Genomic DNA, 144179 nt, shown 5'->3' with positions numbered 1-144179 from the left:
TTTTTTATCTACCGCTCGTTCGAAATGCTGTCTTATCACAAGAAGAACGAGTAAGAAACTTGTGTGTTGCTCTTTTAAATAATCCTTGTAAGTTTACATTTACAAGTCGAAACGTGTGAATACTAACTACCAACCAGCACAAATTTTTTTTGGTCAAATATAAATATACAATAAGATTAAATCAGTCGTAGTGATAAGAGCAGACCAGTCCCTACAAGCAGCACTCGTTCACGAGCATGACGGATGAGCCAGCCATCACTGCGCTCGACCATATTTTAGGGAGCCCAATGACCCGACCCACCACGCCGCCATATGTCTGGACATTTTAGTGAGCATGACAACTCATTCTACTCGACCACGTCACACATACTTAAAATTACTATATGGTAGTTACAGTATTCGCACTTTACATGAGGATGCATGCGACAATCAATACAAAAGCTGCCGCTATCATATATCAAGAAAGCGGAAAGGTCGTCGCAATCTAATGAAAAGTTTATACAAGTTGTGAGTCGTCTAGTGAAGTTTTAATATACTAGTATATCTAGGAACTTCCTTGGCAGCTATGTCGACCTCCACGCAGTCCTCCTAGAACTCATTTTGGTTAATTCCTGATTACTATAATTTTCTACTGGTACCTTGACAATGGTCATTTAGTAGATGCTCGTGTTGTGCGCCATATTAGTTTTATTTCTAGCAATGTCTTAGTTTCATTATGTAATATTATATTATCTGTGGTTTTATATAATCAATATGTAACAACGTTTATTAATAAAATTAAAAACAAACTTTTAAATAAACAGGAATCTCTATTTACAATCATAAATGGCAGATTTAATAATATATCGTAATTACAAGACTGTCCTTCGCGTTCGCGCCAACCAAATTGTTAGACGTACAAACCGAAGAATGTATTTTTATTTTATCTAATTTCTGAACTAAACAAATATATTTTTAAATTGCACCGTCGCGAAATAAATCAAGGCGATTAATTTGAAAATACATAACAGAATTCGCTGATGGTATTGGATTCGTAAACTGACATTGACCTTCTCTATGCTACACGCCGGCAGTTTATGAAGCCGCCATTTTTTATTTCTAAGAATACGCGGGAAATGGTGCGAAATGTTCTTTTTGATGTGAGAGTGCGATTGATCGCGTACTATCCGGAGCCGTAAAACATACTAATAAAAAAAAGTACTCTGTTTGTTAAATGTCTGACATTTGTGGTCAATTTTAATACACATAAAGTGTGTATATATAAATTTCTATTCTAATTGTCTCTAAATATCATCTTCATTTTTTCCGTAAACAAAGGCAAAGACCAAAAAAATAAAAGCAGAATATCATACTATTCCAAATCTGTTTATCAGAAACAAAATAAAACATTTATTTTTTAACTGCCATGTACTTCTAATTGTCTCTAAATATTCAGGCCTCAGCTTCATCTTTTCAGTAAACAAAGCAAAAAAAAAAACAAAGGCAAAGACTAGGAAAGCAAAAGTAGAAAATCGTTCTGCTTTAAGTCTGCTTATTATAAATGAAATTAAATGCTTAAAATTTATGAATCGTTGCTTATATAAATAACAATACATAAATGTTTCCGTTTATCCCTTATACCTGTTGTTCCTCCCTTCCTCCTGTCACCGAAAATGGCTAGCAATCGTTAAATCTTTATCTTTCAATACAATATAACTTTATTTAACGAAGAAATAGTAATACTAATGGAATATTTAAAGTACTTTTCATAATCAGGGAGCGTAGAAGCAATGTGTACATTGTTTTATTGTGACCTAAAAGGTACAGAAATAATAATAATAAAGTTAGATTGTGCTATCTATACATCTATACATATAAAAAAATTGGAGTGTCTGTTTGTAATATTGAAATAACCGTTTTTCACTACATGCATATGAATATAAATACGGTACCTACACCAAATTAACATTTTTTTAAATTTTTGTCTGTCTGTCCGTTTGTTCCGGCTAAACTCTGAAATGGCTGGACTGATTTTGACGCAACTTTTTTTGGCAGGTAGCTGATATAGTAAGGACTATCTTTAGGCTACTTTCATTTTAGAAAAATTCTTGTTTGTTAAATTCCATTAAATTTTGTCTGTCTATCTGTCTGTTTGTTCCGGCTAATTTCTTAAATGGCTGGACCGATTTTGACGGGGCTCTTTTTGGCAGGTAGCTGATGTAATAAGGCTACTTTTATTTTAGAAAAATAAAGTTAAATTCCACGCAGACGAAGTCGCGGGAACAGGTAGTCTCCAATATAAGAGACATCCCGCCAGTTCATGGAATCAATGAGAGGGAAGGGCCAAGTGCGTAATAAGAAATACTCAGACGGACAACGGTCACCACTTTCCTTCGCTCGAGTCGTTAGCTTATTTACCATTCTCAGTAGCAGGCATAAAAATATTACCAACCAATTTCCTCGAAATGATACATCCTTGTGAATCATTCTTGGAAACCATTGTATTAGTGTCACAAGGAAGTAGCGTATCACCGGCTAATTTCTGCGATATTTTCCCCTCAATAAAGGTCAACGGCACTTGTTCCACAATACTGAAATTTCGTGACTCCAGGACTCGTTTCCTGTATAAATTTGGAATTGTTTCAATGACTTTTGCCGGATTTATAGCATAGTCATCAAGCTATTGTTGAATTTCTTTGGGTAAATACGAATGAATGGTAAATAATAAACATGACTGAATGGTAAACAAGTTGATGTTATACCTGAGTATTCATGTGTTACGCCTCTATAATTTTTAATTTCACTATCACACCTTTATCTAGCGGTCTAGCACACCGCCTTACTTCCGATGGTCGCGGGTTCGATTCCTCGCACGGTACAAATATTTGTGTCCACGAGTATTATTGTTTGTATCGGTATGGGTGTTTTCTTATATATTATGCGTATGTATATCAGTTGTATAGTATCCATAACACATGCTCTGCTTAGTTTGGGCACTAGATGGCACCGTGTGGATTGTACTGAGATATTATTGTATCGGCAAAAAGCATAGTTGCAGAAAAGGTGAGCGCAAAATGTTATTTCATCGACTTTGTATATAATTTTAATAAAGCATGCTGTCTATGACATGCTTTTTTATTTACAATTTATAATTATGACAGTTCGTGTATTACACTTAATCAAACTTATTATTTACTAGCTGTGCCCGCGGTTTCACCCACGTCAATTTATACCCTATGTGTTATTCTGATGTACAACCTATATTATTGTAAAGTTTCATTAAAATCCATTCAATAGATTATGCGTGAAAGAGTAAAATAAATCTGTCCATCTATAGTCGTAAAATTTTCGTATTTATAATATTAGTAAGATAGTGTGTACATATACGAAAGTATATATAAAGTTGTACTGCAAACACAAAGCAAAGATTTTAATATAAGAAACACATGCTTTTGACCAAGTAGCATTGAAACATCTTTTCAGAAAATTATTCAACTTCATAAATGTTAACGATGCGTTTCAGGTCATTCTATTTCTCACTCATTGACTGTGTTCATAGTTTTATTACTGAAAGAAAGAAAGAAAGAAAGAAAAATATTGTATTCAGTGCAATGTAAAAAATACAATATAAACAACAAACGAAAAAAAAAGAGCAAATAAAATGTACATATAATTAAACTTAATTTACCATAATTAAAAATAAACATAAATTATCATTTTTTACATCCAAAAATGCACTGAAATGGCTCCACTCAGCTTTAATGTATGTCCTAGGTGAACATACAGCTGGTTTTCAGTGGCACCAAAACATATATATATACAAGGGGGGGAGAGAGAGGGCACTATTTAAAATATTAATGATAATAATTAAAACAAAATTACAACTAATAAATACATAATTAATATAAGAATAAAATAACATTAATAAATATAAACATATATATATATACAACTACTTTGCCGTAAGATTTATAGGTTAAATAGTACATAGATAATTCTTGTATAGTTTTTTAAAGGTGAATAATGATTTATTACTAGTGCTTTTTAATTTTTAATTTAAAGACTAGTATATTATAGTACTTATAGTATTTACTAAGTACTATAATATAGTGTTTAAATTAAAAATCGATATGTTTGTTGTAAAATAAAGCGTGATGCAATTGTTTGGGAATACAGCCGAGTACAACAAAAACGTATATACATCTTTGTAGACGTTTAGTAAATAAATATTCGGATCGGTGTTAGATCACAGAAATAGTACAGAAACTAAGTGGTTACAATCTTTATGCACTTTGGGAAAGCCGCGTGCAAAACACGTAGACTGTCTGAGCACACCGCACAGGAGTTTTGTTTTTGTTTATTAAGTATCTAACGTTTTACAATGCGTCATCTGTTTATAGGATTCGATTATTTATTTGGATTATCTAGGACTAGCTGTACACGCGACATCGTCCGCGTGGAATTTGCGATGGTTAAGGCGCTTTGCCTTGATAGTCATCAATGACACAACAGACGGAATACGTACGGAATGTATTTATTTATTAGCTGTACCAGCGACTTCGTCCGTCTGGAATTTAGCTTTATTTCTCTAAAATAAAAGTAGCCTAAGTTACCCCTTATTATATCAGCTACCTGCCAAAAAAGTCATGTTAAAATCGGTCCAGCCATTTCAGAGATTAGCCGGAAAAAACAGATAGACGTCTGTCTATCTGTTAGTTCCGGCTTGTTAGACAGACAAAAAATGTAATTTTGGTGCATAGGAATATAAATACGGTACGTATTTATATTCATATGCATGTAGTAAAAAACGGTTATTTCAATATTACAAACAGACACTCCAATTTTACAAAATTTATACATCTATACATATAAATGTATAGATCTATAAATTTCATGTCTACGTTGAAACCATTTAAAAAGGAAGTTTTACATGTAACTATTTTTTCATAAGTTACGTTTTTCCTGCAACTATTAATGTTTGTTTACTTGAATAACGAGTATATATGTCAATAGTTGTTCATGCACGGGATTTTCATTTAATATTAGACATAGACACCTATATAAATATATACTGTAAAAAAACTGTCTTTAAAAAAAAAAGTAAATCACTTGAGTTTCTAGGCAATTCTTCTCAATTGGATCTATACATATACTGAACTGGACGGTAAGGAAAAATTATAATATATAAAAAAAATGACGTTCATAAGCGGCTAAAATGTCCTAAATGAATAGATGATTTTTGAATTTGAATTTGTTTCTTCAATTTTTCTGTTGGTCAATAGTCAGTGCGAAGATTGTTGTGACTCGTTTACCCTTCAGACCAAAATATAACAACGAACTCGTTGCTTCTTGCACGGAAAATAGATTACTTACAGGGAGTTATACACTAGGTAGCCAAAATGAGGTAGTAATTTTGAAAGATCCAGAATAATAATAATTTTTGTCATGGTAATCATTTATTTTATACTTGTAATTTTTTGGTGATATTCACCCGCAATGACAAGTTTAACACCCCATCAAAGGGAGATATATAATATATATATAAAAAAAACAATAATAATGACAGAAAAAATTACAGGAAACATATAATTATTATTAATCATTACGTGTACCATTTTCTTATCTTAATGTTACTTTCTCTACTGGTAGTCTGGAAGATATTGCTTAGCGATAAGACCGCCTTTTGTATCAGTTTATGTATTATATCATTTTGTGTGTTTTCTTTGTCTGGTGCAATAAAGAGTTTAAATAAAATAAATAATTCGTGACAGTACAATTGGGAATGACGCTTGCCGGAAGTGCCATAGTAGTCCTGTACAATACAACATATAACTAGTGCATGTAAATCAATAACACAATCTGATTATAAACACAGATATGATCAGGTTGCTGCAATAGTACATCAATACTTAGCCACTAAATATCAATTAATCACCGAAAAAATAGCTTACTATAAATACACCCCGCAGATAGTACTCGACTCTCCCGGGACAGGTTGTATTGGGACAGGACTATAATAACAGACAAAACTGTACATCACAACAGACCAGATATAACGCTACATGATAAGAAAAATAAAATAGTTTACCTTATAGATATTGCAATACCAAATACATATAATCTTCTAACAACATATACAGAAAAAATTGCTAAATATACTGATTTGGCAATAGAGCTAAAAATACAATGGCAGGTAGAAACAGTGAAAATATCCAAAAAGCTGTAATTCTAAACATCTGTAGAATAGTCTGCAATTTTTTGTCATCATAATCATTTCTATTATAATTGTCATTGTTTGGTGATATTCACCCGCAATGACAAGTTTAACACCCCATCAAAGGGAGATACCTATATAATATATATATAAAAATAATAATAATAATCTCAGGACAATTCCCACAGCGCCAACTAGTCCCAAGTTAAGCTAGCTAAAGCTTGTGTTACGCATTCAACCAAGGCGGTTTTATTTAGCAAAAACCCCTCATCAATCAATCAATTCATCAACTAATATCATTATCACGGAACTGTGGGCGACGACCAATGTGTGTTGCCAGTGATGACTTACGGAACAGAGACGTGGTCGCTAACTATGGGCCCCATCAACAAGCTCAGAGTCAGAGGCAATGGAGAGGGCTATGCTCGGAGTTACTCTGCGTGATCGAATCAGAAATGAGGAGATCCGCAGAAGAACTAGAGTGACCGACATAGCCCGAAGAATTACGACTTTGAAGTGGCAATGGGCAGGGCACATAGCTCGTAGGACAGATGGCCGTTGGGGCAGTAAAGTCCTCGAGTGGCGACCACGGACCGGAAGACGCAGCGTGGGAAGGCCTCCAGCAAGGGGGACCGACGATCTGGCCAAGATCGTTGGAAGGCGTTGGATGTGAGCAGCGCAGGACCGATCGTCGGATTTTGAATAGTCATTACATTTTTTTTTAATCTACAGCTCGTTCGGAAAGCTGTCTCATCACAAGAAGAACGAGCAAGAAACTTGCGTGTTGCTCTTTTTTGTAATTGTTTTATTGATAGCAATTCGATGTTCACTAATTAGGATACCTATTATTTGACCCTTTTGTCATCACATCTTAGACCCTAATAATCAACCTAGAATCACAAACAACTAGAACAATAATAGTTACACTAATTACTAAAAAAGATTCTACGTCAATTATCCGCTCATTCAAAACATGACTGACCTACACAGGCGACCTAATTATAGATCTATTTTCGTTCGGACGTCGAACTTATCGACGTGAATTTATGGCACTAAGTCAATGAAATGGACACCGGTGACTCGATCTCTCAAGGCTCGTCCTCTGAGCCGATATTGAAGAGTTTCTTCAGTAATGTTAACAAAGAGTCGCTTTTGCTCTGGTTGGAGAGAATTTTGCTGCTCTTTCTACCTAGCCTCTTTTCTTTTATTTGGGGTAGGATTTTCTAGTCCATCAATTCTCTCGGCAGGCACTTCTGTCTTGGGTCGTCGAGTCGTTTAATTTGGAGAAGTCTAATAATGGACAATTAAGTCAGTAGATCTCTTCCTTGCCACTATGGACTGGTCTTAAGTTTTAGGACGTTGATGTAATATCTTTGTTTACCATGAAGTTTCCATACTACCTCCACCGTGTTTCTGAGAGTGCATTGTCGATATGTTTTGTTGTTTTCCTTTCTATGTCTATTAAGATGATGCCTCCACTATTTCAATGTGCTGGTGTAGTATCCTAGCCCATGAAACCTACAGGTACTGCTATTAGGTTCCATACTGGTTAATTTCTGGTGATTTCGTTATAGTCAGCTAATTTTTAGCTTTTATTTGTGCTTTTTATTTGTGCACTGTCCGAGACCTCTTCTCGTGTGGGGATAAATTCCCTGTCTATGACGAGCGGTGCAATGGTAAAAGGTAGCTGTAGGCTTCATGTTTCATCCTTATTTCATCATGTTTCATCACTATTCACTTACGTGGCGGTTTAGATTTCTCTGTCTAGTAAGGCGACTCTTCCATTTCAACATCCTTGTTTCAGTTCATAGCCTATTAATCTATATTCTATTCTATACCTATATTCCATCTAGTTTTAATTTCTGTTTATTTTTTTCTGAATTCGCTCAAGTCTGCTAATTTTATTTCGTTCCCATCTTTTCGTGATTCACCGATTTGCCGCTGGTGTATACCATTAGCGTATACACGGGACCATTATTCCATCATCATAAACATTCTGTGTGTATGTTCCACTGGCTATATAGACGTCAACCATGGAGTAGCAATGTGTGTTATTGCGTTTCGATCTGAAGTATGAAGTAATCGATTGTATTGATTACTTCATCGTTGACTCTTGACTCATGAGAGATCTGGCTTTCCATTGTGGACTGGTCTGCTCTAATCACTATGATTTATTTCCTCTTATTAATTGTTTAACCAATTGTTGTGTATTGAATGTTTTTTTCTATTTTATTATTTAATTGAATTAGTGCTAATCGGTAGTTTATATTCACACACTTAAATTTAAATTGTAAGTAAGAATAAATTATTTAAAAGAGCAAAACACAAGTTTCTTGCATGTTCTTCTTGTTATGAGACAGCTTTCCGAATGAGCGGTAGATTAAAAAAAAATGTGATGACTATTCAAAAGTGCTTCAATGTAAGTTTATTTGAATAAATGATTTTCTATTCTATTCCATTTATGATAATTATGGTAAATAGGAGATTACTGTAAAGTAACAATTATTTAAAAGAGCAACATGCAAGTTTCTTACTCGTTCTTGTGATGAGACAGTTTTCCGAATTTCCGATGAAAAATAAGTATAATTTTTCGAATGTGCTTAAATTTAATTTTATTTGAATAAAGATTATTTCTATTCCACGATATTTTTATTTTAATTTAATCTACAGGGGACTTCAGCCAGTTATATCCGGTTTTCTTTTAAACAATCTTGCTTGCAACTTTATCATTGAAGTACATCCAAACAGCATTTCTCTGTGTGACATATACACCACGGTTGATTATTTTAGCCTTCTTAAATGTCACGTTGGAGTATTTTCCTGGGAATAGGCCAAAATTAGAGTTATTGTTCGCACAATAAAACAGAGCGTTCAATTTCAAAGGCAGACATGGCATAATTTTAAACCAATTGGAAAGTTGGCATAGCATTAAAATTAAACTAGAGAATATATTTTCAGAGTACTATTACTTTAAAGTATATATTCTAATATATATAATAATATTTAAAAAATTAATATTTAAAAAACAACTAAAATATATTATTAAAAGAGTCCCTTTGACAAGGTTCCGAAGATACTGGCAGCGTTCCCCCTTTGAATTGCTAGACTAATTCTTTGTCCGAGGTAGCTGCCAGCTCTTCGGTCTTCTGTGACGTCGACTAACCTTTTTGTTATTTCCTTAAAAAGTCTTATAGCGCTAGGACCCCACGGAGCAAGGGTCTATGTGAGAATGAGATACATTTTCATAATAATGAGATAGTTTTTTTTTGACATTTTTTATTATTATTATATAATGTGCCATTAAAAATACACACAACCAACCCCTATTTTTTAATTTTTAACTCAAAACAATTTTTGCTAGCATCAACCCCGAACTATTTTTTATTATTTTTAAATTTATATTTTTGAAGAGTTCTTTTTTATATATCATGTTATTAATTTTTATTTTATTATTCATTCATTGTCTTTCGCAAAACAACTTTTTTCATCATTTAGACACCCATACAGTCCACCGATCCATTATAGATAGCTATAATAGTTACATCTAAAATTTATTTACTCTAAAGACAAATTTATCTACCGATTTAAATTTCTGCGAACCCCGGACTTCGGCCCACGCCACCTGGAGGTACACCTCCAGGTGGCGTGTACACCTGAAAAACCACACGGTATACCGTGTGGTTTTTTAGTGGGTACAAGTCCCACACACCACCTCGCCATCGCTCCGGCGGGGTGGCGATCTTCGTCAAGATTTTTCCACACTTTAAAAAAAAAAAGTGATTTTGTTATAAACCATAATCGTTCAGTTCGAAATATCTTGTCGAAGATAAACAAACGACCGACCGTGATACGCTGCCAAAAGTCAATGCGCCTTGCTCTGTGCTGATAGACGAACAATCGCTAACATAATTGATATGTATCGAGGTTATTATAATAGAAAATTATATTATTGTAATGATGAAACTGAATGTCCGTCTGCCCATCTTGATATATGATAGCGTAGCGGCTTTTGTATTGATTGCAGCATGCATTATGTAAAGTGCGAATACTGTAACTACCATATAATAAATTTAAGTAGCTATGACGTGGTCGAGTGGAATGAGTAGTCAAGCTCACTAAAATGTCCAGACCTGTGGCGGCGTGGTGGGCCGGGTCATTGGGCTCCCTAAAATATGGTCGAGTGCAGTGATGGCTGGCTCATCCGTCATGCTCGTGATCGAGTGCTGCTTGTAGGGACTGGTCTGCTCTTATGACTACGACTGATATAATTCTCTTGTAAAATGTGAACCATTATTTAAGAACAGACACAGTGGTTGATGGGCATGAGACAGAATAAGGATAAAAAAAATTTTGACCATTAAAAAATAGGTTTTTAAAAATTACACATAATATATTATTATTTTATGTTTAGGAGCATGTTATAATTGTTAGTATTTGTCTGGATGATCTACCTACTAGCTCTGCCCGTGGTATCACACACGTTAAATTTCAATAAAAAATATAGCCTGTGTGTCATTCTGATCTATGAACTATGTTACTGTAATGTTTCATCAAAATCCGTTCAGTAGTTGTTATGATATTCTTACTTATTCATTCAAAACTATTTATATTTTATTTAGAAATTATACTTTATTGAGTAGAAATATGGAATCTGATTGTAATGGCTACAATCCGATTCCATATTACTACTGACATCTATAACTAGTGATGTGACACAATCAATTATCACGCTAGTGATGTACTCTTACAACAATAGTTTTTGCGTGAAAGGGTAACAAACATCCATACTCACAAACTTTCGCGTATATAATATTAATTAAGATTATATAAACGTGTTAATATATGTCTGGCTAATATTTTGTACGGAAAAAGTTTTTGCAGCCCGTCGAATTCAATTCTAGAGTTTCATACTACAACATACATACATAGTAGGGGCAGTAAAACGCTAGGTCACAAAGAACATGCGAATGTATAAGATTTTTTTTCACAAATATTCCACTAGGACATAAGGAACACATGAATACTTCCATTATGACTTAAGAAACATGAATGAAAAACATGAACGAATGATTCTTTTTCGAAAATATTCTTTTAGAAACATCACACAATCCAATGTTTGGTGCTTTGGTACAGACAGAAAGACGTACCTATCATCTTAAAATTAATCGACACACGAGTGTCCCACCGTTTTGGCAATAACAACCGTAGATTTGTATCTTGTTCCCATTATAACGGGGACGGTACACGCAGTCTCCGAAACACAACAATATAGGATATTAAAACAAATAAATAGTTTAATAGGTCGCAAATTCAGTCTACTGCAAAAAGTTGCGCTGTAGTCGAAAAATATTCAGTTTATTTACATTACAAGTTATTTATGAGGAGTTATATGATAAACACACGTACAGAATAATTCATATACTAGCAGTTACTTCGTCGGCGTGGAAGTTACACCTTTTTTTTGTTAAATACTAGCTGTACTCGCGACTTCGTCTGCGTAGATGTTAATTATATTTTTCTAAAATAAAAGTAGCCTAAGTTACTCCTTATTACATCAGCCACCTGCCAAAAAAAAGTCCCGTCAAAATCGGTCCAGCCATTTCAGAGATTAGCCAGAACAAATAGACCGACAGACAAACAGACGAAAGTTGTAAAAAATGTTATTTCAGTGTATGTACCGTATTTATATTCATATGCAAGTAGTAAAAAATGGTTATTTCAATATAACAAACAGACACTCCAATTTTATTCATATGTATAGATGTATAGATTAAATGATGAATTATTTTCAAAATATTTCATATATTCACATACGTTCAATAATAATAATCTTCTCAATATTATAAACGCATATTGTTAGTACGGATGGAAGTTTGTTACACTTTCACGCAAAACTACTTTGCATTGTGATTGCATTAATTTGCCTAATGGCAACTTGCAAAAACATTCCGATTTAGACATTTAATTGAAGATAAACAAAGTTAGCAACACTAAATAATAAAAATTAAAAAAAAAATTAAAAAAAAAGTAATAAGGCATAGTTTTACAATTTTTTAATTACTAAAAAAATAAATGACGAATTTCATAATGTCTACAGACAGAAATATGAAGAAGTTTAAAAGTAGACTAGGCTGTACGGTCTAAGGATCTTTGCCTGTTCCATCACTGAAAAGGAGATGGACGAATATGGGAAAAAAAAAATGTCTACAGACAGTTATTGTAGTGAGACATTGTGAATTGTATAACAGTTTCCGCGCTAAAATAACAAACAAAAATATATATTCACGTTTAATGCGACAATTATGTGAGTGGGCGCGTCGTTTATAGATTTTTGCAACACTGTCTGTCGTACATCGTTTCTAACTATTCACAACGATATATTACGTTGTTTTAGCGGCTTAAACCTTCGCCTATAAATCTATTTTGAAACTATTTCTATTACTATTTTTTGAAGCGTAAAATTTTCAATCTGCTATTAAGCAAACACTTGAATAAACTGAATGATATACAGGAAATAGTGATGTTAACAGTTTTGCATGTGTGTATTTGGCGGTCCTTTTTATATATTTTACATTATTATGTATTAAAATCGAAAACTGTTGTCTTTTAAATGTATAATGTTTTTTTTTTAATATTTATACACAAAAAAGGTTTTAAACAGTACTCAAACCAAAATATTTTATTTTGACAACTTAACTAAACTGGGGCACAGAGTACTTAATAAAATAGAATAGAATTGATGCGTAAAATTTCATCATTTTTATTATTGACCAAGTAACTACACTAAAATATACTATTTCGGGATCTTAACTAACCTAGATTACAGATAATTTTTTTTATTATTGTTAACCAAATAACTATTCTAAAGTAGTGTATTTTGGGATCTTAACTAACCTAGGACACAGAGTACTTAATAAAATAGAATGGAATTGAAAATATTTCAATTTTCTTTTATTAATGACCACATAACTATCCTAAAGTATTTAATTTTGGCAACTTAACTAACCTAGGTGTACCTACTTAATAGAATAGATATACAGCATGTGTACATAACGGCTTTTTGTAATAGTTCTCTTGTAGAGGAGGCATTATAGAATAGAAATTATAGACTTGTATAGACACAACAATATTGACAAAAAAAAATACAAACAACAATTTACACACATTACTAAACGAGAGCCAATGTGGACACAACTCAGCATAATTCTGAACGTACGCATACAAATTACAATTTATAAAATAATAAAATTGTTATTTAAGTATAAAATAATAATAATATATATGAAAAATCCTCGCACGGCGCAAACATTTGTATTCATGAGTATGATTGTTTGTCTGTATTGATCTGGGTGTTTTCTATGCATATTATGTATGTATTTACAAAAAAATATCTAATTAAGAATGTATATCAGTTGTTTAGTTCAAATTAAAAAATTCATGTAGATCTATTACAGACTCTTATGATATGTCAAATATACCGTCAGTTCGGAATGATTTCGAGATGAGAACTGACAAGAACCTCAGCTCGTATTATTTTCAAATAAATGTTGTACATGTTTAAAATAATACAGATTAATAATTCATTTAAATTCAAATTTGGGAGAATAGAATAGAATAGAATAGAAAATCATTTATTCAAATAAACTTACATTGAAGCACTTTTGAATAGTCATAACATTTTTTTTTTTAATCTACCGCTCATTCGGAATGCTATCTCATCACAAGAAGAACAAGCAAGAAACTTGTGTGTTGCTCTTTTAAATAATTTATTCTTACTTACAATTTAAGTTTAAGTGTGTGAATACAAACCACCGATTAGCACTAATTCAATGAAATAATAAAAAGAGAATAGAGTGACCACGAGCATATGCTATAAGTAGTACTCATAATACAAGCTCAGCTTAACTTGAGTCTATGTGAATTGTCCATGGTTATTATTATTTAAAAGTTATATATATTCGCAAAACACGTAAAACCTTGTAATTGCGTTTCATATCATTTTCAAAACAACGAATAACTAAAAGAATTACGTTAATTCTTTTTTAGTTAAAGCAGTTCATTCGTAACTAGCTACTCGCCCCGGCTTCGCACGTGTGTACATGTATTATATATATAAACCTTCATCTTGAATCATTCTGTTTTAAAAAAACCGCATCAAAATCCGTTGCGTAGTTCTAAACATTTAAGCATACATAGGGACGGTCAGACAGCGACAGCGACTTTGTTTTATACTATATAATGATTATGCCGTTTCTAAAAGTTTTTTTCCAATAATACCTATTTAACATAACTAATAGTAAATACGTAAAAAAAATTATTCGTTTTAAATTCCAACTGTGATTACAAATTAAATGATCGGTTCATTACCCTGCAGCCTAAAACAAAAACTGGATTAATAGAATAAATAAAAATGCTTGTCTTTACGACTAAATAATAATAGCATTATGTGCTTAGGTTTACGATACCATTCCACGGTTGCGAAATGCTTGGCAATTAACTAATTGGCTCGATATTTAGATACAAGTTCAATCTTGACAAGATTCAACTCTAAGTATATAGAAACTAGGAAGTCTCGCCGGTTTCTAGTCACGTAATATTGTTCCAAACAATCTTAGAAGTTTTCTAATATTTTGCATAGAAACATATTAAAAAATATACGCAATATTCGGGAATGTAATAAAAGTCTACTTAAATGTGTATGACATTGCAATTTTACAAAATATATTTTATATTAAAAACAAACTCGCTACCTGTACTGGCCGTTAAGACTTTTATCGTTTCTTTTATATATTTTTCCTAACAATTTCAAATACAACAAGAAACGAATTAGGTAACTGGGTGCTGAAATTATACGCTTACATTAATTCTGCAATTTATTTATGTATATATGTTGATTATGAAATGTGAAAATGTCACAAATAGTGTTTTCACTAAAATACCCATTTAATTTCCAAATACAAAACGCCTGCAACATTTTCATACACAAGTTCGAAATTGATTAAATAATTTCGTTTTTTGTGAGTGCAGCCTTACTTCTTATAAACATGAAAACGTAATAATTAATCTGTGCCACTGGTGGGTACCACTGTGTAATATTATTTTATCTGTGGTACAAGCTTACGTACTCACAAAAATGCAATGCTAAAAAAGTGCGTGCAGTTTCTCGTTGCGGTACAGTATCGTTTACATAATCTTTTTCAGTCACAAATCCCTAAGAAAATTAATAGAATCATTATGGACCACTTTAATAAAAAAAAACATAATTTACGTGACATTATGGCCCAGAGTTAAGCTGTGGAGCCTACTAAGGGCTCGCTGACCACAGATTAAGTAGCATCAATTTTCATATTTTAACATAGGTGCTCTTGCTTCTTAAAAGTAAATAATTAAATAATATAAATATGTTTTTGTTATTATGTTAATTGGTATTTATATTTACGTTCAGTTGAAATAGACAACGAGAAGGTAAATAATAGACATTAAAGAACGCACATTTTGTTATACATTCAACTTTATTTAAGTTATCGTTGTATATATTCATGTTAATTAAAAATTTACATTTATTTTTTGAAAAAAAATTATTTAGTTTAAAATTAAGAAGGAGCTCTTGAATAAAGTTTGAATATGACTAGTCAGGCTCAAAGGTTACCTGACAAATTTACCGGTATCCGAACCTACTATCTTTAATAACAAAGCATCGTCAACATAAACCGGCCTACACACTTTCACACGTTACTAAAATTCCAAAAATACTCACTTACCCATACAAAAGCATAGCACAAAGCACGTTTTGAACACACAATAAAACGTAACACAGAAATCCAATGCAGAAACGAAACGCGCGGTTTTATTTTTAAAAATGTCCGACAAAATGGACGGCCACGTCCACAGCGCGCTCCGTCCAAACAACGTCTAAATCTAATTATAAAGTTACATACGAAAGTTATTCTGGTTTCGGGAAATATAAAATTACTCGGGGGCTTAGTGTTGCTATTTTTTATCGATATTTAAACGTTCTGAATGATGAGCTTGCAATTTTACTCAGCACTAACATTGTTTCTGGGTTCTGATGCTCTTATCATAGCCAGAATCTCGTAGGAAGACTCCCATAGTTATTCGCTATAGAGGTAACTACCACTGAGTTACTGGAGTTACTATCGCCAGATCCTCATCATTGGTGGTTCCAGAGCAAAGGAAACAGATATAGTTGGCGTCAGTGAACAATTAAATTTTTGTTTATTACTTGTAATTAAGTGTTATACTAATTTACTGAATTTTGTACTTTAATCTTGTATTGGCTTACTACTAGTCGTTTTATTTATTTATATAACTAATGCACACAGTACAAAAGTAACAGTACATTTGGCGGACTTAACACCATGCGGTATTTTCTACCAGTCAACCATAGGTAGTACAGAGAAAAATTGTTGGCGGAGCAAAAATAATCATAACAAAAAAATCAAGGCATAAAAAGTGATATACATGATTTATTTATGTATTTTACCTATAAATTGTTATGTTTGATGAGCAACATACAAGTTTCTTGCTTATTCTTCTTGTGATGAATCTGCATTCCGAATAAGCGGTAGAATCAAAAAACTTGACTATTCAAAAGTGCTTATATTAAGTTTATTTGAATAAAGATTATTTCTATTTCTATTTAATGAGGGTAGTTGGAATATTTGGTCCATAATGCAATATTGGTGTAGATTTATAACCTAAAATTTCTATGTTTATTACAATTTGAAGATTATTTTTATACTATCGACTATTATCATCAAATATTTATCGATAATTCGCGTCTCTGAATCTGTAACTAGTATATAAGTCAGAAACACCTGGCAATAGGCGAACTCCTTCCTAGAAGCTGGTATTGTTTATTTTTGTATGTACAAACGTACAGCGGTATATTCGTTTATGTAGTCAGTCTAAATCGAATACACGTCATTGTTTAGAGAAGGGAATAAGGTCATTGCTATGGTATCTATAGTGGAGTGGTGGGGGTTAAGGGACTGCTACGGAGTCGTATGGAAAGAGCTTGGAGTTTCTCTGAGGAATAAAATCCGTAACGAAGTAATCGCTAGAGAAGTAAGGTGACGGACATAGCTCTTCGCATCTGTAAGTTGAAGTGGCAGTGGGCTGGTCATATCTGTCGCAGAACCGATGCTCGCTGGAATAGGCGTGTTTTAGAGTGGAGATCACGAATTGGCAAACGTAGTGTAGGACGCCACGCAGTTAGGTGGAGGGACGACGTAGGTTTGCGGGTAGTAACTGGATGAGGAGGGCTAAAGATCGTGCCTTGGGAGAGGCCTATATCCAGCAGTGTGCTGCAGTGCGCTGATGCTGATACGGACTCCATCGGCATTCCACGTATTTTCTCTATAATTATGTTAATAGCAAACAACTTGATGTCTGAACTGAAGCCTCCGTCATGTCATTTCACTGCCATATCTCAATCATGCCTCATCAACCGAAGCATTTTTACAAAGCTGATTGGTGAGTAAAGTAAATGAACCTAAGGTGAGTGGAAATGAGGAAATAGACACCAGTTAGTAGTCATAGCGATCAAGGAGGAAGGGAAGGCGATCGCCCTTAGATCGCAAAGCGCCGGGGTGACGACCGCGGAGGCAGTTCCATCCCACCGCACTAGTCTTAAAGAAGTCGCGTGGAGACATGCGCCCTAAGTGAGGAACGCCTTCTCCAGGGAAATAGTTGGGTATCAGGGGGGATCCCGCAGAGATGATGAGAGATGGGGCCCACAGCTTGAATGTCGGACTGTCACTTTTTTGACGACCTCGGTTGTCTAGCTGTCTAGCACACCGCTTTACGTCCGATGGTCGCGGGTTCGATTCCTCGCACGGCATAAACATTGATATTCATGAGTATGATTGTTTGTACGGTCTGGGTGTTTTCTATGTATAATATGTATGTATATACGAAAAATTATCTATGTATTTGTATCAGTTATCTAGTAACTATAACACAAGCTTTAGCTAGCTTAACTTGGGTCTAGATGGCGCTGTGTGAATTGTCCTGAGATTATTATTATTATTATTATTAATCCCGCGGCGCAGGCATATGGCGTCGGACGAGGGACATATTGGAGTGTTTAGTGAGTAGGAATCTCAAAGTACCTGCTTGTACCCCCGGGCGGGCTGTACTTCATGAGGAATTTCTCCAAGAAAAAGAAAAGGTGATTCATTCAACCTCTAGCACTGGTATGACTAAATATAACATATAGGGGGAAAGGGGACTGTTAGTAATGTAGACTGCCTTTTAAAAAGGAATAAGCTTTTTCTTGACTGATGATTCTTATTCATCCAGATGATCAGGATGGTATTTCAGTTTCTACGCAATGTACCATGTCAGAACACTCCCCGTATATGCGGTAGAATGTTACGAACCGTGTGGAGGTCCACACTGAGCGAGAGGGCTTGAAAACACACGCTGCCAAACCATCGTGAAAAACAAACAATAAATTCCAACGGCATGGTGAATTTGTTTACACTCTCGATGGGCTGCCCAATGAGTGTAAATTGGGCTTCATTGAGGCACCTGACCTCATGCTCATCTTATCATCCTCCACTAAATATCCATCCACCCCTCACAATGTTAGTACCAATATATATATTTTTTCGGCTACATATCCATATATATATATATATATTATTTTTTTTACATAATATTTTAATTTCATTTTATTGTTACTTAGGATTGAAAAATACATATAACCCTAAATTTTCACCCTTCTGTTACCAACCCCTAATTTTTAATAGCGATATTAATTTCTCTTACATTATAAATTCTCTGATCACCATAAAACTACATTAATGTAGCTCGATATTGAATCGTCTACCGCTGGGAATGATTCATAATATCCTTCTGCTAAGGATGGTTCACACTTTATATACAAAAAAGAAAATATTAAATTGACATATGTTCACTAAATACATATAAAAGTATATATACGCTTGTTACATAATAAAATAATTAAAAAAATTGTAACAGTGTTCCAAATATCCAGTAGGTGTCTCTATGTAATGCAAATAATTTTTTTTTGGAATTATATAAACTAGAAGATTATATAATGTGTTTATATTGTCAATGTTTTATACTTCTGTGAATATCATCGTTTCTTCAGTAAATTAGTACAGATGTTTTCTGTATTAAGTAAATAAATAAAATAAATTTTGTTTCTAAAATAATTTAACTGTATGTCCAATTCAGCAGTGTCAAAATTAAACATCCTCAATAAAATATTAATTTATAGACTACCCACAACAATTCATCCATACAAACATACATAACAATAAAAGCGATCTCTTCAATTTTATAACCTTATTACAAAATTATTTAATTGAATTAGTGCTAATTGGTAGTTTGTATTCACACACTTAAACTTAAAAATGTAAAGTAATAATAAAATTATTTAAAAGAGCAACACGCAAGTTTCTTGCTCGTCTCCTTGTGATGAGACAGCTTTCCAAATCAGCTGTAGATTAAAAAAAAATGTGATGACTATTCAAAAGTGCTTCAATGTAAGTTTATTTAAATAAATGATTTTCTATTGTATTCTTCTATTCTATTCCAACAACATTTATTTAAAAGAGCAACTCACATGTTTTTTGCTCATTCTTCTCGTGATGAGACTGCGTTCCGAATGAGTGGTAGAATAAAAAAAAATATGTGACAATTCAAAAGCACTTATCTTAAGTTTATTTGAATAACGATTATTTCTATTTCTACTTATGTTTGAAAATAAATTTTAAGTATCACGAGTAGATATAGGCTCTGTTTTATCTCAAATTAGCAAACGAAGCTGCGAATAAATAGTGTAATTCGCAACAAACTGACAAAAAAAACATATTCCAAACAAGTTATGAACTATGTTTAGGTAGTAAACCCCGAGCGCCTGAATGAGCCTTTATAGCATATGTGATCAGCTTAATACTTGAATTAATATTACGTGGTTCCATTGTAGAACCGTACGTCATTTAGTTAGATCTTATATATAAAATTCTCGTGTGACAATGTTATTTACCATAATCTTCTAAACTAATATTTAAAAAAGTTTTTTGTTAGTAATCAACTAATTCTAAGTAATAGAATAGAATAGAAAATCATTTATTCAAATAAACTCAATTTAAGCACTTTTGAATAGTCAACGATTTTTTTAAATCTACCGCTTATACGGAAAGCTCTCTCATCACAAGAAGAATAAGCAAGAAACTTGTGTGTTGCACTTTTAAACAATCCTTGTAAGTTCACATTTTACGAGTCGAAACTTGTGAATACAAACTACCAACCAGCACAAATTTTTTTGGGTCAAATATAAATATACAATAAGATTAAATCAGTCGTAGTGATAAGAGCAGACCAGTCCCTACAAGCAGCACTAATATTTTACGTGTTATATACTCTTTTACTTAGATATATCTAATTTCAGTCAGTCGTAAAGCAGTTTCTTTGTGAATGTTTCGGTTGAACGGTGAGATATCCTGGTGATCTCTCTATTCTTCCCAATCTGTATTATTGTAAACATGTACAACATTTATTTGAAAAGAGTACGAGCTGAGTTTCTTGTCAGTTTTTCTCATCTCGAAATCATTTCGAACTGACGGTAGATTTGACATATCATCAGAGTCTGTAATAGACCTACGCGAATTAAGTTTTTTTAATTTTTTTTTTAATTTTGAGTTATGTTAGTGATATTACAGGAAACGGTCTACGTCCTCCAAGGTAGCAGCAAGCAAGTATGTAGGTACAGACGTCACAAAATTACGTCACATCATACCTTACCGTAACCGTATTGAAACATTCAAGAAAATAGCTTATTCCTTTTTAAAAGGCCGACAACACAATTCCCTTAGTGTAGCGGCGTTAATAACTTACCATCGGGTGAGCCGCATGCTCGTTTGTCCCCAAAAAATCAGCTGAGGCGTCGTAAGCTTGTTGTTTATTCCAGTTACGTAAAACAAGTATTTTTTTTTATATAGTGTGGCTAAAATTTACTGAACTCGTGGCTTGTTGTTTATTCCAGTTACGTAAAACAAGTATTTTTTTTATATAGGGTGGCTAAAATTTACTGAACTCGTGTGAAGCCAGAGTATAATTATGTACAAAATTACAACATCTAATGCGCGAAAAATATAAGTCAGACTTTTGCAGTCGAATAACAAGTAGGTCATTGCATTAACGGCACGAATCGTTTCCGAAAATAAACAAGTACAACGTAAACACACAACATCTACCTTCATCGTAAGGAATCGAATAACCGTTCAATTCAGCCACAGCCACTCTTATTACAACCCATTAAGCACTATATTACTGTAAATCAAGTGTAAAGTGACTTATTAATTGTCATTCGAAGATAATAAATAAAATATCTGTCAGTATTCACTTGGTATCGTTTATAGATACGCGTTTAGTAGTGTTATTTTGTTTAATGAGTTGTGACAATGTAAGTATTTTGTCAATTCTATTTGTATTTTTTTCTCAATAATGTCTATATTATATTAAGAAGTTATTTGTTGAAATTATAATGTGTTTATTTGAAAATATAGTGCATAATGTACATTGAAACGGTTATGTCCATTTTGTTGTAGGTTAGATATGGTATGTGGAGTATATTGTTTGCAGATGTCAAGGGAATAGTTGCAATTTGGCGGGAAGCTAAATGAATATCAGAACCACAGATAATGTATAGTATGCGCAGTAGACGATATTGTACGTTAAATTATTACTGCGCATGTCACGTGATATCAAAATCGCGCTCGTGTTGTTTTGATTTAATACCAGTATAGATTTATATCTAACACTAGCTGTATTAGCGACTTCGTCCGCGTGGAATTTAACTTTATTTTTCTAAAATAAAAGTAGCGTAAGTTACTCCTTATTACATCAGCTACCTGCCAAAATTGTCCCATCAAAATCGGTCCAGCTACTTTAGAGATTAGCTGGAACAAACAGACAGACAGACTAATATTGTAATAAATGTGTAACCATAGTTATATTCATATGCATGTAGTAAAAAATGGTTATTTCAATATTACAAACACACACTCCAATTTTATTTATATGTATAGATTGTTTGTCATACATAATAATAAATATAGGCACTATATTAACTAGTATAGTATACTCTAATTAACATTGTAAAGTTAAACTAACAAGCAATTATTTATGTAGAAACTAGAAGATTCGTCCCCAGTGTCGGTTAATTTATTTTGTCAACGAAATGTGGGTACTTATCTATGTCGACTGTACTAATATTATAATAAACTGCCAGAATCTGCACTAAATCTAACAGAGAGGCAATTCAAATCGTATATTAAACAATTTTTGTGTAAGAAATCCTATTACAGGATAGACGAATTCATAGACGACAACATATCAAGTAAATAATTAGTTTATTAGCATACAACGTTATAATTTAATTTTCTCATTGCTTTCTTGAATTAATTATTTTAGAAATATGACAGCTTAGCGGTTTTTGTATTGATTGCCGCATGCATTCTTATGTAAAATGTGAATACTATAACTATCAGATGGCAATTGTAAGTAGCTATGACGTGGTCTGGTGTTTTGAGTAGTCATGCTCACTAAAATGTCCAGACTTGTGGCGGCGTGGTGGGCCGGGTCATTGGGCTCCCTAAAATATGGTCGAGAAATTCAACCCCACACGCTAGAACCTAAGTGGTCTCGGACAGTGCGGTTTCAGAGGAGCTTCCTCCTGCGTACACTTACATTGTGGAATGAACTACCTGCCGAGGTTTTTCTCACGAGACTACATACAGCATGGGGTTTTATAACAAGGGTATATTAAGGTTCCTTAAGGGTCGGCAACGCGCATGTGACACCCCTGGTGCTTCAGGCGTCCATAGGCCACGGTAACCATTTACCATCAGATAGGCCGTATACTTGTTTACACCATAGTAGATCTCAAATTCCGTTGAGATCCGTTCAGCTTTTAATCGTGAACAGGTAGCAAACAAACAGACAGAGAAATATTCATTAGAATAGAATAGAAAATCATTTATTCAAATAAACATACTTTTGAATAGTCATCACATTTTTTTTAATCTACCGCTCATTCGGAAAGCTCATCACAAGAAGAACGAGCAAGAAACTTGTGTGTTGCTCTTTTAAATAATTATATTGAAATGAATTATTACTTTATTTTTAAATTTTTTACCGGTTTGTGATATAAATTCTTGTAGATTTTTATTTGAATAACCGATAAACTATATCAAAATAACTTATCATTTTTATTACATCAGCTACCTGCAAAAAAGTCCCGCGACTAAAATCGGTCCAGCCATTAACCAGAGAATAACCGGAACAAACAGACCGATAGACAGACAGACAAAAATTGTAGTTTAACTATTTATATTTTCTAAAATAAGGTCATTTCAATTTTTTTTATTTATATGTATAAAAAGTAAACGTTATATTTTATTAACTATAGATTAAATGTTACAGAGCACAAACCGTAAACAAAAACATAATATCTTTTGTAAACAAAGGTAATGTGTCATACAGCTATGTTATTTTGCTTTATCTTATAAAAAACTCCGCATGTTAAAATCGGTTTTTCTAAACTAAAAGTAGCCATTTCAGATGAATAACCGTCACGAACAAACAGAGATTAGCCGGAACAAACAGACAGACACAAAATGTAAAAATGTTATCTTTGTGTATGTACCGTATTTATATTCATATGCATGTGGTAAACAACGGTTATTTTAATATTACAAACATACTCTCCAATCTAAATATATATAACTCAAAGGTGACTGACATAGTGATCTATCAACGCACAGCCCAAACCACTGGACGCATCGGGCTGAAATTTGACATGCAGGTAGATGTTATGACGTAGGCATCCGCTAAGAAATGATTTTGATTAATTCTACTCCCAAGGGTATGAAAGTTTGTATGAAACTTTGTTAATTTTAAACCTATCGGTCTGAGACTTTGCATGCATAAAGCTACTATGACGTAGGCATCCCCTAAGAAAGGATTTTATAAATTCCACCCCTAAGGTGACGAAAGTTTGTATGAAAGTACTGTAAAGCTGCCAAAACTATTTAAACGCGAGCGTAGCCGCGGACAAAAGCTAATTTTATTTATATGTATAGATGAACTATTGTTTTATTTGTCAGTTTATGTATTCATGTTCATTTTGTACTGTATTATTATTATATTGTATGTCTGCTTATAACGTAAATAAATGATTTGTCTATCTATTTGTAACTGTCAGGTCCTATGTGAGACCTGCGAGCGTCCCGCTGGGACAAGTATGGAGCCGTTTCAAAGGGCGGGAACGAGATGGGAAATCAGCTAAAATGTGAGTGTGTACCGTTTTTTTTAATAGATAATTTTGTAATTATAAGGGATGAAAATAAAAGATACATATTGCGTAGTTTAAAACTAGGACGTGCAACAAGCCGCGTTCGCGTTGGTTGGTGGGAAGCTACTAAACAATTAGGTGGGGAGGCTTGCATAACTAACGGATAATCCGTAAATAAAAATCATACGTAGGTGCGTAATACAGGTATACATACATAAACAATGCTTTAAGAGGAACATGACATAAAAATATACAATAAATTATATATAAGTAGTGCCGTTCAGTAATTACATGTCCATAATATCCCTTATTCGTAACGGATAATCCGAAATAATTTTATATCCGTATCTGTATCCGGTATAATAATGATTCCTATATCCGAAACTTATCCGTATCAGAAATTACATGTCCATAACATTCCTGGTATACAAATAATAATAAGAAAGATCATACCAAGTAGTCCCAAGCTAAGCTGGTATTTATTATATTAGGTATTTATTATACTTACATACATAATATGTATATTTAAAAAAAACGCAAATCATAATCATGAATATAAAATTTTGTATCGTGTGAGCGAAAAAATCGAAGCCGCAACCATCGGAAGTAAAGCGGTGTGCTAAACCACTAAACCACCGAGGTGTCAATAATACCCTGTTATTTAAATTTAATTTTTCCAGGTACCAAATCCGAGATATGGATCCGGGAATCCGAAATCAATGCCTGGACTTCATGCAGGAAGTGTTCCTCCGAGACGAACCCCTATCTAAAGCACTAGGTAAGGAACAACCCCTATTGATCCCCATCCAATTCAAACGCGGATCGAAATTACAAAGGCCTAAGCCGAGATTCGGGGTACTCAAATAACTTTTGATCCCCTCCGATTGATCCCCCGTCCAATTCAAACGGGGATCGAAATTAGAAAGGGCTGAGCCGAGGTTCGAGGTACTCAAATAACTTTTGATCCCCTCCGATTGATCACCTGTCCCATTCAAATGGGGATTGAAACTACAACGACCAGAGCCGTGGTACTTAAATAACTGTGTCATACGAGTCATTGTTATACTAACTCCTTTACAATACAGTCTGCTCGACTTTGGAATGCTTTGCCGACGGAGGTCAGATTGTCTTCATCGGTTTACTCTTTTAAGGCTCGCCTTAAAAAACTTTGGAGTCACACTGCAGATGCGCTGTTTTAGTATTCTTCATATATTTTTTTTTTATATAGTAATATTGTTTTTTATATATTTCTGCTGTTACTATTTATACATTTGTTATTTTATTATTATTATTTTATATGTAGGTATATGTATTTATATATTATACTTAAATATTTATTTAATATTCTAGTTGTTATATATTATAGATATATAATGCGTTTGCTTCTTTTTCCTTTGTTATTATTGTCATGTATATATATAGTCCCACCACTCCACAATTCCTTTCAGTCATTCAAAGGTTGATTGGAAGAAATCCCTCATTTGGGATAAGTCCGCCATTGTACATCTTATATATATATTTTTTAAGATCGTGTATCTTTAGTTAATTTAAATGCATTTATTGTGCAATAAAGTGTTACAAACAAATACAAACAAACAACTTTTTTGGAAATACATACATAATATACATAGAAAACACCTAGACTGTTACGAAAGAAATTAAATTGCGGTTGCAGGGTGAGATCAGATAGCGTAATTACAGAATAAGGGTTACTAAAGTTCATAGCCATACCATTGTCTTCTGAAAAGGCAACCTGTGTTGCCGTTAGCACACACATCATTCCATACATCACCTGCTTCTTCCTTATCCCATTTTTTTGTGGTCGGCGTAATATGTTTTTCTCTTCCATTCATCCCTATTCGCAGTCATCTCGTTATTTACTTCCTTTCTTACCATATCATCTTTCACACAGTCCATCCATCTCTATTTCGGCATTCCTCTGCCCTTATAACCATCCACATTCATATGTAACACCTTTCTTAAAATATTGTCTTGTTACATGTCCATACCATGATAGACTCTTCAACCTCTCCGACACCGGTGCCACTTTCATACTTCCTCTAATGTATTGTACACACAGAAACATTCTCATCCATAAAAAAATCTTATTACAGATGTAAAATCAGATCCAGCATCAATAAAAACAATCAGACAAAACTGGGAGATGTTTCTAGACCAAAATGTGAGCTTGGCCTGCTTCACGGAGGACGAGGATGGCAACCCTGACCAGCTGGTAGCTTTCAACATCATCATTATTAGGACTATAGACGAGCCTGACTCCGAGTTTAAACACGTAAGTATACTACCTACGGACAGGGAGGAAGGGCATCGTTAGTCATGTGGACTAATAACCCCATTGTTACACGTGACCTCCACATGGTTCTCCTCCAGTATTCCGTCGTGATAAATTCATGGTGAATTTACATGAATTTGTCGCGATGGGCTAACTGACCTGACTTAGGGGGAAAGTGCATTGTTAGTAACGTGATGAATTCATGGTGAATTTACTACGATGGGCTAACTGAATGTGGACTAATAACCCCATTGTTACACGTGACCTCCACATGGTTCTCCTACCATACCACTGACCTAACTTAGGTAAAGGAGATTGTTAGTAATGTGGACTGATGATCTTATTCCTAGCAATGTACCATGTCAGTTGATTCCACGCGGTTCTCCTGGAAACCATTGTGATAAATTCACGGTCTTTACTACGATAATTAAAAAAAAAATCAGTTGGGTTTCTTGCCGATTCTTCTCAATTGAATTTGTACTGAACTGGACGGTAGAGAAAAGTTATAATACAAAATATGTGACGTTCATAATCAGCTCAAATGTCCTACATGAATAAATTATTTGATTTGGAAAAACTGAAAACTAGTGTTAATTTGTAGTTTTTATTCACACACTTAAACTTAAAAATGTAAAGTAACAATAAAATTATTTAAAAGAGCAACACGCAAGTTCCTAGCTCGTTCTTCTTGTGATGAGACAGCTTTCCGAATGAGCGGTAGATTAAAAATTTAATTGACTATTCAAAAGTGCTTCAATCTGTGTTTATTTGAATAAATTATTATATTTTTTTATACTACTATGGTGGTAAGCAAGCATACGGCCCATCTGATGGTAAATGGTTACCGTAGCCTATGGACGCCTGAAGCAACAGGGGTGCCACATGCGCTATTCTATTCTATTCGTTTTTCAGGAAGACGGAGAGTCGTGGAACAAACTGATGAGGACACTGGTGGAAGCTGAGAGCCTGGTGAATGTATTTAAACACTACCAAGTGGATACATACCTGTCGTCGAGCGGGCTCACCGTACTGCCGGAGTTCAGGGGACAAAATATAGGCGCTAGGATGTTTGCTGCCAGGTATTTTCACTTGGGATGACTTTCAAATATACATATACAAGCTATATGTTCCTAAACAAAGATTGGCACTTTTTTCATAAACATTTTCAATCATCTTCCAGACAATTATAGAAATTTGAACACTAAACAATTTAAAAGTAAATTATTTAAAGAATTACTAAATAAATATTATTAATCCACAAATGATTATTTAAATGATAATAATAGATTGTATTAATAGTTTTAAATATAATAATGTAATATAAATATTATTGTAATATTTTACACGCCGTAAACGGCAGGGCATGTTTGAAACGATTATAATCTTAAGAAATAAATTGAATTGAAATTAAATCAAATCAAATCGAAAATCATTTATTCATGTAGGATATTTTAGCCGCTTATGAAAATTATAGGTATTAATATTTTTCCTCTACCGTCCAGTTCAGTAGGTATACAGATAAATTGAGATGAACTGGCAAGAAACTCAACAGATTTTTTTTAGTAGTCCTGTAACATACATATTACAAATTTTATATGGAGGCGTAATAAAACATAACCTTAATAATAAGCAATAAACAGCACTATGCTAACAATGAAACAAACACGAAAACGTACGAAATCGAATCCACGAATACGCACACTACACTTACGCTTTGTAGTTTTATAACCAGCTACAGCTAAGAAAATTAACTAAATTTTAAATTGTATTATAAGTATAATAAATCGCACATCCCGTGTAAAAAGGCCGCAACTACACTTGCGTCAAAAATGTTTTATTACATAAATAAAGCGAGCTTCGCGGTTTACACCTTCTGTCAAAATCTCATGAAGCTATCGACAAAAATGAAGGAATAAATGCAAAAATACTAAAATTTTGCGACTTTAGAAAACATAAAATTCCAGCATAAAATAGAGGTATGCGTATTTGCATTTATTCGCTTTACAATTATCCCGCTCATAAAGTCATAATTGTATTTACGTAAATTTTAAAAGAAGATTTACAAAAAAATGTTTAACGCAAATATACTTAAATACTTGTTCCTATATCTTACAATCTAGGACTATTGTGTAATTCTAATTACTTACTTCTTCTACGAAACTTTTAGCTGATAGTTTATGTGTGATTATTGTTACATACTTTTCCCCCAGCAAAACTTCACAATGCGTAAAGTGTAGTTGTAGTTACTTCTTTATTACACGTAACATTTCATACCTGATGTTGGGTAATTTTAAATACAGCATGTATTTACAAGAAAAAAAAATTAAGAATATGTTCATGTAATTAAAATTAAGTAAAAAAATAAACTATTTTTAGCTAATTGTATAAGCTGACGGCGCACCAATGATGGATGATAGGAGGAGCAGGAGATCAGATGAATTTGCCAGGAATAGTAATAATAAATGATAGAAAAATCGATCTGCTTTTAGACATTTACCATAGAAGAGCGAATTGATACAAGTGTATATAAAAACAATAGATAAAAAGAATACTTCTATTTTAAATATGGATAAACGAATATACAATTGCCAGTGAATCTTATTGTAGGTCTAACAGGAATTAACTAACGATGGTTTCCAGGATGGACCGCGTGGAACTAAATGTACCTTATATTGCTAGCAATAATATTCAATATTAATTCCCGCTACCCATAATAGGTACACATACAATACTAGCTGGTCCCGCAAACGTTACTTTGTTATAAATTACTAGCTGTGCCCGCGTTAAATTTCAATAAAAAATATATCCTGTGTTATTCAGATGCATAAGCTATATTAGTGTAAAGTTTCGTAAAAATCCATTCAGTAGTTTTTGCGTGAAAGAGCAACATACAAACTTACAAACTTTCACGTTTAGAATATTATATTAAGATTAAGATTTCTGAAAACTATTAAGGGGGTTCGAATTCGAAATTCAAATTCGAAAAAATCGATTTTTTTTTCATAAATTGCTCCCTTAACATGTCTAGAATACGGTAGTAAAGCGATTTTAGAAAATTCGAAGTCGTTTTAAAGATACAGCAGGTAAAAGAAAGAGCGGTTCGGAGCGGTGAGTTGGCAGTTAGAGACCGGGCCTATTGTGTACCGTCGGCTTTATACCTGGCCTCCCTTTTATTAATATATTTGTTTATACAAGTTTAGACACGTTTCTACAGACTTAAACAGAAATTTCTATTGTTATAATATTTTACCGAAGCTATTTTAGTCTTGGTTGAACTTCGAAGAGAGCAACAGCTACAAATTATTTTTTTTCATAATGAGTGGACGGATCAGGAAGTACTGAAATGTTCATCCTGGTCGTAGTAAAAAAAGAAAGTTTAGTGGAAACCGTCTTACCCACCAAAATGATACGGTATTTACATCAAAAAAACTTAAAAATAACATGAACATGAATGTGCCCATCGCTTCGAATTTCGCATATTGCATTTTGGAGTTTGTTTCTGTATTTGTGCAATCTCTGATATATATGTAAAACTTGTAAAAGTGACGTGTCTATTTCGCGATCAAGTTTCCGAGGCCAGGCTTTAAAATTATTTTATCGTGTGAGTGTGAAAAACAGACAGTTATAAACTCAGGCCCGTTGATCGGAAATGCATTTGAGGTTAATCGTCGGTTTATATTTGCGATGCGATTATTGGGAGTTGGTCAAGAAGGAGTAAATCTTTTCTGTAGCTTTATGGACATGTGTTCGGGTGTTGCAAATTCTACTTATACTGCACTACTGGAAAACATTCATATTGCTACATCTTCACTGTGTGATACTTTATTGGCATTCGCTGTTACGCAAGAAAAAACTATGAATGAAGAATCAGGAAAACCACAGGATGAATTGATTGTGTCAGGTGACGGTACTTGGAAGAAAAGAGGCTTTTCATCTCTGCTCGGCGTATCTACGTTGATCGGCATACACTGGCAAAGTTTTAGATGTCATGGTCATGAGTAGTTTTTGTGGTGGATGTAATTTGTGGAAAAATAAAAAAAAAACAAATCCTTTAGAATACGAGATGTGGTATGAAACGCATGTAGATGAATGCACCATAAACCATTCCGGAAGTTCCAGGTAAAATGGAAATAAGTGCCATCACGAAAATGTTTCTGAGGTCTGTAGAAAAATATGGCGTAAAGTATCTAACATACATTGGCGACGGTGACAGCAAAACTTTCAAGGGCATCCTAGATACTAAACCGTATGGAGATACTGCGGTAACAAAAAAAGAATGTGTGGGTCACGTAGAAAAGAGGATAGGAACACGACTTCGGGCTATTAAAAAGGATAAAACCAATAAAGGAATAGGAGGAAAAGGAGCAGGTAAACTTACTGATAAAGTTATCCAAGAAATTACAAAATTCTACGGATTAGCAATTCGACGCCATCCAGATTCGCTTGAAGATATGAGAAAGGAAGTTTGGGCAACGTACTATCACAAATGTTCTTCTGATGAAAACCCTCAGCATCAATTTTGTCAAAGGCGAAGACAGTTGGTGTAAATGGCGTAAGGCTGAATAATGAACTGGACCAATTTCATCACGATAAACCACCTCTAATTCCGCAAGTCCAAGAAGCTATCAAACCGGTTTTCGAAGATTTATCGAAAGACGAAATATTAATTCGTTGTTTAGGAGCAGAGACACAAAACAATAACGAATCTTTGAATTCTTTGATTTGGACTTTCGCTCCTAAACATCTTCATTCTGGTCCCAAAGTTGTTGAAATTGCTAGCTACTTAGCAGTTATTATCTTTTATGAAGGTTTTCAAGGTATTTTAAAAGTTATGTCGATTATGGGATGCCCTGTTGGTCGTGAAGCCCAAGCGTATGTTGAGAAACGGGATGAAAAGCGAATCTTACGCTTTGAGCGGCGCGTAAGTGATGTGGTTAAACAAGCCAGGATTGACTCAAGAGCTGAACAATCTGCTTTAAAAGAGTAAGAGGAAGGAATACTCTATGGACCAGGCATCGCCGATATAAGTTGATATTTTAATAGTTTTTAACGGACTTGAAACTTTAAACGCGTTTTTCTCAAAACTGTGTTTTTCAAACTTTCCTCCATTGTATCTCAGAAACGGCTGGACCGAATTACTTGAAATTTACAGGGCACACTCAATATATGTAAACGCATGGAATGAACTATTATCAATCGAAAATTTTCAAAACTTCGATTTTTTTATAGCAAAAAACAAAAAAAAAAAAACGCCTAATTTGCAACTTTTATTTCAAATGTCTATCAAAAATCCAATTTTTTTTATATTCATTTGATTATAGGTCATTCCGTGCTTTTAAGCCTACAAATTAAAACGCCGTTTTTTTTTTTTTTTGATAAGCCGATCAGCCGGAATCGTGGAGGAAGTGGGAGCTCTTTTTTTCGAGGCGGGGGTGTTCAGAGCGCTGTAACTCTAGTTTGACTGAATATTTTTAGCTGAAATTTTATATTTATACTGTCCAAATATGTGTTAATAAATGATAAAAAACTTGAAGCTCTAAATATTTACTGGTCGTAAAAAAAAAATCCTAAAATATCCCTAAAAAACAGGCCGTCACATAGGAAGACCCCCTTAAAGTACTAATCATCATAATTTCAACTTGTTACCCACAGTTGGATATAGGCCTGTCCGAATTCGGCTTTGGTGGTCTAGCGTTTAAGCACACCGATTTACTTCCAATGGTCGCGGGTTCGATTCCTCGGACGGTGCAGATATTTGTATTCCTGAGTATGACTGTTTGTGTTGGTCTGGGAGTTTTCTATGTATATGTTTCATGTATGTATATAAAATCTAAGTATTTATTGATATAAAGCTTGTGTTATAACTGATGTTGTCCCATAACACAAGCTCTTCATACCGGTGACTAGAAGGCGCTGTTAATTGTTGAGTATTTATTTATTTCCCAATTTCTTACACCATGTGCGATCTTCCGCCTTTTGTTTCCATCGACTCCCGGTCACCTTCGTGATATCGTCGGTTTATTTTGCAGGAAGGCGCCGGACACTCCTTAACTTATATTAGAACTAATATCGCTATTAAAATGTAGTTGATGGTAGAAGGAGGAAATGTAGGAGTTCGATGTATGTATTATTATGATTTTTTTATGATTCAGTTAACGATGAAGGTGGTCCAAATCGATAAGGTTGTTGATAACATACTAATAGACCAATCAAAATAAGAAGTAAACAAAAATTTCATTGATCAAATTAATATGTTTCCACATAAAGAATCGCATTATCTCCGCAATCTAACAATGATAAATTCTAGATGAAAAGCATAATTGCGCTAAAATGCATAGTTTATACTTATAGTGCATTAAGAAAAACCCAGATTATGAAAATGTTACTCCAACCTCTCAGAGATGGTACTATAATATTAGGTACTTACATATGAAATTGGTGTTTTGTCGTACTGGCCACTTTGATCTCAAATATCTCCTCTTTCGCCAGGAATTCAAAGTTCAAATTTGTACAGTTATTTACTCATGCATTTGTTTTTCGAAAACCGTAATCTATATGTTTTTTCCATCTTTGGTTTTTCTTTACGTCACTGAGTTTACAAAATGGAAAACATAAAATATCGCGTTTTTTAAGAGTTTCCGTCGTGGCACCAGTGTGCAGAAACGACTCGAAGAATTAATGATGTGTATGGCGATGGTGTTGCAAAAGAAAACACGGTGCGTTTTGGTTCCAATGTTTTCGTTCTGGAAATTTCGATCTGCAAAACAAGCCCCGTGAGCAGCCAGAGTCCAAGGTTGATAATGAAGAATTAAAGGCTAATGTGGAAGCGGATCCATCGATAACCACGTCGAGTTAACTGCAGGCTGCAGTTTAGTAACAAAACTGTTTTAATCCACTTGAAGCAAATTGGGAAGGTGAAAAAAGCTTGAAAAGATCATGAATTGAATGGAGCAAATCGACAAACGCGCGTAGACTGCTGCGTTATTAGCCAACCGGCATAATAATGAAGGGATTTTAAATCGGATCATTACCTGTTATGAAAAGTGGATCTTGTACGATAATCGGAAACACTCATCGCAATGGCTGAATCCTAGCAAACTAATCAAATCCTGCCCCAAGCGAAAATTCAAACTCAAAAAAAGTTACTTGTGAGCACTTAGTGGACTAGTGCCTGTGTTGTTCACTTCAGCTTTCTTAAATCTGACCAGAATATTATGGCAGATGTGTATTGTCAGCAATTGCAAACCATGATGGAAAAGCTAGCTGCTAAACAACCGAGACTGGTCAATCACCGTAGGCCACTGCTGCTTCAGGACAACGTTACGAAATTAGAAGAGCTTCAAATGTCCAATATTTCCACCGTACTTCCCGGATCTTGCTTTCTTTCAAAATTTGGATAACTTCTTGCAAGGGAAAAAATTCAAATCCGATTTATCGATACCCGTCCTAATGGTTTTTTAGTAAAGGGATCAATAAAACTACATTTTTACATTTTGATTAAATAAATATATTATATTTTGAAAAATCAACTGAAATTGGCGTTTTGTAAGGGAGTAATTAGGTTACTCCCTTACAAATTTCATATGTTAGGACTTAATATATTTACTAAACGAGTTGGAGTAAAATTAAAGAGATTTCGCAGATCCTCAATGTCCGGGGAAATTCCAAATAAAATACGCATTCGCTGATGAGACACCAAATAATAGACAAATAGAAGGGGAAGAGTTATGAGAAAAAAAAGCTGCACACAGCGAGCCTTCTGAAATCAAGCATTAGTATGATGCACCGTTACCGATATAAAATATATACAAAGACTTGATGAATCTATATAAAGATAAAAACATACCACCACACTATCGACGTTTTGTAAGAACTTAAGTACTACATCTAAGACTAAACTAAACTAAACCACAGAGTCCGATTCAAAAGTTGAGGATAATGAACGTTAATAAAAATAATAAAAATATCACTATTTTGAACATTTTTTGATTAAGTTGATTATGGAGGCAATAAACATTTCTTTAAAAATAATAATAAAATAATAATAACCCTGTTTGTTTTCATATTCTCTAAATTAATTTGCCCCTATATTTATACTTTTGACTTACATGCACGCACATAATAGACTATTTACTGTAAGAAGTAATTACATGATACAAATTAAATATTCAGTTACTTTCCGCATTATAAAAGCTATTTTTATAAATACACTAACTAAACTAAAATAAATGGCTCCCTAGAAATACGTAACTCGATGTACAAAAAATGATATTTCGTTAAATAACAACGTAATTATACTTGCAATTCTAGATTTTAATGAAATATAGGAGAGTATAAAGGCGTAAGTAGAGTTAAATTTGTTCATATATGTAAAAATACATAACAATAAAGCAATAATTGTAGTTACCCCTGCAAATGTTCTTTGTGTTTCGTGGAATACAGAAGTAACCGTGTTTTTTTAGATTATCTGGAAGTACATGAAGCTGTTCCTAAATTAAATGACACATGTAGTTGAAGGCAACTGTGACCTACGATTTTCTCTTTGAAACTTATTTCTAGAACTCATACAAAAAATATAGGACAGTTTTTTTAAGCTCCTGAAAAGTTGGTGAAAATCACTTACTTCCTTTTTCCACGAATGGTGCGAAATCTAGGCACACATTCACTCTATTCACAGCAAGTCTAGTACCAAGGTAAGCAGAGCTTGTGCTATAGTTGTGTTATCGTGCGAGGAATCGAACCTGCAACCCTAATAGTAAAGTGGTGTGGCAAACCTAGTGGTTAGACAGCCAAGATGCTCTAGTGAGCACCTTGGCTGTCTAGCTAGTGAATAAATAATACCATTTCATTACAGGGAGCCTCTCTGCCGAGCCCTGGGAGTAACTGCTTCTTGTACTGTATATACAGCGACCACGTCGCAAGTGCTCGCTGCAAAGTGTGGTTACGAGGTATTGGGTACTATGGACTATACCCACATGATGAAGTACGGGATCGACCTGAGTGGCTCCGAGTGCCCGAACGCTAAAGTTATGGGCATCAAATTTGATTTTTAACTGTTATTTTTTAATTAAAATACCATTCTGATCATCATGGATGAATGGCCATCCTCCACAGTGGGGTTTTATAGAAACTTTTGCCACGCATTTTCTATTGCATATATCACGGTGTTCTGAGGCTTTGTTCGGATACCAGCATTGAGTTTCACCGTACAGTACAGATTCAGAAGGATATATACGGCTGCTGAGTTTCATATATAATAGAAACTGTAATACAAAAAAAATCATCTGGATGAATGGCAATCTCTCACCGTGCGGTTTTATAAACTTTTTGACACAATTTTCTATTGCATATATCACGGTGTTCTAGATGGCGCTGTGATAAATATCAGCTGCTGAGATAAACCATTAAAAAATTTAAATACTATCCTGATCATCTGGATGAATGGCAATCTCTCACCGTGCGGTTTTATAAACTTTTTGACAAGCATCTTCTATCTCATATATTACGGTGTTCTGAGATTTGTTCGGATATATATCAGCTGCTGAGTTTCACCATCGTACCACCAGAAATTGAAATACCGTCCTGATAATCTGGATGTATGGCGGTCCTCCACAATGCGGTTTTATAGAAACTTTTGCCACGCATTTTCTATCTCATATATTACGGTGTTCTGAGATTTGTTCGGATATATATCAGCTGCTGAGTTTCACCATCGTACCACCAGAAATTGAAATACCGTCCTGATAATCTGGATGTATGGCGGTCCTCCACAATGCGGTTTTATAGAAACTTTTGCCACGCATTTTCTATTGCATATATCACGGTGTTCTGAGGCTTTGTTTGGATACCAGCTGTTGAGTTTCACCACAGTATCACCAGAAACTGAAATACCGTCCTGATAATCTGGATGAATGGCGGTCCTCCACAGTGCGGTTTTATAGAAACTTTTTGCCACATACAACTACATTGTGGAATCACCTTCCAGCAATGGTATTTCCGAACCGATACGATATTGAAACCTTCAAGAAAAGAGCTTGTTTCTTCTTAAAAGGCCGACAACGCACTAGCAATTCCCCTGGTGTTGCGGGTGCTCATAGGCGGCGGTAATCACTTACCATCAGGTGAGCCGCAAGCTCGTTTATGCTTTATGCTATAAAAAACTATGATGAAATAAGGAACTAAGGTATATGTTGACGAATTATCAGTCAAAGACATGAAGTCGTGAAATGTTCGCTTATCATCAGACAAGCCGTATGGTTTATTTTCAATTTCCTGCGAACATCATATTCAATAATCTTGTACGTTTTTACTTGTAAATGTGTAATTAATTTGAAATCAGTATTATTTTTTTATTGTAGCTAAATTAATAAATATTAAAGAGTTTTGTACATGTAATTGTTTATTTCTTTAATTTTTAAGTTGTGAAATATCAATAAATGCTATGACTATATATAATATGCCATGACTAATAGCTTTTTTTATGTATGATAATAAAATGGTGCACCCGCCTGCGCTGACGGTATACGCTGGTGCTGCTGTGAAACTGTAACAGACCCTGTTACAGTTTCACAATCACTGTACATACAGTGGTTCCGAAAGAGCCATGTCATCTTTCCACATCAATATATTGTATTAATAAAACAATACCCTTTTGATACATTCCTTTCGTATTACTCGCGGTTTTCGGCTAAGAGACAAGTATTGTATATATTTGTATTATAATCATTTCACATCATTACCTCTTTTCATGACTCTCTGGCCGCTTACAGACAAGACAGACACGTTCCATATTTTCACCTATAAAATATTCTCACGTCATCCGTCACTCGCTACATACAACTATAATTGTAATAATATTTTCTAATATCGATTTATATAATTTTCCTTAATATACATTTATCATTTTTTTTTTTTTTATTGGGTTGTTTGGGCTATTGTCAGATGTGTAGCACCTGTAGCACTGCGACCTACATAGATCTATTGTGCTCGCCCTTTTCAGAGTTCGCTACCTAGACCCGTCAGGGACAAGAATTGAAGGATATTCTTGGGAGCGATGGTTTTTATCTCCTCGGGAAAGAGTGTAAACTTTCCAAAGGAGATATTTCGTTTATGCATGAGTGGGCTACAACCACATAGGATGTGAAGCGGCGTTTCCTCTTCAGTTTGGCAGAATCTGCAGATTGCGTGCATAGGTTATACATTTATCATTTGCTGAGGGTCTATTTTATTTACATTATAATTACTACCGACACACAAGGACTGAAATGATCAGTCTGTTACTAAACTTCACTCAAGACGCGATTTCCTTATTAAAATACAAATAATTGTTTTTTTTTAAAAACTATCCCTAAATAGATTTTAAAAAAACATTTATAGACCCACTTCGTAACAGGTCACCAGTGGAGAACGAAAAGATGAGTTTATCACGATGGTTTCCAGGAGGAACCGCGTGGATGTTAACCTGTCATGGTGACGTGAAGGGGATTGTTAGTAATGTGGATTGATAACCCCATTGCTAGCAATGTACCATGTCAGGTCGACCTCCACGCGGTTCCCCCTGTTAAACCATCGTGTTAAATTCCTGGTGAATTTGCACTACGGGCTAACTGACCTGACCTCATGCTCATCTTATCATCCTCCACTGGTGCCCCGCCAGCGTAAACCGTTAGCTCAGGCGGTTGCACCATTCCATTAACATCCATAAAAAAACCTGTCATGGTACATTGCTAGCAATTAGGTTATTAATTCACATTACTATCGATACCCCTCCCCGCAGCTGATGAACTTTACAGCTTCACCGGAGGATAGGGGGCGAGTGCAGATGGCACTCCAAACCTTCGAAAGGACTTATAGAGTGGCTGAAGGCCAACTCGCGTCTGACGGATACGACTTTAGTCTCAGGCCGTTGTAATTCCCCAGTTGTAATGTAATTGTAAGTAAATTGTAGTTTGAATTAGGTGATCGAAGAAAGAGGATATAAATTTCATGATTTTGCAGTTATAACAAGTTTGGCCTAAGTTTCACTACTTACTTACTTCAGTCGCCAAGTATCTGTTCCGTAGAATAGTAAGATAAGGTAGCAAAATTACTGGATAAGTTATTGCACCTTATTTCTTCGAATAGCAACGGATGAGTTGTATCATAAGTATCACGTGATAACTTTGATGTTCATATATAAGGACCAGGACATTATCGACTACATACGGACGAGGAGCAACCTAAGGTCTGCAAATTCAGTACTGTGTGAAGAAAATGAAACACAAATTAGTTTTGATATAGTTATTTATTAATATATCTTTATATAATACTATAATATTATAAATGCTGTGAAAATCACTATAAAACGCATATATCTTATCAGAAATATGAATTTTAAACATTCGTGTATACTATACTATAGGTAAGTAAAGTTTTATACAATTTTAAGGAATTAAGTAATATTTTGCAGAATCCATTTTGTTAGTTAATGAATGTATTAATTTGTTTATTTTCGCTATAATTCATATACATGGGAATACAAATGATTCAAAAGAACACACAAGTTTTTCGCTCATTCTTCTTGTGAGGAATCTGTCTTCCCAATGAGTGGTAGAATCAAAAATATGACTATTCAAAAGTGCTTGTATTGAGTTTATATGAATAAAGATTATTTCTATTTAATGAGGATAGTCGGAATATTTGGTCCATAATGCAATATTGGTGTAGATTTATAACCTAAAATTAATACAAGAGACAGCAGTACGTTCGCCACTTACTACTTTTGGGTTCAAAATATACCTAGCGAAATGTGGCCGTTTTTTTTGCTATGATAGTGGTAATCCAGCATACGGCACACATGATGGTAAATGGTAGCCATAACCAGCCGTAACAGTGGCCTATAGACGCAAGAAAGATCAGGGACGTCACGTGCGCGTGGCTGACCCTTGATATATCATACTTCTTAAAAAACCCCATGCTGTAGTCTCTCGAGAGAACCTCAGCAGGTAATTTCTATGTTAAGTGTTGTCACATACATCGACAGTTGACAATGTATCTGATCACCTCATCATTACGTAGTATAAAATAAAGTCGCTGTCGCTGTCTGTCCGTCCCTATGTGTGTGCGTTGTGTTGCGTTTTGTTGCTGCTTGTACGCGACAACTAAATAAGTTTTTCCCTTTTAAATACTGCATAATTGGCAATCTGCTGTCATATACAATAGTCCATTCTGTTGGCTCTTTTTTTTTAAATGTATTTTCTTTTTAAATTAATGATGCTGCCTCAATGAGTCAGTGTTCAGGCGCTGTGAATCTTTCCGATATTATAATTATAAAAAAAATGTAATTTGTTTGTAATGGATAAACTGCAAAACATATTACAAGGGTTATAAAAATTCTTTCATGTATACAAAACCTTACTTTCATAATAAAACACTAAACTAGACTTAAACTAGATTTGTAACCGGTGTTTGTTCACACACCAGGTTAAATATTGAGCGGAGCGCATTTATTAAAAACTCGACCTCGATCAATCGGAATTTCTGGAATGTTGAGTGGCAAACGATGGCGGCCCGAAGTTTGATGTTACCTATGAAAATTTGGTCCCGATCGGTCGAGCCGTTTCGGAGGAGTATCGTTACAAACAGTGCAAACCTGATCGCTCCGCATCTCGCGCTCCTTTCAATCATCTATATTATTATAGTCAAATAATACTTGTCATGTTGTAATACATGTCAATATTACATAACAATTTTAGTAAATAAATAAATTGTTATTAAATGGGCTAACTGACCTGACCTCATGCCCATCTTATCATTCTCCACTGGTGCCCCGCCAGCGTAAACCGTTAGCACAGGCGGATGCACTATTCCATTATCATCCCTTAAAAAAATGCTTAAGGTATATTTTTATATAAAAGTAACTTTTTGCGAGGGTGCTAATTAACTCACCCTCGGAGCTGACGTGCACTAGGCTTCATAATAAATATATTAAGCATTTTGTAAGTTATCAACCGGAGGAAATTCATTCACTGATCCGTTTAATTGAAATTTTAAATTTTAAAAATCTGATGACGCAATATCATTATTAATTCCTATAATGTAAGTCAAAGGGGCCGCTCAAATATTATGTAAGCAGATTTATTACAATTATTTACCCCCCCCCCCCCTTCCCCCTTATCATCAAAAGTAAGCAAAGCTTACCCCCTCCCCCCATGATTACGTAAACATTTTTCAATTAATGTATTTTTTTTAGCAAAGACAATGTGAGGGTTGCCATTCGAGTAAAAAAGTAAATGATGACCGATGACGTAATAATCATCTAGACTCCCGTACCCCCCATGTCATCCAAAATAAAAAAAATATAGACCCCCCAGCCCCCATAGTGTTACATAATACTAGAACGGCAAAGTTACAAATGTAAAGTCCATACACATGTAATCCATGAAGCAAGTTACAGAACCTCGTCTTATGCTTGCATACGCAATTTTGAATGCTTGAGGTGTTTTTTTCTTAGTCAAATTAAAATGTTACTAACCAACATAATCATACAATAATAATAATTTTATACAATCAAGAATATACACATTTTCCTCTAGATTATAGTAAACTTTGGTTTAGTCAATATTAATATTTAGATATTACAAAGAAACTCTTACAATATTATAATTATTATAAAAATACTTGCGTTATATTAAGTTTGTGCTTCAAGAAAAAATAATTAAGTTTTATACAAACAAACTATAATACGTAATATTATACATATAGATATTGTATGTTTCAAATTATACCAAATTTGAATTTAAATGAATCTGTATTATTGTAAACATGTACAACATTTATTTGAAAAGAATACGAGCTGAGTTTCTAGTCAGTACTCATCTCGAAATCATTCCGAACTGACGGTAGATTTGACATATCATAAGAGTCTGTAATAGACCTACATGCATAAAGATATTTTGAATTTTAATTAATAATAGAAGTTTTACTTAAATCAAATTAAAACATTAAAACTGAAATATATAAACAAAGTATATGTTATATTTAATAATATGCGGTGGTGCACCAGCGGTGGCTTCAGGGTCTTTTATATCAAACATAAACATATACAATTTACAATTCTATAAATATATAATTTCCACTTTACTTGAAATCAATAGTCCGGCTGCTCAGAGTTTGCGTTTCGGACAGGTCGGGATCGAATGGCCGATGTAACTTTGAACTGACGTACAATGTAAGGCATAAATTTAAATATCTTTTACTTACCTTATTAACGAGTGATAACATTAAAAATTTAATTATTATTCCAATTTACTATAAATGTTTTAATTTGGGCTAATAAAAATTCTAAAAACGATAGTTAAAAGTCATACCACATTAAACAGCGCTGTTTCAAGGTTATGTCAACTGATTTTGTAGTAATGACCAAATAATCCCGCCCTGCGTAAACGCAAACTGAGCGGCCGAATCTTAACTGGCACTTTTTGGGCGACTCTACAATAGAAAGCTACATTTCGAAACTGTCGAGACAAAATCGATTTCATTCGAGAAAAAAATACTTTTTTTTAAATAAACTAATATTTGAATTTAAATTTAGAATTGGCTCTGTTATTGTCATAGACAACGTTCGAAAAGTCATTCGAATTCGAGACAAAACAATGGAATTTAAATTAAGAATTTTTCATTGTAACGCGCCTAACATAGACACTGGCCAGTTACAACTTTTAATAATATAGTTTTGTTTTTAATTTTATACAATATTGATAACATTTCATTGTTGAGGGTGTCTTATTTTTCTTACTCTATTTAAATTTAGAATTGGTCCTGTTATTGACATAGACAACTGCCATTTTTAAATAAAAAATGGAAGAGTAAAAGTCGTTCGAATTCGAAAGAAAGATCTGGAATTTAAATTAAGAATTTTCCTTGTAACGCGCCTAACATAGACACTGGCCAGTTAGAACTTTTAATCATAGTAATATAGTTTTTTTTTTAATTTTTACAATATAGATACCACTTCATTGTTGGCTGTATATATTTATTCTTATTCTATCTATTTAGTTTCTCGTTCAACCAATCTGCGGTCAATTCGTCTATCTCTCTCACTTCTAGTAGGCGGGGAGCTCCTACCGCCGCCGCTAGCGCCCTCTGTGTTCCCGCGTACATAACCTGAAGCGTAAATATGTGATATTTTTAATGAAATTTGAGATTTTACTTCATTCTTATTGAATGAATTTCCTGATTTTTCTTAATTGGTAGAATACAAGTAGAATTGTAATTTTTAAACTTTCGTGTTTAATAGGCCTATTACAAAATGATGCCGCTCACTTTAGGTTTAATCGCATGGATTTACGCACACATACAGTAATACACGCACACAGACGCAAATAACCGTGTAGCTCAATCGGTGTGGATTTAGTATGAACCATTTTGATCCTTGTAATATTTTAATTAATAATGTGATATGTTTCTACTTAACTGAGACTACTTATTGGATTTTTTTAAATAACGTGATTTATCTTAATTATCAAAGTGCTAATAATGACCATATTTTTTTATTATATTATTCCTAGAGGGTTGATGTCAGGATGCTGGCCGATTGTACAACTAAAAGCCAAAACCTTAAGTAATATGAGTAACAAATAATTGGGATAAGGACAGGAAGATGAAATTACTATAACATAAATTTACTAATTAATTCTTCTTACATATTAATTCAGTTTATTTATTAATAGATACAATATAATTTATTATAAGAGTCAACATTATTGCCATATTCACTTGTTCTAAATATTATACTTAGCAAATAATTATTTTATTTATATATAATAGTTGTGTTTTCAAGGCTTTGTTTTGATTTAAAGGTCCCATCCTTATATGTATATTAGGTGTGTCCGCGACTTCGTCAGCGTGGTATAATGAAATTGACCAAATAAAGGAAATATATTTAGATTATAACCTAAAAAAGTTTCTTTGTTTCAATTAAAAAATGACGATACTTTTATACAACCTTTCATCTCCGCTTTTATATATTTAGAATACTTTTTCGCACTATAAAGTAGTCTATGACCTTTCTCAAACTATACTATCTGTGTATATGTATATCTATCTATATAGATTGTGTATATATATGGTAGTGAATTTACAAGGTACAGGGGAATAACACCCGAGTTTTCAGGAATGGCAACGCATGAGGGAAACAATGTGCTGATATGAACATGGCAGGTACGCTCATGTATATAGGCGACGGTTACCCCTTTCCATCAGGAGAGCCGTCAGCTTGTTTGCCATTCTAAGTTGTAAAAAAAAAGCTTCAACTGCTATCATTGCTGTTCCTGCATCATTGACGTCGCCGCATGATATTGGCTGATATTGCAGCTTCTCGTTCTTGGTTGGCCGATTCTTGATTCTTGATAAATAATTAATTGTTAATGTCAAACCTTTTTATAAATTATTATAAGACGCCTCATTGATTATATGTAATGAAATCACCATGAGCTATAGAGATTTTGGACAGAACCTTAAAAGACCTTAGAAACACCTCTGCTCTCATTGGCGGGATTACTTTTATACTTTTGCTGGAGATTTCTGAAAGACTCTCTGTGTCATTAACATCGTCTTGGTGGCTTATGGACTTTAATTGAAAGTTTAAAACTACTGACAAATTTGAGAGCTCATTTTTATGGAAGCACAGATAGTGATTTCCCACACTAAATGCTCAAACTTGAGGAAGGAATTTCTCAAAAGCATGATCCAGTCATGAAATTTAAGCCCGCCGAACATGTGCAATGGCGTCCCATTAGTTATATTGCTTACTAAAGAATTGAAAGACAATTTAATTGTAGACCATTATAACCGGTACGTTAGCTGGGCAAACAGCTTATATACCAAGAATACTGATGATTCCAACTGATCTGCCAATACCATTTTAACGGCTTCAATTTCCGTTTAAAATATCATCTACACATGTAATAGATCTATGTATGTTTTGATCTTAAAAAACTACGCAGATTTTGATTCGTTGTTATTTAATAGTCAGAATAGATAGACTCAAGAGGAAGGTTTATATATAACGTCCCAATACTGTACACGGATCTTTAAACGCGCGATAACCTATATATCCCATATTCACGCGGGCGAAGCCGCGAGCTAAAATCTAGTCTCTAAATAAAAACATTTATAATGTTGTTGACTTTTCACCCAAACACGCATAATTATTTGCGCGCCTGTACAGTAATGAAAATCCAACGAGTATAATAACAGAATAGCTGCAATTTAGAAATATCTGTATTGTGTAAAATAAAATAAAATTGGATAAAATATCTCTAAACATTAAGGAATATAATTTATATATAATTTGGTAATTTATTTACAATCCACATTGCATACTAGATGATATACACTATATAACACAAGACAAATGTACGTAAAAATAATAATGGTATTTTTATAAACAATAACCCTATTTTAATTTAGAAAAAAACTACAAAATAAACATACGAGTAAATTTGGTTTACATTTTTCTCTCAGATAAGCGTTATTTTTAAAAATACTAAAATGTTTTCTTTTTTAATTTTAACAATTAATTGCCATTAGTGTGACGAAATACCATGCTCTTGTGCTTTTCATAGTCCAGCAGGGTAGGTAGGTTTTATTTGTAGCATACCTGTACTTTTGTCTTGGCATGCTAAAATAAATATTATATATATATTTAACAACGACTTTAAATTAATATTCGTAGAAATAAGTATATATTAGCAAAATTAATTAAATATTACTTAAATTATCAAAATGGTTTAATCGCTCTATACTAATGTTCACTGACGAATGTCTTATCTTAGCGGTGTTGTAAAAAATGGCATAGGTCCTACCTCGACGAGCGCTAGCGCAGCACGAGAATTTACTTTTGGCGCAACGGAATTTATACAACTTTCAATTATTATTATTGTTTATTTTTTTCTTAGAAACTTATATTTTCTTTTCATATTTCTAATTTACAAGTATATTAACTTTATTATTATGTTTTTTTTATGCAAAAATTTCGTTGTATTTATGAGAAAATTAGAAATGATTATGGCAAAGTTTTGTTGAAATTTCGGGTTTAATTGTGATCAATTTTTTAGATATTTAAGTTGAAAATGAAAAAAAGGACGATGCTGTCTCAATGTATAAAGTAATTATCAAGTTTTAGTAAAGATATCATATCAATTTATGTTTGTTTATTAATGAACGACGACCCCAAACTTCTGTCATTTAGCGTTTTTGAATAAACTATTTTAGAAATTAGGAAGACTAACAAAGAGAAAATTAACATTTCAAAGATGTTGTTTTTAAGATTAGATATCTATCTATATAATTCAGGCGTGGGACCAGGACCGGGCCCGTATTCTTGAAATACCCGGTACCAACACAGGGGAGGCGGCGGACGCGTCAAAATGTATATCCGACTCTTAATGTCTTAGAACCAGAACCCCAAAGACACTGCTTTTAGGCCAAAAAATGTGAGACCTGGATAATATACATTATTTATATTATTAACCGGGTCTCAACACACTGACTTCGTCTTGACGTCAGCCCGTGACCACGGCTAGTGCAACCAAGTCGAACCATCGAGAGTGGTAAATACCTTTATTTGCCATAAATTAGTTCGTGTTAAGACCCGGTTAATAATATAAATAATGTACAAGTAGAATTATTCAAAAGATTCAGAAGATTGTAAGTACATTTGTATTTGAAATCTTTCTATAATAATAATAATAATAATAATTCAGGACAATTCACACAGCGCCATCTAGTCCCAAGTTAAGCTAGCTAAAGCTTGTGTAATGGGTACTAGATAACTGATACAGATACATAGATAATTTTTTTTTTTCGTAAATACATACATATTACACATAGAAAACACCCAGACCGATACAAACAATTATACTCATGAATACAAATGTTTGTGCCGTGCGAGGAATCGAACCCGCGACCATCGGACGTATAGCGGTGTGCTAGACCGCTAGACCACCGAGGTCGTCATTACATCGTCATATATTATATTCTGTTAATTCAACGGCGTCTGTAGTCTAGTTGTTTAGAGCAACGCCCTCCGATGGTCGCAGGTTTAAATTCTCCTACAGTACAAATATTAATGAGTATAGTACAAATATTTGTGTTCATAAATATGAATGTTTGTATTAGTGTGGGTATTTATATATTTCACAAAAAAAACTGTATTTCTACTAGTTCTCTAGTACCTATAACACAAACTCTACTTAACTTGGGCCTAGATGGCGCTGTAATGTGATAATTTATTATCAATTGTTTTTATTATTATTAATGAATATAATTAGATTAATCAAAAAAGGTCGCGTTTTGTTAATTACAGTTTTTATTTTACACTTTTTAGTATGCAATATTATTACTCCAATAGACTATTGCTATTGAGTAAAAACAACATATCCATGATGACTAGGGCCCTCACAAGACACTGCAAATTGGAGAAACCTAGGAAACCTAGGCCTGTGCACAACAAAAATCTGCAGATTTTGCCAAACTGAAGAGGAAACGCCACTACACATCCTATGTGGTTGTAGCCCACTCATGCATAAACGAAATATTTCTTTTGGAAAGTATACACTCTATCCTGAGGAGATAAACACCATCGATCCTAAGAATATTCTTAATATTCAATTCTGTTTCCTGACGAGTCTAGGTAGCGAACTTTGAAAAAGGGCGAGCACAATAGATCTATGTAGGTCGCAGTGCTACAGGCGCAGGTAACTGACAACAGCCCAAACAACCGAATAAAAAAATCCAATATGGAATTCACCTGCAGTTCCATATGTGCGTCTCTGGGCGTGTAGAATATAAAACACATTGGGAAGGATGTCCTGCCATCGTTGTGCTCCATCTTATAACTGGAAACAAACAGTAAAGTGTTTGTTAGGTAAGTATACTACAAGGTGTGATGCCTTTAACAACCCGGGGAGGGTTCTTAACACGTTGAAGACATCATTGAAAAATCTTATTTCTCACGTAGGGACCAGATTTTTTTATTGTTAACTAGCTATTCCAGCAACTTCGTCCGCGTGGAATTTAACTTTATTTTGCTACAATAAAAATAGCCTAAGTTACTCCTTATTACATCAGCTACCTATTAAAAAAGTCCCGTCAAAATCGGTCCAGCCATTTTAGAGATTAGACGGAACAAGCGGACTGACAGACAGACAAAAATTGTAAAAAATGTTATTTCGGTGTATGTATCGTAATTATATTCATATGCATGTAGTAAAAAAACGGTTATTTCAATATTACAAACAGACACTCCAATTTTATTCATATGTATAGATTTGAATCACCCGACTAATATCTTCTTAATTAATATTACTAACTTATATTCCTTCATGAGTTCTATTGTTAATTTCAAACTGAGTAAGATATATAATTACAACATACATACACACAAATATCTCCCCTCCAATCGATCCTCCGCCCAAATCAAACAGGCAAATCGATATTACGACGGCCTGAGCCGAGGTTCGAACCTCCTAGTGGTGCCCTCAGACTAAAGTCGTATCCGTCAGACGGGAGTTGTCCTTCAGCCGCTCCATAAGTCCTTCCTTGGTTTGGAGTGCCATCTGCACTCGCCCCCTATCGTCCGGCGAAGCTGTTAAGGTCAGCTGCGGACAACAGCATTAGAATAGTCCGAAAAAAAAAAACAAATACAAGTACAGTGTACCCGCGGTAATCCGGCCCCTGTCTAATCCGGCCCCCCTTGTAATCCGATATTGTCTATTATTTGTTATTGAATATTACTTTGACAATATACTTCAGAGTGCATATACATACATATATAACATAGAATCTTATCACTGGATCTTTAATTTGTCGGATTACAAGATACTCTTTTGTAAAAATTCCGGACTATAAGCAGAGGACCCTTAAGCAGCACTCTATAATCCGACAAATACGATGGTCCGACACTGCCCTGCAAAATGATTGTCGGACTACCGGGGGTCCACTGTATACATATATTATAACATAGAATCTTAACACAGGATCTTTAATTTGTCGCATTACAAGGTACTCTTTTGTAAAAAAAAATCGGACTATAAGGGGTCTTAGGCAGTACTCTATAATCCGACAAATTCGATAGTCCGACACTGCCCTGCAAAATGATTGTCAGACTACCGTGGGTCCACTGTAATTAGTTACCTATATACAATAAATCGGGGCTGGTGCGAAGGTAGTATATCTTGCAGTTCTTCTAACTCAACATTCTCCAATTCTTCATCCACTTCCAGCGCCTGCTTCTCTCTGTTCACCTGAAAAACAGAAACCTTTGTTAGGCTTCACAAGAGGATGAATTCTCGTCGGGTCATCTCTTTTTTTTTTATAACACAGGGACAAACATGCGGCTCACCTGATGGTAAGTGATTACCGCCGCCCATGAGCACCCGCAACACCAGGGGCATTGCAAGTACGTTGTCGGCCTTTTAAAATGGAATAAGCCTTTTCTTGAAGGTTTCGATATCGTATCGGTTCGGAAATACCATTGCTGGAAGATCTCTGTTCCAGCATGTACCATTTGTGCAGATGGTAGCCACATTTACCATCATTCGTTGGTAGAAAAGGGATTGTTAGTAATTACTGCATTGCTAATAATGTCAGTCAGGTTGACCTCCACATGATTTCCCCCGGAAAGCACCGTGATAAATACCTGTAGAACTTGTCACGATGAGCCAATTGACCTGACTTCATGTTCATCTTATCATCCTCACTGGTGCGGCGAGGCACAATCTATTTTATATTTAAAAAACAGCCTAAATAGAATAGAATGGAAAATCATTTATTCAAATAAACTTAATTTAAGCACTTTTGAATAGTCAACATTTTTTTAAATCTACCGCTTATTCGGAAAGCTGTCTCATCACAAGAAGAATAAGCAAGAAACTTGTGTGTTGCTCTTTTAAACAATCCTTGTAAGTTCACATTTTACAAGTCGAAACGTGTGAATACAAACTACCAACCAGCACTAATTTATTTAGGCTCAAATATAAAAACACAATAATATTAAATCAGTCGTAGTGATAAGAGCAGACCAGTTCCTACAAGTAGTAATAATAATATTCAAGCTTTTAAAATTATGATACTTCCATATAATCTTTCATCTAACCTCAACCTTTTTTTGCATTAAAAATCAATTCTTTCTCAGTTCCTACAAGTAGTAATAATAATATCGGTTCAGTCGTTTTAGCGTGAAAGTGCGACAGACAAACAGACATAGTTACTTTCGTATTTTCAGTATTAGTAAGCATTATCAAATTCAAATTAAAATATAAGATCCTAGATGAATCACTTGTTTAACCGGTTAGGAACGTAAATTTTTTTATATTATAATATTTTCCTACTATCCAATTCAGTATACTGAGACTACTTCAATTGAGAAGAACTGGCAAGAAACTAAATTGAATATCTATTTTTTTAATAAGCCAATTTATTTATAACTAGCTGTACCCGCGACTTCGTCCGCGTGGTGTTATAAGTACTTTATTTGTCTAAAATAAAATAATATTTCTAAAATAAAAGTAGCCTAAGTTACTCCTTATTACATCAGCTACCTTCCAATAAAAGTCACGTCAAAATCGGTCCACTCATTTCAGAGATTAACCGGAACAAACAGACAGACAGATAAAAATTGTAAAAAATGTTACTTTGGTGTATATACCGTATTTAGATTCATATGCATGTAGTAAAAAACGGTGATTTCCATATTACAAACAGTGTCTGTTTGTAATATGGAAATCACCGTTTTTTCCAATTTTATTTATATGTATAGATTTATATAGGAGTCTATGTCTAACTATGATTATCACGTGTATGAACAACTATTGCCATGCCCGCTCGTAATTCAAGTAATCGTTTAGTGAATAATAGGCTTCGCTCAGTAAATATTTATTTACGGCTAAATGATAAAGGGACACATATCTTCTGTGGTTGTGGTTCACATACTTATAATAACTAAGTACAAATAAATATATAATTTTAGAGTAAGAGCCGAGTTTCCTGTCAGCTCTTCATACAAACTAAACTACATACTAAACTACATTCCAAACCAGCAGATGTTTTTATTCATCACAAGCTGTACTCACAACTTTGTCCGCGTTGAAATTAATCTAATTATTCTAAAATTAGAGAACCATTCTAAAATAAAAGTAGCCAAATTACTCCTTATGATATCAGCTACCTGCCAAAAAAGTCCCGTAAAAATCGGTCCAGCCATTTCAGAGATTAGCCGGAACAAACGCAAAGACAAGACAAAATGGTAAAAAATGTTATTTTGGTGTATGTACCATATGCATGTAGTAAAAAACGGTTGTATCAATATTACAAACAGACACTCTAATTTTATTTATATGTATAGATGTATTATTCAAAAGTGCTTAAATTAAGTTTATTTGAATAAATGATTTTGTATTGTATTCTATTGCTATTAGGTACCAAGTTATTACCTATTATGATGATTATATTACTCAATAGCAAGTCTTATACCAATAACAAATAAATGATTCAGATATGATTGTTTCGCACATTTTCCTTGTATTGCATGGAGTTACTTATCTATGAGTGAGTCAGACATTCTGCAATGCTAATAATTGCTATCAACAATAAATTTGTTTACATTTTTATGTAAAATCAATATAATTTCTTTATTTATTTCGTTCTTTGTTCTTTTATAAGGGCGAAAGTTTGTGAGTATGGATGTTTGTTACTCTTTTACGCAAAAGCTACTGGCGGACTTTGATGAAACTTTACAGTGATGTAGCTTATATATCAGAATAAGATATAGAATATAATTAAAAAATATATAAAGTGAAATGGGAAAAATATAATGATAAATGTCAGGTTAGTGTGATGCAGATGAAGATATTCTAGCTCACCCTTGCAGCTAGAATAGAATAGAAAATCATTTATTGTAATAAACTTACATTGAAGCACTTTTGAATAGTAGTAACATTTTATTAATCTACCACTCATTCGGAAAGCTGTCTCATCACAAGAAGAACGAGCAAGAAACTTGTGTGTTGCTCTTTTAAATAATTTTATTATTACTTTACATTTTTAAGTGTCTGAATACAAACCACCAATTAGCACTAATTCAATTAAATACTCAAATAGAAAAAATATTGAATATACAACCAACTGGTTAAACAATTAATAAGAGGAAATTAGTCATAGTGATTAGAGCAGACCAGTCCCTACAAGCAGCACTCGTTCACGAGTATGACGGATGAGCCAGCCATCACTGCGCTTGACCATATTTTAGGGAGCCCAATGACCCGGCCCACCACGCCGCCACAAGTCTGGACATTTTAGTGAGCATGACTACTCAAAACACTAGACCACGTCAAAGCTACTCACAATTGAAGATATAGATTATTATTATTCCTATATAGATAGAAATATTGATAATTTTTCTTTGCTTCAAAATTTACAGTGTTATAAATATTCGGCTCATATTCAGGAGGCATGCAAATTACTAATTAATATTTTATTACTATTTAATATATATCAAATAAAAAATTAATAATATTTAAACATATATGTATGTAATGCATTTTATTTTTATAGAACTAATATACAGGCGGGCTTTAAAGTTACAAACTTGAACAGTTACTTTACTCAAGCGTAAACTTAGCTACAGTAAAGCGAAAGCAAATGACTGCGTAATGCCAATAACAATCGAATGAATCAATTCACCTTTAATATTAGTGCCGAATTGTTGCTGTGCTTTTGAAAACGGAATTTCTTCAATACTTCCTTAACATCGTCACCTATATCACACACGTTTACGTTTTGTGCAGACATTATTATGTATTCAAATAAATAAATTAAAGTTTGTAATTAAAACAATAATGACGAGAGTCGTCCGCCAACAAACAAAACACAATAAATCTAATTTGACAAGACTAAAGACGTTGACAACCTGAGGATTGACAAAACAGACATGGCTGTATAAGAAGAGATCCCTTTGCCTTTACTTTTGTGGCAAATTTACTATCATTGTGCGGCAACACCGCTGCACATTAAAGTTTCATTCACCGACTATTATAGCTCACTTAAAAATGCTCTAAAATTATTATGGAATAACTATTACATAAATATTGCTAACGATAAGGGAAAATGGTATGCCAAGATCCAAGGAACCCTGCCCGCTAAACCTTGGTACCACAACAATAAAGACGTCGACAGCAGACAATTTATCACGACTATTAATCGTATGAGATTTGGTCATAATCAAACTCGCACTCACCTATACAGAATGAAAATGGTTCACAACCCAAAATGTCCTCACTGCAATGAAGATGAAGATTTGAATCATATTATATTCAAATGTAGAAAATACGGACTCGACAGATTATTACTCATTCACGAGATTCAAGAGCATATTAATGAAGTACCGAAGTCTCTAGAAGAGATCTTATCAAGGCCTGCACTATTCAAGATTTTATATAAATTTATTTCTAACACTGGGAAGAAATTATAATTTTTTTTTAGGTTTTGTATCTTATGTTGGGCTAAAAAGGACTTGTATCCAGAGCCGTAAAATATTAAATAAAAAAAAATCATAGTAAATTTGCCGAACCCGTCATTTGAGACGAATCCACTTGTAAATATTCTTATGTACATTTATAATTTGTAAATACTTCTACAATATAAATATGTAAATAATCACGACTGGTTTCTTTTCATCTCCTGGCGCTAGTGCTACAAGGAACACAACACAATAAACATATATGATAGCTGACACAACATAAATGATCCAACATAGCAGTTAAACATTAAAAAAAATTACTACTTTTTGAAAAAAAGCATGGCTCATCAAACAGTAAATGGTTACTGTAAGAAAGCTTATTGACGACTCAATCACCGATTTAACGAGTTATTTTTCTTATAAACATGAGAATTTAAAGAAGAGTATTGTAAACAATACTAAAAATTAGTTTCAAACTATTATATCAATGTCGTGCTTAGTTTATTTTAGATTTTTAATTGTTTCCAATTCATGTTTTTAGTACACCATAAATGCGAACAGGAATGAATGGAAGAGAAACATATATTAGGCTGATTCCAAATGAATGGGTGAAGGAAGACACGGATAATGTTTTCAGCGAACCAAAGGCAAATTTATGTATGAAGTGAAGGTCCAAATTTCAGACAAACGGGATTATTACGACGCTGTCCTCCTACAATATAAGCCGTTGCGTCGTACCGAATACTAGCTACCGAGATCCTACAGCATCTAAGATAAATAAACATTATACTTATACCATCTCGTACATTTGGCAACCCTGCTGCACAGCTGAGTTTAGGTGACTTTACTTACGGAAACATTATATTTATGTCAATAAATGTACTTTTATTTACTTCCAAAATGCAACGTATAATATTACTATACATATTATTATATAACTAGTATTTACATAACCTAATTGTACAACTAAGAACTAAAATAAAAAGCTTAAAAAAAAAAAAAAATAGAATATGATAACTAAAATATATTATTAAAAGTGGTCCCTTTAGGCAACGTTCCGAAGATACTGGCAGCGTTCCCTCTTTGAATAGCTAGACTAATTCTTTGTCCAAGGTAGCTGCCAGCTCTTCGGTCTTCTGTGATGTCGACTAACCTTTTCGTTATTTCTTTGAAAAGTCTTATAGCGCTAGGACCCCACGGACCAAGGGTATCGACACCGAATGGAACAAATTCATATTCGGAGCCTAGACCCCTGTATTTACATATTTTGGCTTTTTCAGCCGCTTCACATGCCGCACCAGCTCTGTTGTTGGTTCCATGTAGATGGGATGGGGCCAGCGTGTCTGCACAGGTTGCATCCCATACCAGCACCCGGCCCATCTTCCATGGAATCAAACTCATACCGTCCGGTCTCTTACCATCGTCTCTTGCAATACCAGCCGGCTCAAGTAGACTTGGTACGTTGACGGTGGCAAGGGACCGGCGTATGATATCGTTAAGTGCGGCATGTCTCGAGAAACGGCCCGCACTTTTTTGGCATGACAGTCCGTGATGTCCTAGTTTGTCGACATCACTGCCACAGGGACATTTGTGAGGAGCGCAGACCGGAACCCCAAGCCGTAGACAGGTTGCTATTCGGAGCTGTCAATAATGACAGCCAATGTCAACCAAATCAAATGTTTTGACAGTTTTTGACATCAGTTCAGTGTATTTATATAAAAAAGTGTTTTTCATTGTCTAAATTTTCCTTAAAATTAATCTTCTACAAACATTTTTTTATGAAATCATGCCCTATTAATAAAAATTTAAATCTAATGAAAAAAAATATTTTGTGTCAAAACTCTTGCTGGTTATAAAATTGTTATAATGTTTATTAGAAAGTGTAACTTGGGACCATGAAACATTTGTATTGTTAATTCTTTTGAGTGATTGCCTTCGTTTACGAGTGTTTAAGCGTTCTATTTAAAGGTCATTAGTGTGGACTGTCGCCGGTATGCACTGTAAGTACTAACTCGGCTATTAATTGATACCTAATAATGTTTTCATTTATTGTATAATGACTGTTCACGAAGTTAGAAAACTCCAAATATTCGTCTATTTCCAGTGAATGGCTGCATCTTGTGCATGTAGTTCTTATTTACATGATTAATTAATTTCAATATCTATTGTTGTTAAGCTGTAAGAATTTATATAGAAAGGGGAAATAAGGTTATAATAATATTGAAGAAATGTTTTGATAATTAATAAGTGGGAGGATGCAGAGTCTACATATTGAGAGCTAGACTCATATATCACAATTAAATAGTTTAAGAAAAATGTATAAATATAAATATCACTTATTTAATAACCATATTTATACATTGTGTGATATTTTTTGGCATTACTTTTCTGTGATATACTTTCACTATATTTAAATTTAGATATCTTAAATAAAATTTATATTGATAATGATTTTAATAATTATAAATAGAATAAATATGTTTTAGTCCAGAGGAGAGTTTGATATATAAATTCTATTTTATATGTGAATATGTATAAAATTTTGTCTGTTTTATTTTACTGACTTAATTCCACTTATATGATAACTACTTTTAAGAGAGTAGACACTACTCTCTTTCAGAGGTGGTTTGGAAGACATTGCATTAGCATTAGGAACATGTTTTTGACTTAATTTTATACTAAATCTTTTTGTTCATATTGTTTGAATGTTTGTACAATTAATTATTGTACTAAAAAATATTAAATAAATAGCTTTTGAAATATAGCATTAGGTAAGTTAACATATTATCTATATAATATGTATGTATTATATATATATATATATGTGAGTAGTTTATGTAAATTATTATTTAGTATTCCTATGCCTCTTATTTCTCTAGTCTATTCTTGCACCATCTACCACTTTCTGTCCTCTCTCCTCTACCCAAAGGTTGTCTGGAAGAGATTGCTAAGAAGAATAGTCTTTCTGGTGCAATCAAGAGTAAATAAATAAAAATAAATATCATAGAAATGATTCAAGTAGCTATTAAGGTTCTTGTCTTTGTCTTTATCTATCTATGAGAAGACTACTTTAGTAGCACTACTTTAGTTTAAAGTATCATATCTATGATATCTATAACAGTATTCAAGTGAATGTACCAAGCTGCATTGTGTAATTTAATTAGGTTATTTAGTTTCATCTAGTTGTCTTTGAGCGTATGACTTTGTAATAAACTGATTAATATAACTAAATCTTAAATAACATAATTAAAAAGAAGTTGCAGATTCAGTTTTTTAATGTATTAATATTAAACAGCTTCAAGTAAGTAGATCATATTAACCTGTTAACCGAGGAATTCCTTTTTTAATTACGCAGTATATAACGGGCACTGTCTCTCACTAGGATGTGTCAGTATGTCAGCACAATATAATTTAATGTATATATTTTTGATATGAAATGTTCCACCCGCACCAGGTTGCAGGGCGAAGCAGAAATTTAAAATATGTAGGTATACATATGTCCTACACATACAGAAAAGTTTGACGTATTTATACGTCCCGCTCGGTTAACAGGTTTATGTAATTAAACCTTAAATTACATAATTAAAAAGAGGTTATTTCAAATCAGATTTTTAATGTGTCAATATGATGTGTAGATTACACATCAATAGATCAATATATAATATACATCAATATATAATAAAACATATTTTATATCTGCAATGTCAATTGTAAGACTTTCATAATCATTGAAAACAAGACGCACAAAACAAATGTGATGCTGTTGTATATAAACAAACAATATGTAAAACTTTTTATTCAACCTGTTTGTGATATTTAAATAAAAATACATGTTTTTATAATGAATAACTTAAAGAAAAACAGAAAATGATGGGTATATAACTAATTCATACGTATTATACAGGTGGCCAATTTATATTTAAATACTAGCTGTCCCCGCAACTTCTTCCGCGTAAAATTTAACTTTAATTTTCTAAAATAAAAGTAACTTACGTTACTCCTAATTTCATCAGCTACCTGCCAAAAATAGTCGAGTCAAAATAGGTCCATCCATTTCAGAGATTATCTGGATCAGACAGAGACAGACGAAAATTGTAAAAATTGTTATTTTGTGTGTATGTACCATATTTTATTCATATGCATGTAGTACAAAATGGTTACTTCAATATTACAAACAGACACTCCAATTTTATTTATATGTATAGATGTATGGATAACTTACTTAAAGAATAATAGAATATGATTGGTATAGAACTAATTCATATGTATTATACAGCTGGCCCATATATATTTATATAAGAATAATATAGCTATTTACTGTGCATAGAGAATAAATATAAAAAGAAAAAAAATATATGTTGGAAAATGTATAACAAAAGGTCTTATTACCATATCTATATGTTTCATTTCAGTTTGTGTGTATGTCATTTAGTTTGTGTTAATTTGTATTAATCATTATTCACCTTTAAAAAACTATCCAAGAATTATCTATGTACTATTTAACCTATAAATCTTAAGGCAAAGTAGTTGTATATATATGATTAATGTTTATATTTATTAATGTTATTTTATCCAATTTTGTTATTTCTAGTATATGTGGTTTGTATTTATTAGTTGTAATTTTGTTTTAATTGTTATCATTAATATTTTAAATAGTGCCCTCTCTCTCCCCCCCTTTTATATATATATATATATATTTGGTGCCACTGAAAACCAGCTGTATGTTCACCTAGGACATACATTAAAGCTGAGTGGAGCCATTTCAGTGCATTTTTGGGTGTAAAAAATGATTATTTTATGTTTATTTTTAATTATCTACATGGTAAATTAAGTTTAATTATATGTACATTTTATTTGCCCCTTTTTTTTTCGTTATATTGTATCTTTTACATTGCACTGAATAATATATTTTTCTTTCTTTCTCTGTCTTTCTTTCTTTCTTTCTTTCTTTATCATTATATAAGAAGGAATGTAGCAACCATTGTTAAACACAAACGTGTTCTATATATCTTTTATATATAGATCTTGTTACTAATACAGTTACAGTGTCTTATCAATACATTTGCAAATTCGTGCTATCGTTGCCCGATTGATAACATATGTACTTTTATAGGTTCACTGACCTGAATATGATTTGGACGGCAGTTGATTGTGAGGTGTACAGAGCAATCAAATAGCAGAGATAGAAACCAAGATGGGTGCTATAAGTAAGTGTCTTTACTATACTATTTTTTTATAGTATAGGGGACAAACGAGCTTGCGGTTACCTGATGGTAAGTGTTTTTTTTATGGGTGATAATGGAATGGTGCACCCGCCTGCGCTAACGGTTTCCTCGGGCGGAGCACCAGTGGAAGATGATAAGATGAGGTCAGGTCAGTTAGCCCATCGTGACAAATTCACGAAGAATTTATCACGATGGTTTCCAGGGGGAACCGCGAGGAGGTCAACCTGACATGGTATTGCTAGCAATGAGATCATCATTCCACATTATTAAGAATTCCCTGATGAGCATGAGGTCAGGCCAGTTAGCCCATTGTGATAAAATCATCATGAATTTATCACAATGGTTTACAGGGGGAACCGCGTGGAGGTCAACCTGACATGGTACATTGCTGGTAATGGTCACGAGTACACATTACTAACAATTCCCTTCCCCCCTAATATTAGTGTGATTGCTATAATAAGGGGTACGCAAGGTTTGAAGTCTTTTTGGAAGTGGTATGCAGCAAAAACTATTTGGGAACCACTGGTTTAGTTTTTCGGATCGGATCGGATCGGATTTTATGTTTGGCGATTTAGTTGGATTGAATTGAATTCAAACTGACTGCCTTAGCTCCTCAAGTGGGGTGTCGTTAGAGACATCACGACGTCTTATGAACCCTGTACTCCTCAAGAGTTGTTATTCTTATGGGCTAAGATACACCTCCATCTCCCCTCCGATCGATCCCCCGTCCAATTCAAACGGGGATTGAAATTACGACGGCCTGAGCCGAGGTTCGAACCCCTAGCGGTGCCCTCATACTAAAGTCGTATCCGTCAGGCGGGAGTTGGCCTTTAGCCGCTCCATAAGTCCTTTGGTTTGGAGTGCCATCTGCACTCGCCTATCGTCCGGTGAAGCTGTAAAGGCCAGCTGCCTACAGCTGACAGCATTAGAGTAGTCCGAAAAAAAAATTACATAAAAACGTCGTTTGATTTCTCGATGTATAATTGTTACATTGAGAGCGTCATGGTCTAGTGGTTTATTTCCCTGAATTACGCGCGAGCGATCGTGAGTTACAATCTGACAGATACCAAAAGAGAAACTGTGTCAATCTACATTTCTGACTGAGTCTCCGGCGATGGAAACGTCGATGACAAACAAAATAATAATCCGAGAGACCACGATTCAAATATACGATGTGAAATGTGCCAATTCAAGTGGTCACCACCACGTCGACCGTTGTCAGTCACCTTTGAGTTATATATAATAATAGTAATCCTTATTAGTTATATATAAGTATTATATCCCAATAATCCCAGGACATTTCACACAGCGCCATCTAGACCCAAGTTAAGCTAGCTTTACTAGACAACTCCTAGACAACTGATACAAATACATAGATATTTTTTTTTTTCGTAAATACATACATATTATACATAGAAAATACCCAGACTGATACAAACAATCATACTCATGAATACTAATGTTTGTGCCGTGCGAGGAATCGAACCCGCGACCATCGGACATAAAACGGTGTGCTAGACCGCTATACCACCGAGGTCGTCATATTATATATATTTAGATATACATAACTCAAAGGTAACTGACAGTGATCTATCAACGCACAGCCCAAACTAGTGGACGGCTGAAATTTGGCATGCAGGTAGATGTTATGACGTAGGCATCCGCTAAGAAAGGATTTTGATTAATTCCACCCCCAAGGGGATGAAATAGGGGATGAATGTTTGTATTAAACTTTGTCAATTTTGAACCGATCAGGCCGAGATTTTTCATGCATAAAGCTACTATGACGTAGGCATCCCCTAAGAAATGATTTTGATAAATTCCACCCCTAAGGGGATAAATTAACGCGAGCGAAGCCGCGGGCAAAAGCTAGTATTTCATATTTTTAATACCTATATATGGATACCCTATTGTACACTATCCCATAACAGTCGTAATGGTTTTTTTTGATGTAACGGAAACTTATATATATTTTTTATTTATATATTATTACTGCTATATACTATTTTTTTTTTTCAGATGAAGGCACCGAAATGCTGGAGAAAAAGCAGTAAGTATTACAACAGGATAATATTCAACTAATTTCACTAACTCCTGCCCTCGACTTGCCCCCATAACAGAATAGAAAATAGCCCGGCATAGGCTATTTACCATAATAAATAATAAATATAATATAATAGTATATATAATAAATAGTAAATGCAAATGTAATAATAATATCTCAGGACAATTCCCACAGCGTCATCTAGTCCCAATTTAAGCTCGCCAAGGGTACTAGAGTTGTCTAGTACTTATATCACAAGCTCTAGATATAAATACATAGATTTATATATTTTTTTAAATACATACATATTATATATAGAACACACCCAGTCAAATAATCATACTCATGAATGTTTGTACCGTGCGAGGAATCGAACCCGCGACCATCGGAGGTAAGGCGGTGTATTAAACAACTAGACTACTAAAGCCGTCAAAAATGTATTTGTCTGTCTGTTTGTTACTTTTTCGGCTGAATTTATCTTAATGAAACTCGACATAAAGATAGATGTAATAGATAGAAGAAAGGTAGACTTAAAAAAATGAATTTCTTGTCAGTTCTTCTCATCTCGAAATCATTCCGAACTGACGGTATATTTGACATATCATAAGAGTCTGTAATAGACCTACATGAATAAAGATATTTTGAAAATTGAATTAGAAAACTAGAGGATGAAATAGGCAATTTTTTTATCTCAAAATAAACAAACAAAGTCACGGGTAATAGTTAGTGTTGGTTCACCAAGTTGCTATACCAGACTCTCAGGCCAGGTGGACTTGTTACACAATTATATTTATATAGATAACATATCATAGCAGATTATAAAATGTACTTTTATACTAGTACGATAGTGATGTGCTTCTTTATCTGTGGAAATTACGCGCGAGATAAAATATTAAATCAGATTAGTTTTTTTTAGATTAATTTTTTATTAATAGAATATCGTCGGAGGCTAAGCAACTGATTCATAATGCCAAGCGTGCGTAAGCGTGATTTACGCACTCTTATATAATTATATAAGAGTGTTATCGCTTAATAGTCTACCCGATTTATTTATTTATTACATACACATACATACAGCCATCGTATCGATTCCGATTGACACCAAAAATGAACAGGATAATTTATGTTTCCGACTTACTTTCCTATGATGTAAATACTAGTAACAATACAAAATTTGTACTAGAGACGGCTGTAAACTCGTTTATCGGCATGTGACAAATGTCTAACTACTACATGTGTAAAATAATAGAATAGAATCTTATTATAAACGCGAAAGTTTGTAAATATGGATGTTTGTTCAAACGCGCGAAACCTACTGAACGGATTTTGATGAAATTTTACAGTAATATAGCTTATGCATCAGAATAACACAGACTATATTTTTTATGTATTAGTTTATTTGAATAAATGATTTTCTATTCTATTCTATGGATATTTATCGCGAGTGAAACCGCGTGCATAGCTAGCAACTTATATTTTCGGAAAACTCAACTAAGTGGTAGTTTATCTACGACCCCATACTAGGCTGGCCCTGTATCATACAGACGTTAAGCTATTATTATATTTCTACTAGATGCCCCAGCAAACGTTGTTTTGCCTTAAAAAAAATATTTAGGGGTGGACTACCCCTAACATTTAGGGGGATGAAAAATAGATGTTGGCCGATTCTCAGACCTACTCAATACGCTCACAAATTTTCATGAGAATCGGTCAAGCCGTTTCGGAGGAGTATAGGAACGAAAACTGTGACACGAGAATTTTATATATAAGATTAGTGAAATGTGTTTTATCAGTATAATTATAAATGAAGTAGCTTTCGCTATCTCATCGCTTAGATCTTTTAAACTACGGATTTTAAAGCAGTTCTTATCAATAAATAGTGTGATTCAATAGGAAGCTTTAGACGTATAATACATATATTAATTCAAGAGGAAGATTATATGTATAATCACATCCCATACAACAAAATGGTTTGTATTCATGAGTATGATTGTTTGTATCGGTCTGGGTGTTTTCTATGTATAATATACATATATATTAAGAAAAAAAAATCTATGTATTTGTATCAGTTATCTACCCGTAACACAAGCTTTAGCTAGCTTAATTTGGGTCTAGATGGCGCTGTGTGAATTGGCCTGAGCTTATTATTATAAACCGCTAGATCACTGAAGCCGTCAAAGATGACCAATAAGTACCTACACATAGTATAGTTAACAGGAAAAAACTATCGACATCAGTCAGTTCCCATCCCTACCTGCCTTCATTGAGCTGTATCGCCTCAATTGACTCGCCATACCAGTGCCCGCGAGACATTACGCCGTGCAAGACGTTCGACCTAAAACTTTTTAGAAAGTTGCATTTTAACTCCGCGGTATACAATTTTGGCGGTAAACGTGTGTTCTTTATTTAAATTACGAAATAAATTGTCATAGCGTGTTCGAATTTTGAAATTCGAAGTTTTGTTTCTTTTTTATTAAAGTGGAATTGTTTGTGTCACGTGACAGCTTTGAGGTTTTAATCGAGTTTTGTTGATTGTGTTCTATGATAAATGGGAAATAACTATGTACAGTAGGTATGAATGAACGCGGATATAGAGGTCAAATCTAAAACGCCATTCTCCAGATTAATCTATTTCAATTTGATATGACAACAAATTCTTTATTCTAAGAACTGTGATACGATACGGTACGAGCCCGTACTGCTATAAATGTTTAGTTTTGTCTATGGTTTTTTTTTAAATAAAATATTAAGGAAATTATAAATAAAAATACTTTTTTAATTTTAATGTGATCCGAGAATTTAAATGTAGAGTTAAGCGGTAGAGAAAATGAAAATGTTTGTCTTTAAAATCAAAACGTGAAAATGTATCAATATAATAATATAATACTATACAATGATTGAAACATTTACAAGGAATTATAAAAAAACAGCTACCCACGCCGGCTTCGCACGGGTGTACATGTATACATATAAACCTTCCTCTTGAATCATTCTATCTATTAAAAAAAATCTTCAGAATCCGTTGCGTAGTTTTAAAATTTAAGCATACATAGGGACGGACAGACAGCGACAGCGATTTTGTTTTATACTATGTAGTGATATACTATTTTTTTAACATGATCTGAGAATATAAGTAGAGTGTCGCGGTAGAGAAAAAAAAATTGTCTTATCAGTTATCCTTACTATATACGTAATGATTGATCAATCATATACTGTAATCATTTATATAAAAAAAAAACATCTATTAAAAAGAGCAACACACAAGTTTCTTGCTCATTCTTCTTGTGATGAATCTGCATTCCGAATGAGTGGTAGAATCAAAATATGACTATTCAAAAGTGCTTGTAATGAGTTTATTTGAATAAAGATTATTTCTATTTCTATTGAAATATTTGCTAGTAATAATTTCTAGACGTAAATATTTAAACTATTTCTTAATGAAAATATTTAAATATGTGCCTATAATCGAGGATTCCATCATCAGTTACCTTAGAACCACATTATCAGATCCTGATATACCATTTCTTAGATAGCAAGGCACCTGGGACCTAAGAAATACTCTCTCCCAAACAAAAAAATAGTTTGCAATACTTTATTAAGTACTAGCTTTTACCCGCGCCTTCGATCGCGTTATTTATTAATTTATTCCCTTAGGGGTGGAATTTATCAAAATCCTTTCTTAGCGGATGCCTACGTCATAACATCTACCTGCATGCCAAATTTCATCCCGATCCGTCCAGTGGTTTGGGCTGTGCGTTGATAGATCACTATGTCTGTCAGTCACCTTTGAGTTATGTATATTTAGATGTAGTATTTAAAAAAAACTTAATAGAATAAATATATATGTAGTAGAAAGTATACAACGATCTTACGAAATAGAGTTTTGAGTCCACAATTGATAAAAAATATATATGAATCTATGTTCATAGACAGCCTCGTTGGTCTAGCAGTTTAGCATACCGCTTTACTTCCGATGGTCGCGGGTTCGATTCCTCGTATTGTACAATCATTTGTATTTATGATTATAATAATATTATATCTATACATCTACCGTTACTAATATTATAAATGTGAAAGTAACAGTCTGTCTGTCTGTCTCGCTTTCACGTCAAAACTACTGAACCGATTTAAATGAAATTTGGTACACAGATAGTCTGGACCCTGAGAAAAGGCATAGCTACTTTTGAATGCGAAAAAAGGTTTGTAAGGGGTTGAAAGTGGGGATGAAAGATTGTATGGAAGAATCGTCATTTTTGAAGCTAAAAGCTTGAAACTTATTTTTAAGGCTGTTGATTTAATATGAATAAATATGACATTCAAAGTTTGACTTTTGACTTTGACTTACCCCTTGAGGGGGTAAAATGTCATATATGCTATAATTTAAAAATATATTATATAAATTGGGCGATATATAATGATAAGTGTGATGCAGAGGAAGTCGAGCGGGGCAGTTAGTACTACATATATATAAAATTGTAGTGTATGTTTGTAATATTGAAATAACCGTTGTTTACTACATGCATATGGAAATTTGCGAAATTAAAGACAGGAAAAACAGGTTTCGTCACTTGATCGACGCCGATTGTTTTCCTGTGGTTTTGTTTTTAATACGAGGCGCTAGTGGAAGGTCGCAGGTACCGGGGACGGCCCAGAATAACCTATAATGATCAGATCGATCGATTATACAGAGTCAATTGTGGGTGAACACATATAACATATATAAATTAAAACAAATTTTAGTTTAGTTAAATTCCACGATAAAAATAAAATTTATTTATCTAAAATAAAAGTAGCCGAAATTTACCCCTTATTACATCAGCTAATAAAAGTCCCGTCATAATCGGTTCAGCCATTTCAGAGATTAGCCGGACCAAACAGAGAGACAAAAATTGTAAATAATGTTATTTTGGTGTATATTTTCATATGCATGTAGTAAACAACGGTTATTTCAATATTACAAACAGACACTCCAATTTTATTTATATGTATAGATGTATACCCGGGCAAAGTCGGACCGAGTAGCTAGTACATTATAACTTTATAAATAGGTTATAGTTTACCTATAGTAAATAGAGTCTGGGTTTCTCTACGTTTATTGTCATCTCGCAATGACGTCATCCTCCCACACATCATCCCTTAATACAGCGTGGGTGGTGGATTCAATGTCTCACTTAGGGAACTACGTAATATCAAAGCTCACGAGAGTAATGCAGTATGAAACGCAAGATATGTTCCGAGTACTCCCTTATTCTGTTTATCTTAGTACACAGCAAATAATTACATTCATAAATTGAACAATTTAATATATAATACAATATGACATATTATAATAATGATGTTATTCGTCTTTTTGATATTAATAAATTTATAAAACACATTATTTTATTTTAACTAAGAATACATGTTATATGCATCATAAATGTACTAAAGTATTAATAAATTTATTGACTTTCAGAATTAATTCTATATGATAGCAAAATATATCAATTACATTTTATTGACATTCAAAAGTTATAAAATTATTTATCATTGTTATTAATTTATCTATTAATTGGACATACTGGCACAATTTTATTTATTTTGTATAATGTTTTTTGTCATGTAAGAGTTTGTAGTCTTAAAAATTGTTACTGGCTGTCATGTTAGAATATCCAATAAGTAGTGTAATTTACACTATCATACTGTGGATTAATTTGACTTGTCATAAGTGTCTGTGATGGACCTACATGAATAAAGCTATTGTTAGGAAATTTACTCTCTGCTACAAAAATGTTAGGGAAAGTACTATGTATATATATAGGGAAAAATATGTTTGAACGTCTGTCTCGTACCTGTATGGTTCTGCGGATTTCTTGGGCTTCAGGGTCTCGAAGATATCTTCGCTAGCTTTCCAGTTTCACAGTAGGTTTAACACAGTTCTAATTTATTTTAATTCACAATAAATGCGCGCGCGTCATGGCCGCCGTACAGTCAGTTCAGTACTAGGTAAGGGAGGGGAAGGGAACGCGCGGGAACAGAAAACTAACGGACTCTAATATAATAATCTGTGCTTACGATGATACAGGGTAGATTTTGAACAGCTATATTTGATTTGATTTGATTTGAGTATAAATATAGTTATTGCAGTATGAAAAAAATGTAATGTAATGTTAAATTGTTAGGATTATTAGGAATATGATAATATTAGGAAGTTTTGTCGCTCTAAAAGGGGGTGACAATGTAGATATAGAACCTCACAATTTTATAGATTTGAAATAGTGTTTATTCGAATAAACTCAATACAAGCACTTTTGAATTATCATATTATTTACATTTTGAACCCAAAAGTGGTAAGTGGCGAATGTACTGCTGTCTCTTGTGAAAGAAGTACTAATTATGATAGACGACTGAGGCTTTGAGACCGGCTACCGCAAGGGAAACCCCAAGTAGCGCCCGTGACTTGTGACACGGGTGTAGGTTTAAAAGGCCCTTTTAGAATGCATTAACACTCACCTTCACTACTTGCAGCTTCCCCCCAGGCCCAACTAAGACCGGGATAAACCCATTTCTAATACAATTCATTTTTGTATCCAAAACACAACTGACACGCTCTGCACTCGTCGACTGAATGCCGCGGCTCACGCGACGAAAGAGGATAATTCAACTACCGACCTCCGTATTTATAGTCCAAAGTCAGTGTAGTAGATTGGTCTATAAATACTAGATGGCGCTATTTACAATATTCGTAATAATCCTTACATTGGGTACTTCATTAGTACCAAAAACAAACTACCATCTTTTAATATATTTTTAAAATATCGGATTTTTTCTACAATTATGATGTGAATTCTAACACTAGTATTAATTTTCGGTTATAAATCTACACCAATATTGCATTATGGACCAAATATTCCGACTACCCTCATTAAATAGAAATAGAAATAATCTTTATTCATATAAACTCATTACAAGCACTTTTGAATGGTCATATTTTTGATTCTACCACTCATTCGGAACGCAGACTCGTCACAAGAAGAATGAACAAAAACTTGTGTGTTGCTATTTTGAATATATGTTTCTTTAATATCAATAAACGATTTATTTGTTGGCCGACCTACTTTCAAGAACAAACAGACAGAGAAATATACTAAATGGTTTAAACCTATTTTTTGTAGAGCCATATATATTCTCTGATTACTCGATTTAATTTTATTTATTAAGAAACGGGTCATCGTATCTTAGGGAAAACGTAAATTTAAATTATACCAGGAAAACAAAAGTCTATTTATTCTTTTCTTATTTGTATCAAATAATCAGACGGAGCCGTAGGTAAGAGCATAAATAGATTTATTGGAGTTATCTCCCGCGTACCTAGGTTGTGGAATGACCTACCTGCCGAGGTTTTCTCACGAGACTTCAGCATGGGGTTTTTCAAGAGGGGTATATTAAGGTTTCTTAAGGGTCGGCAACGCGCTCGTAATACCCTGGTGAGTCAAGCATCAATAGACTACGGTAACCGTTTACCATAAGATACGCCGTATGCTTGTTTGCCACATCATTATAATACAAAGTCGCTGTCGCTGTCTGTCCCTATGTATGCTGAAATCTTTAAAACTACGCAACGGATTTAAATTTTTTTTTAATAGATAGAGTGATTTAAGAGCAAGGTTTACATGTATAATACACTAGCTTTTGCTCGCGTTAATTTATCCCTTTAAGGATGGAATTTATCAAAATCTTTTCTTCGCCTATGTCATAGTAGCTTTATGCAAGCAAAGTCTCAGCCCGATCGGTTTAAAATTGACGAAGTTTCATACAAACTTTCATCCCCTATTTTCTCCCCTTGGGGGTAGAATTAATCAAAATCCTTTCTTAGCGGATGCCTACGTCATAACATCTACCTGCATGCCAAATTTCAGCCCGATTCGTCCAGTGGTTTGGGCTGTGCGTTGATAGATCACTACGTCAGTCACCTTTGAGTTTAGTAGTATAAAATAAACAAATATAATTTATACGAGTGGCAATAATGTAAACAAACGACTTATATGAGCATTAAGAACAACAGACAGACAGTACAATGTTTGTTTGTATGAAAGATAACAGTTATTGTTCATATAAGTATTGCTAATGTATTGTCATAATAAGCTACATACATCATATATCTTTATATACGATTTAGACGACCTCGGTGGTCTAGCGGTCTAGCACACCGCTTTACGTTCGATGGTCGCGGGTTCGATTCCTCGCACGGCACAAACATTTGTATTCATGAGTATGATTGTTTGTATCGGTCTGGATGTTTTCTATGTATAATATGTATGTATTTACGAAAAAAAATATCTATGTACTTGTATCAGTTATCTAGTACCCATAACACAAGCTTTAGCTAGCTTCACTTGGGTCTAGATGGCGCTGTGTGAATTGTCCTGAGATTATTATTATTATTATTATTATTATATAGCCTTATTAATATTGGGTACTATGGGAAGGGAATTGTTAGTAATGTGGATTGATAACCCCATTGCAGGTCGACCTCCACGCGGTTCTCCCTGGAAACCATCGTGTTAAATTCCCGGTGAATTTGTCACGATGGGCTAACTGACTTGACCTCATGCTCATGCATCCTCCACTGGTGCCCCGCCAGCGTAAACCGTTAGCACAGGGGAGTGCTCTATTCCATTGTCACCCATAAAAAACTTTGTCTGTCTGTCTGTCTCGCTTTCACGCCAAAACTACAGAACCGATTTAAATTAAATTTAGTACAAATATAGTCTAGAACCTGAGAAAGGACATAGGCTACTTTTTAATCCAAAAAAAGAGTTGTAAGGGTATAAAAGGTTATACGGAAGTATCGACAATATACTCGGGCGCATCTAGTGTAATATATATATATATTTACTAGCTGTACCCGCGACTTCGTCCGCGTAAAATAGTGACCTCGACCAAATAATGAAAAAAATATGTAAGTAATACAGTTTTTAAAAACTTTGTATGTCATATTTATCTATATTTAAATAGGCTGCTAATTAAATATAAATAAATATGACATACAAAGTTTTTAAAAACTTAACAGCCTCAAAAATAAATTTCATGCCTATAGCTTCAATAATTCTTCCATACAATCTTTCATCCCCAATTTCAACCCCTTACAACCCTTTTTTCGAATTAAAAAGTAGCCTATGTCCTTTCTCAGGGTAGATATCTGTGTACTAAATTTCATTTAAATCGGTTCAGTAGTTTTGGCGTGAAAGCGAGACAGACAGACAGACAGACAGACAAACAGACAGAGTTACTTTCGCATTTATAATATTAGTAAGAATTGAATTGAATTTGAATTTGAAATTTGAGTAAGGATGTATACATATGGTAATAAAACCATTATTTGTTACACATTTTCATTGCTAATAAAATAAAACTGGTTATTTATATGTATAAATTATATTAGGGTCATACTGTGTTATGCTGCCTTATGTTCATATGTTAAGGAAATCTTTAAGGATAAATCTTAGATATTACGATATGTGTATTTATCTTATACTATTGAACGTTATGTTATTTTGCTGTCAATAGAGTAGATTAGATACCGTCTAATGACATTTCTCCATCTTAACAAGGTTCTTTTGTAAATTAATATATAGTTAGGGTATAAATAAATAAATATATACATATATTTATTTATTTCTCTGATTACTAAACAGTACATTATACTTCACAATATCTTATATAATCTAGTGGTTTAGCATACCGCCTTACTTCCTATGGTTGCGAGTTCGATTCCTCGCGTGATACATACATTCATGAGTATTAACAAACATAATCGATTCTTATATAAAAAGTAATTATATAATATTGAATAGTATCAGATTCATCCTTCACGGATGAATCTGATATTGTTCAATAAGTTTGTTGATATCCCCCCATCCTTTTTCTGGGTCTCTTACAACCCTCCCCTCCCTAAGGGGGGGGGGGGGGCTTAGACCTGCAGCGCCCACGGGGGGGCGTTATCGCCCACTTTGGGAAAGGTTACTTTTCATGCATCCATTAATATACGTGCCGCTACACCGACCACGGCAATGTACCTATCCCGCCTACACTACGCTACCAAGGAACAGGACATTGTTGACTACATCCGGACTAAAAGTAACCTGACATTGAGGGTGACGCAGTTGGAATGGAGCCACGACGCGAGCTTCAAAGCGTTCGTGGCCCTGGTCCCCACCAACATGCTGCCCACCTTCATGAAGGAGGACTACTGGCCGAAGGGGGTGGTCTATCGGCGCTACCGTGGCAGATTACTACGTCAGTGCCGTAACCATAGTGTTAGAATTCACATAATTATTGTAGAAAAAATCCGATATTTTAAAAATATATTAAAAGAAGGTAGTTTGTTTTTAGTATTAATGAAGTACCCAATGTAAAGATTATTACAAATATTGTAAATAGCGCCATCTAGTATTTATAGACCAACCTACTACACTGACTTTGGTTTATAAATACGGAGGTCGGTAGTTGAATAATCCTCTTTCGTTGCGTTAGCCGCGGCATTCAGTCGACGAGCGCAGAGCGTGCCAGTTGTGTTTTGGATACAAAAGTGAATTGTATTAGAAATGGGTTTATCCCGGTCTTAGTTGGGCCTGGGGGGAAGCTGCAAGTAGTGAAGGTGAGTGTTAATGCATTCTAAAAGGGCCTTTTAAACCTACACCCGTGTCACAAGTCACGGGTGCTACTTGAGGTTTCCCTTGCGGTAGCCGGCTTCAAAGCCTCAGTCGTCCATCATAATTAGTGCTTCTTACATTAGAGACAAATTTATTTACATATTTTATTATTATTTCTTATGTATGTTAGTCTATAAGGTATTATGGTAATATGGGCCATGTAGCCTGAATTACATAAATAAATAACATTAATATTAACTCTTAAATATCATAAATATTTAATTATCTAACGTTAGCTTTGTAGAATCCCGTATCTGAATAAACATTTGTTATCAAGGACAGTAAATGTTACCTGCCCTTATCAGGCGGGCGTTGATAACAGTCGCAGTAGATTTAGACTATTCTAGTTACATCTCCAACATATAGGTAGATAGTGCTAAGAATAAATTGAAAAAAAAATTTATATCGGTCGTATATATTACTAGCTGTACACGCGACTTCGTCCGCGTGGAATTTTACTTTATTTTTCTAAAATAAAAGTAGTCTAAGTTACACCTTATTACATCAGGTACCTGCCAATAAAAGTCACAACAAAATCGGTCCAGTCATTTTAGAGATTAGCCGAAACGAACAGACAGACAGACAGACAAAAACTGTAAAAAATGTTATTTTGGTGTATGTACCGTATTTATATTCATATGCATGTAGTAAAAAACGGTTACTTCAATATTACAACAAGACACTCCAATTTTTTTTATGTGTAGATAAATATATATACATCTGGACACGCGGCAGCGTGTCAAAGCAGAGTTTCAAGTAAAAGAACTGGCGAGCAGCACCGTGTGTATATTTACACGAACCATTTGGAGCCACTTTTGACCCCCTCATAACTCAAAAACTCTTTCACACAAACCTGTCAAATTTGGTTCATATATAGAGACTTGCGAGATAAATATGTGTTCCAAATTTCATAAACATATCTCAAACGGTTATTTAGATATTAACGTCCAAATATCGTCATTTTTATCACTGATCAACTATAGATCAAAATTATAACCCACTTCCAGATGACCTAGGAAGTTCAAATTTGGCATGCAGATAGGTAATTAGGTGAATATAAAGGAAAAAATCTGAAACTGGCAAATTGTTATCATTTTATTATAATTTTTCACTTTAATTGATTAACATTACAGAATATGCATATTACTGACTGTCTCGGTGATTCAATGGTTTAGTACACTAACTTATTAGTCGCGAGTTTGATTCCTCGCACGGTATAAACATTTGTATTTACTTTTATAATTGTTTGTATCGATCTGGTGTGTTTTCTATGTATATATTTTTTCTTATGATAATGGAATGGTGCATCCGCCTGCGCTAATGGTTTACGCTGGCGGGGCACCAGTGGAGGATGATAAGATGAGCATGAGGTCAGGTTAGTTAGTACATCGTGGTAAATTCACGAGGAATTTATCACGGTGGTTTCCAGGGGGAACCGCGTGGAGGTCAACCTAACATGGTACATTGATAGTAATGCGGTTATTAGTCCACATTTATGAGAATCCCCTTTCACCCACATATATGTATATTTCACCCACATATATGTATATTGAATAGATAAAAAAATAGATAAAAAATATCTGTGTATTTATATCAGTTGTCTAGTACCCATAACACAAGCTCTACTTACCTTGGTACTAGATGGAGATGTGTGAATGTCCTGGGTTATCTAAGTATATATAACTCAAAGGTGACTGACATAGTAATCTATCAATTTCAAACCGATCGGGCTGAGACTTTGCATGCATAAAGCTACTATGACGTAGGCATCCCCTAAGAAAGGATTTTGATGAATTCCACCCCTAAGAGGATAAATTAACGCGAACGAAGCCGCGTGCAAAAGCTAATTTTTTTTATAATTCAAACCAGAAACTCTTGAGATAGTACTAACTCAGATGACAGTGGAGTCAATTTATTGGAGAGTTGTGTAATGATAAGAGAAACTAATATATTTTTATCTCACGATTGTCCCATCAACGTCCTCCTTATCAGTACGGACACCATGCCTTATCAATAGATATGAAAATAACGATTGAAACGTGGAAAGATTTGTGGCTTTGCATTTAAAGATATCTGTTATATTACAATATTTTTAATATTAATATAAATAACTAGAAGAAAGGCGTTAATTCTTTTTTGGTTAAAACACATTATCCTTAACTACTCGCCCCGGGTTCGCCCGGGTGTACATGTATTATATATATAAACCTTCTTCTTGAATCACTCTTATCTATTAAAAAAACTACTTCAGAATTCGTTGCGTAGTTTTAATGATTTGAGCATACATAGATACCTGTTTTACTTCGTCGGGATCCATGACGGTACAACACAGTATTTTACATATTTTTATTTATGTATAACTTAACTGAAGTCCTGAGGTCATAGGGATAGAGAACTGAAGTCATAGGGACAGACAGACGGCGAGTTTATTTTATAATATGTAATCTTATATATAAAATTCTCGTGTCAAAGTTTTCGTTCCCATACTCCTCCGAAACGGCTTGACCGATTCGCATGAAATTTTGTGAGCGTATTGAGTAGGTCTGAGAATCGGCCAACATCTATTTTTCATCCCCCTTAATGTTAGGGGTAGTCCACCCCTAATTTTTTATTTTTATTTTAAGGCAAAACAACGTTTCCCAGGACAGTTAGTGATAATATAATCATAATAAACTCAGGACAATTCACACAGCGCCATCTAGACCCAAGTTAAGCTAACTAAAGCTTGTGTCATGAGTACTAGATAACTGATACAAATTCAATAGATTTTTTTTTATTTCGTAAATACATACATATAATACATAGAAAACACCTAGACCGATACAAACAATCATACTCATGAATACAAATGCTTGTGCCGTGCGAGAAATCGAACCCGCGACCACCGAGGTCGTATATACTAACTATCAGACCCGGCCACACGTTGCTGTGGCTAAGGTTCTTGAATAAAATAATATTGCGACTATAAATTGAGTTTATAATACAATTTTAAGAAGATTTTGTCAGAAATTGAAATTAACCCAATTGTGAAGTGTAAACGAAAGTGCATTTTCCGTCCCTTTCTATAGTAGCTCTATCTCGCTTTATTACTTTCACTTGTCTACTACGTAATATCTTAGCTTGTTATGGACCTACGTGTTGTAACACTGAATTCATTTTTATACAGTTGCTTATATCTGCGTAACTTTTTAAAGTTCTATAATACTGTTGTTATAATATTAATAATAATCTCAGGACAATTCACACAGCGCCATCCAGACACAAGTTAAGCTAGCTAAAGCTTGTGTTATGGGTACTAGATAACTGATACATATTCATAGATTTTTGTTTTGTAAATACATACATATTATACATAGAAAACAACCAGACCGATACAAACAATTATACTCATGAATACAAATGCACTGTGCGAGAAATTGAACCCGCGACCATAGTAAAGTGATGTATTAAACCGCTAAACCACGGAGGCCGTTACAATAATGAATTACCTACTTTTTGACGTATACACAGACAAACGATTATATATACAGACGTAACTCGATCACCATTTCATTTTTAAATGTAATGATATAAACATATCAACAATATGTGTGCAACCTATTGACTCAAGAAAATAATCATGATAATCGGTTTAGTAATATCACACAACGTATTACTATTTTAATTAAATTGAGAATTTCTACCTTTTTAACGATGGTAGAACGTGAAAGAAAGAGAAAAGACATATTTTTTACAGGTCGTAAAAGGGACAAGTTATGTAGAGTCATTAGTGCTTCAATCTTTTTAGCTGTTGATACGACTCTAACTTTTTCCTTAACTTGCTTGATATAGCTGTGTCTCGGTCTTCCCCTTCCTCTCTTTCCATCAATTTTTCTTTCGATAATGTTATTAGAATAGAATAGAATAGAAAATCATTTATTCAAGTAAACTTACATTGAAGCACTTTTGAATAGTCATTACATTTTTTTAATCTACCGCTCATTCGGAAAGCTGTCTCATCACAAGAAGAACGAGCAAGAAACTTGCGTGTTGCTCTTTTAAATAATTTTATTATTACTTTACATTTTTAAGTTTAAGTGTGTGAATACAAACCACCAATTAGCACTAATTCAATTAAATACTCAAATAGATAAAATATTGAATATATAACCAACTGGTTAAACAATTAATAAGAGGAAATTTGTCATAGTGATTAGAGCAGACCAGTCCCTACAAGCAGCACTCGTTCACGAGTATGACGGATGAGCGAGCCATCACAGCGCTCGACCATATTTTAGGGAGCCCAATGACCCGGCCCACCACGCCGCCACAAGTCTGGACATTTTAGTGAGCATGACTACTCAAAACATAATATTATTAATAGTAATTAGATAATGTTGTTAATTAGTTCGTCGTGTCGTATCAAGTGCCCCAACATTATTCCCCGCCTATTCTCAATAATATCTATGATCTGTCTTTTCTTTAACCCTTGCAAGTACTTCTTCATTTCTTATTTTATCTTTAAAAAAAACATAAAGCAATTTATTTTCTGTAAACATTTTAGATATACACATAAAATTCCCAATATAGATAGTAATAGTCATTCTCACAAAAACAAATATCTGTATTGTATTTATATAATTGAATCTGCGGGTCTCGCGAGGGTCAGGTAGTAGAAAATATACGGAGATCAATCATGCGACCATTGCAAAGCGTAGCGCTACACCACCAAGTCAATAAGTACCTAATATATTTTATATATAAAGTTCTCGTGTCACAATGTTAGTTACCATACTCCACCCAAACGGCTTTTATGAAATTTTATATGCATATTCAGTAGGTCTGAGAATCGGCTACTATCTATTTTTCATACCCCTAAGTGGTAAGGGAAATCCACCCCTAAATATATATTTTTTATTTTTTCGACATATTTTATTTTCATTTAAGATTGAAAAATACATACAACCGTAAATTTTCACCCTTCTAGCATCAACCCCAATTTTTTTTAAATTTTATTTTTTGTTTTTTTAATAGCGATTTTAATTTATATGTCAAAACAACGTTTGCGGGATCAGCTAGTAAAATTGTCAACCTAGCATTACTCTTTTAAAACTGTATGTATTAAATATTTCCTCCCTCAAAGAACACAATTAACACGAATATTTGTGAATATTTAAGTGTTAAAATGAAAAAGAAATAGTGTATAGTGTGTGTGCAAACGAGACAACATGCTGTCGAGAGGGATTAAGTACCAGCGGCTGGACGACCTGGATATTGGGTATGTAATTTAAACGATCACAACAATATTTATTAATTATGGTCAAATTTCAAACACTAGGGGACCAGTTGTTTATTATAAAACTATATACATATATTATAAACCGAATTTTATTTTATTTTTCTAAAATAAAAGTAGCCTAAGTTACTCCTTATTACACCAGCTACCTGCCAATAAAACTTCCGTCAAAATCGGTCCAGCCATTTCAGAGATTAGCCCGAACAAACAGACAGACAGACAAAAATTGTAAAAAATGACATTTTGGTGTATGTACCGTATTTATATTCATATGCATGTAGTAAAAAACAGTTATTTCCATATTACAAATATATACTCCAATTTTATTTGTATGTATAGATGTCTTGTTAATTTCTTTGCTTTGTAGATTATATGCGCCAAATAAATATTTTCTTTCTTTCATAGCAAGCACCTTAGTGATAGAATTAGGTGAGTGCATGAACAGTAAGCGTCGATATAAATAGCACTATAAGTATGTCAGTTATTAATTCAGATATTTGACTAGATGTAATGAGAAAATTCCTAACATAGCATCGCTCTCGGCCTCGGCTCAATAAGGGGACGTGTAAAGACGCTGATGTTGTATTGGTTACCCGCGCTTTGTTGTACATAGTTATAGTACTATAGGTTTCATTCGCATGAATATATAGCCTATGTTAATCTGATGTATAAGCTATATTACTGTAAAGTTTCATCAAAATCCGTTAAGTAGTTTTTGCGTAACGGAATAACAAACATGCATCCACACTCACAAACTTTCGAGTTTATCTATACATCTATTCTATACATATAAATAAAATTGGAGTGTCTGTTTGTGATATAGAAATAACCGTTTTTTACTACATGCATGTGAATATAAATACGGTCAAAGCACCAAAAAACCATTTTTTTTTAATTTTTGTCTGTCTGTCGGTCTGTTTGTTCCGGCTAATCTCTGAAATGGCTGGACCGATTTTAACGGGAATTTTTTCGGTAGGTAGCTGATGTAATAAGGAGTAACTTAGACTACTTTTATTTTAGATAAATAAATATAAATTCCACGCGGACTGAGTCGCGGGTGCAGCAGTCAAACCGAAACAAACAATCATACTCATGAACATAAATGTTTGTACCGTGCGAGGAATCAAACACACGACCGTAGGAAGTATGGCGGTGTGCTAAACAGCTACATCACCGAGGCCATAAGTTCTAAACTTACTTTACTAAAGATTTTAATTATTAACGACTGACGTACTGCCTATTAGATTGTAAACACATACTGTTAATGCTCTGTAAAATAAAAATTCTGTAATGCAAGTTAAAGTGTAGAAAATCCACCAAAATATACAAAATACTTCGCCTGGGATATTGCTTGTTATAACCTCAAATAATTAGCACCTTTTTTATCAAGAATTCGGAAGATTTTCAACAATTCAAGAACACTGGTGAGACACTAAATTCCGTTATATTATTCAAATTTGACATAGAAAGTAAACAAAACAATTAATTCGATAATAATTGGATAATTAACAAGATAACAAAATCAGCTGATTGGATATTGTCACTCTCAGTCAAGTGTCAATCAAGAATATTTTTGTCGACCGACTAAACTGTCAATGTCAAAGTGTTGAAATTACAAAAATAAACTTCGTTCGGAAATTGAACTATCTAAGCCGGGTTTCACTCAGATATATTAAATTACCACTTAGGTACATTACCACGGCCACTACCCCTACATATGATATTAAGCTAAAATACTACTTATTGAGACAACTTATTTTCATTAAATATGGCCCCAAAAATAAACTGTGCCGAATGCCACAAAATCATTAAAGATAAACATTTTCTTAAATGCATAAAATGTAAACAATCATATGATCTTAATTGCGCTAAGAAGGAGAAGCTTTATTATATAATGGATAAAAGTCGTAAAGATGACTGGATTTGCATAAATTGTAAAAGAATCACAATATCTGAAAGAAAAACAAGCACCCCGACCCAAAGCAAAAACACTACTGCTTCCTCCAGCTTCAAAAAGGGTTTAATAGTAGCACCCAATGAAACATCCCAGGTAACATTAATACACAACTCCTCTCAATTAGGCAATATTACTACTAGGAAATATAATGTACCAATACAAAATTCATTCGACTCTTTATCTGATGAAAACGATACAGATTGTTCCAATCTCAGGAGTGATACTCTAAACAGAAGCTGTCCGGAAACTAACCTAATTAGAAAGCACGAACTGGAAGATCTCAACAAAAGATTACAGGAATTAGAACAAAAACTTGGTAGCGCTAACAATGAAATTGAAAATTTGTTACTCGAAAATAATAGTTTAAAAGAAAGATTAGCTGAAAACATTTTTCAAATAAAACAACTACAAAATATATGTCGTATTACACCAAAATCAACACCTAAACTAAATAAAAAAAAGAAAATAGACGAGAAAGTTGATACAAATTGTCAAGAATTTAATGATACACAACACAGTATATTAGAAGAAAATGTGCAAAATAACAAAGAAAATGTATGCGAACACCATGTTACCAAACGTAAATCCAATAAAATATATATAATTGGTGGACAACAGTGTCGTGGAATGGCTTCAACATTATATCGTTCTAGAGAATTTACTAACTATGAAAATTACCAGATAACTTCAACCGTTAAACCAAATGCGCGTTGTGAAGAGATTCTGAAAAACACGGAGACATTAAATGCTGATACAAATGATAAAATTGTAGTTAGTGTCGGAGAATGTGACAGTAATCCAAGTAAATTATTTGCGGAACTCAGTTTTTTCTTAAAGTTGCATCGCAAACCAACTGTAATAGTACTTGGCATAAAAACCAATATACATCTGAATGAAAGTAAATTAAATGAATTGTTAAATATATGTTGCAAAAATTTTGATAATTGTATTTTCTTAGATTTGTATGACATCAATTATTATGACAAAAATTTTATGTATGATATGTGCCGTAAATTGAATTTTCTAATTGACACTATGTATTATGACGATAAATTTTTGGGTTACAAGAAAAAACAAGTAAAAACACTTAACAAGTCGCGCACTAATAAGAACAATAAAAAATATAAAAATGAAATTACCTACGACTTTCAACCAAGTAAGACAAACACAGAAAATGTTAGTAAAGGGAGTAAAACACATGTCAGATTAGTGCAAAAATTAATAACAAATTATTACACTCCAACATACAACAATGCAAAACCTTCTCACACTTCGATAAAAAGTCTTTTTCGTGAACAACCGTAACAACTCTTTTGCTGTTCTTCATCAGAATATAGCTGGATTGCTGGGAAAGAAAGAATTAATAGAACTTACTATAGAAGAATTATCAGAAAACAATAAAGATTTTGATATATTATGTTTTAGTGAAACATTTGTAAAAACTGGGAGTGAAGGAAATATAAACATTGCAGGATATAAACTAGCAGCAACATATTCAAGACACCACCAAAAGAGGGGTGGAGTTTGTATACTATGCTCTCATCTTATTCCAGCACAAGAATTATCCTTTTTAAATGAATTTGCTGAAAATTTTGTTTTTGAGTGTTGTGGAATTGAGATTGTATCTGGGAAATATATTATCATATGTGTTTATAGAACACCAACCTCAAATATTGTATCATTTTTTGATAAATTTAAATTACTAATGGGAAAATTGAGACATAAAACGAAACACAAAATAATTATAGTCGGCGATCTGAATATAGACGTATTAAAAAATTCAAATGAAACGACGGAATTGAAAAGAATTATAGCAAATTCTAACTTTAAATTACACATATCTAGTCCTACTCGTAAAAAGGCATGTCTAGATCAGATACTCAGTAATATACCTGAAGCAAAAAGTGAAATACATAAGTTAGGACTATCTGACCACGACACGGCACAATCTCTTACTATTGAGATGAAAGATAAAATACAGCAACCTAAGTTTTGGTATTATAAAAAAAGAGATTACAGCTTAGATAATCTCTCTAAATTTCGTAAATGCGTACATAGTTTATCATGGGCGGATGTGTATAGTGAAACCAATATGGAAACTGCATTTGCCACGTTCTATGATATCTTTAAAATATTTTATTATCTTTGTTTTCCCGTAATAAAAGTTAAAGTAAAATCGCAAGGAAACACTAAAAAGTGGATTACACGAGGCTTAAAGAAGTCTACAATTACTAAGAGACACTTACGTTTCGCTTATTATAAAAAAAGAGATAACAATGTAAAGATAAAGTACCAAAAATACTCGAAAATACTAAAAGAATGCATTAAACATTCTCAAAAACTGGCCAATACATTGTACCTTGAAAAGTCTAAAAATCCTTGTAAAGCTACATGGGATCTAATACAAAATAGAACACAAAGAAATCCTATTAATAGAAATATTGACAGACTTCTAATAAATGATAAGATAGTTGATAATCCGAATGACATTGCAAACATATTTAATAATTATTATATTGACATGGCAAATTTTAATTCAAATTGTAATTATAATATTATAAATATACAATCGAACCATGCCAGCATGTTTTTAAGACCAACAGATGAGTTTGAAGTTATTAAAATAATTAACACACTTAAATCTACAAACTCGACTGGCCACGATGAAATACAGACAAAGGTACTAAAAATGTGTAAAAATGAAATTGCTCCTGTGCTAAGCTATTTAATTAATCTGTCATTTAGCACTGGATCTTTCCCGGAACCATTAAAAATGGCTATAGTAAAACCACTTCATAAAAAAGGGAGTATTTCTGATGTGGATAATTACAGACCGATATCTCTTCTACCCAACTTTTCAAAGATATTTGAAAGAGCAATGTTAAATCAATTAATAAATTTCTTAGAAAAATTTAAATTGATAACATCGGTTCAAAATGGTTTTCTAAAAGGCAAATCGACAACATCAGCTGCTTTTTCTCTTATAAATAATGTGCTATCACATATGGATAAGCGCAATCATGTCACGGCTGTCTTTTTTGATATGAGTAAGGCCTTTGATACTGTATCACATAAAAAATTAATTTATAAATGCGATATGTATGGAATAAGAGGATTAGCAAGTGAATGGCTAAGTAGTTACTTAAGTAATAGAAAACAATACGTAGAGATATCAAAAATGGACGCAAGCCTGGAAGTTAATGAATATAAATCGACCATTAGACTAAATACAAACGGTGTTCCACAAGGAAGTATTTTAGGACCCTTGTTATTCCTGCTTTATATAAATGACTTGCCAAATGTCACAGAGTATGACTGCACTATGTTTGCTGATGATGTATCTGTAGTGATACCTTGCAATAACGACAAAACATATAATAATGACATAAACGGAACAATTACGAAAATTATAGAATGGTTACATAATAATAATTTGAATATAAACTACAATAAAACTACATATATACAATTTATTAACAAAAATAGAGTTAAACAGTCTTTAAACGTAACTTGTGCTGGAAACACTATCAAAGAATCTTCGCAAATCACTTTTTTGGGCATACTATTGGATGATAGATGCTCTTGGGAAAATCACACTAATAAAATATGCAATAAAATGAATTCATTTGCCTATGCTCTCTGGCGATTAACAAGAATTAGTAATAAAAAAACAAGCTTACAGGCATATCACGGCTACGTAAGTTCCATTTTGAGATATGGCATTTTGATTTGGGGCAACTCATATCATGCTAAACGGGTTCTTATAGCTCAGAAACAATGCATCAGAGCAATATGTAATGTTGACATACGTATATCTTGCCGACCACTGTACAAAGATTTAAATGTATTAACTGTTCCATGTCAATATATCTACGAAGTGTGCATATTTGTAAGAATGCATATCAAATTATTTAGAAAAAAGGTGAATACTGTAATTTTAACTTAAGGAATCCAAATAATCTCATTCTCCCATACAATACTACAAACTTGTATAGCAGAAATGCCTATTGTATGTCAATAAAAATTTACAATAAGTTGCGGCATGATATAAAAATACTACCGATAAATATGTTCAAGAGAGAGTTAAAAAGATGGCTGATCAATAAGTGTTTTTACTCTGTTGATGAGTACTTTAATTCATGAAGTAGGTAATCGGAGTACTTTGCCCAGAAATTTAAATTTAATTTAATAATGAAGAAAATAAAAATGAAACTGAGAAATATGTACAATCTTATAATAATAAATGGACACTGTTAATTTTGCATGCCAGTTTCTGGTGAAAAGTGTGATACATAAATTATAATTTTTAAAATCCTGTAAACCACTTTTCAGGCAAAATAAAGATATTTGTATATTTGTATTTAATATTCTATAGTTTTTTTTACATTCAAAATATCTCTATTCATGTAGGTCTATTACAGACTCTTATGATATATCAAATCTACCGTCAGTTCGGAATGATTTCGAGATGAGAAGAACTGACAAGAAACTCAGCTCGTATTATTTTCTCTGTAGTTTACTACCAAAGATTTTAATTATTAAATTTCTATAGGTTTTTTCATTCTCCGTCGCTAATTAGTCTAGAGAAATTTTTAACAATTGCTGCTGCCGGATAATGTTGATATTTCCACTTTTCGAATAGTTCAAAACAATACCGCTATTGTTGTACAAACATGGTTAAATCTGGATGGAGGTAATGGGTTGCGTGCCGAACGTGGCGAGTTTACGGTAAGGTCATAGTGACGTCTTGACATCTTGACGACCTCGGTGGTCTAGTGGTCTAGCACACCGCTTTACGACCGATGGTCGCGGGTTCGATTCCTCGCACGGCACAAACATTTGTATTCATGAGTATGATTGTTTGTATCAGTCTGGGTGTTTCCAAAAAAAAAAAAATATCCATGTATTTGTATCAGTTATCTAGTACCCATAACACAAGCTTTAGCTAGCTTAACTTGGGTCTAGATGGCGCCGTGTGAATTGTCCTGAGATTATTATTATATTATTATTATATAGTATATTCAAATTCAGATTCAAAAATCATTTATTCATTTAGGACATTTTAGCCGCTTATATACGTCAATTTTATATTTATACTAGCTGTACCGGCAAACGTTGTTTTGCCTAAAAATAAAAAAAAAATAGGGGTGGACTACCCCTAACATTTAGGGGGATGAAAAATAGATATTGGCCGATTCTCAGACCAACGCAATACGCTCACAAAATTTCATGAGAATCAGCAAGCCGTTTCGAAGGAGTATGGGAACGAAAACTGTGACACGAGAATTTTATATATAAGATTATACTAGAATATAATAGAAAATCATTTATTCAAATAAACTTACATTGAAGCAATTTTGAATAGTCATTACATTTTTTTAATCTACCGCTCATTCGGAAAGCTGTCTCATCACATGAAGAACGAGCAAGAAACTTGCGTGTTGCTCTAATATTTTCTCTACCGTCCAGTTCAGTACCTATATACTATAGATGCAATTGAGAAGAATCCAAATCCAATAGAATATATATCTTTATATATATTTAAAAATTACGTGTCACGTTGTTTGTCCGCGATGGACTCCTAAACTTCTGAACGGATTGCAAATTTGATTTGCACATTGTGTGCAATTTGATCCAACTTGAAAGATAGGATAGCGTACATCTCAATTTATAGTCGTAATATTATTTTATTCAAGAACCTTAGCCATAGCAAAAAGTGGCCGGGTCTGCTAGTATATATATCATCATCGTCATCATTATCATCATCGCAGCCCGGAAGACGTCCACTGCTGGACATAGGCCTCCCCCAAAGATCTCCACGACGATTGGTCCTGTGCTCGCATTCATGCCTTCCAGCGATCTTGACCAGATCGTCGGTCCACCTTGCTGGAGGCCTTCCCACGCTGCGTCTTCCGGTCCGCGGTCGCCACTCGAGGACTTTATTGCCGAACGACCATCTGTCCTACGAGCTATGTGCGAGTATATATATATATCTCGTGACTTACATTCGTTTACTGGATGGTGTACGTTCGTGATAAAGCACGCGCTTCGCAAACGCAACTATTGTTAGTGGATTTTACGCTCATTACAATATATTAGTTTTATTTGTTTACAAAACGCGTGCGTTGTATTCTAACGATGCAGTGTTTGCATATTATAACTATATCGTGGTAAACAACATGACATGATATTTGCAATCTAAATATATACTACTCAAAGGTGACTGACATAGTAATCTATCAACGCACAGCCCAAACCACTGGACGGATCGGGCTGACATTTGGCATGCAGGTAGATGTTATGGCGTAGGCACACGCTAAGAAATGATTTTGATAAATTCCACCCCCAAGGGGATAAAATAGGGGATGAAAGTTTGTGTGAAACTTTGTCAATTTTAAACCGATCGGACTGAGACTTTGCATTCATAAAGCTACTATGACGTAGGCACCCCAAAGAAAATATTTTCAAAGGAGGAACGCCCTCGGGAAGGCCAGTTGAAGCTGATAAAGGAATTGGTGATGCGAAAGCAAATTGGTTGGTTGCTCAAAGCATATAAAAATTATACTGATTATGTGAAGTTCAGTGCAAGAAATACAATTAAATCCTAAGTTAGGAAGAAACGAAAGTACTTTCCGAACAACCTAATATTAAATAACAGACCATTGTCAACTTTATACAAACACCATTGTAATCTAAATGTTTTAATCCTAAGCTACATTTTTAATAACAAACGAGGACCGCCATGTTTTATTACACCGGCGGTGGTTAGTTTTGAAAATAGAACGGTGGGGCATAGACAAGTGGAGACTACGCGAATCCTAAGCTACATTTTTAATAACAAGCGACGACCGCCATGTTTGATTACACCGGCGGCGCTTAGTTTTGAAAATAGAACGGTGGGGCATAGACAAGTGGAGACTACGCGAATCCTAAGCTACATTTTTAATAACAAACGACGACCGCCATGTTTTATTACACCGGTGGCGGTTAGTTTTGAAAATAGAACGGTGGGGCATAGACAAGTGGAGACTACGCGAATCCTAAGCTACATTTTTAATAACAAACGAAGACCGCCATGTTTTATTACACCGGTGGCGGTTAGTTTTGAAAATAGAACGGTGGGGCATAGACAAGTGGAGACTACGTGAACTGGCCGAAAACAAATTAAGCAAGTATATATAAAGAGGTATACTATTGCTGTCTGTACCATAAATAATTATTAAACTTAATAATTGAAATTTTTTGTCTGGCGAAATACCCCAAAAACGGGGTGAATGCAATACCATAAGAAAAAAAGTCTGTCAATTCTGGACTGTACAACACTTTGCACGTAAGCGAAACAGTAGAGTATCTAAGTATATTGAAATAACATAGAAATATCATTTTAATACATCTTGTTTCTTACTAATATTATAAATGCGAAAGTTCTGTTAGTGTGGATGGATATTTGTTACACTTTCACGTAAAAACTACTCAACATATTTTGTTGACACTTTACAATACTGTATTCAAAATAATTTATTCAAAATTCAAAATTCATTTATTCATGTAAGACATTTTAGCCGCTTATGAACGTCAAATTTTTATATTATATTTTTTTCCCTACCGTCCAGTTCAGTATATAGATCCAATTGAAAATAACTGGCGAAAAACTCAATTGATTTTTTTTTAAAGCCTGTTTGTTTAGAGTACCACGAATTCGAATATTCGAATATTATTAATTATTATAGCCATAAGACAGTGATTCCCAAAGTGGTCTGTGTCGACTTCCAGCGGTTTATGACATAAGGCAAGGGGTCTGCGACAGCGGTTTTTACTTTGTTTTTGACACTAAACTACTACAGTTAGAAATTTACAAAAAAATCAATACCAGGTAAGAATGGGGGGTCTACCCAAAACCGAAAAATATGCGAAGGATCTACGACACAAAAAAGTTTGGGAACCTCTGGTTTACATGAATATAATCTCAATATTTTGTATATTTCTCAACACAAGCAAAGTCTAGACAAGCCACTAGATAATTATTATAATGTCTATATATATTGGTGTATTATCCAGAGATTTTTTTATCTTTATTTTTTTTTGGGATTTGGACAAACCCAATCTGCCTATACTAAATAATAAAAATGTACATAAAAACGAACTAAATGATAAACATCCAGAATATATATAGATATATATCCTCATCTGTTATTGACGATCTGTTAAAACGTATCTTATCTATATATCATATTATTATATATAAAGTTATCATAATAACCAGTAATCAGTAGATTCGTACAAATGGTCACACGACACTATGATTGTCGCGTACGCTTGAAGCGGTCCAGCGCTTCGATATAAACAAATTGATTATTTAATACAGCGCTAAAGCGTATGATGGGAAATTATTTTGCACTCGGCGCATTCGAAATTCAAGTGTAAATGTCATCTGTATTTTACATGTGACATAGCAACGTGCATTTGAATTTCGAACGTGTTTGTGTTTTTTTTTTATTTTAAGATAACACTAATGAATTATCCAATATACAGCTTTGATTGTTAGTTTTTTTTTTTACTAGTGTGTTGTGATTTCTTATATTGAACAGGTAATTTAATAGTTAATAAACTTTACTTTCTTAGTGTTAAAATCGAAACCACTAACCAATGAGGACCGTACATAAAGCGTAAATGGACGTAAAACAATACAATCTGCCCCTTATGTACTAAACAGCGTGAAATTACTGCTGATAAGAATTTACCGTCGCTATTATATGGTTGCAAAAGGCCACTCTTATTTCCATAATTGTCCGGTTGGTCGTTTTAACCGACTTGTAAGAAAAGAGGTTCAATTTAACTTTCCATTTTTAAATTATTTTCGTTGTACGACTCACACCGGAAATATATGTAAAATTTATGATATACAACTTACCAATGGTTACGAATTCGATTCTCGCTTGATATAAATATTTGTATTAATGAATGTTTGTATGTATTGGTCTGCTTGTTTTCTAGTGAAACATGATAATATGAGGATTGTCAGTTTGCCCGTCGTGAAGGATTCATTAGGAATTAACCATTGTGGTATCTTTCTTTAATTTAATTTGTATCTTTATTCATTCTTTATTGACCGCGTGGAGGTGGGGGGAAAGGGGATTGTTAGTAATGTGGACTATGATCTCATTGCTAGCAATGTACCATGTCAGGTTGACCTCCACGCGGTTCCCCCTGGAAACCATCGTGTTAAATTCTTGATGAATTTGTCACGATGGGCTAATTGACCTGACCTCATGCTCAGCTTATCATCCTCCACTGGTGGCCCGCCAGCGTACACCGTTAGCGCAGGCGGGTGCACCATTCCATTATCATCCATAAAAAAAAAGACCGCGTGGAGGTCGACCAAAGGCCAGGTCGACCTCCACGCGGTCCATTAATTCCCCATTAATAATAACTCTCTTGGGGAGAATAGAATTGTTAGTAACGTGAGCTTATAACCCAATAGCTGGCAATGTACCATGTCCGATTGACCTTCACGCGGTTTACCCTGAAAACCATCGTGATAAATTCCTGGTGAACATTGGTCTAACTGACCTGACCTCATGCTCATCTTATCATCCTCCACTGGTGCCCCGCCAGTGTATACCGTTAGCGCAGGCGGGTGCACCATTCCATTATCATCCATTAAAAAAACAATATATTCTTTCTTTATTGCACAGATAATAAAAAGATATTATAATTTAGAGACAATGTGAGCAAAGGTGGACTTATCCTTAGAAGAGATCTCTTCCAGTCAACCTAAAACAGTGGGATATGTGGTACTGAGAGGGTAATAATTGGTGCAAACAAAAAAAAAATGTCAAAGGATAGATACTAAATAAAATTCAAATAACAAATTGTATAATCTAAAACAAAAGTAAAATACATAAATATTAATAGTAATACAAAAATATAGGAATAAACATACATATCATATATCATCATCATCATCATCTGCTTCTTCCTTATCCCATTTATTTGGGGTCGGCCTAATATGTTTTTCTCTTCCATTCATCTCTGTTCGCAGTCATTCCGTTATTTACTCCCTTTCTCACCATATCATCTTTCACACAGTCCATCCATCTCATATAATACATACATATCATATAATACATAAATATATTCATCATGCACAATGCACTCTCTTGGAGAAATAGGATTGTTAGTAACAAGGTACCATGTCAGGTTGACCTCCACGCGGTTTCTTCCATAAATCATTCTGATAAATTACTGGTAAGCTACGATATGACCTGCGTATCTGATCTGACGTCATGCTTCTTATCATCCTCCACTGGTGCCCTGCCAGCGTATACCGTTAGCGCAGGCAGGTGTACCATTCCATTATCATCTATCACAACGCACTCCCGCCCCCCAACTTCCGTTATCCTTTCTTCCCATTATATGGAGTCCACCCCACCCCATACTCCCATTTCTTTATTTTACTCTTTCTTCTCATTATATGGAAGAAAGAGGTAACAGTACAGTTAATAAATGTAGGAGTTAGTAAGCGCTGTCTTGGTCAGTTGGAACCGGTTTAGAATTGTAATGGACAGATAGATCCATTATCATCTATCACAACGCACTCCCGCCCCTCCCCCCCCCCCTCCCCCCACCAAACTTCTGTTATTCTTTCTTCCCATTATATGGAAGAAAGCGGTAACAGTACAGTTAATAAATGTACGGTTTAGAATTGTAATGGACAAAAAGATCCATTATCATCTATCACAACGCACTCCCCCCCCCCCCTTCCCAAACTTCCGTTATTCTTTCTTCCCATTATATGGAAGAAAGAGGTAACAGTACGGTTAATAAATGTAGGAGTTAGTAAACGCAGTCTTGGTTGGAACCGGTTTAGAATTGTAATGGACAGACAGATAAATTATGACGGCTACAAATTAATGTAGGCCATATCTCGTGTGGTAGGTAGTTGGTGGTCGCTTGTCGTGCAGTTACCACTACAAAATTACCGTTCACTTTTGTGTACGGGGACATATCTGCGACAACATATGTTTTATGTCTTAAATTGATTCTGCCACTAAATATGATTCTGCAATTGTTATTATCTATACATTTATTTATTTATTTACTTACACAACTATTATTACAGGCCTAAGCCCAATACAATAGTGTATCTAATTCTATATTATACATATTCGTTAACATAACATATGACATACAATGTTGTTTTTGTGAATTCACACAGACTACACACAAACAAATCCGTTGTTTCTGCTATTTTATTGAGAGTGGCCAGTGCGAGTGTTATGGATGCCTTGTTTAATAAATTAGTTCTGCCGCGAGGTACCGCTAATAACTGGGGCCTTCGTCGCCGCCCCAGGTAATTATCTGGTACCCTAAAACTTATCAAACCAAGAACCAGAGAATTGGTGATTTGACCCCGAGACACTTTAAATATGTATAAGACAATAGCCAATTCCCTGCGTACACGTAATTCATTATATCCCACCATGCCCAATACGAACAGAGTGGGATACATCAAAGGATACAAGGGATATACTCCATATTGCCTCATATATATATACCTAATAAACTTATTTTGAATTTTTTCCAACATTAGTCTATATTTTATTTCATAGGGATCCCATATTACAGCGTTGCACTACATATATATCTGTACATCTATACATTATATGTATGTAACTATACATTATATGTATAGTTACATTTACTTTATTTATAAATAAAGTCATAAAAATCGGTCAAGCCGTTTTGTAGAAATTTATTCCAAATAACCCGACACGAGAATTTTATATATTAGAAACTGTACCCGCGACTTCGTCCGCGTGGAATTTAACTTATTTTTCTAAAATAAAAGCAGCCTAAGTTACTCGTTATTACATCAGCTACCTGCCAATAAAAGTCCCGTCAAAATCCGTCCGGCCATTTCAGAGATTAGCCGGAACAAACAGACCGACAGACAAATATTGTAAAAAGTGGTCTTTTGGTGTACGTATCGTATTTATATTCATATGCATGTAGTAAAAAACTGTTATTTCAATATTACAAACAGACACCCCAATTTTATTTATATGTATAGATGCAATCGATACTCGCGACTCCTGTTTTTTTTTTAATCTAAAAGATATCTACATCATTTTTCATAGTACAATGTACCTATTTATTTTCATAATGAAAAGGTAACAGACAGATCGACTGTATGACTGTGGAAATAATATATTGGGACTAATAATAGTAATAATAATCTCAGGACAATTCACACAGCGCCATCTAGACCCAAGTTAAGCTAGCTAAAGCTTGTGTTATGGGCACTAGATAACTGATACAAATACATAGATAATATTTTTTTTCGTAAACACATACATATTATACATAGAAAATACCCAGACCGATACAAACAATCATACTCATGAATACAAATGTTTGCGCCGTGCGAGGAATCGAACCCGCGACCATGGGACGTAAAGCGGTGCGCTAGACCGCTAGAGCACCGAGGTCGTCAACCAATGCGTTATGTATGCATCCATGAATACGATTATTTGTATTGGTCCAGGATCGAAGCTATGGTCATGGGAAAGTGTGACGGCATTCTGAATCTACCACCAGACCACCAAGGTATAGAAATGTTGCAAACAATACATGTTTTGCAACATATGTGGCGAAAACGCGAGGTCATGACTCTACTAACTAATGAAACAAATGAAGCAACAAAAATAAATATACGTACAGACAAAAACACAAAATAAAGAGAAAACTATCAATGACCCATTGTCTGTGATCTATACATATAAATAAAATTGGAGTGTCTGTTTGTAATATTGAAATAATCGTTTTTTTACTACATGCATATGAATATAAATACGGTACATATATGAAATAACCACTTTTTACATTTTTTGTCTTTTGTCTCCCTGTCTGTTTGTTCCGGCTTGTCTCTCAAATGGTTGGACCGATTTTGTCGGGTTTTTTTTTTGGCAGGTAGAAATAGAAATAGAAATAGAAATAATCTTTATTCAAATAAACTCATTACAAGCACTTTTGAATAGTCATATTTTGATTCTACCACTCATTCGGAATGCAGATTCATCACAAGAAGAATGAGCAAGAAACTTGTGTGTTGCTCTTTTTAATATATGTTTTTTTTTATATAAATAATTACAGTATAACAAGTAAGAGGCATGCGATAATCAACATAGAAGTCGCTACGCACTCATTATTAATGTAATCAGATAATATTGTCAGTGCTATAGATTTAAAGTTTTTCTATAAAAACATTATTATCGTTAACGAATTCTTCAATTTCATAGTAAGCTTTTTTGTAAAGGAACTGTTTTATTTGACATTTAAATCTTTTTTCTGGCAGATTTATAACAGACTCTGGTATTTTATTGTAAAACCTTACGCAATTGCCATAAAACGAATTACTAACTTTAGCCAAACGACATTTAGGTAAAATCAGTTTGTTATTGTTACGTAAGCTTTTAATAGATAATATAATAAGAAATATTATAGGCTACTTTTATTTTAGAAAAAATCATTTATTTACTGTATATTACGCCGACCCCAAATAAATGGGATAAGGAAGAAGCAGACGATGATGATGATGATTATGTCATCGACATATATATCAAATATATGTTTGTTTGTCCACAGAGAGTCCAGCCAGGAGTTAGTGGCGGTGCGAGTGCCAATAAATGGCATGACCTGCCAGTCCTGCGTGAAGGGCATCGAAGGTACCATCATTGAAGTGCCGGGTGTCAATCACGTGAAGGTAAGTGTTTTAGACTTCTGGTAAAACATACAACCGGACAACCGTGTCATTCGTGATAGGGCGAGGTCGAGGGCGGTGGCCTGGCGAGTGACGTTGAATCATGCCCGTCTTTTCCACTGGGCACGTGCCCAGGCCCCGCAATAGATTGAGGGCCTATAGACTCCCTCGTCCCTATCCCGTATCCTCGGACCACCCCATGTGAGTTAACAGTCATGCTAGTCTAATTATGACATTACTGTTTTTTTTTTAACTAGTAATAAAAAGATTTGTTAAAAAAAATAAAAATATTTTTGGTGTTTTCACTTAAAAAGTGTAAAAAATAAATGACACCCTATTCTCGGGCCCACTGAGGATACATATAATATTTCATCAAAATCGGTTAGGCCGTTTCGGAAAAGTATGCAAATTAATACTGAATTATATTTGTATATATTGCAGGTTGAGTTGGCAGAGAAGGCCGGGTACTTCAAATATGACCCGCGGGTGTGCTCCGTGGAGGCCATCAGGTCTCGTATAGAAGATATGGGGTTCGAGGTCCCGGGCGAGTCAGCGAAAGACCACGAGGAAGAGACCAGGTCTGAATTATCCTTTTGTTATTGTTCAAAATCTACCCTGTACCATCGTAGGCACAGATTGTTATATTAGTCCGTTAGTTTGTGTTCCCGCGGTTTCTGTTCCCCTCCCTTACCTACAGTACTGAACCGACTGTACAGCGGCCTTGACGCGTGCGCGCATTGTGTTGTGAATTAAAATAAATTAGAACTGTGAAACTGTGAAACCTACTGTGAAACTGGAAAGCTAGCGAAGATATCTTCGAGACCCTGAAGCCCAGGAAATCCGCAGAACCATACAGGTACGTGACTAACGCTCACACTAATTTTTCCCTATATATATATAAAGTACTTTCCCTAACATTTTGGTAGCAGAGTAGTTTCCCTAACAGTTATAGATAAAGATGGACATGTATTGTGAATTGCTTGTTTTTACACCAAACATTATTATTTCCTACTACCTGTGCTCGCGGTTTCACTCGCGTGAATTTTATAATCTATATGTTATTCTGATGTATAAACTATATTACTGTAAAGTTTCATCAAAATCCGTTCAGTAGTTTTTGCGTGAAAGAGTAACAAACATCCATCTATATACACAAACTTTTGCTTTGCATATGCTGAGTGTCAGCCATGTTGCCAACCATATTTAGAAATAATATAAGATGAATTATTGTAATTGTTCTAAGTGTGTATGTATGTATGTATATATGTATATGAGTGTGTGTGTGCATATGTGTATATATATATATATATGTGTGTAAAGTGTACAATTGTCAAATGTGTATATGTAATAATGGTTGACAATAAATGTTTTTCTTTCTTTTCTTTCTTTCATTTATATTACTATCTACTCGCCCCAGCTTCGCCCGGATGTACATGTATTTTACATACAAAACTTCATCTCGAATCGCTCTATCTATTAAAAAACCGCTTCAAAATCCGTTGCGTAGTTTTAAAGATTTAAGCATACATATGAACGGACAGACAGCGACAGCGGCTTTGTTTTATAATATGTAATGATTAGAATTAGACAAATAATAGTAATATACATAAAATATACTTTTGTAGACAACTGCTACCGACAGAGATACCCACCGACCTCCTCATAGACATGACGGGTGTCATCGCATCCGACCAGACGGAAGTGTTCCTATCAGTGGTCGGCATGACGTGCCAGTCGTGCGTCAATTCTATTGAAGGTCAGTTTTGTGTAGTAATAATAGTAATATCCTTAGACAATGCACACAGCGCCATCTAGTTCCATATTAAGCAGAGCTTGTGTTATGGGTACTAGACAACTTTTTTTTTAAATACATCTATAATTCAGATACTATTATAATATTTGTAATTCTTAAAATTATTCTTAAATTGTTCTATTAGTTTTATATATTGTGAAATTTACAATATTTGATTTGTACTTTTAAATTAATCATTATTCTGTTTGCCACGTTCTGTTTTATTTTCTTTTGCTAATTCACTGAAAACCTGTTATTGGCTTTCTCTAGATATGTACTTTTGATTAATGTATTAGATTGTAAGCTTTTCTAATAAATAAATAAATAAAATACACAATTGGAGTGTCTGTTTCTAATATTGAAATAACCGTTTTTTACTACGTTAATGTAAATACGGTACATACACCAAAATAATATTTTTTACAATTTTTGTCTGTCTGTTTGTTCCGGCTAATCTCTGAATGGCTGGACCGATTTATACGGGACTATTATTGGCAGATAGCTGATTTAATAAGGGGTAACTTAGGCTACTATTATTTTAGAAAAATAAAGTTAGATTCCACGCGGTAGAACTAGTACATAAAATAGCCAGACCAATAAAAACAGTCATACTCATGAATACAAATGTTTGTACCGTTCCGAGGAATCGAACTCACAACCATTGGAAGCTTTAGCTAGCTTAACTTGGGTCTAGATGGCTTTGTGTGAATTGTCCTGAAATTATATTAAAAAAATGATGTTTAATTACCCCCAGGATTACTAAAAAACTTGCCTGGCGTAATACACCCAGCGGTGGACTTAGCGGCGGGAGCCGCGCGTGTTCGGTGCACGAGAGGCGCGGTCACGCCGCAGCAGGTCGCAGATACAATCTCCGGCGCCGGGTTCGACGTCACTATCGTATCTGTCGACGGACACCAGTATAGTGGTGAGGGAAATATTTATTCGCACATTAGCGACGCGCCCCAGTTTCGACGGGGTGAATTACTTTAGGAATCTCCTATTTTTTTAAATACTTCCAGTTTCACTCCCTGATAATTAACTGTACGTATCATTATACTAACATTATACTATACACACCAATGTGTCGATTAGACTTACATAAGAGAAATGTATACTGTATGCCAATCAAAGTGTACAACAATCTTCCAAGAGAGATTAAAGAACTGGGGTCTCATACGTTATTCAAACGCAAACTAAAGAATTGTCTGTCACTTGGTAATCTTTACAGTGTCCAAGAATATTTGAGTGGCACAAGCGCCTTCACGTAATTTGCATGCCTGTATGGTAAATATTGCTGATCAATCAATTTCATGTAACATTATATTAATTATAATACTGTACCAATATTTCGCAAATAAATTATTTCATTTCATTTCATCAATTTTAGAATGTCGACAGTTCTGTTTGTTTAATCAAAATATATAATTTATCTGTTATTAAAATAGTTGACTGAACTATTTTACTACCCCTACTACTATTATTAATAAGCGATAAGGGTCGTCCACACAAAAAAAAATATATATTTGTAGTTAAAATTTTTTTACTTAGTTATCGAACTTACCGAATGTTTTAAAAATACGTATAACCCTAATCTTTCACCCTTCTACCATCAACCTCTATTATTTAATAATATATTTGATAAATTTAATAGCGATATTAGTACTTTATTTTATATTGCAACTGGCTTTTGCCCGCGGCTTCGCTCGCGTTAATTTATCCTCTTAGGGGTGGAATTTATCAAAATCCTTTCTTAGGGGATGTCTACGTCATAGTAGCTTTATGCATGCAAAGTCTCAGCTCGATCGGTTTAAAATTAACAAAGTTTCATCCCCTACTTTATCCCTTGGGGGTAGAATTAATCAAAATCCTTTCTTAGCGGATGCCTACGTGATAACATCTACCTGCATGCCAAATTTCAGCCGGATCCGTCCAGTGGTTTGGGCTGTGCGTTGATAGATCATTGTGTCAGTCACCTTTGAGTTATATATATATAGACATTTGCCTGCTAAAATAATATTATATTTTATTGTATTATATTTTCAGAGAGTAAGTCACAAACTGTAACCGATCCCTCGCCAACGGCGGCATCGGGAGATGGTAAAAAGCTACCATCGGCCGTCAAAAGCAGGACACAAGCTAATGTAAGTTTTACACTAACCATTATTTCAAGCACGATCAGGAACGCGCGAGAAAACAAGCACTCAATGTGATCAATATAAGATACTAGCTGTGCTTGCGACTTCGTCCGCGTGTTATAGTTGACCAAATTCATTTTTGTTTAATGTGTGTTTAGTTTTATTAATATCTACCGAATAAATATCATTTAATTTCGATTCATGTCAAATAATGTATAAATATTCTATAATCTAACTCAAAATAACCATCGAAAACAGAGTCATCGTTCTAGCTTCATAAATGACGATTTTCTATACAAACTTTCATCCCCTATTTTATTTTACTCCCTTAAGAGTATAATTTTTACAATCTCTGAATGTCATATTTATTTATATTTAATCGACAGCCAACAAAATAAGTTTTAAGCTTCTAGAAAAATAACGATACTTCCATACAAACTTTCATCTCCTCTTTCAACACCTTTCAATTCCCTTTTCGCATTAAAAAGTAGCCTATGGCTTTCCTCCGCATCTGGACTATCTATGTACCAAATTTCATTTTAATCGGTCCAGTAGTTTTGGCGTGAAAGCGAGACGGACAGACAGAGTTACTTCCGCATTTATAATATTAGTAAGAATAATTGTTTTATTATTTTGATAATGATCATTAATTATATTAATTAAATTCTCCCAAATTTGAATTTAAAAATGACTATGTATTATTGTAAACATGTACAACATTTAGTTGAAAAGAATACGAGCTGAGTTTCTTTGTCCTGAGATATATTATATTATTATTATTAAAAAAATCAAATTCATTCTTCTTGATGAGACAGCTTTCCGAATAAGAGGTAGATTTAAAAAAATGTTGACTATTCAAAAGTGCTTAAATTAAGATTATTTGAATAAATGATTTTCTATTCTACTCTATTCTATTCTATTCTCAAAGGAACATCAAATAAGTGCCTTCGACGTGCTTATACATAATTACTGAGCGCTTGTATGGATGTTGATGCTAATACCGTTTGGTTGCATTTTTCTCCTCTTATTATTATATCTATCTAGACACGCGGCAGCGTGTCAAGCCGAGTTTCAAATAAACTGGCAAGCAGCACCGTGTGTATATTTACACGAACCATTTGGAGCCACTTTTGACCCCCTCATAACTCAAAAACTCTTTCACACAAACCTGTCAAATTTGGTTCATATATTGAGACTTGCGAGATAAATATGTGTTCCAAATTTCATAAACATATCTCAAACGGTTATTTAGATATTAATGTCCAAAAATCGACATTTTTATCACTGATCAACTATAGATCAAAATTATAACCCACTTCCAGATGACCTAGGAAGTTCAAATTTGGTATGCAGATAGGTAATTAGGTGAATATAAAGGAAAAAATTCTTTACGAAAAAATTTCATATACGAAATATACTGTAGCCTTCGCAAGTTCTAAACATGTTACTTGTCGGTTCCTATTTTAATATTAATAGTAACTAGCAATCGAAAGTAATAATTGGTATATGAGAACTGGCCAAGTTAGACCTTAGGCTACAGTATATTATCCTAAGTTATAAGAAGAAATGATATTTTATATTGTTATAAATACATTTCAGGACAGACCATTGAACTTGGCACCCATTTAGATCTCATCTCTTTTGTCGTAGAAGTCAACAATCAAGCCATATATCATAATATTAAACTCGGCTATCATTTCACATTTATGTTTTTGATGGGATATGGTATTTCTCCGTTTGCAGGGTACTTGTAAGCCGGAAGTGGAGTTGTCGAGGTGTACACTGGAGGTGCGCGGCATGACTTGTGCATCCTGCGTCGCCGCTATAGAGAAGCATTGCTCTAAAATTAAAGGTAAACACAATTACACTTAATGAATGAATGAATGAATGAAACTCTTTATTGTTCCTCTCACAGAAAATACAATTACATATACAATTATGTACAAAATGATAAAAAAATATATATAATACAATAAACAAGACAAAGAGGTAACAATGGGCGGCCTTATCGCTAAACAGCGATCTCTTCCAGCCAACCTTAGGATGGAGAGAAGTGATTAGATTTGCGTCTGGTAGAGGTGTAATGGCGGTAACAATATTGGAAGAAATGTTATAAATATACATATAACATAATACAATACAAAATAATATAATAAACTTACATATACATACATATATATGAATATATATACAATCACACATACATACGACCGTAATACTACTTTTACGACAACTTACGTAAATAGTGGTTTTTGATACCTAATTTGAAGCTCTGCAGTGATTTTAGTCTTCGAACAGATGTGGCCAGTTCGTTCCAAAGACGAACAGCTAGCACACTAAACGATTTGTCGTAGAATGTAGTGCTATGTCTTGGTGTCGTTAACTGGAGACTCTCTGACGACCTAAGATCAACGCTATTCGAGGCATGGAGGAAACTTAAATGTAACAAGTTACTTGTTACTGGAATTATCAGCTAAATTCAGAATATCAATACAGAGCATTTCAGAGCGATTTATACTGACCTAAATTAGTAATAGGCCGACCCCAAAGGATCTACTTGCGCACGGCGTACCAGAACCAAACCATTGCTCGGCCATCGTTCCCAGTGGACGTATCCGAGGATGGGGAAGCTTCCCAATGGCAGGAACATACGAGGAGGTCGTCCGACCTCACGCGCCACTGCCTCACTCTCTCAAGCCTAGATTTATTTCTTAATTGGTGTTCCACAGGTGTCCATTCAATAAAGCTTCCCAATGGCAGGAACATACGAGGAGGTCGTCCGACCTCACGTCCCACTGCCCCACTCTCTCAACCCTAGATGTATTACTTAATTGGTGTTCCACAGGTGTCCATTCAATAAAGCTTCCCAATGGCAGGAACATACGAGGAGGTCGTCCGACCTCACGTCCCACTGCCCCACTCTCTCAACCCTAGATGTATTACTTAATTGGTGTTCCACAGGTGTCCATTCAATAAAGCTTCCCAATGGCAGGAACATACGAGGAGGTCGTCCGACCTCACGTCCCACTGCCCCACTCTCTCAACCCTAGATGTATTACTTAATTGGTGTTCCACAGGTGTCCATTCAATAAAGCTTCCCAATGGCAGGAACATACGAGGAGGTCGTCCGACCTCACGTCCCACTGCCCCACTCTCTCAACCCTAGATGTATTACTTAATTGGTGTTCCACAGGTGTCCATTCAATAAAGCTTCCCAATGGCAGGAACATACGAGGAGGTTGTCCGACCTCACGCGCCACTGCCTCACTCTCTCAAGCCTAGATGTATTACTTAATTGGTGTTCCACAGGTGTCCATTCAATAAAGCTTCCCAATGGCAGGAACATACGAGGAGGTCGTCCGACCTCACGTCCCACTGCCCCACTCTCTCAACCCTAGATGTATTACTTAATTGGTGTTCCACAGGTGTCCATTCAATAAAGCTTCCCAATGGCAGGAACATACGAGGAGGTTGTCCGACCTCACGTCCCACTGCCCCACTCTCTCAACCCTAGATGTATTACTTAATTGGTGTTCCACAGGTGTCCATTCAATAAAGCTTCCCAATGGCAGGAACATACGAGGAGGTCGTCCGACCTCACGTCCCACTGCCCCACTCTCTCAACCCTAGATGTATTACTTAATTGGTGTTCCACAGGTGTCCATTCAATAAACATAGGATTACTAGCAGCGAAAGCGGAGGTCAAGTATGAGCCGACAATTATATCAGCAACTGCCATAGCGCATTCCATCACCGACCTGGGCTTCTCGGCCGACGTCATCAGCGACGGCGACGGCAGCGGCCAGAAGGACCTGGTGGTCATGGTGAGTACCACCACATATTCAGCGTTACCGTCTAAATCAGTCATGTCAAAGTTACGGCCCGCAGCCCGCAACTGGCCACCGGGCTGTTTCAACTCAGGCCCGCAATCGCAATGTCATTTTTAACAACCATATATTATATCTATACTTAATATTATAAAGCTGAAGAGTTTGTTTACTTGTTTGTTTGTTTGAATGCGCTAATCTCAGGAACTACTGGTTCAAATTGAAAAATTATTTTTGTGCTGGATAGTCCATTTGTCGAGGAAGGCTTTAAGCTATATAACATTACGCTACGACCAATAGAACGAAGCATTAGTGAAAAATGTTGCAAAAAACGAGGAAAATTATTCATATTTGAGGGCTTCTGTTGCGTGCGCCGCGTAAACGGTTCAAGTTACCCAAAAAATATGTATGAAAGACTTATTCCTCTTTAAATGATCCTAAAAAATGTCCGTATATGTCTATCTTTTAAGATTGACTCCCTATAACCTTTTTTAATAATAATAATAAAACTATTGTGTACACATAAAATAATGAGAAAATACAGTAAATAGTAAAATAATAACAAAAGGCGGTCTTATCGCTAAATGCAATCTCTTACTGACAACCTAGAAGAGAGGACTTATGTACATAGAATAGGGTAGGTGGCACACATAAGACACTATTTATTATACTACTAGATATACATACTTACATTAGGGATAAATATATAAACCTACATCATCATCATCATCATCATCATCGCAGCCTGGAAGACGTCCACTGCTGGACATAGGCCTCCCCCAAAGATCTCCACGACGATCGGTCCTGCGCTGCTCGCATCCAATGCCTTCCCGCGATCTTGACCAGATCGTCGGTCCACCTTGCTGGAGGCCTTCCCACGCTGCGTCTTCCGGTCCGTGGTCGCCACTCGAGGACTTTACTGCCCCAACGGCCATCTGTCCTACGAGCTATGTGCCCTGCCCATTGCCACTTCAAAGTCGCAATTCTTCGGGCTATGTCGGTCACTCTGAAACACTCATAAACCTACATATATACTACATATTGGAAGAATGAGAAAAAAAAAATGTACTATGAAGAGAGATAATGAGATCTTAGTCTATTTTTAAATGATGCATGTGTTTGAACTGATAATCAACGTTGGTCGAAATTAAAAACATAATAATCGTGAGTGTTTTTGATAACCACGCGAACAAAGTCGCGGACACAGCTAGTATTATATAAAGAGAGGTATTTTTTTTTGTACACAAGTAAATGTATGTCGGACTCCAGTCTCCGCAATTAGCCTCTCATTCGGGCCGTTGTGCGTGCAGAGCCAGACTACTAAAGTAGCCAGCCAAGCTCCTCCCAGAAGCGCAGAAGACTCCTGGTGTCTTCGCAGGCTTCACGGAGCGACCTCACCGTTCCGAGGATTTGTTTTCGTTGTTGGGCCACTGCCGTGCACTCCAGGATTACGTGAGCCGCCGTTTCTTCAGCTTCAAAGCAGCCCCGACAAAGGGGACTGTCTGTAGCATCAATTTTGTATAAGTGTTTGTTTAAGGAACAATGGCCCGTTATTATCCCTATCATTATTTTGAGGTTATGTCTATCTAGATTAAGTAGACGTGTTGTTAACCGATGGTTCGTTTTTGGAATTGCCACTTTAGATTGATTGCAATCAGTGGTTAGGTTCCATCTCATCATTTGTACACAAGTGTAATGACTGCTATAATAATCGGGTGGTGACCATTTTCAGATCAAAGGCATGACGTGCGCGTCGTGCGTCAACAAGATAGAGAAGTCGGTGCTGAAGCTGAGCGGCGTCAGCGCCTGCGCGGTAGCACTTACTACCTCCAAGTTCGTAGCACTTAATTTAATAGAAAAAATCCTCTATACTATGATAGTTATACCCCTCCCTCTATATGGTGATAGTTGTACCCCTCCATTTGATAAAAAACCCTCTATAAGATGATAGTTGTACCCCTCCATTTGATAAAAACCCGCTATAAGGTGATAGTTGTACCCCTCCATTTGATAAAAAACCCTCTATAAGATGATAGTTGTACCCCTCCATTTGATAAAAAACCCTCTATAAGATGATAGTTGTACCCCTCCATTTGATAAAAAGCCCTCTATAAGATGATAGTCGTACCCCTTCATTTAATAACGTAACCCTCCATACATAGTATAGATTGATTCTTATCACGTTGGGACCGGGTGATCACCCGTTGGCTTTTTAATTGAAATCAATCTATTGGTAAAATATTATCTACCTCAAATTATTGTACACAAAAAAGATATTTAAATTATAATATAAGTAATTAAGAATAAAAAAATCCCGGCTTTGTGTGAGAAGTAAGATTTTTCAATGTGGTCTTTATCGTGTTAAGGGTCGGCAACGCGCAAGTGACACCCCTGGTGTTTCAGGCGTCCTAAGGCTTTTTTTTTTTTATTATTATTTTTTTTTTTTGTAAATACAATTTTCCACAGACATATTCGTCCGTGCCTTTTTTAATTTACTTTAATATTATTATATTTCTTTAATTTCCACTTTTGTACAACTCCAGCCGAGATGTTACAATTTGCCTAACAGTGTCACCGAGGCAGACCTTATCCGTCTGGCCCAGAACCACCGCTGGCCGCCGGCCGGGTGAGTTGACAACATGCAGTGTCACCTATCTTTATTAGGAGCCAGTTACATTTACCAATATGCATATACAATTATATAAATCTTACACTACTACTAATTTCACTGTTTTCATTACATTGTGCAATGTAAGAATTCATAATGTAACAATACACATTATGAATTCTTACACTGCATATACAATTATATGAAATGGCGTCCATAGGCTACGGTAACCGTTTACCATCAGTTGGGCTGTATGCTTGTTTGCCACGTACGTGGTATAAAAAAATTATAGATAGGTAGATAAATAATCTATTTGCTATTCAGTGCGCATGCACCACCTCCAAGTTTGTTCCCTCGTTCATATAATTAAAATGTAAGTGATCGATGTCTGGACATAAAATATAGTTTTTATTATAAGAAAAACTATTATATTATTAATATACATGATTAGTAGTGTAGTGGTTTAGGATATTGCCTATTTTCCGATGATTAAATAATGACAAAATTAATATAAGTAAAGGAATGTTCAGAAACAAAATAGAAATTGTTGAGTAACAAAATAAGGTTAAGTATGTATGTATAGGGTGAGATTGAGTGACAAAATAAACTTGTCTCTTGCAGGGGTAAGATAAGGTACAACGTGGAGCAGATAGGCCCCCGCAGTATATGCGAGGCCATCACGGGCCTGGGGTTCGATGCCAGCGTCGTCACCGGCCCGCACAGGGGCGCTGCAGACTACCTCGAGCACAAGTCAGTATAAACACGCTGTCAAAAAAGTCCTCCTGTATATAGGTATATACAGGGGGACTTCATTTAATATGGCAATAAAATAATTTAAAGAATGAATCTGTATATATATATATGTGTGTGTGTTATATGTACCAATATAAAAATGTGTAAATGTATGTTCATACCAATAATGGTTGTAAATAAATGTTTTTCTTTCTTTCTTTCTTCATATAAACAAGAATAAAATTTACTTGTTTACTTGCATATCAGAATAAAGGCTATGAATAAATAAATAATAGTCTGTAATAGACCTGAATAAAGACAATTTGATTTGATTTTGTTAAAAGTTAAACCGATTTGATGAATATTTATTTTTGTTTGTTACTTTTTATTCTAACGGATGGTAGTGGTAAAATTATACTATAAAAAAAATTACGTTCATAAGCGGCTAAAATATATGAATAAATGATTTTTGAATTTTATTTCGACCGTGATCGCGGATTGGAAGACCGCAGCGTGGGAAGGCATCCGACATGGTGGACCGACGATCTGGTCAAGAATAGAATAGAATAGAATAGAAAATCATTTATTCAAATAAACTTAATTTAAGCACTTTTGAATAGTCATAACAATTTGTTTTTTATCTACCACTCGTTCGGAAAGCTGTCTCATCACAAGAAGAACGAGCAAGAAACTTGTGTGTTGCTCTTTTAAATAATCCTTGTAAGTTTACATTTACAAGTCGAAACGTGTGAATACAAACTACCAACAAGCACTCATTTTTGGGTCAAATATAAATATGCAATAAGATTAAATCAGTCGTAGTGATAAGAGCAGACCAGTCCCTACAAGCAGCACTCGTTTCACGAGTATGACGGTGGCTCATCCGTCACACTCGTGAATCACTCCTGATCACACCATCACTGCTGCATCACTGCAAGAGTGCTGGAAGGCGTTGGATACGAGCAGCGAAGGACCGATCGTCATGGAAATTCTTGGGGGAGGTCTTTGTTCAGCAGTGGACGTCTTCCTGGCTGAAATGATGATGATGACTTTTTAACTCTCTGCGCTCGAGACTTTTGCGCAGCTCTCGCAACGGAAGCCCTCAAATAGGAATAATTTTCCCCTTTTTTGCAACACTCAAACAATCACTGATGCTTCGTTTCTATTGGTCGTAGCCGTCATACTCGTGAACGGGTGATTGGGGACTGGTCTGTAGGTTGCGAACACTGATTAGATTTATTGTTTTTTCAATAGCATATGTTGTCACTCTATTCTCCTAAATTTGAATTATTGTAAACATTTATTTAAAAAGAATACGAGCTGAGTTTCTTGTCAGTTCTTCTCACCTCGAAATCATTCCGAACTGACGGTAGATTTGATATATCATAAGAGTCTGTAATACACCTATATGTATAGAGATATTTTGAACTTGAATTTGAAAATGTTATATAGCTTAAAGCCTTCCTCGACAAATGGACTATCCAACACTAAAATTTTTTTTCAATTTGAACCAGTAGTTCCTCAGATTAACGCGTTCAAACAAACTCTTCAGCTTTTTAATATTATTAAGTATATAGATAGAGGACATTTAGGTAATTTTTTTAATTTTTTTTTTAGAGAGGAGATCAGGCGCTGGCGGAACACGTTCCTGGTGTCGCTGGTGTTCGGCGCGCCGTGCATGGCCGCGATGGTGTACTTCATGAGCATGATGTCGCACCACTCCGCGCGCGACATGTGCTGCGTGCTGCCGGGGCTCAGCCTCGAGAACCTCGTCATGTTCCTCCTGGCCACGCCAGTACAGGTATTCTTCACTAGCTCCCACCTGCGACTTTGTCCGCGTGGAATTACGGGGTCGACTCAACCATGCATTTGTAGTTGTTTGTTATAACTAGCTGTTGACTGCGATTTAGTCCTAGTGGAAATATCACGGAGTCAACCCTACCTCGTTATAATATTAACTAGCTGTTACTTTTGATTTTGTCCACGTGGATTTTAAAATTTTCTAAATTAAAAGTAGCCTAAGTTACTCCTTTTAACATTAGCTTTCTGTGTTAAAGACCCGTTAAAAGCTATCCAGCCGATTCAGAGATTAGCAATAACTCTGTAGTAGCTGGTAGCAGCTGGTATTCCGCGCCTGTCACTAATGGCAGGCACAGAATATCAGCGCCGTGACAGCTAGCTGTCATGGCAAATGCTGAGTGTCATCCATTGTATATAACCGGCAACCATTGTATATAAATATTATAGATGTTTTTTTGGTAATTGTTCTACGTATGTATGTGTGTGTCTATGTGTCCATATATATGTATGTTGTATGTACAAATGTCAAAATGTGTAAATGTATGTTCCTATCAATAATGGTTGTCAATAAATGGTTTTTCTTTCTTTCTTCTTTCAATTTGTTATTGAAAGAAGAAAGAAAAACATTTAAAACCGGCAGACAGATTTTCGATAGGCGCGGCATCGATTCGGCACACGGTTTGCACCGTTTCTGTATTCAGTAGTATGATTGTTAATATCAGTCTGAGTGCTTTATATGATGTATATATGGGGCCGTTCAAGTATTACGTAAGCACTATAGGGGGGCGGGGGGTCTTTTCTTTGCTTATTTTGGATGACATGGGGGTGGGGGAGTCTGTATGATGATTACGTCATCGGTCGTAATTTACTTTTTTACACGAATGGCAACCCTCACATTGTCTTTGTTAAAAAAACAATACATTAATTGAGAAATGTTTACGTAAGCATGGGGGGAGGGGTAAATAATTGTGATAAATCTGCTTACGTAATACTTGAACAGCCCCTATTTACAAAAAATATATATCTAAGTATTTGTATCAGTTGTCTAGTACCCATAACACGAGCTCTGTTTACCGAGGAACTAGATGGCGCTGTGTGACTTGTCCTCTCTCTCTCTCTTCCTGGCTATATATCCCACATGGTGGTGGGGTCAGCTTTCCCTATTTTTGTCCGCCACTTTATCCTGTCCCGGACATCGTCTTCAGAGACCTCACACTCTATCATGTCCCTAATAACAACATCTTCCCATCCCTTCCTTGGTCTGCCTCTGCCCCTTCGACCAGGAATAGAAAGTTGCAGTGCCAGGTTTCCGACGTAATCAGGCGGCTTTCTCTTCACGTGTCCATACCATCGCAGCCTACTTTCCTGCATTTTTTCAGCAATGTCGCGAACAGCCAGGCTTCCTCGTACGTACTCGTTGCGGATTTTATCGAGCCTGGTTATACCGCACATCCACCTCAGCATCTTCATTTCGGCAACTTGGATGGTATGCACGTTCTTTTGGGTTACGGGCCATATTTCACTGCCATACATAAGAACGGGTCTTATAATTGTTTTGTGTGACTTGTGACTGTGTGACTTGTCCTGATTTATTAAATGTATTAATACTATATTTCTATACTATTTTATCTTTTTTTTCTTCCTATATATTGACTCAGGACCATTTACACAGCGCCATCTATTCTGAAGCTAGGCAAAGCATGTGTTATGGGTACTAGACTACTGATAGAAATACGAACTACTTGCTTTGCAAATACATATATTTGCTTTCTAAATACATATATAGTATAAATGGACGTGTGTTTGTTACAGTTCATTGGTGGGTGGCCGTTCTACAAGCAGGCGTACAAGGCACTCAGCCACGGCACCTCCAACATGGATGTGCTCGTCGCCATGACCACCAGCATCAGGTGAGCTGTTAAGTTATTTGCAGAAAACAGTTTTATAACAGACTAGCTGTACACGCAACTTCGTCCGCGTGGAATTTAACTTTATTTTTCTAAAATAAAAGTAGCCTAGGTTACACCTTATTACATCAGCTACCTGCCAATAAAAGTCCTGTCAAAATCGGTCCAGCCATTTCAGAGATTAGCGACCTACATAGATCTATTGTGCTCGCCCTTTTTCAAAGTTTGCTACCTAGACCCGTCAGGGACAAGAATTGAAGGATATTCTTAGGACCGATCGGCGGCTTACAAACTTTTTTTTTTAAGATTTTAGAAGACGCGCCAGCACTACTATTACATGAAGTTTGTAGCCTACGTGTTATTCTGATGCATAAAAATTATTACTGTAAAGTGTCGTCAAAATTGCGTAAAAAAATATGTTATTATTACTGACTCGTCCGTCATACTCGTGGACGGTTTTATGTTTTGTGAGGGAAGTGAATGCATCAATGGCAATTGTAATTGCTATGACGTGGTCTAGTGTTTTGAGTAGTCATGCTCATTAAAATGTCCAGACTTGTGGCGGCGTGGTGGGCCGGGTCATTGGGCTAAAATATGGTCGAGCGCAGTGATGGCTGGCTTATCCGTCATACTTGTGAACGGGTGCTGCTTGTAGGGACTGGTCTGCTCTAATCACTACGACTGATTTCCTCTTATTAATTGTTTAACCAGTTGGTTAAATATTCAATATTTTTTCTATTTGAATATTTAATTGAATTAGTGCTAATTGGTGATTTGTATTCACACACTTAAACTTAATAATGTAAAGTGTTAACGCCTCACCGTAATACAATATAAATAATAACTGGTTCCTGATGCGGTGAGGCGGGGAGCGGGGCGCGCGTCGTCTAGTTTCTGTGTTACGTGCATATTGCGATCTCTGTAATTGCATCCATCATTTCATTCCATTACACACCTTCCTACAAAGCGCTGTATTTTTATTTCGCATCGATATCAACTTTAACATTTGGTGACCCCGACGTGATATTCTGGACTCGGTGCAGGCTGACGAAGGTTTTAATATTCAATCAAGCATCTAAATAAACAATTACGACGCGACGAGCTGACGGAGATTTGAAAAATAAGAAATTGCAATAATCAACTACGCAATTACCGGCCTATTGTGTGCATTGAACGAAATTTGTGGTTATCGACGCTATCAAAAGGGAAGTTATGTCCAGTTTGAGTATTTATAATTACATAATTAGTGTTTTAAATTTCAGTACAAGTTAATATTGCCTCAATAGGTACGTACTTAGTTATTTGTATTTAATATCACTATAGTGTAAAACCGAACGCGCTTGCACCATTTTGTTAATATTAACACCCACATATTTTAGCATTAAAAACTACATTTTTTTAGTTTTGTGACTATTTAAGATAAAATTAAGTAACAATCGTGTTATTTGGGTACAATTGAATATATTTCTAAAATACATATTTATATTTTCAAAAGTTACAATTAAAATTCATTAAAATTATAGTATATCATTACAAAATTGCGAAATATAACTAAAATAGGATATTGCTACGTAATAAGCAATTGGTATATTAGTAAAAATAAATAACGATAATCATTTATTGTGTAAATACAATACATAAATATTAATCTACCTTAAAATCAAGCAAATACCTACTCATACAGGCCTTACAATATACAAGATTTGTGTGTAATTGGTTTATTACCTATATATATAGTGTAAATTTTTACTAAAATTAATTTACAATAAATACAAAACATTTCAATACAATTATATAAGCTAGTACTATGGTAAATTCCAGGTTTTTGTAATCGGCGACAATCATTGTATGGGCGCAGTAAGACGAACTACATCAGGTAGTTCGTCTTACTGCGCCTTATTGTTGACAAATTCCCTGCGCCACCTGCCGCGCTGTTGGTTGAGTGCTGACGCGGCCGTTTGACTTCGCTTGCATCATATCTGAGTATTTGCCAGTCCACTCATACTTAGTGACTTACGGTTTGAAATTTACATCTATTTTCTTTTTAATTTCATTTATTATTATTTGTTTTTTTTTTGTTGTTTGTGTTTTGCTAACTCTCCAATCGCATTTTTTTTTGCAAATCTGCTAAATTTACAATTTATAATGGCAGACGGCAAGGAGTTAAAAGAATATACACAACTACGAAGTAATATAAAAGCTAGAATTACTATATTTCAAAAATATATAGACATTGTAAAACTTGTCGATCCAAAAACACTAGCAAAGCTACAAATAAACGAGCTTCAGTTAAAATTATCTCGGTTACAGGAATTATTCTCTTCTTTTGACGACATACAAAATAAAATTGAGCTTCTCACGTCTGACAATATATCCCCACAATTAGAGGAACGCGACACTATCGAAAGCTCATTCTGTAAATCAATCGCTATAGCACAGGACATCTTGGAGTCAGTTTGTAAATCCGATAGACCTCCCTCTCAAGGCTCAGATAATTCTATAAAAACTAACAATGAGTACAGCATGTGTAATATTAGACTTCCGACCATCAAGCTACCCTCCTTTGACGGAAATAACCTGAAATGGCTAGAATACAGAGATACCTTCGAGTCTCTCATTCACAACAACGACTCCATCCCGAAAATCAATAAATTTCATTACTTGCGTTCGTCACTAGAGGGTAGTGCAAGTATTGTTATTAAGTCCATCAATTTCACCTCTAGCAATTATGATTTAGCATGGAATATTCTTTGTGATAGATTCAATAATAAAGTTATATTAATAAACAATCATATTAAATGTTTATTTAGTTTTGATGCATTAGGAAAAGAATCACACAAATCCCTACGTTATATGGTAGATTATTACACAAAAAACTTGAGATCCTTGGAGGAATTAAAAGAACCTGTTCAATTTTGGGATACTTTGGTTATCTATATTATGACTTCGAAGCTGGATCCTGCCACAGGTCGCAAATGGGAGGAGCATCGTAATTCATTGGATCTGTCACCTACGTTAGCTGATTTCTTTGAATTTTTACGTAGTCGAGCTAATATTTTAGAAACCATACAACACGGTCGTACTGATTCAATTAAACTTGAAAGACATAATACTTACAAAGAAAACAAACCTACAAGGTCCTTTGTTACGTCCTCGGTAGCTACAAATAAAAGAAATTGTGTTGTTTGCAATAGTAATCATTTATTATACGAGTGTGAACAGTTCAAAAATATGTCTATGGATAGCAAAACAACTACAATTAGTAAATACAAACTCTGTAAAAACTGTCTGCGTCCTGGCCATCACCATTCTCGTTGCCGCTTAAGTGCTTGCAAAATCTGTAACAAAAAACACAATTCATTATTACATCGCAATGAAAATACTAACAAAGATAACTTACCTGCGGAATCAACGACTAGTTCTTCCTTCTTGCCACGTGAGTCGCAAGTCTCTCTTTCTGCCTCTGTTTCAGGTCAGGTGTTATTATGCACAGCTGAAATAGAGGTAGTAGACACGATAAATAACAAAACTCACCTAGTGAAGGCTCTCCTCGACAGCGGTAGTCAGTCTTCCTTCGTATCTGAAAAAATAAAAAACAAAGTTAATATTCTCTGTAGAAAAACTAATATACCGATTTTAGGGGTGAACAACTGCATGACTAACTCAGTTGAATGTTGTAACTTGCTTCTGAAATCTTGCGTAAATTCATTTCAAGTAAAAGTAGACTGTTTAGTAATCCCACATATTACAAATAAATTGCCAAGTGTATTAGTAGATGTTGCTAAACTAAATATGCCATCCAATATACAATTAGCTGACACAAAATTTTTCTGTCCATCTGAAATCGACCTCTTATTAGGAGCAGACATTTATTGGGACTTAATTATGCCAAATCAAATTAAGTTGGGTAAAAATAATCCTACTTTACAGGAGTCGAAATTTGGTTGGCTTGTTGCTGGCCCCACTGGTGGTAATCCATACTCTTCAACTCCAAAAGTTCATTGCCATTTTACAAAAGAAATAAAAGAATCTTTAGCTAAATTCTGGGAAGTAGAAGAATTACAATCTAATACAAAAATATTATCGAAGGAAGAAGAATATTGTGAAAACCACTTTATACAATATACTAAACGTTTGCCTTCAGGTAGGTTCTCGGTTACAATTCCCTTTCGCGAACCACCCGAAAACGTTTTAGGTGGATCACACAGTATAGCTAGAAAACGCTTTTACAATTTAGAAAAAAGATTGGCAAGAAATGGTCACAAAATAGACTATTCCAACTTCATACAGGAATATGAGAGTTTGGGACACTTGTCACAGATAGAACGACCTAAGTTCGGATATTTTATTCCACATCACGCGGTTATACGTGAAAACAGTGAGACAACCCGACTTAGAGTAGTATTTAATGCATCGTTTAAAACAGATACAGGTAAATCGCTAAACGATTTAATGATGATAGGTCCAGTTGTGCAAGACGACTTATTGTCTATTTTATTGCGATTTAGATACAATAAATATGTCGTTACGGCAGATATTACAAAAATGTATCGTCAAATCGAAATTGACCACTCGCAGCGACATTTACAATTAATTTTGTGGAGAGATAATGATCGAATTCCTTTAAAAACTTTACAACTTAATACTGTAACATATGGAACAGCCGCTGCGTCATTTCTCAGTACCAGATGCTTACTTCAGCTAGCTGAAGAATGCACTGACCCAGTTGTTGCTGATGTTATAAAACATGATTTTTATGTCGACGATTTGATTACGGGAAGCTCATCAAAATCAATATTAGCTAAATCGGTGCAGGCAGTAGTGCAAAAATTAAATCAGGGCTGTTTCTCATTACACAAATTTCGGTCCAATGTCCCTGATTTATTAAAAGAAATTACTCCAATTGATCAAACACAGGATTTTTGTAAGGAAAGTTCCATACTAGGATTAAAATGGCAACCAAGTACCGACAAATTAAAATTTTATACACAGTTAAATATTGATACAAATGTAACTAAACGAACTATTTTATCTACATCATGTAAGGTTTTTGATCCCTTAGGTCTACTTTCTGCATGTACAATAATACCTAAAATACTTTTACAAAAGTTATGGCTTTCGAAATTGGAGTGGGATGAACCTGTTCCAGACGTAATAAAAGAGAAATGGTTAGAATTTTCTCACAATTTGTCAACATTTTATGATTTTGAAATACCAAGATACGTAATGTGCGAACAGCCCACAAACATTACACTTCATTGTTTTACTGACGCGTCACAAACATCATACGGTGCTTGCATATATTTAAAGTCACACAATAATACAACTGGCATTACTGATATCAAATTACTTTGCGCTAAGGCTAAAGTAGCTCCAATTAAACCCGAACTTACTATCCCTCGGCTTGAACTACTAGGAGCTCTTCTAGGCGCACGTTTATATTCTAAAGTTATAAGTTCTCTGAAAGCAAAAATATCTAAGTCATTTTTTTGGTGTGACTCCACTATTGTTTTGATTTGGCTAAAATCGCCACCTAAAACACTAAAAACATACGTCTGTAATCGTATCGAAGAGATAAGAAAACTTACTGATCAAAATGCATGGAGGCATGTACCTACCCATTTAAATCCCGCCGATTTAGCTTCTAGAGGAGTCTCGCCACAGCAGCTTATTACATCTTCGTTGTGGTGGGAGGGTCCTTCATTCTTGTATGAACCTGAAACAAATTGGCCAGTAGATAGTACAAATAATCTCACGTCGGTACCTGAAACAAAAAGAATTTTATTAGTACAAAATGAAGAAATTATCGAAAATATAATACCTTTTAATAAATTTTCAAAGTTATACAAATTACAGAGAGTTGTTGCATATATTCATAGATTTTTATACAATTGTAAAAATATTGAAAATAAGTTGACAGGGGTACTAACTAATAAAGAAGTATATGAATCTTTACTTACCATTGCCAAACACTCTCAAAAGGATTCCTTTTTTAATGAAATAAATATTCTTTCTAAAGACAAAACACTTTCAAAAACGTCCAACATTATTTCGTTAAATCCTTTTATGGATTCTTCCGGCATTTTACGTGTCGGTGGACGGATACAAAATGCGTTACAATGTACCTACGGAAAAAGACACCCCATATTAATTGACCCTCATCATCAATTTACAAAGTTACTTTTTGAAAGGGAGCATCTTCGATTGCTTCATTGCGGTCCTCAACTTTTATTAAGCTCGATCCGCGAACAATTTTGGCCGTTAGGCGGACGAAAATTGGCTACAAAGACAGTAAATAAATGCATGACTTGTAAACGCTTCAAGGCACAATCCTTACAGCCTCTCATGGGAAGTTTACCAAGCTCACGAGTTACTCCAGCGCTCCCATTTGAAACCTGTGGTACAGATTTTGCAGGGCCATTTTATATATTGAACCGCAAGGGTAGAGGCGCAAAAACTACGAAGGGATACTTGTGTATATTTGTATGCTTCGCCACTAAAGCTTTGCATTTAGAAGTTGTTACCGACTTAAGCACTCAGGCATTTTTACTTTGTTTGCGGCGGTTCATATCACGTCGCGGAAAACCACACACAATATACTGCGACAATGGTAAAAATTTTGTAGGAGCGAATGGAGAGTTAGTTAGACTTTTAGCAAGGGCAAATAATGATGTAAGCCAATTCTCATGTAAAGAAGGCATTAATTTCAAATTTTCACCGCCTTACTCGCCTAACTTTGGGGGTATATGGGAGTCCAGCGTAAAAATGGCAAAATTTCACCTAAAGCGTGTAATAGGCAATGCAAATTTAACCTTTGAGGAAATTACTACCGTTTTCGCACAAATTGAGGCAATATTAAATTCTCGTCCGTTGACTGCACTATCATCGGACCCATCAGATTTATCTCCTTTAACTCCTGGGCATTTTCTAATTGGTCGTCCGTTGACTTCATTACCTTCACCAGTTATAGAAAGGAACAATGTCACACGATACCAGCTTATTGAAAAATTGCGACAACACTTCTGGCAAAGGTGGTCCAAGGAATTCCTGTCTGAATTACAAGAACGAGTGAAATGGCGTACAAAATGTCAAGAAATAAAACCAGATGACTTGGTTATAATTAAAGATGAACAACTTCCACCTATGAAATGGCTGCTTGGTCGTGTTGTAAAGCTCTATCCTGGATCAGATGGCATCACGAGAGTGATTGATGTAATCACAAAAAAGGGCATCCTGAGAAGAGCCGTTTCTAAAGTATGTTGCCTGGAAGAATCAAGATGCGACACTTGAGTCCTTGAAAGACCAGCTTTCAAGGGGGCCCAGTATGTTAACGCCTCACCGTAATACAATATAAATAATAACTGGTTCCTGATGCGGTGAGGCGGGGAGCGGGGCGCGCGTCGTCTAGTTTCTGTGTTACGTGCATATTGCGATCTCTGTAATTGCATCCATCATTTCATTCCATTACACACCTTCCTACAAAGCGCTGTATTTTTATTTCGCATCGATATCAACTTTAACAAAAGTAATAATAAAATTATTTAAAAGAGCAACACGCAAGTTTCTTGCTCGTTCTTCTTGTGATAAAACAGCTTGTCGAATGAGCGGTAGATTAAAAAAATGTAATGACTATTCAAAAGTGCTTCAATGTAAGTTTATTTGAATAAATGATTTTCTATTCTACTGCCAGTGATTCTCATTGTAGGTCTAACAGAAACGTATAAGAGTTGAGTTTCTTGTCAATTCTTCTAAGCACCCTGGAAAGAGCTAGCAAGAAAGAAATTTGTCATTGTGATGTGATTGTTTCAGCTATTTGTACTCTCTGGCCGTGGTGATAGCGGCAATGGCGATGCAGCAGGACATAAGTCCTATGACCTTCTTTGACACGCCGCCCATGCTGCTCGTGTTTGTCTCACTCGGACGCTGGCTCGAGAATATTGCTAAGGTACTATTGTAATGTAATGTAAATATTGTAATGGGTGAAAACTGTGATTGGTACAAAAAATTTAATCAGTGTTCACAACCTGAACAGACCAGTCCCCACAAGCAGCACCCGATCACGAGTATGGCGGATGAGTCAGCCATCATTGCACTCAACCATATTAGAGGGAGCACATCGACCCGGCCCACCACGCCGCCACAAGTTCGAACTTTATAGCGAGCATGACTGTTTCAAGTTACTCCACTACGTCATTTATATTATTTATAATATAAATGCACTCAACCATATTAGAGGGAGCACATCGACCCGGCCCACTAGTTACTCCAATTACTCCACTACGTCATTTATATTATAAATAATATAAATGACGTAGTGGAGTAACTTGAAACAGTCATGCTCGCTATAAAGTTCGAACTTGTGGCGGCGTGGTGGGCCGGGTCGATGTGCTCCCTCTAATATGGTTGAGTGCAATGATGGCTGACTCATCCGTCATACTCGTGATCGGGTGCTGCTTGTGGGGACTGGTCTGTTCAGGTTGCGAACACTGATTAAATTTTTTGTTCTTTGCGATAGCATATGCTGGTGGTCACTCTATTCTCTCAAATTTGAATTTTAAAAACTATATTTATTATAAACATGTTCCACTATTATTTGAAAAAAATACGAGTCAGTTCTTCTCATCTCGATATCATTCCGAACTGACGGTAGATTTGACATATCATAAGAGTCTGTGATGACAGGAGCGGTGGTGAGAGTAAACACACACAGTAGGGTGTAACTTGTATATTAACTGTTCCATCTTGAATTACTCTAGCTTACACTAATTACATAAACTATATATATGAGGTACTGCGTGACCTACGTGTCGTTATATAAAACGTACACTGGCACAATCTACTATCGAACGTGCTGATTTGCATCACTATATCACAAGTCTGTAATAGACCTACACGAATAGAGATATTTTGAATTTGATATATATATAATACATTTACACCCGTGCGAAGCCGTGGCGAGTAGCTAGTAGGCTATAATTTATAAGAATATTATGTAAATTGTGCGAAATAATGATAAATGTCAATTTAGTGTGATGCAAACAAAGTGCCGAGGGTCAGTTAATGTATAAATGTTTCAGGGTAAAACATCAGAGGCGCTGTCAAAGCTGCTGTCGCTGAAGCCGACGGAGGCGCTGCTGGTGACCCTCGACGAGGACGGGAACGTCATCAAGGAGAGGGGCGTGCCCGTCGACCTCGTCGAGAGGGGGGACGTGCTCAAAGTAACTGAACTCTGTTTTTTTTAACCTCGAAGCCTAAATTGACAGGTGTAAATGTCAAATTTTCTATTAATGTTACCAGCTGTAGCTGCGATACCGATTTATTAAACCGTAATTTTATATTTTAGACAATTTAAAGCTTTTTACGTAATTAGTTTTATTTTAATTCTTTTTTTTTATATACAGAGAATCTATATATAACAGTATATAGATTCTCTGTATATAAAAAAAAAGAAAAAGAGGAAGCTGCTGTAAAAGAGCGAAAAAGAGGAAGGCACTACAAAATATGGTATGATGATATTAGAAAGCTTGGAGACCTTTGATTGGAGTCTTTTCTGTCTAAAGGATGCGTTGCTTAAAGTCTGATGAACAGAATCATCATCTTCTAAAAAAAAAAAACATGACAATGTATATGGAAGAGCGGGATGTACCTGACAGTTTTCATGGCATTTCCATGCTTACTAGGTCATCCCAACACTATATTATTGGAACTGAATTGTTTTTAAAGAAATAAACATTTTTTTCATTTTTCAATCATTACATAGTATAAAACAAAGTCGCTGTCGCTGTCTGTCCGTCCCTATGTATGCTTAAATCTTTAAAACTACGCAACGGATTTTGAAGCGGATTTTTTTAATAGAGTGATTCAAGAGGAAGGTTTATATGTATAATACATGTACACCCATGCGAAGTCGGGTGGGTGGCTAGTTAATAATAACATATAACTAATATTTATCGTAACTATTTAAACTTATAAGTAAATACTTCTGTTAAATTGTATATTTATGTGTCAATTATTTTATGAAGGTGAAGATTACCATTTTATATCAGTTAGACTATTGTTTCTCATTTCTGTGCTATAAATAAAGAACTAGTTGAAGTAATAACCTGGACTAATTTAAATGATTTTCAACAGTCATGTTTTCATTTGCTATAGTGGTGTAATGCTTAAAATATTGTTCGTGTTTTGTCAGGTGATCCCTGGAGCTAAGGTACCGGTGGACGGGCGCGTGTTGTCCGGACAGAGCACGTGTGACGAGTCACTCATCACCGGCGAGTCCATGCCTGTAGCCAAGACTAAAGGTCCCGTTTGAACACACCTCACAATTAGCATACTTAATCACTTTGTTAGCTACGGGTCACGTTCCAGAAAAAGAATTATCACTATCATTACATAGTATGAAACAAAGTCGCTGTCAGTCCGTCCCTATGTATGCTTAAATCTTTAAAACTACGCAACGGATTTTGAAGCGGTTTTTTTAATAGATAGTGATTCAAGAGGACTGTGTGAAAGATGATATGGTAAGAAAGGAATTAAATAACGCGATGACTGCGAACAGGGATGAATGGAAGCGAAAAACATATTACGCCGACCCCAAATAAATGGGATAAGGATGAAGCAGATGATGATGGTTCATATGTATAATATATGTGTGTACACCCATACGAAGCCGGGGCGAATAGCTAGTTATTGATAAAGAAATATTATTATTGAAGTTTCTTGTCTCTAGTGATAGAAAACAGCGGCTATATGGAGTGTATATATGTACATACACATATATGCGTCCACGCACACAGACACACAAGCCAATTCTTCATTATACGTTCGTACAAAATGCGTATTATATAAGTTTATTTATGATGATTAATTTTTTTTCAAAAACATATATGGAACTTGACCTGCATAGTACATATGAATGTGGAAATAGAAATAGATATAGAAATAATCTTTATTCAAATAAACTCATTACAAGCACTTTTGAATAGTATATATAATATTTTGATTCTACCACTCATTCGGAATGCAGATTCATCACAAGAAGAATGAGCAAGAAACTTGTGTGTTGCTCTTTTTGATAGATGTTTTTTTATATAAATAATTACAGTGTAACAAGTAAGAGGCATGCGACAATCAACATAGAAATCGCTACGCACTCATTATTAGTGTAATCAGATAATATTATCAGTGCTATGTATTTAAAATTTTTCTACAAAAACATTATTATCGTTAACGAATTCTTCAATTTTATAGTAAGCTTTTTTGCAAAGGAAGTGTTTTATTTGACATTTAAATCTTTTTTCTGGCAGATTTATAACAGACTCTGGTATTTTATTGTAAAACCTTACGCAATTGCCATAAAACGAATTACTAACTTTAGCCAAACGACATTTAGGTAAAATCAGTTTGTTATTGTTACGTAAGCTTTTATTAGTGCAATCACTAACTCTTTTGAAACTGTCTATATTCTTCCTGACATACATGATGTTTTCATAAATATATTGAGAAGTGGATGGTTATAAGGGCAGAGGAAGGCCGAAAAAGAGATGGATGGACTGTGTGAAAGATGATATGGTAAAGGGAGTAAATAACGAGATGACTGCGAACAGGGATGAATGGAAGAGAAAAACATATTACGACGACCACAAATAAATGGGATTAGGAAGAATCACATGGAACTTGACACAGCATTTTTATGCTTACTACGCTATTGCGTATTTTAATTGTTAAAAGAAATGAACTTTTTTTGTATTTCACCCGTATAGATACAGTATGCGGTAAACTCGCTTCCCTACCCAAAAGTATCACTAAAAATATTTGACTTCAACGTGGTAGACGCTGGAGTCAAACATTTTAACGATGCTTTTGGGCATGTCACGTGCCGAATCGAATGACCAATTCCTCTAACTTGGGGTATAGATCTTTATGGAATGGTGCACCCGCCTGCGCTAACGGTCTACGCTGGCGGGCCACCAGTGGAGGATGATAAGATGAGCATGAGGTCAGGTCAGTTAGCCCATCGTGACATATTCACCAAGAATTTATCATGATGCTTTCCAGAGAGAACCGCGTGGAGGTCAACCTGACATGGTACATTGCTAGCAATGGGGTCAGTCCACATTATGTACTAAGTATCCCCTTCCCCCTCTAACTTGGGGTAGTCTCGGGGTAATCATGAAGACATATGAGAGTGACTCGCAAGTGAGAGGTGCGGTGTCGGTTGCAGATAGCGTGGTGATCGGCGGCAGCGTGAACCAGCACGGCGCGCTGGTGATGGAGGCCACGCACACCGGGGACGCCAGCACCCTCGCGCAGATAGTGCGCCTCGTCGAGGACGCGCAGGCCTCCAAGGCTCCAGTGCAGCGCCTCGCAGACACGCTCGCGGGGTATACCACACTTATAAAATTAAATCACCTCTCTTCTTGAATTATCTATATTATAGAATTCGATATTTTGTTATATAAATATATTACTATGTATTTTCAAAATTAAAATTTACTAAAGATTTAGTTTTCAGCAGAGAAACGTTTTCGTTTTATATCTAGTTTCGAGGATTTAAAATACAACCTTGAAAGATATTTAATAGCGCTATATTTGTGTGAATACTGGATATTTCATTATGAGTTTACAATGTAGTAGGTCGACAACAGCTGATGGTTTCTTATCTATAACTCTATAACGTATATTCTAATTTATTTTTTTATTTAAACATTATAATTAGATTAAGTCTACAAAAAATAGTCTACCAGTAAATGACATTGATTAAATTTTTAATAAATATATCTTTACGTGGAACTGGTTTAGTAGTTGATTTTACCATTATTAATTATTTATGATCACAGCTTGCAATAGATCTTATTATTACAAACTAAAAGATATATTATACGTTATTAAGGTTTCAATATCGTATCGGTTCGGAAATACCATTGCTGGAAGCTGATACCACAATGTGGTTGGGCGTGGCGAAAAGTTTCTAGAAAACTGCATCGTGGAGGACTGCCATAATATTCAATAGTACTTAAATTTAAATTTATTTCTAATATTGAATATAAAATGTTGTATTCGATTCTATATGCGTGTAAAATATATCAACTCTATGTACTAGTAAAAGTATTAATTATAATAAAATAACGACTATATAACATTGATTTAACTATGTCTCTAACACAATTCACTTTAGCAATTAAAATACAACCAGCACATCCTGTGCTCAAAGACCGAATGCCGCGGCCTACAAAAACCCTCCCTTTTATACAGAGAAGATATGAGTGGGGGTTATATGCAACTAGTTTAACGATACCGAGTAATAATGAAACTACCTTCTTTTAATATAAAATATCAGATTTTTCGACAATATCGATGTGAACATTTACATGCGTAAGGTTAGACAGTACACTGATACTGATACTGCCAGATTAGTTTATTTTAGTTATTTTCATAGTTTACTCGCTTATGGAATATTATTATGGCGAAAAGCAGCAGATATTAAAAATATATTCCAAAAACGTGCCATTCGAGCGATCTACTGTATGAAGAGTCGTGACTCATTAAGAGAGAAATTCAAAGAAGCAAATATTCTCACCGTTGCTTCTCAATTTATATATTCAAATATCCTATATGTTTCTAAAAATCTTGACTTATTTCCAAAACACAGCAATATTCATAATATTAATACTAGATTTAAAGACAAACTTGCTGTCCCCAAGTATCGTTTAGAAAAAGTTAATAGGTCTTTTATGGGAATAGGTATAAAAATTTACAATAAGATACCAAAGGATATACTGGAATTACCCTTAAATAAATTCAAAACATCTGTTAAATCATATTTACTGCGCAAAGCCTATTACTCACTAAACGATTACTTGAATGACGAGCGTGCATGGCAATAGTTGTTCATGCACGGGATTTTCATTTAATGTTAGACATAGACACCTATATAAATGTACATTGTAAATAAACTGGTTTTAAAAAAAAAGTAATTCAATTGAGTTTCTTGCCAGTTCTTCTCAATTGGATCTATATACCGAACTTGGCGGTAGGGAAAAAAATTATAATGTAAAAACTTGACGTTCATAAGCGGCTAAAATATCCTACATGAATAAATAGAAATATAAATAATCTTTATTCAAATAAACTCATTACAAGCACTTTTGAATAGTCATATTTTGATTCTACCTCTAATTTGGAATGCAGATGCATCACAAGAAGAATGAGCAAGAAACTTGTGTGTTGCTCTTTTTTAAAAAAATGATTTTTGAATTTGAATTTGAATTTATTTACTTATTATTTGTATATTGTGGTAGGTATTTCGTGCCGCTGGTAATCTTCTTGTCTCTGCTGACGCTGGTCTGCTGGATCGTGACTGGTGCCATCGACGTGCAGCGCATCAAGAATGTCACTCCGGTAAGTGTACTTGTATCAAACGATTTTTTTTTTATATCATAATTGAGCACGTTTGACCGCAATCTCACCTGATGTTAAGGGATGATGTGGTCTAAGCTGTTACACGCAAGCTCGAATAGTGCCTATTCACTCTTGACTTAAAAGACCCAATGTTGTAAGAGGCAGGAAAAATAGACGCTGGTAGAGAGTTCCACTCCTTAGCTGCTCTCATAAGGAAAGATGATGCAAAACGGTTAGTTCGAGCAGCTGGGATGTCAATACACGATACAGTACAATGTACTATAACTATAATTTTTACTAATTAATTATGAAATTTCTATAGCATTTATAGTGTTGCGGGTGAATGATACGATGTTGTTGATTGAGAAGATGTATATTATAATCTTGGAAATAAGACCAGAAGAGATTTAAATAAAAAATATTTTTAGCTAACTGAGGAAATTAGACTCAAAAATAAATTTATAACAATACAATTTAATTGTAACCGTTTAACAATACATCTAAATTTAAATAATACGAATCAAAGTGATAACTTCTTACATCGCTTTTTTGTACTGCAAAAATAATTAAACACGAATACTAATTACAAACAGAAATAATTAACCTCCAATTCAAATCAAACAAAACAACACTATGAACTTAGAAATATTATAACCGATAGCTAAACTAGCAGAGTAACGACCTAGCAGTCTAAATCACAAAGCGAGAGTGTGTCGGTGCTGAGAAGGCATCGCTGTTTATAGAGTCTTCCCTCCACTCTTGATCTTCTTTCCAACAATAGATGATAATAGACTGACAATATGTACATAGAAATATTGATCTTATATACTAAATAACAATAGGAAAATGTAAGGTGGGGTGACACTATGGCTGTATACGTACATAAATATATTGTATAGGCAGCGCGCATGCGAAGCTGCGCGCGCAACTTAAATATGTCAACTGTCTTGTCTCATATAAAATTAAATTAGATAAACGTTTGCTTTGTTATTTTATTTAAATATATATAAAGATAATCCAGATCAAGCCCATAACTGGTGACCCCGCTCTTGGACAGAACCGTAAGGATATAAAATACATATTTTTAAAGAACAAAATTACATATAAAACACAATTTTACTGATATATGAACATCATGTCTTTGGAAAATACAATAGCTACCGAACCATCTGAACTGTTTAGAGTCGGAATACGCGTTCCTCCTTTCTGGCCGGAAGAGCCAGAAATATGGTTCGCACAAGTCGAGGGACAATTCGCAGTTTCAATTATTACATCAGATATAACAAAATTTAATTACGTTATTGGACAACTGGATCATCAATTTTCGAAAGAAGTCAAAGATATTATTATCTCTCCACCTTCCACTGAAAAATATGATAAATTAAAAACAGAGCTTATCAAACGTCTAAGCGCCTCACGTGAAAAACAAGTAAAACAACTTCTCATGCATGAGGAATTAGGAGACCGCCGCCCATCTCAATTTTTGAGACATTTACAAAGTCTCGCAGGACCCAACGTTCCAGAAGACTTCATCAAGACTATCTGGACAAGCAGACTACCACACAGCGTACAAACGGTGATAGCCGCTCAACCCACAGCGTCACTGGAGATACTTTCAGATCTGGCAGACCGCATCCAGGATATCGCTCCAGCTACACCGCAGGTATCAGCCGCTTCAGTTCCAGCATCATCGCTAGACACCATGGCTAACGAGATAGCTGAGCTTCGAAGACAGATGAAGATGCTTCTAGATCGTCAGTCTCGTTCCCCGTCTCGTCAACGAAGTCGCAGCCACTCGAAAACGCAATCAGAGTCCAACTATAGAAAATTCCCGAACTGTTGGTACCACGCAAAGTTTGGATCAAAAGCTAAGCGTTGTGTGAAACCATGTAAATATCATGCGGGAAATGCAGAGGGCGGTCTGTAATGGCGACGTACGACCGTCCCAATACGTCTGGTCGCCTGTTTGTTGTAGATCGTCGGTCGAAGATGCAATTTCTTGTCGATACAGGTAGCGACGTTTGTGTCTTCCCACGGCGAGCACTACATGAGCGTCGTCCTAAATCAGATTTTGAATTATCTGCTGCAAACGGTACAACAATTAACACATTCGGATATACTCATCTAGATTTGGATATTGGTTTACGTCGCGATTTCCCATGGCGTTTCATCGTTGGTGATGTCACTAAAGCAATTATAGGAGCTGATTTCTTGAAGTTCTATGGCCTTCTTGTAGACATACGTAACCAACGTTTGCTGGACAATACAACGACACTTTCTATCGTTTGTTCTCCTGCTCACTCATCAACTGCCATTTCTTCTATCAAGATACCAATCGGTGACTCACGGTACGACCAAATTCTGAAAGATTTTCCCGAAATCACACATCCATCTGGAAGACAAGCTGAAGTTAAGCACAGTACTGTTCATTTTATCAGGACCACACCAGGACCACCTATATCCTGCACACCACGCCGCCTCGCACCAGACAAACTAAAAATAGCAAAAACAGAATTTGAGAATATGCTGAAATTAGGTATTACACGACCTTCAGAAAGCTCCTGGGCATCGCCACTACATCTCACACCAAAGAAAGATAATGGATGGCGACCTTGTGGAGATTATCGAATGCTGAATGCTCGCACCATACCTGATAGATATCCTGTCAGACATGTCCATGATTTCACACACAGTATATCAGGTTGTACAGTATTCTCAACAATTGATCTTGTTAAAGCCTTCCATCAGATTCCTGTTAATACAGACGATATTCATAAGACTGCCATCACAACACCATTCGGATTATATGAATTTCCTGCCATGACCTTCGGATTACGAAATGCAGGTCAAACTTTTCAGCGTTTTGTGGATGAAATTACACGAGGGCTAGATTTTGTCTATCCATACATTGACGATTTTCTAGTGTTTTCGAAGAATGAAGACCTCCATGAAGAGCATCTGCGCATACTATTCCATAGACTGAAGGATTACGGTATCATTCAAAGGAAGTCAAATTTCTTGGATACAGTATATCAGCCGACGGAATTAAACCTCTTGAGGAGAAAGCTGAAGCTATCAAATCATTTCCACCTCCGAAGACAGTTCGAGAACTTCGAAGATTTTTAGGAATGCTTAATTTCTACAGACGGTTTATTCCCGGAGCTGCAGAAACTCAAGCACCCCTTCATTCTCTAATGATTGGTTCTGTAAAAGGATCTCACCCTGTCAACTTATGTGGTGACACACTTCAAGCATTTGAGGATTGTAAAGAAAGTCTCTGTCGTGCTACACTTCTCGCTCATCCCGATTGCCAATGTAAATTAGGTCTTGTCACAGATGCATCAGATAAAGCAATTGGTGCTGCATTACAGCAATATAAAGACGGTGACTGGCAACCGCTTGCTTTCTTTTCACGTAAGTTAACCGCAGCACAACAAAAATATTCTCCATATGATCGAGAACTTCTCGCGATTTATGAAGCATTGAAATATTTTAGACACATGGTTGAAGCTAGAGATTTCACAATTTTCACAGACCATAAACCATTATGTTTCGCTTTTCATCAACGCAAAGACAAATGTTCACCGAGACAGTTTCGTCATCTCGATTTTATATCGCAGTTTACAACTGACTTAAGACACATCTCTGGTAAAAATAACATAGTCGCTGACACATTGAGTAGAGTAGAAGAACTAGAACTTTCTATAGATTTCTCTCAACTATCTGAATCACAAGCATCCGATCCAGAATTAAGAGAAATGCTGGACCATAAAACATCATTACATTTGGAGAAGGTAAAGATACCTGGAACTCACGCCGAATTATATTGTGACGTAAGCACTCCAATTTCAAGGCCCTTTGTCACAAAGCCACTGCGGAAACAAGTTTTTAATAGCCTACATGCATTAAGCCATCCTGGTGCTAATGCAACGGTCAAGTTAGTAGCAGAACGCTACGTATGGCCTGGTATTAAAAAAGACTGCAGAGAGTGGACACGTACATGTTTAGCTTGTCAACGATCTAAGATAACTAGGCATGTATCATCCCCTTTGGGTTCATTCCAACTGCCACGAGCACGATTTATGCACGTACATATAGATCTCATCGGACCACTTCCAATTTGTAATGGAAACCGCTATTGCCTCACTGCTATAGATCGCTTCAGTCGATGGCCTGAGGTGATACCAATACCCGATGCTACAGCTGAAACAGTCGCAAAAGCTTTGCTCACTGGTTGGATATCAAGATTTGGATCACCCATAGATATAGTAACAGACCGTGGTAAACAGTTTGAATCTTCTCTATTTCAACATCTATCCAAAATATCAGGATTTCATCATAAGAAGACTACTGCATATCATCCTGCATGCAATGGAATTATAGAGAGATTCCATAGACAGTTAAAAAATGCCATTACATGTCATGCAACTGAAAACTGGATGGAAGCCTTACCTTTGGTACTACTTGGAATTCGAAGTGCGTATAAGGAAGATCTTCAAGCGAGTACTGCAGAAATGGTCTATGGAGAACCGCTGCGCTTACCGGGAGAATTTATTGACCCCAGCACAGCTGTAACAACAGACGTCACTGAGTACAGCGCTCGATTGCGCTCGTTTGCAAATAATTTGAAACCTTCACCTGCTTCACGCCACGTAAAACCATCCATATTTATTTTTAAGGACTTACCAACTGCTAGTCATGTCTTCCTAAGAGATGATGCAGTACGAGCTTCCTTGCAACCTGCATACACCGGTCCATATGCTGTACTAGAGAGATCTGAAAAAGTATACAAAATAATAGTAAAAGGCAAACCTGTCACTGTATCCGTCGATCGCTTAAAGCCAGCGTACATATTAGATGACAGCAGCCGCACTCCACCTGAATGCTCCGACGATACGCCTGCACCTGAAAAAATAAAAACTAAAACAAGATTAGGACGTATAGTAAAATTTCCAGAGTATTATCGCCCGTAGGAACGGTCTCTGGAAGGGAGTAATATGGCTGTATACGTACATAAATATATTGTATAGGCAGCGCGCATGCGAAGCTGCGCGCGCAACTTAAATATGTCAACTGTCTTGTCTCATATAAAATTAAATTAGATAAACGTTTGCTTTGTTATTTTATTTAAATATATATAAAGATAATCCAGATCAAGCCCATACACAGTTTAGACACAGCAGTGCTTAGTAGACAATATTGGATTTGTCCTACTAGACATTATTAAATGCAATTATTATTATGATGTATCTAGGTAACTGTGTCCCATATAGAGTAAACTGTGCTTTGTGTGTGAATTAGATGCAGTTCTATTATTTATAATGAGAGAAATGCATTCTAAAAATAAAAAAAAAAATGAACAGTAGTATATAATCACTAATATTAAAAAGATGTAAAGTGCGATTTTTTATAACATAGTACATATAATACTGTACATTTATCAACGTAATAATAAAAAATAAAACCTTAAAAGAAAATGGTGTCTAAAATCATTATTACATAGTATAAAACAAAGTCACTGTCGCTGTCTGTCCGTTCCTGTATGTTTGTATGAATCTTTAAAACTACGCAATAGATTTTGAAGCGGTTTTTTTTAAATAGAGTGATTCTAGAGGAAGGTTTATATATATAACACATGTACATCCAGACGAAGTCGGGGCGAGTAGCTAGTAATTAATACAGTTGCAAAAAACGGGTGATACATAATGCAGACGATGTCATGTGGGTTGACTAGTATAGATTATTTTTCGGCATCTTATGAAGCGAGCAAGCAAGCATGGTCTACCTCGAGGTTTCGAGGCCCGGATCAGATAATGTATATGCCGGCGAGTCCGGGCCTCGAACCTTCGTTCTTTGCCCGGGTATATTGCTGGGGTGTATCATCCCCAGGATCCTTCGTTTTCGCGTGTCGCGTTATATTAATGTTGTAGATTAAGATTAGAGACTCGGGAACGAGTGAGATCGTTCACTAACTCTTCCTTCCCCTCTCCTTCAATGTAACTGCAACGTGTGTTAGTAACTCCAGCAAAATAATCTTCTATTAATTAATTAGTGGTTTTATTTGTGTCAGAAATATAACAATTATGCAATAAAAAAAAGAATAAAGTAAAATTTCGATGAACTAGTCTTTCTTTCATAAGGCGATAGTAGACTCCTAAGTCTCGCCAGCCGTGGCGGAGGCATCTGGCGCTACCAGTTCTCCACGCGGTTAAAATCCTAATCAATATAGCTTTATTTCAATTACAATAAAGATAAAAAAAATCTATGTTCGGTGTGTCGTCGAGCAGGAGATGTACCTGAACGCTGGCTACTCGGACTGGGAGCTGATCGTGCAGACTGGGTTCCACTTCGCGCTGTCGGTGCTGGCCATCGCGTGCCCGTGCGCGCTGGGGCTGGCCACGCCCACCGCCATCATGGTCGCCACCGGCGTCGGGGCGGACCTCGGGCTGCTCATCAAGGGGGCCGAGCCCCTCGAGAACGCGCACAAGGTACGCACACCCCAGGTCTTAGCTAGGTTTAGGCCGTTGCATTAATTCCGATGGTCGCGGATTCCGATGGTGTTCAATTCGCAAGGTATAAGTATTTGTATTGTTTTGGATATTTTATGTATGTATTTAAAAAAACAGAAAGTCGCCTGCAATCGTGAGTGATTGCATTTAACTAATTTTGTGTTCACTCGTACTACAATCCCGCATGCTTTTGTGCCTTTCTTTAACAATTAATTAGCATTACAAAATGATGGACATAATATCAAAAGAAAGTGAAATTAAACACATGCGTGATTACGCGCAAAATAGTACTCCCGCTGATTTTTAAAATTCAAAATTCAAAATTTAAAATTCAAAAATCATTTATACATGTAGGACATTTTAGCCACTTATGAACGTCAAATTTTTACATTATAATTTTATTTTTTCCCTACCCTCCAGTTCGGTATATAGATTCAATTGAGAAGAACTGGCAAGAAACTCAATTGAATTACCTTTCTTTTTTAAAGCCAGTTTATTTACAATGTATTCGGTCACAATACTCCACTATAATAAAATACTGTAGGTTATTGAGGAGTCGATTTAGTTATAGTTATCATTGACTTGGACTTGAAAACTCCAAATTAACTCATGTGAAGTTTGTTATACTGAGTTACTTGAGACGTGAGTTAATTATACTAATGTTGAATGATGTCCAGATGCTTCGGGCGAAATCACAAGTAAACTATATATATTATTGATTTTTATATAGGTGTCTATGTATCACATTAAATGAAAATTCAGTGCATGAACAACTATAGCCATGCACACTCGTCATTCAAGTAATCGTTTAGTGAGTAAGTAACGTGTCGCATGAAGGCGGTCATTAGGTAACTCGTCGGCTCGTTTGTGATGCGTGTGTATGTGGCAGGTGAAGTGCGTGATATTTGATAAGACTGGGACGGTGACCTGCGGGCGTACGGCGGTGGCGAGTGCGGCGCTGGTGACCGAGCCGGCCGCCCTGCCGCACGTGCTGGCCTGCCTGCGGGCCGCAGAACTCAACTCGGAGCACCCCGTCGCGGCAGGTCCGTACACGTACAGTCGACAGTAGAATAGAATAGAATAGAATAGGAAATCATTTATTCAAATAAATTTAAGCACTTTTGAATAGTTAACATTTTTTTAAATCTACCGCTTATTCGGAAAGCTGTCTCATTATAAGAATAGCCAAGAAACTTGTATGTTGCTCTTTCAAACAATCCTTGTAAGTTCACATTTTACAAGTCGAAATGTGTGAATACAAACTACCAACCAGAACTAATTTATTTAGGCTCGAATATAAAAAGACATAATAAGATTAAATCAGTCGTAGTGATAAGAGCAGACCAGTTTCTACAAGCAGCACTCGTTCACGAGTATGACGGATGAGCTAGTCATGACTGCGCTCGACCATATTTTAGGGAGCCCAATGACCCGACCCACCACGTCGCCACATGTCTGGACATTTTAGTGAGTAACTACTCATTCCACACGACCACGTTACAGCTACAAGTGGACGGTGACCGAGCCGGTAACGTTGGAGCTCGCGAAAACTCCCGATTTCAGCAATAAGCAGTAGAGCTACATCTTAGGGTTTTAGCCGGCGTGTGTCCGTTCGTTACATCGGAAGCCGGCGAGTCTACATGACGGATTTCTCCAAGTAAAAAAGGGTGAGATACGGTCGCAGTTGAGCGGCGAATACTGGTAATCTTGTCGGAGTTGACGTGGTGGTTGTGTTGCAGCGGTGGTGCGGTGGTGCAGCGCGGCGCTGGGCCCGGCCCCGCCGCTGCCGTGCGCGGGGTTCGTGTCCGCGCCCGGCTGCGGCCTGCGGGCCCGCCTGCGCCCGCACGCGCTCCCGGGCAGCCTCCACACGCACAGGTCACTCTTCACTCACCAGTTAATATATACTACTACTATTTTTTCTGTCAAGTAGTTTTACAGCCAAACAATGAAGTTGTCGGTTGTGTGTGCGCAGGGCGGGCGGCGAGGAGTGCGTGGTGGGCGGCGTGCGGGTGAGGGTGGTGGCGGCCGGCGGGGACCCCGCGCTCAGCTCGGCGCAGGCCGCCGCGCGACTGCAGCGACTCATACCCACCGCCACCCCCCAGGTACTGATACCCACCGCCACCCCCCAGGTACTGATACCCACCGCCACCCCCCAGGTACTGATACCCACCGCCACCCCCCAGGTACTGATACCCACCGCCACCCCCCAGGTACTGATACCCACCGCCACCCCCCAGGTACTGATACCCACCGCCACCCCCCAGGTACTGATACCCACCGCCACCCCCCAGGTACTGATACCCACCGCCACCCCCCAGGTACTGATACCCACCGCCACCCCCAGGTACTGATACCCACCGCCACCCCCAGGTACTGATACCCACCGCCACCCCCCAGGTACTGATACCCACCGCCACCCCCCAGGTACTGATACCCACCGCCACCCCCCAGGTACTGATACCCACCGCCACCCCCCAGGTACTGATACCCACCGCCACCCCCCAGGTACTGATACCCACCGCCACCCCCCAGGTACTGATACCCCCCGCCACCCCCCAGGTACTGATACCCACCGCCACCCCCCAGGTACTGATACCCACCGCCACCCCCCAGGTACTGATACCCACCGCCACCCCTCAGGTACTGATACCCACCGCCACCCCCCAGGTACTGATACCCACCGCCACCCCCCAGGTACTGATACCCACCGCCACCCCCCAGGTACTGATACCCACCGCCACCCCCAGGTACTGATACCCACCGCCACCCCCAGGTACTGATACCCACCGCCACCCCCAGGTACTGATACCCACCGCCACCCCCAGGTACTGATACCCACCGCCACCCCCCAGGTACTGATACCCACCGCCACCCCCCAGGTACTGATACCCACCGCCACCCCCCAGGTACTTATACCCACCGCCACCCCCCAGGTACTGATACCCACCGCCACCCCCCAGGTACTGATACCCCCCGCCACCCCCCAGGTACTGATACCCACCGCCACCCCCCAGGTACTGATACCCACCGCCTCCCCCAGGTACTGATACCCACCGCCACCCCCCAGGTACTGATACCCACCGCCACCCCCCAGGTACTGATACCCACCGCCACCCCCCAGGTACTGATACCCACCGCCACCCCTCAGGTACTGATACCCACCGCCACCCCCCAGGTACTGATACCCCCCGCCACCCCCCAGGTACTGATACCCACCGCCACCCCCCAGGTACTGATACCCACCGCCACCCCCCAGGTACTGATACCCACCGCCACCCCCCAGGTACTGATACCCACCGCCACCCCCCAGGTACTGATACCCCCCGCCACCCCCCAGGTACTGATACCCACCGCCACCCCCCAGGTACTGTAGCGACCACCACACACTCATACCCCCCGCCACCCCCCAGGTACTGTAGCGACCACCACACTCACTCATACCCACCGCCACCCCCCAGGTACTGTAGCGACCACCACACTCACTCATACCCACCGCCACCCCCCAGGTACTGTAGCGACCACCACACACTCATACCCCCCGCCACCCCCAGGTACTGTAGCGACCACCACACTCACTCATACCCACCGCCACCCCCCAGGTACTGTAGCGACCACCACACTCACTCATACCCACCGCCACCCCCCAGGTACTGTAGCGACCACCACACTCACTCATACCCACCGCCACCCCCCAGGTACTGTAGCGACCACCACACTCACTCATACCCCCCGCCACCCCCCAGGTACTGTAGCGACCACCACACACTCATACCCCCCGCCACCCCCCAGGTACTGTAGCGACCACCACACACTCATACCCCCCGCCACCCCCCAGGTACTGTAGCGACCACCACACTCTCATACCCACCGCCACCCCCCAGGTACTGTAGCGACCACCACACTCACTCATACCCCCCGCCACCCCCCAGGTACTGTAGCGACCACCACACACTCATACCCCCCGCCACCCCCCAGGTACTGTAGCGACCACCACACACTCATACCCCCCGCCACCCCCCAGGTACTGTAGCGACCACCACACACTCATACCCCCCGCCACCCCCCAGGTACTGTAGCGACCACCACACTCTCATACCCACCGCCACCCCCCAGGTACTGTGGCGATCACCACACTCTCACTCATACCCACCGCCCACCCCCAGGTAGTGTAGCGAGCTCCACACTCTCTCTCTTATTGTAAACTCTGATAATATTAAATAATAATGCTTACTTACCCCAGGAAACAGAACAGGTCGTGCTTATTGGCAACAGGGAATGGATGATGAGGAACGGCGTGACGATCCCGCCGAAGGTGCATGAGATACTGCAGGAAGACGAGGAGCTGGGCAGGACTGCTGTACTGGCCGCCATCGATGGTGAGCTCTGATCTATTCATTTATTCACTAGCTGACCCACGCAACTTCGCCTGCGTTTCATTTCCCCATCTTTTGCAATATTTTTCATTCCAGCTCCGCTCTTATTAGTCGTAGCGTAATGTTATATAGCTTAAAGCCTTCCTCGACAAATGGACTATCCAACACAAGAAGAATTTTTCAATTCGAACCAGTAGTTCCTGAGATTAACGCGTTCAAACAAAAAAAGTCTTCAGCTTTATAATATTACTAGCTACTCGCCCTGCCTTCGCACGAGTATACATGTATTACATATATAAACCTTCCTCTTAAATCAGTCTACCAATTAAAAAAAACCGCGTCAAAATCCGTTGCGCAGTTTTAAAGATTTAAGCATACATATGGACGGACAGACAGCGACAGCAACTTTGTTTTATACTATGTAATGATTTACAAAAAAAGTGTATTCAAGTATCGATTGTTTACAGTATTCCATAGATCATATTAATATATTCCACAGATCAACTGGTCTGCACCCTGGGTATAGCGGACGAGGTGAAGCCGGAGGCGCATCTGGCGGTCTACTGCCTCAAGAAGATGGGCCTGCAGGTGTGCCTTCTCACGGGCGACAACCGAAAGACAGCTGTCGCCATCGCCAGACAGGTAGTCTAATTTTTCAAAGAAATTATTATTGCTTTTTAAAACACTTTTTACCAAAGTGTTATGTGGTGGCTAAATATTATTATAAGTTATTATTACGCTGTGTATACTGAACTGAATGGAACCATTCAGTTCAACAGTAGAACCATAATATAAACATTAGATGTAAGATAATTGTTGTGGTGGGGTTCTTTTGTGTTGTTATGATGTGTTAAATAATAAATAATATGTACGTTTGCAGAGAATTGTATTGTCCCTTTTTATAATATATTTACAATAATGTCAATCTATATTTGGCAACTATTACACGTAATAAAACTTAATCTGTGAGGAGGTAAACTTAATCGGTGAGGAGGTTGTATATACACCTATTAAGTTTACCTCCTCACCGATTAAGTTTACACCTAACAATAATATTACTCATGGTAATTGTTCAAAATCTACCCTGTACCATCGTAAGCACAGATTATTATATTAGAGTCCGTTAGTTTCTGTTCCCGCGCCTTTCGTTCCCCTCCCTTACCTAGTACTGAACCGACTGTACGGCGTCCATGACGCGCGCGCATTGTGTCGCGAATTAAAATAAATTAGAACTGTGAAACCTACTGTGAAACTGGAAAGCTAGCGAAGATATCTTCGAGACCCTGAAGCCCAAGAAATCCGCAGAACCATACAGGTACGTGACTGACGATTCCACTAATTTTTCACTATATATATACACATAGTAAATTCCCTAACATTTTGGTAGCAGAGTAGTTTCCCAAACAGTAATATTATTGTTAGGTGTATACAACCTCCTCACAGATTAAGTTTTATTACGTATAATAGTTGTCAAATATAGATTGACATTATTGTAAATATATTATAAAAAGGGACAATACAATTCTTCTACTGCAAATGCAATGTAATGTAATTGTGTTAAGTAGAAGGGCCTACTTCGTTCGAGTCTCAAAAGCCCCAACCTGATGGTAAGTGGTAACTGTCGACTATGCGTGAAAATATCGTACCTGCGATGTCATTCTGGAGGACTTATATATCATGCCTCTTATCCTTTAATTTCACTGTCTTATCGGTGAGTGGGTGAGATTGACTCGGGCTACTCGAACAAATACTCCAATAGACTATTTCTAGAGAGTACTGCTTGTAGGGACTGGTCTGCTCTTATCACTACTACTGATTTAATCTTATTGTATATATGACCCAAAAAAATTAGTGCTGGTTGGTAGTTTGTATTCACACGTTTCGACTTGTAAATGTAAACTTACAAGGATTATTTAAAAGAGCAACACACAAGTTTCTTGCTCGTTCTTCTTGTGATGAGAGCTTTCCGAACGAGCGGTAGTTAAAAAAAATTGTTATGACTATTTAAAAGTGCTTCAATGTAAGTTTATTTGAATAAATGATTTTCTATTCTATTCTAATGAAGCACAAGTTCAGTTTTTCAGTGCTAACTGTTACGCTGGCGGGACACTAATGAAGGATGATAAGATCATCTCTTAAATCAAAATCACAAGGGATGAGGCTGGACAGTTAGCCCAACGTGGCAAATCCACCAGGAATTTAACATGATATTTTTCAGGCACGACCACGTGGATTATTAGTCCACATTACTAACAATACCCTTCCTCGCAATGTACCATGTCAGGTTGACCTCCACGCGGTTCCCCCTGGAAACCGTCGTATAAATTTCCTAGTGAATTTGTCACGATGGGCTAACTGACCTGACCTCATGCTCATCTTATCATCCTCCACTGGTACCCCGCCAGCGTAAACCATTAGCGCAGACGGGTGCACCATTCCATTATCATCCACAAAAAAAACTTCTGACAACAGTCCAAACAACCCAATAAAAAAAATCATGTCTTGCTGATTTAATATTATTATTAAATTGATGCAAATTTACAGTTTTAGATAATTTATTAAATGATTGTGTATTGCTTGCAGGTGGGAATAACCAAGGTGTACGCGGAGGTACTACCCTCGCACAAGGTGGCCAAAATAAAGGAGCTGCAAGAAATGGGACAGAAGGTCGCTATGGTGAGTATACGTTGAGCTTTATGATGAAGTTAAATATTATATTTTGTACTTTATTTATTTATTGCCAACTTTCTATCTCACACCGGACAGCTGTTGCCATCGCAGACAGATCATCTACCTTTGCTAAAAACTACAGTCTGCGTGGACGCCTCAGTCTAACCTTTATTTATATATTTTTGTTCAAAATCTACCCTATATCATCGTTAGCACAGATTATTATATTAGAGCCCGTTAGTTTCTGTTCCCGCGCTTTGCCTTCCCCTCCCTTACCTAGTACTGAACGGACTGTACGGCAGCCTTGACGCGCGCGCATTGTGTTGTGAATTAAAATAAATTTGAACTGTGAAACCTACTGTGTTAAACCTATTGTGAAAGCTAGCGAAGATATCTTCGAGACCCTGAAGCCCAAGAAGTCCGCAGAACCGTAAAGGTACGTGACTGACGCTTACACACTAAATCCCCCTATAGATATACAGAGAGTAAATTCCCTAACATTTGGTAGCAGAGTAGTTTCCCAAACAATTTTTTATTCATTTACTTAACAGTAAATATGTGTACTAATTTACTGATGAAACGATGACATACACAGTTTTTTTTCGGACTACTCTAATGCTGTTGGCCGCAGCTGGCCTTTACAGCTTCACTGGATGTTAGGGGGCGAGTGCAGATGACACTCCAAACCAAGGAAGGACTTATGGAGCGGCTGAAGGCCTTCCTGCCTGACGGATACGACTTTAGTCTGAGGGCACCGATAGGGGTTCGAATCTCGGCTCAGCCGTCGTAATTTCGATCCCCGTTTTAATTGGAAAAACTGTGTTGCCAATATCGAAACGCTCCACCGAGTTTATATAATTCCAAAAAATACATACTATTATATTACCCATCACGTATTGTCTAATAAAATTTAAAATATATTTAAATTTACCGAAACAAAGAAAATTTTACTTATAAACAAAAAGAAAGATTAAACTATAATAAAGTACAAAACAAAAATAACCTGTGCCTGTACTCGATATATATACGTGTAACCATTATGCGTATGTGTTTGTGTGTGTGAATTACTGAAACTTAAATAGTATATTTTGTACTTTATTTATTGCCAACTATCTCCTATTGCCAACTTTCTATGTTATTATTTATTTCTCATTTTGTGTCTTATTGTAGACTGTATCATTTGTGTAATGTTGGCAATATATCAATTATCTATCTATCTATTTAAAACTTAACTAAAAATAGGCGGGCCTAATGCTAATAGCATTCTCTTTATGAAGCTAAGTAAAGCTTATGTTATGGGTACTAGACATCATCATCATCTGCTTCTTCCTTATCCCATTTATTTGTGGGCGTCGTAATGTTTTTCCTTTCCATTCATCTCTGTTCGCAGTTATTTCGTATTTACTCCCTTTCTCACCATATCATCTTTCACACAGTCCATCCATCTCTTTTTCGGTCTTCCTCTACCCTTATAACCATCCACATTCATATGTAACACCGTCCTTAGGATATGATCTTCATTCCTATGCATTACATGTCCATACCACGATGGACGATTACTCTTTAACCTCTCCGACATCGGTGCCACTTTCATACTTCCTCTCATGTATTCACTCTTTATCTTGTCTATCCTCGTCACACCACACATCCATCTATGGGTATAGGTATGAGTTATGGGTACTAGACAATTGATACAAATACTGAAATATTATTTGTATATATATAAAACACCCAGACCGAAATATATGCAACATGAATAAATCATTTTTGATTTTATTTAAACAAAACACAATTGAACCTGCGACCATCGGAAGTAAAACCCTGTACTAAACCGCTAGACTACCGAGGCTGTATATTACTCGTTGTACCGTATGATCTTAGACCACGGGGGTCGTATATTTTTCCTTATACTCGTTACACCTGTGGCCGGGCTGTATAAGTTTATACATAATGTGGCTGATGGTATCCTGATGAGTGCGTGGTGTGGTAGGTGGGCGACGGCGTGAACGACAGCCCGGCGCTGGCCGGCGCGGACGTGGGCATCGCCATCGCCAGCGGCACCGACGTCGCAGCAGAGGCCGCGGACATCGTGCTCATGCGGGTCAGTGCGCACTTACATACCACACCTGTATCACTTAACTGATAATACACACTAGTCATATTGGCGGTCACATGACACCGGCATGATGACCGTACCGACATATTAGTAAACTTAAGTGATAATACACACTATTCATATTGGCACTCAAATGACACCGACATCATTGACGTACCGAGATATTTGTAAACTTAAGTGATAATACACACTATTCATATTGGCACTCACATGACACCGACATCATGACCGTAGCGACATATTAGTAAACCTAAGTGATAATACACACTATTTATTATAGCACTCACTATACACGCTCCATATCGCCGACATCGTGCTCATGCGCCTCAGTGCGCACTACCATACATCTGATATCCATTCTAAGATTTTTTTTAAAAGACGTCCTGTAGGAGCTATTTAGATTTTAATTTTAAATTTCATTTGTAATATTGAAATAACCGTTTTTTACCACATGCATATGAATATAGATACGGTACATACACCAAAATAACATTTTACAATTTGTCTGGCTGTCTGTTTGTTCCGGCTAAATCTCTGAAATGGTTGGACCGATTTTGACGAGAGTTTTATTAGCAGGTAGCTGATGTAATAACGTGTAACTTAGGCTATTATTTTAGAAAAATTCTCTAATTAACTTTTTTGTTAAATTCCACGCGAACGAAGTCGCGGGTACAGTTATAAATAAGTAAATAGAACTATCTACTAATAACGTAATGTTTGTCCGTGTGTAGAACGACCTGCTAGACGTGGTGTCGTGCTTGCGACTGTCGCGGACGACGGTGCGGCGCGTGCGGTTCAACTTCCTGTTCGCGTCCGTATACAACCTGCTCGGGATACCACTCGCCAGTGGAGCCTTCGCCGCATACGGACTCCAATTGGAGGTAAGGGCTAGTTCTTTTTGGACTCTAATGCTGTCGGCCGCAGATGGCCTTTACAGCTTCTCCAGACTATGGGCGACGAGTGCAGATGGCATTCTAAACCTGCGGAAAGACTTAAGGACTATTCTTGCCTGACGGATACAACTTTAATCACCCCTTGTGGATTGGCTCAGGCCACCGTAACTTCGATCCGCATTCGCATTAGGCGCAGGCTTGATCCGAGGGGATGGGAGGGGCAGTAGGCCCTAATCGATCCCTGGACGGGGTCCAGGGATCGATTAGGGCCTACTGCCCCCTTTGATGCCTGCCCGGGGCAGCTATTTGATATTCTATTCTAATCTACAAGATTCTATTCTATTCCATAATTCCTTTGCTTTGGAGTGTTATTTGCACTCGCTCCCTATCTGTAAAGGCCAGCTGCGGCCAACAGCAATAGAGTAGTCCGAAAAAAAAATTGCGCCCGCAGTTGGCGCGTAGCTGTTTTTCACGAATGACGTGTTCTGCTACAGTAGTTTTTTTTTTCGGACTACTCTAATGCTGTTGGCCGTAGCTGGCCTTTATAACTTCACCGGACGTTAGGAGCGAGTGCAGATGGCACTCCAAACCCGCGGAAGGACTTATGGAGCGGCTGAAGGCCAACTCCTGCCTGACGGATACGACTTTAGTCTGAGGGCACCGCTAGGGGTTCGAACCTCGGCTCAGGCCGTCGTAATTTCGATCCCCGTTTGAATTGGACGGGGCATCGATCGGAGGCGAGCTACAGTAGTATATAATTAAATAAGATTGTATTATTGTTGTATGCTTGCAGCCGTGGATGGCGTCCGCTGCCATGGCAATGAGTTCAGTGTCCGTTGTATGCTCCAGTTTATTACTTAAAACGTAAGTACTCACACACATAAATTTATTTAGTAAATTTAACAGTTTTAATTGAGTAAGCGTACAAGTTTAAATGTTTAACAATAAATTGCATTTAAATAAGTATTAATATTATATGTGTCTGTCACAATGTTTATTTGATATTAAAGTTCTGTACACAAAAAATATATAATAAATTTCTTTAAAAAAATATAATATATGTACTATAACAGCATGTGGCGTCAGCAACAATTATAATAATATTTTAAACAATATGGAAAAGAATACGAGCTGAGTTTCTAGTCAGTTCTTTTCATCACGAAATTATTCCGAACTGACGGTAGATTTGAAATATCATAAGAGTTTGTAATAGACCTACATATTTGAATAATTAGTTAGTAAAAATTCTCTTTGTTTAAATAGATTAATATTTCTGATTTCAAGTCTTAGTAATTTTTATAGATAAAAATTACGTGTCACGTTATCTGTCCGCAATGGACTCCTAAACTACTGAACCGATTGCAAATTTGATTTGCACATTGTGTGCAATTTGATCCAACTCGAAAGATAGGATAGCTTACATCTCAATTTATAGTCGCAAAATTATTTTATTCAAGAACCTTAGCCACAGCAACGTGTGTTTTGCTAGTTTATTATATAACTTCAAAGTCATACAGAATACATTTTTATTAAGATGCGTTGTTGAAGATTTTAGTATTTGAATTTTGTAGAGTACCCTTTTATATATATTTGCAACAATTTTTTTCCAGCTTCAAGAAACAAACAACGGAACAGCTGGAGACGGCGGAGTACAAGCAGTCCGTCCAGCTGGTAGACCTGGACTCTGTGTCGGTCCACCGAGGACTAGGCGAGAGGATCAACCTCGCAGACAGGGCCGCATCGCCCCTCACCAAGTATGTATACACATGCACAGTTTATCAGCCAGGTAGGTTATTTCCATCTCAAAAGGCCGGCAACTAATTTGTAATACTAATGAAAATGTAATAGCAGACGATTTCGCTAAAGTTATATTTGTTTGTGTAAACGCAATGTGGGTTTTTGTAAACGCAATGTCAGTTTGTGTAAACACATTGTCAGTTTGTGTAAACACATTTTCAGTTTGTGTAAACACACTGTCAGTTTGTGTAAACACATTGTCAGTTTGTGTAAACACACTGTCAGTTTGTGTAAACACATTGTCAGTTCGTGTAAACACACTGTCAGTTTGTGTAAACACACTGTCAGTTTGTGTAAACACACTGTCAGTTTGTGTAAACACACTGTCAGTTTGTGTAAACACACTGTCAGTTTGTGTAAACACACTGTCAGTTTGTGTAAACACACTGTCAGTTTGTGTAAACACTGTCAGTTTGTGTAAACACATTGTCAGTTTGTGTAAACACATTGTCAGTTTGTGTAAACAAATTGTCAGTTTGTGTAAACACAGTGTCAGTTTGTGTAAACAAATTGTCAGTTTGTGTAAACACAGTGTCAGTTTATGTAAACAAAGTGACAGTTTATGTCAACAATGTCAGTTTGTGTAAACGCAATTTTAATTTGTTCAAACTCAATCTCAGATTATACAAATGCAACTTTAGCGTGTGTTAACGCAAAATTTTACCATTTTATGGCACGTAGAGAAGAGATATGCCCTGTCCATAATTTTGACCAACTCATTGGATAAAATTAACATTGAAAATTAAATCTCTTTTACAGATTGTTCCAACGTAATAAAACAAACGACGGTTGTCTCCTTCAAGAAGACGACGACCTGATGTCAGTGTCGTTCATACCCAAACACCCGACCCGACACTCTCCCAGTCTCAACGGGTAACTTGTGAACCAACATTATACGAACTGGTATATGTTTGAAGGTCTCAAATTGACACTAGTAGTGTAGGAAGTCATTTAATCTTTTTAGGGTCCCTTAAAGATAGAAAAGATCTTAAGGGTACATCTTCCTGTATATTACCTTTTTTGTAACTATTATTATAGCAACGAAACCGCTGTATGTACACTAGTGTAAATACTCAACGTAAAACTAAAAAAAAATAAGACTGGTATGTTTAGTGCACGAAAGGCATTGTTTTTAATATCATCGTCCGGCAAATTTTTGACCAGTGGTGAATTGGTCTAAAACTCATACGAAGTAAAGTTATGGATAGTATGAGTTTATGACTTGCGATATGTGAACTTTGGTGGAATGTGGTAGTATTGTTTGTTAATTTGTTTGTCCGGACGGTGACTTTTGACTAATAGTGAAATGGTCACAAACTTCTAAAGATGTATTATTGCAATTCTGGAATAGTGTGAGTTTTTGACCAGATATATATGAACGTTGGTACAAAGTGTACAGTTTACGGTGGTAACTGATTGTTTCTAAACTCTAAGGTATTAATTACACTATTGCCAATTTTATACAAATACTTATATAGTATATTTATTTAGTTTAGTCGCTATCATGCAATTTCGAATATATTTGTATAACAATCAAATCACACGCTTAATAGTAAACTGAATTAATTCAATGATACAAAGTTTGGAAAAATTATTTGTATCGATTTGTTTTTCAAAAGTGTATAACATTTGTTTTAATGAAGATTTTCGTTAAGTGTGTGAAACATTCTTAATGTAAATTGAAATAGTTAAAGTTAATTATAAATTCTGAAATACTTAATAAATATCAATAATATATTATTTATTAGTTTTGGAATATAAGGCAATTGTTTGAATAACAATGGTATATAAAATCTATTTTTTTCATATAACCAGTTTTAATAATTATCATGTTTGTTTTCTTTAAATACATAACAATATGTAGGTAGATTAAATAAAACAAAACAACATGAAAGATGCCCATTGAAAGTTCTCAAACATTTTATTTACCTTGACCTTTCTAATTTAATTTACTTTGGCCATAGTCCTGTTACCATTGACATATGTATGTACAAAAAAAAGTATTTTTTGTTTTTAATTACAAAGTCTAGTGTATGAAATATTGTTTAATATAAAACATGTATATAATATTGTTTGTTCAATGCGCCAATGAGCTTCCATTGATCATTTCACAAATATTGTATATACTCCTGGAAATTGTACGTAATGAAACTGATATAGTTTATATAAAGTTCTGGTGCAACATTAAACTGGCAATGTATTGTCCCATTAGTAATTCAAATTAATTACAAACTGTACTAGTGATGATATATTTGTATAACTCCAGTATCCACGTATATACATATATACTGGATGACTTAGTTGAGCATGTGGAAAACTGTGGCATATTGGGATTAGGTACAGAAAGTCAATTTGATGGATATTAAAATCATTAAAGTTTTTTCTTACAACATTTATATGTATATCTTTAAGTCAAAAGCGCCCTACTCAATAACAAAAGCAGGCAGGTCAATAGTATTACATGGCGTACTTTGCGATATACATAATGTGATGTGTACAACGATGTACTGTGTTTTCAGAGAAAATCAAATTGCTTCATGGTGATAGTAATTACAGCACTACTTATAGTGCTCCTAATTTATACTATGTAATGCCGTAACTTTTACCAAACCAATTCAAAAGGTGTATTTCTTTGTGAAACTACAGCGCCAAATTGATTAAGCTTCAGTCTGAAGAGTAGACTGAAACAAAGTACTTTGCGCGCTCTAGTATAGTGCGGGTAGCAACTAACATATTTGTACTTTTTACTGTAAATAAATCTTCAGAGATTTTCAGAAAAGACAATAAGTAAGTCATTCCCATAATCAATTATATAATGATCAATTATATAACTGGAATGGTAATGAAGATGACTGTCCGGCTGACTGTTGACTCCCCGTCTTGATTTGTCATTCCTGAGGACTGACATGCTTCTGTACACAGTGATTTCAATGTCACAAAACAAACTGCCTGAAATAGGTGAGACAGAAGTGCTCATGCAGAGTAATTTGTAAATGCTCTGTATGCAATGCTTTATATTTTTGTGATACTGCAGTAATTAAAAAAATAAAACATAGAAAATGAGTTTTAATGAGTTGTAAGCTTGTCATCCGTGCTATACTATGCTACAACGCGCACAGAACATTGACGGATTTGTCCACAAGAGTAGAAACGTCAATGTTGCCATAAACTGCGGTAACCGTTCACCATCAGATAGGCCGTATCCTTGTTTGCCACTTACGTGGTATAAAAAAAAAGCAGCAACAAGTAATCAAAGTATCCATAATGATAATAACCACAATAATACAGTGACCTACATTTTTTATAAAATTTATATATTTATAATGTACGATCAGGGGCCGTTCAAGTATTACGTAAGATTTATTACAATTATCCCCCCCCCCCCAATCCCCCTTGTCAGCAAAAGTAAGCAAGACTCTTACCCTCTCCCCCCAAGCTGACGTAACATTTTTCAATTTATGTATTGTTTTTTTATTGTCTTTGTGATGTAAGACTAGGCTAAGATTTGTTCCTGGATCTAAAAGTTATTATATTAATATGTTCTCTAAGTAGTAGTGTAATTGTTACACTATCTCGTATATACAATATATATTGATTATAATTAGATTTGTCATAAGTGTCTGTTACGGACCTACATGAATAAATATTTTTTTTTAATTTTGAATTTTTGAATTTTTTTGTAAAGACAAATGTGAGAGTTACCATTCGAGTAAAAAAGTAAATAACTACCGATGACGTAATCTAGACTCCCGCATCATCATCATGTCCCGTCCAAAATAAGCAAAATAAAAACACCATACAGCTCTTACATAATACTTGAACTGCCACTCATATTTAAAGTTTTTGCTCAGATGCGTGTGAGTTTTTGCCCGCGCGGTCAAAATTGTGACCGAAGTAAATGGTGCGATGAGTGCAAGTGTGATTATTGATGTTTTAAAGTGTTACGTTACGATTGTATGTTTTGTTTAATAATTGCTAGATATGTACCTTTATTTTTTTGATGAAAATATAATATAACAAATATATTATTTTTTAATACTCCTTGTTTTTTTTTCGTATATTTGTACTACCAAGTTTTATACAAAATGGTATAGAATGTACATTCATTCATTCATAATTTAAGAGCTGTGCTCTTATCGGTGGAGCTCCTGCCACCTTCCACACGACTCCAACTTTTTCACTACTCGATGGATTTATATATATTTATATTTGTTTGATTCCGCTACAATTAACATGTGTGAGACTACAAATATTCGGTGTAGAAACCTGACCAGCGCTACGACCTTCTCCAGTGGCGATCAAATTCCGACCGTTATTGAGTCTACACCCAT

General features: G+C 35.7%; 4 protein-coding genes and 2 long non-coding RNA genes across 6 annotated transcripts; 3 read left to right on the top strand and 3 right to left on the bottom strand.

Moving 5' to 3' along the window:
* The first annotated feature begins 21584 nt into the window (after window positions 1-21584).
* On the top strand, window positions 21585-35906 carry LOC131842297 (uncharacterized). Its single transcript, XM_059190836.1, has 6 exons — window positions 21585-21653; window positions 24456-24542; window positions 25226-25323; window positions 26660-26838; window positions 27751-27917; window positions 35693-35906. Coding segments are annotated over exons 1-6 (732 nt in total). The 5' UTR covers window positions 21585-21651; the 3' UTR covers window positions 35892-35906.
* A 6694-nt stretch (window positions 35907-42600) lies between these two features.
* LOC131842326 (glia maturation factor beta) lies at window positions 42601-52740 on the bottom strand. The gene is made up of 4 exons (XM_059190865.1): window positions 52561-52740; window positions 49015-49124; window positions 47630-47717; window positions 42601-42981 (listed from the first exon to the last, which is right to left on the bottom strand). The coding sequence occupies exons 1-4, from the start codon at window positions 52666-52668 to the stop codon at window positions 42862-42864; spliced, it is 426 nt and encodes a 141-aa protein (XP_059046848.1). The 5' UTR covers window positions 52669-52740; the 3' UTR covers window positions 42601-42861.
* Window positions 52741-55076: 2336 nt separating this feature from the next.
* On the top strand, window positions 55077-60611 carry LOC131842342 (uncharacterized). Its single transcript, XR_009357487.1, has 3 exons — window positions 55077-55335; window positions 58449-58542; window positions 60580-60611. It is a non-coding gene; the product is annotated as an uncharacterized LOC131842342 (long non-coding RNA).
* Window positions 60612-75973: 15362 nt separating this feature from the next.
* LOC131842308 (copper-transporting ATPase 1) lies at window positions 75974-141769 on the top strand. Its single transcript, XM_059190846.1, has 30 exons — window positions 75974-76009; window positions 76485-76555; window positions 92178-92295; window positions 92734-92870; window positions 93918-94048; window positions 94839-95009; window positions 96128-96225; window positions 97963-98071; window positions 99877-100043; window positions 101779-101879; window positions 103276-103404; window positions 105004-105187; window positions 106999-107096; window positions 114903-115038; window positions 116171-116311; window positions 117283-117391; window positions 119314-119473; window positions 121391-121490; window positions 127778-127978; window positions 128889-129042; window positions 129739-129874; window positions 129972-130101; window positions 132240-132375; window positions 132872-133014; window positions 134956-135048; window positions 137033-137143; window positions 137890-138039; window positions 138845-138915; window positions 139662-139805; window positions 140608-141769. Exons 1-30 carry the CDS (start codon window positions 75974-75976, stop codon window positions 140723-140725), a joined length of 3783 nt encoding a protein of 1260 aa, XP_059046829.1. The 3' UTR covers window positions 140726-141769.
* Window positions 106302-106719, bottom strand: LOC131842267 (uncharacterized). The gene has a single exon (XM_059190803.1). The coding sequence runs from the start codon at window positions 106717-106719 to the stop codon at window positions 106312-106314; it is 408 nt and encodes a 135-aa protein (XP_059046786.1). The 3' UTR covers window positions 106302-106311.
* Window positions 109737-113361, bottom strand: LOC131842270 (uncharacterized). The gene is made up of 3 exons (XR_009357485.1): window positions 112712-113361; window positions 110628-110673; window positions 109737-110431 (listed from the first exon to the last, which is right to left on the bottom strand). It is a non-coding gene; the product is annotated as an uncharacterized LOC131842270 (long non-coding RNA).
* Window positions 141770-144179: the final 2410 nt, after the last annotated feature.

This window comes from Achroia grisella, unplaced genomic scaffold (assembly GCF_030625045.1).
Source record: "Achroia grisella isolate CSIRO2021 unplaced genomic scaffold, CSIRO_AGI_Agris_v1 utg2156, whole genome shotgun sequence".
In the NCBI taxonomy this organism is placed as follows: Eukaryota; Metazoa; Arthropoda; class Insecta; order Lepidoptera; family Pyralidae; genus Achroia; species Achroia grisella.
Note: the sequence above shows the minus strand (reverse complement) of the source record. Positions and strands in the feature narration are given on the sequence as shown.

Bases quoted from the DNA above. Each gene is read 5' to 3' on its own strand.
- LOC131842297 (XM_059190836.1), top strand. The intron at 26,839-27,750 runs GTAAGTATACTA...TTCGTTTTTCAG, and splicing joins CTGACTCCGAGTTTAAACAC to GAAGACGGAGAGTCGTGGAA. The intron at 27,918-35,692 runs GTATTTTCACTT...ATTTCATTACAG, and splicing joins GCTAGGATGTTTGCTGCCAG to GGAGCCTCTCTGCCGAGCCC.
- LOC131842326 (XM_059190865.1), bottom strand. From the start codon at position 52,668: ATGTCTGCACAAAACGTAAACGTGTGTGATATAGGTGACGATGTTAAG. The intron at 49,125-52,560 runs GTGAATTGATTC...TCTGTTTTTCAG, and splicing joins ATTCGGCACTAATATTAAAG to GTGAACAGAGAGAAGCAGGC. The intron at 42,982-47,629 runs GTGAATTCCATA...TTTACGCTTCAG, and splicing joins ACGCACATATGGAACTGCAG to GTTATGTACGCGGGAACACA.
- LOC131842308 (XM_059190846.1), top strand. From the start codon at position 75,974: ATGCGACCATTGCAAAGCGTAGCGCTACACCACCAA. The intron at 115,039-116,170 runs GTACTATTGTAA...TAAATGTTTCAG, and splicing joins GGCTCGAGAATATTGCTAAG to GGTAAAACATCAGAGGCGCT. The intron at 127,979-128,888 runs GTACGCACACCC...TGTATGTGGCAG, and splicing joins CCCTCGAGAACGCGCACAAG to GTGAAGTGCGTGATATTTGA.
- LOC131842267 (XM_059190803.1), bottom strand. From the start codon at position 106,719: ATGTATGGCAGTGAAATATGGCCCGTAACCCAAAAGAACGTGCATACC.